Raw genomic sequence first — 117,214 nt, 5'->3', positions numbered from 1 at the left:
TTTATTCCCTAAAGGCTGTGAGGATAACTGACCACTGGCACTGGGCTTTTTGAAAGTCAGGTGCTTTGGAAATTTTTTTTCCATTACTTAGGCAGGATGTATTCTCAGGGCAACTGTCCTTAACAGTCCCCCCAGGCCTTGTGAGTGAGACAGGCAAGTAGACACACGTAGTCAGCTGGTGGCTACAGGAAATGTCGACAAGGCGAAGGAAATTTTCGGTGCCCACCTTTGTTCCTGAGGCAACTAGAGCTTTAGGGAAAGAGGTCAGCTGTTATAAGAGCCCCCCAGGCCTTGTGCTGAGCGCCAAAGAATTGATGCTTTTGAAATCTGGCGTTGGAGAAGACTCTTGAGAGTCCCTTGGACTGCAAGGAGATCCAACCAGTCCATTCTAAAGGAGATCAGCCCTGGGCGTTCTTTGGAAGGAATGATGCTAAAGCTGAAACTCCAGCTTTGGAGTTTGGCCACCTCATGTGAAGAGTTGATTCGTTGGAAAAGACTCTGACGCTGGGAGGGATTGGGGGCAGGAGGAGAAGGGGACGACAGAGGATGAGATGGCTGGATGGCATCACTGACTTCATGAATGTGAGTCTGGGTGAACTCCGGGAGATGGTGATGGACAGGGAGGCCTGGAGTGCTGCGATTCATGGGGTCGCAAAGAGTCGGACACAACTGAGCAACTGAACTGAACTGAACTGAACAGGCCTTGTGGGTGAGAGGACCAGGAGGCACCAGAGCGCAAGATGTAGTTACAGAAAGTGTCCACAAGATGGCAGCGCCGCCCATGCCCAACTCTGATTCCTGGGCCAACTAGAGCTGTAGGCAAAGGGGACTCCCAGGACTGAATGAGAATGGGATGTGCCCGGGGGACGCACTTAAGGCCTTCATTCTCATTAATTCTTCTCCTAATGAGTCACACCTCCCATCTCAGAACTATCTTCTGAGGGCTTTGGTGGTTGCACACACAGGAAGGAGGCTTGGGGTGCGAGCCCAGGTCAAGTGCAGGCTCGGTGACTCTCCCGCCACAGTCCCAGTGGAGACTCTGGTCTCAGCCCAAGCAGAGGACACACCGGAAGTTAAAGCGGCTGCTCACCGAGGCGACTCTGCCAGGCCGTCCCGACCTAGCTGCAGTGCAGACAGGGCACTCCAGCAGGCTCAGGCGCCAGGGACAGCGGAGCAGCCCAAGGCAGGGAGGCTGGAGGGGTTAGAAGAGGCATTTCCCTCCCCTTTCATGTCACCCACATGCTGTGGTTTGAAGCTCCCGCCAGCATCTGTTGGAGGCGAGGTGATCTGAACAGGGGCGCGTGCTCTGAGTGCACACCAGCCTGATGCAGGTCTCGGGTCTCCGGGACGATATCGCTCCTATACTCCTGGGGAGTCTTTGGCCACAGAGCTTATTTGAGAAGGCCCAGCAATGTGCTCAGGTCCTTGTAGTTTCTGTCTTCCTGATACAGGTCTCTGCATATGAGGGAAAACGGATGGAAAGAACCCCCCTCCTTCCTTCCTCATACACACAGAAATCTCTGTCTAACCTCTAACAGAGACCTGTGATCAATACTGCAGAGAGGATCTGCTTCCTTCCGGATACACACTGAAAATCGTGGGGCTAGATAACAGATCAGCACCTGATGCTCAGCTCGGTGCTCGACCTTCTGCAACGAGCTCTGTCCAAAACAGACTAGACTAGACACACTCTGTGGCAAAGTCATACCCGAGTCAGGCGGCTGGACACTGAGGACAAGTGCAGCACTGCAAACCGACCGCTGCGAGAGCGCATCGGCCGACGCGAGCGGGAAGGAAGGAAGGAAGGAAGGAAAGGGAGGGAAGGGAACCACGCCTCCTTTCTTTCCTCCCACCTCCCTGACTTGGGCTGTGAAACCCATCCTTGGGGCCCAGGGCTGGGCCGAGTGAGGGTCCACACAGCCTAGCAGCCCCTGAGGACACCTCTACTGCCTGCTCGGCTCTGGCTCGGCGCAGAGTTCCGATGGCATCCAGGCAGCGAGGATCTTGGAGGCTGGAGTCACTTGGCCTCCACCTCTCCAGTGCTGGGCTTGTGAGCAGTCTCAGCAGCGTACAGGGGCCCTCATCGTGATCAGTCTTGAAGGGGCCCGGTGGTGACGTCTTAGGGGGAGTAATGAAATGCCCTTGGGCGTTCGCTAAGGCACATCCCATGCTCACTCCCAGCCCAGGAAGCTGCCTTTCCCTCTAGCTTGGTGGCCCTAAGAACCAGAGGTGGGCATGAAGAAGTGCTGCCACCTTTTGGACGTTTCCTCTAACAACAACTTTTCCACAAGTTTGTTTTCCCTTCTGATTCACAAGGCCTGGGTTGTGTCAATAACCCTATTCTCAGGAAAAAGCCTGCAGTAGATAATGCTAAAAAAAATTTGAATCTCAGCTAACTTTCAGGAAGTCAATTTGAGGAAGTAAATATACTCACACTGGGGATAGAGAAATAAGTAAATAAACCATACCCCAAGATGCTCAAGATAAATAAACTGTACCCCAAGATGCTCAAGATAAATAAACTGTACCCCAAGATGCTCAAGATCCCTAATATTTAGGAGAATGCCAAGCAAACCTACAAAAGACGGTCACTCCTCCAGGCGGGAGGAAGTCTACAAACAGTACCTGCTGGAGCGACCGAGGAGGAAAGGAGCCCTCCTGCACTGTTGCTGGGAATGTACATTGCTAAGAGCCACCATAGAACACTCTCCGACATCCTGAACAACGCTTACAGCAGAACAGGCCCCTGATTTGCCATTTTCTCTCCCGGATGTATGTCCAGAGAAAGCTCTAACTGGAAAAGAATGCACCCCAACCTTCACGGCGGCAATGTTTCCCTGTGCCCACACAGAGCAACCAGGAGACTGTCCACCCGGAAACGAGTGGAAAAGGAAGCTGTGCTAGAAATAGACGACGGACTATTAGCCAGAAAAAGGGATGAGATGCGCCACTGGCCGCAAAACGGACGCCCCCATGGAGACCCTCCACCAGCTGAACCGCTTCACACAGAGGAGGGCAGGTAAGACCCGCCATCACACGTGGATGGGGTTGAAGCACAGATGGGAGAGACCGACTTTGCAAACGACAGAGTGGCTCAGAGACTTCAGCCAGACAAGGAGGGTTACAGGAACGGAGGAGATGGTGGGGCGGCAAGTAAAGAGGCCTGGATTGACATACGCAGAAATATGTGTGTGTGTGTGTGTGTGTGTGTGTGTGACAGATAATCTAGAAGGGCCTGAGACTGAGGAGGTCTGTATTGACATACACAGAAATACATGTGTGTGTGTGTGTGTGTAACAGATAATATAGAGGACCTGAGATTCAGCACATGGAACGCTCCTCAAACTTCTGGAATTCTCAACTGCAAAAGATCCAAAAGTGAAGAGATATGCTCTATGTATAAATCAAGGAGAGCAAACCAGTCCATCCTAAAGGAAATCAGTCCTGAATATTCATTGGAAGGACTGATGCTGAAGCTGAAACTCCAGTACTTTGGCCACCTGATGCAAAGAACTGACTCACTGGAAAAGACCCTGATGCTGGAAAAGACTGAAGGCAGGAAGAGAAGGGGACGACAGAGGATGAGATGGTTGGATGGCATCACCGACTCGATGGACATGAGTTTGAGCAAGCTCTGGGAGATGGTGATGGACAGGGAGGCCTGGCGCGCTGCAGTCCATGGGGTTGCAAAGAGCAGGACACAACTGAGCGACTGAACTGAGCCGATAAGTCGAGTCAAGCTGCTGTACATGGAAAACAAACAACAGTGTAAACCAACTACACTCCAGCATGTCATAAAAATGGAACTGGAAACAAAAAGTAATGAAAGGAAAGGCTTTTCATAATGCTCTGTCCTCCTCGTCTTGGGCTACTTGGTATTACATCCCTGGAGCCTGAGCCAGCTTGGGTCCCATGGCTGAACTGCCCTGGGGCTGAGAGGCCTGGCGTGTGTGTGCTTGCGACCGAGCCCCACTTTGCTCCTGGAACACATCTGTTTTGCTCCGGATACCACCGCAGTCTCCAGACCTAGGCAGACCGTCCTACAGCTAAAGCAAGCCTGGTACCCCTGAGCGACAGTGGACCTTCTGGCCAGGAGGAGTTTAAAAAACCTCACGTAGCCTCTGCGTGCCCTGGTGTCGGGTCCCCACCTCAGCCTCCCTGCTCCGAGTTACCCCTTCTATGAACCGCCGGCCACTGAGGCGGCCATTTGTGCAAGGCTTGGGATGTTTTTTTGTCTCGGTTGAATCTTAAGGGGGCATCAGTGGTGAGACACAGGCCTGGAGTTCTTTGCTCAGGCGCATTCTTCATGAAGAACACGTCCCCTAAGGCTCTAGCTCCCCCAGTAAGCACAAGGAGATGTAAAGAAGGGCTACTCCCTCATGGACGTTGCCCGTAACAACTTTAGTGTGTAAAAGTATCGGGATTACAGTATCTTCTTCCTGTGTATTTCTGTCTCCTTTGTCGAAGACTAATTGGTCAGATGCTTGTGGGTTTATCTGTGAGCCCCGTATTCCCTTCTATGGATCTATACGTCATCTCTCTGACAGCGGCATGCCGCTTTGATGACCGTAGCTTTGCAGTGCTGTGTAAAGTTTGGGAGGCTTATGCCTCGCCGTACGTTCTTTCTCTTCGGGATTGCTTTTTACAATTCTGGGTCTTTTGCAGTTCCATAAAAATTTTAACATTACTTTCCGTTGTGTTGTGAAAACCATCATCAGTAATTGGGAGAGGTATCACAAGCCGATGATTTATTTTTTACAGCAGGCACCCTAATCCAGGTGGTTGTAAATAGTTTTATTTTTTAAAAAAATCACCCCAACAGCAATCTCCCACCCAACCTCCAAGTCATTGCAACTTGGGGGGGTCTGTACACGTGTCCCCAGACAGACCCCAAACGGCCTTTACGATCTGGCACCCCTTGTCACGTTGTGCTTCCCGAGAGCCCTAAGAAAACCCCTTGTAGAAAAATACTTTACAAGGAATATGCTCTAATCTCAGCCAGAGAAAAATACAGCTTTTAGGGGGTGGGAGGGGCACGTCGCGGGGGGCTGTACTGAAAATGCATAGGCAGGCAGGATGCTCGCTGGGGAGACGGGTGTCAGGAAACGTGGATTCTGTGGGTGACCAGTCCCCGTGAGAAGACAGAGGAATGTTGCATATGAGAAGGCCGGCCGCAGCCACGAGGCTGAGGCTCACCCGCAGGGCCCGGCTGCAGACGTGTGGGGGAGTGGCGGAGGCCTCAGCCCAAGGATGGGGGGGCTGGCCAGGTTCAGGGCGCATCTTCCTCCCACAGGCAGAGCCAGCTCTGAGACTGTCCCCGCCCTAATCGTACAGAGGGGTCAGCCCGCAGGGGGCACGTGGCAACGTGCAGTGACCCAGTGTGCAAACAACATAGCTCTGGGGTCCTCACCGAGCCCCTTGAGGGGAAGAGCGTTACTCTGGGGCACAAGGGTGCGAGGAGGAAGGTGCAGGCGGGTGGTGCCTCCATTTTCCTGGGACCCTGTTAAGAGCTGGGCAGGGTCCAAGCACGGCCGGAGAACTGGCTGAATGCTTTCTGCCCACCTCTATCCCCGGGGTGGGGTGGGGGGGCCCAGTCCTGACCTCCAGGTAGATGTCCCGGGCCCTTTTCCAAACCCAAAGGTAGCAGAACATGAGGAAAACCATTTTAAGCGATGCTGGTGCTTCCAGATTTTCAAGCAAGAATCCACTTCCCTCCATGACCCCTTTGGACACTGTTGCCCCCAGGAGTGAGGAGGAATGCCCGTCTCCCCCCGCCCCTCCAGTCTCTCCATCTGCTTCTGCCCCCTCCTCCGCCGGCCTGGTGAGGAGCTGGATCCCCTCACACGCATCCTGTTTCCACAGTTCCCCATCTTCACGGTCACAGCAGTGGAAGGGAATGCCCCTGGCTCTTCGGTCCGAGAACGACTCCCTCCCGCCCTGAGGGGCCTGGGCTGAGAAGGGTGCACTCATACCGGGCAATGGCCACGCATCCGATGAAAGCAGGAGAGATGGACAGCCTGAAGCCCGCTTTGTGAAGCTCACCCAACGGGCCCAGAAATGCGATCACAAGTCACAGAGGCTTCGACCAGAGTCTCGGAAATGGAAGAACTGCTCAGAGGGCCTGGGATGCGAGACGCCCCGGCTCCAAGTCTCCTGAGTGAGGCATGGGAGGGTGTGCCGGTGAGCCCTGGACCCAGATTCTGGAGAGAAGGGGGTTGGCCCCCTTCCATCTTTCCTGGCGGGAGGCCGTCCAGATCAAGTAGCTCCCAGCCTCACCCTAGATGCTCCCCTGAGGGGAAACTAACCATCCCCGAGAAGCTGCACATCCCTGCCTGCGACCACACAGCTGGGATCGGCTCCTCTTGCTCACCTCCTGAGACAGGGAGCTCACTCCTGCCCTGCGGTCACTCGGCTCCGCAGCTCTGCTGGGCGATCGCTCCCTGCGTGGCGCTGAGCTGTGCCCACTTGGACGCTCTTCCCAGGGGCCCTGCAGGGACCTGGAGTAGCCCCTTAACTCCTGGCTGAGCAACCTGCCTTCACCTCTATTGGGTGCCCCGCCCCACCCTGGCACATCTCAGAGGTCCAGTTGGAGAAAGACCTCGATGTCACTGGAACAGGCCCAGACCCCTGCCACCACAGATCCGGAGGACAAAGTCCGGTCCGAGCCTGCCTGATGACAGACGGACAAGCGAGTGGCCACTTCTCCAGTCCGGCTGCAGGCGTGGGAGCCAGGATCTTCCTGGATGTCCAGATCACGGGCCAACTTCAGAGCATCCGTGGGCCGCTGGGGCCGGGTGCTCGCGGGGACCGGCTGGTCTGGGCCAAAGGGTTGCGGCTGATGATCAGCTCCACGACATCGCCTGCGTCAGCCAGGAGGGGCACGGTCAGGCAGCAGTCAAGGTCCCGCGTGCGGACGTGGTTGACCTGCACACACGCACAGCCACGGGGCAGACGGCGTCCACTCAGCCTGGGCTCAAGTGGGTGAGGACTTCCCAACACACAGACCCTGCCCGGCCTGGACACGTGTCAGTCTGAACACTGGCCCAGAGGCGGGCACTCCCATTTAACTCTCTTAGCCCTTCCACGCATCCTTCACTCTCCAACACCTGCACCTTCTCTCTGTTTGTTAACATCACAAGCAGACCACACGCTGAGCCTCCTGCCCAGCAGGGGCACGAGCAAGGGTGTGCCCACTCACATTGCCCAGGCTCCCTTGCTGTGAGGTTGCACGACTTAGCTGCCATGGAGTCTGGGGCATTTCCTAGAGGGTGGACCCTCCCAAGCCCAGGTGGAATAAGACCCGCGGTGGACATATAGGAGAGGTGATAGATAAATGTTCATGTGCGTTAAATCATTGAGGTTTGGTGACTTCTCTGTTGATCCAGTGGTTAAGAATCTGCCCGCCGATGCAGGGGACCTGGGCTCAATCCCTGGTCCAGGAAGATCCCACATGCCGCAGGGCAACTAAGCCGCATACCACAACCACTGAGCCAGCACTCTAGAGCCTGCACACCCCAACTACGGAAGCCACCAGCACACCTAGAGCCTGGGCTCTGCAGAGAGGAGCCACCGCAGTGAGAAGCCCACGGACCCCACCAGAGAAAGCCTGAGCACAGCCAAGAGCTAGCACAGCCAAAACTAAAATAAAAATATTTTAGGAAAGACATACTTAAAACCACTGAGATGTGGGGTTGTTACTGCAGCATAACTTAGCCTAACCTCACTGATATAACTGTGCGGTCAGCCCCTTCTCTCAGATGAAGCAGCTGGCTCTCAGAGACGGGAAGCCACCTGCCAAAGGCCACTCAGCCAGGGTAGACGTTGGGCTTTCTCCCCACCCTGGGGCTAGGGAAGACCACTCTATCACAGTACCCCCACCCTGGTATTACCTGGAGAAGCCGGTCAAAGGGCCGGAGACCCCCACGCTGGGCTGGCCCATCAGGCCGCACGGTGTGCACGTAGACGCCCTTCTCCAGGAGGCCGTCTGAGACGCTGAAACCGAAGTCACTCCGCACGGGGTCCTTGTGCAGCGTCACCTGGGAGCAGCAGGAGGAGGGGCCCTCTGGAGCCCTGACCTTCCCCCAGCGTCCCACAGTTGCCCAAGTCCCTTGGGCTGGCATCGGATGCCTCTCGGACTCAGCCCCAGCCCACCTGGATGCCCCCCCGACCTCTGGGGACCTCAGTCTGCAGCACTCGGTCACCTCGGAAGCCATGGGAACAGAGCTCCTTTCCATTCCTTTTCAGTCTTCCCGCTTCCATTCCAGAACCACGTCTCCGTAGGGTGGCCATGTGCACTCACCAGCCTCTGACACTTCCCATTGCCCTGCCCACCAAAGAGCTCAGAATCTCCTGAAGATTATTATGGGGCCAGAGGTCTCTTTGCTCCTGTGTATCTTATTTTCCTAGACTGTAGCCTACAGTTGACAAAAACGCTGGCCTTTCCTTGAAGGTAGCGACACGCATGCGTACACACACATGGGCTTCCCTGGTGGCGGCAGCAGTAACGAAATCCGCCTGCCAATGCAGGAGACGCGATCCCTGGGTCGGGAAGATCCCCTGGAATAGGAAGTGGCAACCCACTCCAGTACTCTTGCCTGGAGAATGCCACGGACAGAGGGGCCTGGCGGGCTACAGTCCACGGGGTCATAGAGAGTTGGACTCGACTGAGCGACTAAACCAGCACTGCCATACATACATACACACACATACGACAAGCTTATATACTGTATATACTCACACGCACAATCACTTAAGTGGGATAAAAGTGAGTCCACTTAAAGAAAAGCATCACGTGTGTGTGTGTGTGCGTGTGTGTGCATGTGTGCGTGTGCGTGTGCGTGTGTGTGCATGCGTGTGTGTGTGCGTGTGCGTGTGCGCGTGTGTGTGCGTGTGCGCGCGTGTGTGCGTGCGTGTGTGTGTGCGTGTGTGTGTGTGTGCGCGCGTGTGTGTGTGTGCGTGTGTACGCGCGTGTGTGTGCGTGTGTGTGTGTGCGCGTGTGTGTGCGTGCGTGTGTGTGTGTGTGCGCGCGCGTGTGTGTGTGCGTGTGTGTGTGTGTGTGTGCGCTCACAAGTGCACGAATGTATATGTGTATGTTTCACTCAAATGGCAGGAGTTTTGGAAAACTCTCCCTTCCACCTACTCTTGTGTTTTACTGGTGGAGGAGAATGAAGCCTGGAGAGGACTGGGTCCCAGTGGCGGCCGCATCGGGACATGCGCCCTGGCCTCCCGCGCACCTTGAGCCCCACTGCCCACCTTGTGCATCTCCACGGGTGTTGGCAGCAGCAGCTCCTGCATCTCTTCGGGGGAGGCTCGCAGCTCCCGGCTCCTCCTCCAGGGCTGGTGGCCGGGCCTGCCCTCCGGGGCCACGCTCTGCACGGTGCCTGTCATGATGGACGCCTGAGGGGACACAGCCCTCCACTCAGACGCTTCCCGCTCTGTCTGCCGTCAGCAAACTTTTGCAAGCGTATCCAAAACGGTTACTAAAGCTGATCACGTCCTTGGCCACCAAGAAAGAAGTCTTACAAAAACTCCCAAGAGTTAGTATCAAATCGAATGCAGTTTCACAACCCAGTGTGAATGGGTTTTAAAGTTGGCATCAAAAAATAAAACCAAACATATGCAGTTCCAAAATCAAACACCCCGCTTCTAGAAGTGTAATTAAAGGGCTTCAGCAAAAATCACAATGGAAATTTTTTAAATATTAGGAATTGAATAGACCATAAAAGTACCACAACTTAGAGTTTATGGGATGCAGTCAAGCAAGGGCTGTAAGTACAGGTAAATTCGTATCTTTAAATGTTAGGGAACAAGAAAGATTGAATATTAAGGAGTTGAGAAACCAGGAAAAGTATCAGGACTTAAAACACAAGTAAAGTAGAAGGAAGGGAATATGGAAGCAAAATGTGAAGAAGGGTAAACAAAAAACCAAAGAAATGTGAGAGAGAATGAACAAAACTTGACTCTCTGATGAGCCAAGTACTTGGCAAGACTAATAGAGAAAAAAAGCTCAATCCAAAATCCAAGGAGCAAAAACAGGGCATAAGCACAGATAAAGAGAGTGTAGATTACTGATCTCGGAGTGGGAAGGCGCTCCAGGAGTGACCCGTAGGACCCCCAGCCCGGGTCTCCCCACGCAGCCTGCCCCATCATGGGGGAAGTGGAGCTCACTGCAGCCACACTCACCTCCCGGCCCCGCATTTCCTGCTGTTACCGATGCTGACATCCAGAAGCTTCCCAGGGCATGCGTACAACCATGCCAGACCACTGTACTGCACACACACACACACAACTGCCCTTATGCATTGACATGTGCACACCCGGACACGTGTTGTGATGATACACTGCACTGTGCATGCCTGAGCGTGCTCACACGATGCACACACATGCTCCAAACATGCTTGCAGCTGCACGTGCCCAGTCGCACACGTGTCCATCCGTGCATGTGTGCAGCACCTTCCCCCGGAGGATGCTGGTGCGTGCACTTGCACACATTACACGGGAGCACAGCCCCACCACCGTGCTGCCTCCCACGGGCACACGCACCGCGGTGCCCAAGCCCGTACCTCCAGCTCCCTCAGCAGCTCTGACTGACCACACGACTCCAGGTCTTCGAGGGCTTCCCCGAACGTGCGCCAGAAGCCCTCCTCGCGGCTGGGGCCAGGGGCTGGGCTGCAACGTAGGAACCAGAGAGCGTCAACTCCCGGCGGGCGGGCAGGCGGGCAGGGGTCTGAGGCGTCTTCCAGGCCCTGGGGACCCTGCGCTGGGCTCAGGGGGGGCCAGAGGGTGGGCGGGCGGGCGGGCTGGAAGGCAGCTGTCCTCGGCGGCAGTGCTGGGGCCCCAGGGCAGTGGCTGGTGACACGGAATGGGGGGGAGACGCAGTGAGGGGCCACCGGGACTGGCGGTGAGCGGCTAGAACAGGGGCAGATGAGACGGGGCGGACAGCGGTGACACAGGACGCCTGGGGAGAGAGACAGACGGACAGACAGACGGACAGAGAGACAGACAAGAGAGGAGATCCATGGTGCAGCCCCGGAGGACAGCCCCTGGCCTCCCCTCCCCGCCCAGACACGAGGCATCGCAGGACAGTGACAGACACAGCTGGAGCCGGCGTGGACACGGACGGATGAGGATGAGGGTCTGGGCTGGGGGAAGGGCCGCCCCCCCGCCCTCAATTTCTATCACAGGAGGTCAGGCCCCTTCTCGCTCTAGACTCGGGTCCCATCAGAACGCAACGGGCCACATTTTCATGCTTCACCGCCTGCAATGCCCTTCTCTGTCAACACAGCCCCGGCCGTTATTGAGCATGCCGTGGTGTGCAAAGCACTCTCTCTCTCTCTCCGGAAGGCACCCAGGCTTTCATCTCCTAGGCAGCCTCAAGGATGATGATACAAATGAGGCGGCCCCCTCGCCTTCCCACTTCAGAGATGAGAAGACGGAGAAGGCCATGGGCTGCGTTCAAGTCCATTCTACAGACGCGCTGAGCCAAGCCTTCTCCTGGGCGCAGGGCCGTGGAGGGGACTAAGGTGAGGGCCCTGATCTCACGGCGTGTGTGCGTGAGCAGCTACTGGGTGCCAGGCTGAGCTAGGGGTGCCATGCAGAAGACTCGACAGCCAGGTCGTTAACAGACAGACCCAAGGCAGCCAGAGCCACCAGGGGGTCACGGCCGTGGGTTCCCACGGAGGGAGGCAGGCCTTCCTTATGAGACTCAGGGAAGCCTGCCGCGGGGAGGGGACTTTGAGCCTGGTCTGGAGGGGACAGCACTCTCGGCAGCAGGCATGATCGGGTTGAAGCACGGAGGTGGGAAGAGGGCGGCTGGGACTCCTTGGGATCGCTCCTCGCAGGAGCCGTGGGCAGCCGAATCCCTCCGAAGACGCCACCACAAACACCATCACACCCACAGCCCAGGGCTGGCGCTTGTGACCACAGCCACCCCGGGGCAGGGTGGGTGGTCCCCGCAGGAGGGCCACTGCCATCTGGGCCAAGTCAGGAGGGTCCGGGTTCAACGTCTCAGGTTCTGAGAAGAGCCGATCACCAGACACAGGGTGGGGTCGGGTAGGGTGGGGTGGGGGAGTCAACCAGGCTGCCTCGCTGCCCCCTACCTGAGCCTCCTGAAATGGAGACGGCTCTGCCCCACGCTTGCTCTCCTCTCCCGGGAGGTGCCTCTCCTGGGGGCCACACGAGACTCATCCATCACGCCCACCGCCCTGGTACAGGGACCAGCTCCCTAAGCCCATCCCAGCCGAGAGGCCAAGCCTGCTTCCTCCCCTGGGGTGCCCCCCGCCCCCCACAGACCTAGTGGGTGGCTCCCAGTCCTCCTCCTCCTCCTCCTCCTCCTCCGGGACGCTCTCATCAGCAGGGCCTGGGGTATAGCTCGTCCTCCGGGGCTCGGTCAGCGGGGGACTGCTTCTCAGCCGGCTGGACCGCCACTCCTGGGGGGTCATGGCCCGAGCTGCCGTCTGTGCAGTGTAGGAACCTGGAGGTGGGAGAGAGAGGGTGTCGAACATCCTCTCCGTGTGTTCTGCTGGCCCTCCTTCCTGCCCCACCTCCAGCCTGGCTGGGTGGCCTGGGAGAGAGGTCTTTCCCTCCTCTAGGCTTGCCGGACCACCCGGACCACCCAGGCCCCTACCCCAGAACCCCGTGACCAACAGCAGAGTGAATGCCAGGCCTCCAGGACCCTGTCCCAGCTCCATGGGGCTCAGCGTGGCCAAGCCTGAGAAGGGGTCCACTCTTAACCATCCCCTTCCCCCTCCCCTGAAGGTCCTGCCCTGCGGGGTGATGCTGACCCAGGGCTGCAGGTGGGGAAGCTGAAACCGAGCGGGCAGACACGCAGTGAGGGATGACCAGGGCCAAGGGCCCCTGAGACTGCCTCGAGGCCTCACCCCATTTCTCCCTGAGCTGGGCCTTGGGGAGTTCCCTGCGGTTCTGGGTCACAGAGATCAAAGATTCAGACGTCCCCCAAGGCTGCCCATGGGTCTCCACTTGCAGTGGGCAGGGGGGCGTGTGTCCTTGGGAGTGGCCTCCCAAGTGGGTCTCGTAGGAGGGACGGCAGGGGGCTTTCTGCCTTCCTGTCTTTGATGGGATACAATCAGCATTGAACACTTGCTGCGTGCCAGCCATCGGGCTGGGAATGGAGGAGGCAGAAGTCAGACCCCTTAGTCTCAAGCCTCATGGGGGAGATCTGAATGGGCAGCTTTGTGCCATGGATGCCAATCAAAGTCCAAGAAGGCCTGCGGTCCACGCTCTGAGGGTGAGGGGCTGTCAGAATGGCTGACCGGGCCCAATCAGCTCTGCCGTCAGGAAGTGTCCCTAAGGGATGGAGCCAGCAGAGGAGCAAGGAGGGGGGGCAGGGGGAGGGCACGGCCCTGCAAAGGCTCAGAGACAGCACAGCACTTGTCCAGGCTCCGAGGCGATACCTGGGCCCCCAAAGCCACCCTCTGTGGCCGAGCCGCCCCAGGACTCCACGGCACTGTCCACGCTGGGCACAGTGGGCGAGGATCGGGCTGCCAGCAGACCGCCTTTCAGCGCCTCTGGCGGGTCTTCATCCGCATCACTGGCTTCGCTGAGGCTGCCCGACTTGCGGGGTGTGAGGGGGCCTAGAAGGAAGAGCGGGTGTCACCGCCACTGGCTTCTGACCTTGGAGACAGAGATGTCCACCCAGTCTGTTTCCCTGCTTCGGCCCGGTTTGGGGAATCAAAGGCCCCTGGGTGACCAAGTGGACACACGAGGTGGGAGGCAGGCTAGTGGGCAAACCCATTTCACAGACGGGAACACTGAGGCTTTGGGAAGGCTGCACCACACACCCAAGGTCACATGGTGGGCAACAGTGGAGCCCAGATTCAAAGGAGAGCTCCAAAGTCTGGACTCGTGTCCACTCCCTACCAAAGCGTGGGGGATAAACACAGGGGAACTGAGGAACGTATAAGTGACAGCCAGAAGGGAAAACAAGCAGGCTCCTTAAGAGGCAGGAGGCCGAGGTGGGAGGTGATGACGAGCATGGCTCAGGCCCAGAGAGCTCCACAGTGGCTGTGTGACCTTGGGCGCATTACTCCGAGCCTCGTCTCCTCATTGTCCCAGGGACCTCCTCGGGGTGAGCAATCAAATCATCTTGTGAGGCTGGGCCCAAGAAGCGGGCCACAGTGCCCGAGGGATCTCTGTCCCTAAGTGGGCTGGACGGCCACCAGGGTGCGGGGTGAGGCTCACGGTCTAGCTGCTTCTTGATCTTCAGGGTGACTGTCTCGCCAGCCACCTGCAGGAGGTGGATGGCCTCGCTCAGGGGCCGGCCCTTGAGGCTAACACTGTTGATGGCCAGGATACGGTCCCCAACGTGGATGGCGCCAGTCCTGGGGAGGAGGCACAGGGTACAGGATGGGAGTTAGGGACTTGAAGTGGGGGGGTGGTCTGCCCTCTGGGAACTCAGGAAACCCAAAGCACAAGCCTGGATGACCCCAGGCAAACCCACCTGTGGGGGATAAAAAACAAAACAAAACAGTGTGATTGTGTTAATACAGATGTCAAGTCTTTTATCTGGGAGGGGTTCTTCCTGCTCAGCTCTAAAGTTAGGTTCTGGAACCAGTGTTCAGCATGAATTTTGAGGATGTTTGGAATGCCTCTTATTAGCTACCAAATACTAATGTGGTCTTTTCAAGCTGAGTGCTGAAAAATTGATGCTTTTGAACTGTGGTGTTGGAGAAGACTCTTGAGAGTCCCTTGGACTGCAAGGAGATTCAACTTGTCAATCCTAAAGGAAATCAGTCCTGAATATTCATTGGAAGGACTGATGCTGAAGCTGAAACTCCAATATTTTGGCCACCTGATGAGAAGAGCTGACTCATTTGAAAAGACCCTGATGCTGGGAAAGATTGAAGGCAGGAGGAGAAGGGGATGACAGAGAATGAGATGGTTGGATGGTATCCTGCGTCTCCTGGATTGCAGGCAGATTCTTTACCCACTGAGCTGCCCGGGAGGGATTTATCCAGCACTTACCTGAAATCGGGATGGCTGCCAGGGGCTAGCCCCCATCTAAGGAACTGAGGTTCAGAGAGGGATAGGACAGGCCCCAGACCATCGATACTGGAACAAAGCTAAGAGCCAGTTTTGACTGACCCCAAAGCTCGGCTCCTGCCCCATGAGGTCCCTGGCTCACCTCTCAGCCAGGCCACGCTTGGTGAGGCCCGAGATGACGATGGGATCAAAAGGCTCCTCTGTGCCTGAGATGGTGATGCCCAGGGGGCCCCCATAGCGTTTCAGCTCCACCGTGTAGCTGATGGCACCTGTGGTCTCCTGTTCATCTGTGGAGGGTGGGTATGCATCAGAGGTTCGGGGCACGTATCAGGGGCCGGGGCATAGGAATGGGCACGCCCAGAACCCCGCAAAGCTTTAATGCACCACACTCATCATGCTGCTGCTGCTGCCGCTGTCACTGCAGTCGTGTCCGACTCTGTGCAACCCCATAGACAGCAGCCCACCAGGCTCCCCCGTCCCTGGGATTCTCCAGGCAAGAACGCTGGAGTGGGGTGCCAGTTCCTTCTCCAACACTCATCATATGCTTTCCATTAATACACCCACTCCCTCAGTCAAAATACAGTTACCCATTCCCTACACCACAGATATCCCCAATTCCTCTGCCATTAATACACACGTTCCCTCAGTCACTGATACACTCATCCCCTTATTCCCTTAATACACCTATTCCCTCAGTCTTTCCTTGTGTTAATTCAGCCATTCCCTCACCCATTCATTCAGGCATTCCATCAGCCATTAATTCAACCATTCCCTCACCCATTCATTCAGCCATAATTTCAAACATTCCCTTAGCCATTAATTCAAGTCCTTCATACCATTATTATACCTATTCCCTCAGCCATTAATACACCCATTCTCTCAGCCCCAATACACAAATTCCCTCAGCTATTAATTCACCAATTTCTTCAGCCATTAATTAATCCATTTTTTTAGCTACTGATTCACCCATTCCCTCAGTCATTCATTCACCCATACCATTTACCATTAATTCACCAGGAATTCATCCATGCACTCATTCCATTAATACACCCATAACCTCATGCCTTGGTTCCACCCATTCCCTGAACCATTAAATCACCTACACCCTCAGCCAGTAATTGATTCATTCCCTCTGGCATTAGCTCACCCATTCCTTTAGATTCTACTGTTCCCATTCACTCAGCCATTAACCCACCCTCTGCCTGAGCCATTTACTGCAGCCATTGTTTCACCCACTAACACACCCATTCTCTCATCCACTAACACACCCATGGACTCAGCATTTAGTTCACGCATTCTCTCAGCTTTAACTGACAGATTTCCTCTGCTCCTAATTCATCAATTCTCTCCACCATTAAATCAGCCTTTTCTCATACATTAGTTCACCCATTCTTTCAGCTACTAACACACCTATTCCCGCAGCTATTTCATTCATCCATTCCCTCAGCCATTAATTCACTGATTCCCTTAGGAATTACTTCCCCCTATCCTCAAGTATTAATTCACCTATCCACTGAGACATCAGATCACCCACTCCCAGAGCCCTTGATTCAGCCAAACCCTCGGCTGTTGTTTCACACGGCGTGCACGCTACTCGCTCAGTCGTGTCGACTCTTTGAGACGCTGTGAAGTGTAGCCTGCCAGGCTCCCCCGTCCCTGGGATTCTCCAGGCAAGAATACTGGAGTCAGTTGCCATGCCCTCCTCCAGGGGATCGTCCCGATCCAGGGATCAAACCCAGGTCTCCCACATTGCAGGCAGATTCCTTACCATCTGAGCCGCCAGGGAAGCCCCTGTTTCACACGTTATCTGCTGTTTATTCAACTATTCCCTCAGCCATTATCACCCATTGCCTCAGTCATTAATACACCAATTCTTTCATGGCTAACATACCCATTCGCTCAGAGATTAGTTCATCCATATCCTCAGCCATTAGTTCACTGATTCCCTTAGGAATTAGTTCAACCTCTCCCTCAGCTTCCCTGGTGGCTCACGGGGTAAAGTGTTTGCCTGCAATGCAAGTAGACCTGGGTTCGATCCCTGGGTCAGGAAGATCCTCTGGAGAAGGAAATGGCAACCCACTCCAGTACCTTTGCAAGGAAAATCCCATGGACGGAGGAGCCCGGTATGCTACAGTCCATGGGGTCGCAAAGAGTCAGACACAACTGACCGACTTCACTTTCCCTTTTCCCTCCCTCAGCCATTAATTAATCCATTCCACACCCACTAGTTCACCCATTCCCTCAGCCTTTAATACACCATTCCCTCAGTCATTAATATACAATTCCTATGTCCATTAATTCACCCATCCTGCCTCCAGTAGTTCACCCTTTTCCTTAGCTATTAAATCAGGCATTCCTTCGGCTATTAACTCAGCCAATACCTGAGCCATTAATTCACCCAGTCAGCCATTAGTTTGCTATACCTTCAAACATTAATACACCAATTCCCCCAGCCTTAATACCCTCATCCACGTAGCGATAAGTTTACCCAGTTGCTCAGCCATTAATTCACCTTTTTCCACAAAAATTAGTGGACCTATTCCTTCGGCCACTATATACTCATTCTATCAGCACTTAATTCAGCCATTCCCTCAGCCTTCAATACACCATTTCCTCAGTCATTAATGGACTCAACTGCCTCCATTAATTCACCCATTCCCTCAGCTATTAAATCAGGAATTCCTCAGTTATTAACTCATCTAATACCTGAGCCATTAATTCACTCATTCCCTCAGTCATTCACTTAAACCCTCAGCCATAAATTTATCTGTATCTGTTCAGTTCAGTTGTTCAGTTGTGCCCGACTCTCTGCAACCCCATGAACCACAGCACACCAGGCCTCCCTGTCCATCACCAACTCTCGGAGTTCACCCAAACCCATGTCCATTGAGTCAGTGATGCCATCTAACCATCTCATCCTCTGTTGTCCCCTTCTCCTGCCCTCAATCTTTCCCAGCATCAGGGTCTTTTCAAATGAGTCAGCTCTTCCCATCAGGTGGCCAAAGTATTGGAGTTTCAGCCTCAGCATCAGTCCTTCCAATGAATATTCAGGACTGATTTCCTTTAGGATGGACTGGTTGGATCTCCTTGCAGTCCAAGGGACTCTCAAGAGTCTTCTCCAGCACCACAGTTCAAAAGCATCAATTCTTTGGCGCTCAGCTTTCTTTACAGTCCAACTCTCACATCCATACATGACTACTGGAAAAACCATAGCCTTGACTAGAAGGATCTTTGTTGATAAAGTAATGTCTCTGCTTTTCAATATGCTACCTAGGTTGGTCATAACTTTCCTTTCAAGGAGTAAGCATCTTAATTTCATGCTGCAATCACCATATGCAGTGATTTTGGAGCCCAGAAAAATAAAGTCAGCCACTGTTTCCACTGTTTCCCCATCTATTTGCCATGAAGTGATGGGAACGGATGCCATGATCTTAGTTTTCTGAATATTGAGCTTTAAGCCAATTTTTTCACTCTCCTCTTTCACCTTCATCAAGAGGCTCTTTAGTTCTTCTTCACTTTCTGCCATAAGGGTGGTGTCATCTGCATATCTGAGGTTATTGATATTTCTCCTGGCAATCTTGATTCCAGCTTGTGCTTCTTCTAGTCCAGCGTTTCTCATGATGTACCCTGCATATAAGTTAAATAAACAGGGTGACAATATACAGCCTTGACGAACTCCTTTTCCTATTTGGAACCAGTCTGTTGTTCCATGTCCAGTTCTAACTGTTGCTTCCTGACCTGCATACAGGTTTCTCAAGAGGCAGGTCAGGTGGTCTGGTATTCCCATCTCTTAGAATTTTCCACAGTTTATTGTGATCCACAGAGTCAAAGGCTTTGGCATAGTCAATAAAGCAGAAATAGATGTTTTTTCTGGAACTCTCTTGCTTTTTCCATGATCCAGAGGATGTTGGCAATTTGACCTCTGGTTCCTCTGCCTTTTCTAAAACCAACTTGAACATCTGGAAGTTCACGGTTCACATATTGCTGAAGCCTGGCTTGGAGAATTTTGAGCATTACTTTACTAGCATGTGAGATGAGTGCAATTGTGAGGTAGTTTGAGCATTCTTTGGCATTGCCTTTCTTTGGGATTGGAATGAACACTGACCTTTTCCAGTCCTGTGGCCACTGCTGAGTTTTCCAAATTTGCTGGCATATTGAGTGCAGCACTTTCACAGCATCATCTTTCAGGATTTGGAATAGCCCCACTGGAATTCCATCACCTCCACTAGCTTTGTTCGTAGTGATGCTTTCTAAGGCCCACTTGACTTCACATTCCAGGATGTCTGGCTCTAGGTCATTGATCACACCATCGTGATTATCTTGGTCGTGAACATCTTTTTTGTACAGTTCTTCTGTATATTCTTGCCACCTCTTCTTAATATCTTCTGCTTCTGTTAGGTCCATACCATTTCTGTCCTTTATTGAGCCCATTTTTGCAAGGTGGCTGTGACGGCGCACATGGCAGGCCGAGAGGAGCTGCCCCACGTCCAAGGTCACCCAGGCAGTTAGTCATCAATTAGGCCAATCCCAGAGCCATGACTTCACCCATTCCTTCAGCCACCAATTCACCTATATGCTCAGAAATCCATCAATTCTGCCAGGCCTAATACACCCAATCTCTCAGGAAATAGTACACCCATTTGCTCAACATTATTTTCCTCACAGCCATATGACATTATTTCACCAATTCCTTCAGCTGTTATTCCAACCATTCCCTTAACCATTAATTCAGTTAATCTCTCAGTCATTAACTCAGCCAATTCCTCAGCCTTTAAGTTACCCATTCCCTCTGCAATTAATTCACCTATTCCCTCAACCATTAGATCATTTGTTCCATCAGGCACATTCCCCCATTTCCTAAGACATTTGTTTATCCATTCCTCATTAGCTGACCCTTTCCATCAGCCATTTAATTCAGACATTCCCTCAGCCATTAATACAACCATTCTTTCATCCATTAATACACCCATTCCCTCATGCCATGGATTCGCACATTTCCCCATCACTGATATACCTGTTCCCTTCTCATTTATCAGTAATTTACCAATTCCCTCGGTTTACAATTTACTCATTTCGTCATCCATTATTTCACCCATTCCTGCAGTCTCTAATACATCTATTCCTGCAGCTATTCATTCATTCATTCCCTCAGCCATCAATTAATTAATTTCCTTTGGAATTAGTTCACCTACTACCCACCTAATTTACCCATCCCCTCAACCATTAATTCACCTATTCCTTTGGCCATTAATACATCCATTCTCTGAACCATTAATATACCTATTCCTTTATCTATAACATACTCATCCCCTCATGGCATTTCACACCCATTCTTTCAGCCATTAATTAATCTATTCCCTCAATCACTGATATATCCATTCTTTTTGTCCATTACCATATCCATTCCCTTATACCACTAATTCACCCATTTTCATATCACTAATACATCTATTCCTTTCATATTTAATTCACCAAATTCCTCAATTCGTAATTTACTCATTCCATCACCCATTAATACACTCATCCCATCAGCCATTAATAAAGCCATTATTTCAGCCATTCCCACAGCCTTGATACATCAATTTCATCAATCATTAATACACACATTTCCCCATCCATTAATCACTCATTTCTGTCTCCGTTAATTCACCCATTCAGTTTGGCATTAATTTAGGCACTCCACCAGCCTATACCCTCACCCATTACTACACCAATTCCCCCAGGTCTAACACCTAATCCCTCGGGAATTAATTCATCCATTCACTCAATCGTTATTTTACTCATAACCTCAGGATATTGATTGATAACCAGTCAATCCTAAAGGAAATCAATCCTGAATATTCATTGGAAGGACTGATGCTGAAGCTGAAACTCCAATACTTTGGCCACCTGATGCGAAGAACTGACTCATTGGAAAAGACCTTGATGCTGGGAAAGATTGAAGGTGGGAGGAGAAGGGGACGACAGAGGATGAGATGCTTGGATGGCATCACCGACTCAATGGACATGAGTCTGAGTGAACTCCGGGAGTTGGTGACGGACAGGGAGGCCTGGCGTGCTGCAGTCCGTGGGGTCGCAACGAGTCGGACGCGACTGAGCGCCTGAGCTGTTCTCCCATTCCTTCAGCTGTTATTCCCACCATTCCCTCAGCCATTAATTCAAGCAGTCCCTCAGCATTATTTCTGTCATTCCCACAGTCTTTGATACACCAATTCCTTCAATCTATAATACCACATACCCGCATGCATTAATTCATCCATTTCATCAGCCATTAATTCAGGCATTCTCTCAGCCCTAATTCACCCATTCCCTCAGCCATTAATCTATTCCCACACCCATTAATATAGCCATATCCTCATGCCATATGAAAAGATCCTCACCCATTTCCTCCACTCTAAGTCGCACATTCCCGAAGCCATTAATTCCCCCCTTCCCTCAGCCATTCATTCCCCCATTCCTTCAGCCACTAATTCACCTATACCCTCAGCCACTAATTCATCTGTTCTTCCAGCCATTAATTCAGCCATACTCTCAGCCAGTAATACGACAACTCTGCCAGGCCTAATACAGCCAATCCCTCAGGAATTGTTCCACCCACTTGCCCAACCATTATTTTCCTCATAACCTCATGTTCACCAATTCCTTCAGGTATTATTTCAACCATTCTTTCAGCCATAAATTCAGCCATTCCCTCAGCCTATTTTTTGTTTGACAGGTAAGAAGTGGATTTATTTAGTTACACATTCCATGGACAGGGTGTGGTCCATCTTGAAAAGTGGGAGCGACTTTGGCAGAAACATTCCACAGAGGGTGGGCCATCTCAGAAGGCAAGAGGCCTCCCTTAATCTTTGATACACTAATTCCCTCCGTCATTAAGACACACATTCCTATATCCATTAATTCAACCATTCCCTCAGCCATATTTCAGGCATTCCTTCAGCCAACCAATCCCTCAGTCATTAACACACATTTCCTCATGCTATTAATTCACACATTCCCTCAGGCCTAATACAAACTTTCCATCGGCTATTAATTCACCCATTCTCTCAGCTATTAGTTTCGCATTATCTCAGCCACTAACCCATTTACTTAAGTTGTTAAATCACCCGCTCCTTCTGCTGCTGAGTTCAGTCATAAGCCCCCAGTTCACCCAGTCCTGCCATCATTAAATCACCTTGTACCTTGGCCATTAGTTCATTCATTCCATCAGTCACATCCACCTCTTTCCTTTGAAATCTCTCACCCATTAATTCAGCCAACCCAAGACGTTTTTACACATTCTCTCGGCCATTAAACTATTTCTTCAGGTAGTAAATCCCGTATTCTCTCAGCCATTAATATAGCGTCAGCCACTAATGCACATATTCTCTCAGACATTAATTCACCCATTCCATCAGGCATTAATTAAACCAATCCCTTAGCCATTATTTCACCAGCCCTAATACACCAGTTCTCTCATTTTAATACAGGTTCCTTAAGTGATGAGTTCACCCATTCCCTCAGCCATTAATACAGCCAGTCCCTTAGTCATGAATTCAACCAATCCTGCAGCTATTAACTCAGCCAATTCCTCAGTGATTATCGGAGCCATTTCCACAGCCTTTGATACACCAATTCCTCCATTAACATACACATTCCCCCATCCATTAATTCACCCATTCCCTGGCCATTAATTCAGTCAATCCCTCAGCCATGAATTCACAAATTTCCTCAGCCACTAATACATCAATGCCCTAATGCCTAACACCCTGACTTTCTAGTTAGCAGTTCACCCATGTCCTCATGCCATGAATACGCTCATTCCCTATGTCACTTATGAACCCATTCACTCAACCATAAGTTCAGTTACCTCAATCTTTAGTCACAGATCACCGAACCCATAGTTTAAGCCACTCCTTCAGCCACTAATTCACCCATCATTTCAGCCACTAATTCTCTACCACTTATTCAGCCAATCCATCAATCATTAATTTACCCAAACCCTGAATCATTCACTCACCTATTCCTTCAGCCATTAATTCGCCATTCCCTCAGCCACCAATACACAAATTTTCTCATGCCTAAACAGCCTGTTCTCTTAGTGACTAGGTCACCCATTCCCTTGTGCCAGCACAGAGCCACTGCCTCAGCCATTACGCCACCCACTCCCCCTCAGCCATTTTTCAAACACTCCCTCAGCTGTCAGTTCACCCATTCCCTCTGCCACTCACATACCGATTCTCTCAGCTCTAGTACAGATTCCTTCAGCCACTAATTCAGCCATTCCCCCAGCCACCAAGTCACCCACTCCCTCATGCCATTAATTCGCCCATTCTCTCATGCCACTAATTCACCCATGCCGTCATGCCATTAACATAACCATTCCCTAGGCCACTACTTTCAGAGAAGGCAATGGCACCCCACTCCAGCACTCTTGCCTGGAAAATCCCATGGACGGAGGAGCCTGGTAGGCTGCAGTCCATGGCGTTGCTAAGAGTCGGACACGACTGAGCGACTTCACTTTCACTTTTCACTTTCATGCATTGGAGAAGGAAATGGCAACCCACTCCAGTGTTCTTGCCTGGAGAATCCCAGGGACAGGGGAGCCTGGTAGGCTGCCGTCTATAGGGTCACACAGAGTCGGACACGACCGATGCGACTTAGCATAGCATAGCATGGGCCACTACTTCACCCATTTCCTCTCCATTAATTCACCCTCCTCTCAGGCATTATTTCACTATTCCTCCAGCCATTACTACACTCATTGCTTCATGCCTTTAATACACCTGTTCTCTCAGCCATGAATTCACCCATTCCTTAATTCCATTCATTACACCCATTCCCCCAGCCATTAATGCAGCCATTCACTCTGCCATTATATCATCCATTCCCTCAGCCATGAATACACCCATTTCCCCCATGGGAGGACTTCAGATGGCACCACTTGAGGCCATCTTCTGCTGCCAACAATGTTTCATTTCACCCAAACAGCCATTTCAATAAGAGCAGAAACCCTGAACCAGCATTTTTATAATAAAGATTTCATATACCATGCAGAACAAGAATAATGATGGTGATGATGATATTGGCTATAAGACGACACCAGATTTCCTGTTTTTCTTAAAAAAACTCTGAAATCTGCCCATAAGTGATCCTCCTGCCCAGGGTGGGAGTTGGTGGCAGCCCTTCTAAACAAGATTCTCACCAGTGGCCACAGTCCTCTCCTTCTGTCTACCCAGACTGAATCATTTTTCTCAGCTTCGGCCCAATTCCCTCACTCTGTCACCTGTCCAGCCTCAGATGTGCCTGAGTTTGCAGCCTCAGCTCATTCACAGCCACCCATGCCGTGGTACATCCCCCACCCCCACCCATTCATCGTCACACCCAGTCATCTGCACCCAGCAGTTGTGGGCAAGGCCTGTTGGGTCCAGGTCTCGCTCAAACTCTAGTAGACCTCACAAGGGCCTTTGGAGAAGGCCAGATCTGGGGACAGGGACACATCTGCCATCTTCCCCCCCGCCACCCCACATCTTCATTCAAGGGCTCTCCACCAGCAGCCCCTGGGTGGCATCCTTGGCTGGAGGGAGCACCAGATTGCCAGCTGGGCACCATCTGTTGGCATGGGTGGGCAGGGATCAGGGCCCTCACCCGAGTTGTCCTCATCCTTGCGGATCTTTAGCTTCACCAGGTCCTCACACTGGCGCAGGATTTGCACAGCGTCCTCCATGGGACAGTTGTCCAGGCGGATGTTGTCAATGGCCAGCAGCTTGTCCCCTGGCTCGAGGGTGCCGGTCCTGCAGGAGCAGGGAGGGGACATAGAGGATTGGGCACATGCAGGCGCCCAGCCCACCCCCGTGGGCCAGCCCCCCGCCCTGCCAGCCCCCCTACCTGTGCGCCACGCTGCCTTTCTTGATGTCGGAGATGACCAGGGGCTCCCCTCGCTTCCTGCTGGCCGCTAGGGGAAAGAAGCCAAAAGCCCATCCTTGGCCACCTTGGCCTCAGGGGCCCAGGAGTTGGGCGTGGACTCGGAGCCCCATGCCCCGCTTCCCATGCCTCCCGGGCTGGGTGGACTGTGAGCAAACCAGCTCCCCTCTCTGTGCCTCAGTTTCCCCTCTGTAATATGGGGATGAGGCCACAGAGTTCACAGGGACATCCAAGATTAACTAGACGAAGCAGGACAACACCTCCCACACTCAGCTCATTCTCCAGCACATGGAGGTCCCTGAGGGGCTGTGTCTGGCTGGTGTCTGTGTTCCCAGCAATGGGCAGACAGGCCCAGGTTCCAGAACCAAGTGACTTTTAACAGCTGAGTTCTTCCTTGCCCGCTGCAGGGAATGCTGGCTGCGAACACTGCAGCAGGATCCTGCTGGGGAATGGCCTTTAGCTGAGGGAGCAGCCTCGCCCAAAACAATGTCTACATCCATCGACCGGTCCACTCAGCAGTGCCAAGGCCCAGCTCCCAGCCTCTATGCAGGACAACTCCCACAGAAAGTGAAAGTATTAGTCACTCAGTCATGTCCAACTCTGTGACCCCATGGACTGTAGCCCACCAGGCTCTTCTGTCCATGAATTCTCCAGGCAAGAATACCAGAGTGGGTAGCCATTCCCTTCTCCCAGGGATCTTCCTGATACTTGGATTGAACTCACATTTTCTGTATTGGCAGGCAGATTCTTTACTGTCTGAGCCACCATGGAAGCCTCAGTTCCCGCAGCCTCCCCAGCAAAGAAGACTGGGGGAGCCCTCTACTGACTACATCACAGCCTAGCTCCTCCCACTGCCTGGTCCTACAGTCGCCTCCACCCACAGGTGTTCATCCTAAGAGCCCGCCTCAATAAGGCCCCTCTACATCATTCCTTGTGGGAGAGGCTATTTCCCAGGGAACACGATCTAAGACAACAAGGGGCTGAGTTTTCCTGCAGAAAGAATCCATTTGGGTTAATGGGTTTTCCCATGACTGATCAGGTGTAAAGCGGTCCCTCTAGCCCAAACAGCACCTTTGCAAATGAGACAAAGGGGCCCCATCTAATTAGTCTGTTGAGAAAATGTCAGAAAGTCTAAGTCTACCTTGAATGGGCACCTTGTGTCATGTACAACCTGCGCACTGCACCTGGTGGCCCTGCCCAGAGGTTCCTGGGCTGGAAGCACCTTCTCCCCAGCGACTGCTTCAACTTCCAGCACCAATGGCTGCGGGCTCTGGGGCCAGAAGGAGCTGCAGCACCAGCCCTTCCGGACAGCTGCTCCTCCAGGTGTGATGGGGAGATGGCAGGAGAGGAAGTCAGAGGGGGCTTCCCCAGTGGCTCAGTGGTAAAGAATCTGCCTGCAATGCAGGAGCCACAGGAGATGCGGGTTTGATCCCTGGGTCGGGAAGATCCCCTGAAGATGGGCATAGCAATCCACTCCAGCATTCTTGCCTGGAGAATCCCAAGTACAGAGGAGTCTGGTAGACTACAGGCCATAGGGTCGCAAAGAGTTGGACATGACTGAAGCAACTTCGCATGCACGCGCGCACAAAGTCAGAGGACTTCGGCTTTTCCGGAGTGAGATGAGGGCTGGGGGAGGGTCTGTGACCGTTCCTCTACCTTCTTCTTTCCATTCTGCAGTCCCTCACTTTCACTCCTTTGACAAACATGAATTAACCACTGACTATGTTCCAGGCCTTTCCTGGGCCCTGGGAATACAGAGGCAACAGGAAACCAAACCTGGGCCACGTGACTGGTGCCTCATAAAACCACTTAACCACCCCTGGAGACTAAATAGGCCAGGAGACTCCCACTGTGCAGAAAAGAAAACCGAGGCTTCCAGAAGCCTTGCCTGAGGACACGCACTGCAGACAGAGGGAAGTCAGGTCAGCCAGCCCCCTCTCCCACCCAGAGTCTTCCCCTGATCGCCTCGTGCTGGGCGGACTCGGGGCAGGCTGGAGGGCGCACAGGACGGGGACTCACAGCTGATGGTGATGCCCAGCTCCACGCCTCGCCTCTTGGGCAGCTTCACGTGGAAGGTGCCGCTGCTCGGGATGACGGACTCTGGGTGCAAACAGACACAAATCTGGGAGACTCAAGCGAATAGCCTCAGGGAATCCGCACCCCACACTCATTCTGGTCCAGTGGAGAGGGATGCTAAACACAACCCCATCCTGCTTCCTCCACCCACAGAAGAAACTGAGGCACGGTGCACCGATTTGTCCCAGAAAAGCACCCACCGGGTCAGAGCAGAGTCAGGATTGGTGCCCCGACCTACAGCTGCCACTGGGGCCCCCTAGCCTGGCCCAAGCCATTCGGATCCAGCAAGGACTTAAAGGGCACCTCTCACATGACAGACCTCAGCTGGTGCTTCCAGGAGCTTCATCTCAACAACACCCCTTGAGATAGAGGATTCTATCCACTTTACACTGTTTTTACACTGGGGAAAACTGAGGATGGAGGAGGACAAGCCCTGCCCGAAGTTACACGATGTCCAAATCAGGAACCAGAATTCTAACCGAGTTGTTTGGGGATCTTTGTATAAACCCTCACCTCCCCGACCCGCGGCTCCTGTTCCCTTGCAAAAACCCTCATTCACACTGGCGTGTGCAATTCCTTCACTCCCGCCCCGTGCCTTTCTCCCAGCATTCTGGGGACACGCTGCAAACGCGGAAAGAAGCGGGGAAGGAGGTGGGAGGAGCAGGGTGGAGAAAGGGGTCGCGAAGGAAACGAGGAAGCCGCAGGTACCCACTCACCAGCCACGTCAAACTCCACCTCCAGCACGACCTTGTGGGCCAGCGCCGCGTCCCGCAACAGCTGGTTGGCCTCCTCCATCGTCCCGTCCTCGGTGGCGATGCCGTTGATGGCTAGGACGCGGTCCCCTACCTGCAGCAGTCCACACCTGAATCGGAGAAGCGGCCCCTTTAGAAGCCAGAAACATGCTGCGCAGGAGCAGTGCCAGGCCCCGCCCACATCCCGGGCGGGGGCGGGGTTTGGGCGGGGCGGGGACGGGGCGGAGAGAGGAGAGACCCCTTTGGAAGTCAGGAACTGGCGGCGCAGGAGCAGGGCCAGGCCCCGCCCACATCCCGGGCGAGGGCGGGGCCTGAGCGGGGCTCCGCCAGCAGGGCCAGCGCCCCGCCCCGTACCCACGCCAGCTGCAGCTCCTCAGGCCATTTACCCGGGACACTGGCTATAAGGGATGCCCTCGCTGGGCCTCAGTTTCTCTGTCCCGTGGGGATGATGCCATGCTTCAGGAGATGTATATACAGGACTCGGACTTCAGACCACACTGGGGTTCGTGTCATGGGTCACTCCCAAGCTGTGTGACCCTGGGCAGGTGAATCAGCTTCTCTGAGCCTCAGACCCCTCGTCTACAAAACGGGGCCGGCGACGGGGTGGACCGTGATGGATGGTAAGATACACCTGTGCAGCCAGGCTAAGCGTGTGACTGGACTTCCCCGGCTGTCCGTGAGGCCCCACCCCACCGAATCGGAGAGTGGCAGGCCCACGGCGAGGGGGCAGTAGGCTCACCTCTCCGCCGGGCTGTCAGGCTCAATAAAACGCACGAGGGGTGGGGAGGACAAGGTCTCGGTGGCGAAGATGCCGCCCTGGAGCTGGAGGCCGAAGCCGCTGAGGGGGTCTCCGCAGAGCACGACCTCCGTGGTCTCCGTGTGCACAATCTGTCCGCCTGGCCCCACCGTGCTGGAGGCCAGCGACACTGCGGGGCAGGCGGGCACGGCGCTCAGGGCACTGTCCCGGGGGTTACTTCCTGCCAGAGCCCACCCACCCTCGGCGGGACCACCTGGAGTCGGAGAGGGCGCGTGAGTGAGAGGCCCGCCCCGCCCCGGGGCGGGGCCAAGTCGCGGCCCATTCTGAACCTTGGGGTCATGGGTTCCACCTGGCAGAGCGGCGCCCAGGATCCAGGAAGGCAGCTCCTGGAATGCCATGTTATAAAACAGGCTCTGAGGGTCCGTGATATGACGTCCTGTGATGCTGTGTGATGTTATGCCGTGCTCAGTCGCTAAGTCGTGTCCTACGCCTTGCAACTCCGGGCTGTAGCCCTCCAGGCTCCTCTGTCCATGGGATTTCCCAGGCAACAATACTGGAATGGGTTGCCATGCCCTTCTCCAGGGGATCTTCCCGACCCAAGGATCAAACCCGTGTCTCCTGTGTTAGCAGATGGATGCTTTACCCCTGAGCCACCACGGAAGCCCTGTGTGATGTTATACTTCAACTTATTTTATTATTGTATCATATATCAAATATCATATTATATTACTATTAGATGCAATAGTATATATTATGCCATTTTTGGCAACAGCTTTATTGAGATATGGTTCAGCTTCCACAGTATTCACCCACAGAATGTACAATTCAATCGGTTTTAGTAAATATATTGATTATTTAGTATATTCAAGTTGTACAACCATTCCCTCAATTAATTTTAGCATTTTCAATCCCTCAAAGAAACCCTGTTTCCATTAGTCACTCAAATCCTCCCGTTTCTCCCAGCCCTGAGCATACTTTCTGTGTCTATAGATTTGCCTGTTCTGGACATCTCATATCAATGGAATCATACTATAAATGGTCTTTTGTATGTATTTTCTTTCACTTAGCATGTTTTCAGGGTTCATCCATGTAGCATAGATCAAGATGTCCTCCTTCTTGAGGCTAATATCCCACTGTATGATGGTACCACATTTTTAAAAATTCATCCATCGATGGACATCTGGGTTATTCCCACCTTTTGGATATTATGAATGACACTGTATAAACATTCATAAATATGTTTTAGGGTGAATATGACATATGTTCTCATTTCTCCTGGGTATTTACTTAAGAGTGGAATTTCTGTGTCACATGATAACTCCATGTTTCACTATTTAATGTGTTATTTAACATATTGTATTTTATATTCCACATATAAAATACATTTGTATTATTAATATGGATATTGGATATCATTTATTAAATAAAACTTATATGTCATTCTATTAGTTATACCATTGTGTCTTTATATATTATTTTCTTATATTATTATATATCACACATTATAATATGTGTAACCTACTTTATTGTTGGATATATTGTATTATTATATTTCTATTCATTATTTTTTTCACAATTACATCACCAATGATAAAAGTGGTATTTGGAACATTGGAAGTATTCAAAATTTTTTATTTAACTAACTAGTCATTATCATCAAGGAAGGAGACAGGTAAGGGGTCCCAAGAGTCTCCAGGCTCCATAAGCTCCTGCCTGTGAAAAATATTTCTGAATCTCTTCACTTACATACCCGCTGCTTCAGTGGGTGACAATGGTGGCTGGTAAAGTTGTATTTTATCTATCACCTGACTCTGAATTCTGTTTCTCTTTTTGCCTTGGCTGCCAGGAAGCTCATAACCATGTTTAGCGCCTTTCAATGCCAAACTGACTTATATTTCTCTCTTCCCTCACCTGGTTCAATCCTAAATGGCCCAGTTTGACCCTCCATTCTTCCTGGAGGCCTCTGCAATTCACATGGAAAGAGGCTGGGAACCCCCTCTACGTCAACAAAGGAAAGATTCTTCCCAGGCAAGATTTCAAAATTCAGGGCCCTGGACTTCGCTGGTGGTCCAATGGCTAAGACTCAGCACTCTCAATGCAAGGGGCCTGGGTTTGATCCCTGGTCAGGGAACTAGATCCCACATGGTGCAACTAAGACCTGGCGTGGCCAAATAAATAAATGTTAAAGAAAAAGATTCTGGGCAATCTTACGACTTTTTGCTACTTCCACATGTCTCCTGCATTATCGTTCATTACTATTCATTTTAAAAAACACTTAAGGGACTTCCCTGGTGGTCCAGTGGTTAAAAGTCTGCCTTGTGATGCAAGGGACACAATCTCTGGTCAGGGAACTAAGACCCCACATGCTGCAAAGCAACCCGGTCTGTGCACCACAACGGCTGAGCCCACCCGCCACAACTAGAGAGGATCTGTATGCCACAACACAAGATCCCAGGTGCTGAAACCAAGACCCAGTGCAGCCAAATAAATAAAAACTAAATAATTTTTTAAATTGTTAAATAAAAAATTCTTAAATGCCTTCATTTCAAAAGGAACTATATGTATTGATCACAAATAAAGAAAAGTGTCAATAAGCAAAGGTTGAGTAGAAATATATACCTAATAAAACTAAAAATTACTATATTCTGGATGGCTAGTTTCAGGCCTGGATGGCTAGTTTTCACTGCCTTAGGGAAAATTAACACATGTCAGAACGGTGGTAAAGACAAAATAACACCACCCCCTGGAATGGATCAGAGGGTTGAAGAAGAGAAAAATGAAAGGAAGTTACTCTGAGACCGTCACACAAATCTGGAAAAGGCAGCCTTTCCTCAAGACACTTTGCCACCACCTGCTGGGAATTTTTCATAATAAAGGCTTCCCTTGTGGCTCAGCTGGTAAAGAATCCGCCTGCAATGCAGGAGACCTGGGTTCAATCCCTGGGTTGGGAAGATCCTCTGGAGAAAGGAAAGGCTACCCACTCCAGTATTCTGGCCTGGAGAATTCCATGGACTGTATAGTCCCTGGGGTGGCAAGGAGTCAGACACAACTGAGCACCTGTTGGGAATTTTTCATAATAAAATTACAAGACAAAGTGTACAAATTCACTGTCACTCCTCAGGAGAGCCCTTGTGCAGTGCGCAACCTGCCCAACCATCCTCAGCAACCTGGTGTACCACATACTCTATGTAATGCCACCTCCCCACACCCGGCCCTGCCCCAAATACCCCACACGTTGGCAAATCTCTCTCTCAGGCATACTGGCAGCCCAGAGGGGAGAGAAGAGACCACGGCTTACATGAGCTCTTGTGTTCCCTTCTCCGCGGCCGCCTCCGCCCCATTGTGGTCCGGGGGCTCATGGGCTGGGATCCACGAGGCAGAGTGCTGGGGTTGGTGCAAGAAAAGGTGTGGTTCACGGTCGGCGAGGAGAAGGGAGATGAGGATAAGGCTGGGGAGATGAGAGCAGACCCATGAGCCCAGCAGAGCCCTCCACCCCACCCCAGGGAGACACAGGGGTGCCTCCTCCACCCCCGACCATGCTCGCTGTGTGACCTCAGGCCTGTCTCTCCCTCTCTGGGCCTCAAAGCTTACAGGCTTTTCACAGACCTGGTGAAACTCAGCTGCCAGACAGGGGCCCTTCACTTCTCTGAGTCTCAGCTTCCTTCCCTATAAAACAGGGTCCAGGCCCTCCCCAGGGACAGAGAAGAGTGACCGTGGGGAGGGCACTTTACAGCGGTTCTGGTCCTGGCCGGCAGGCGCGGCCCAGGTGGGCGTCCTGCAGCGGCCGGGCCGGGGGCTGTGGCAGGAGGGCACGCAGGGGTCCCAGCGATGCGGCTGCTCGCTCCTCTGCACCTTCACTGCGGTGGAGGAAGAGGAGAGACAGGCGTTAGGGGCTGGGCGGGTCTGGACTCCATGCCCCTGAAGGGTGAGCTCCGTCTGCCCAGCAAGGGGAGGAGAGCGGGAACAGAAGGTCTGGAGTTTCTGAGCCAGGCTGGGCATTCCAGACTTTGCCCACATGTCCCGGACGCCCACTGTGTGCTGGGCCCTGTGCTCAGGGCTCAGCTACGCAGCAGCCTGAGAGGCAGGGATCCGAGAGGGAAAGCCATACCAGCCCACAGGTGGGAGGGCTGGAGGAGCAGGATGTGAACCAGGCCAACCGGCCGGTCAGCTCCAAGGAGTGCAGCTGGCAGACAGTGACCAGCTGGAGCACCTCCGGGGACTGCGGTCATGCTGTAGCCTGGGCAGCCTTGGCCTGGGGCTAGGTAAGCAGGCACCGGGGCCGGGCATTTCTGCCCCACGCTGAGCTCTCGGGGGCCACATGGGTCCCTGTTGGATTGGCCCAGGCTTGCAAGGACCCGCATCGCAGTCTAAGGCTGTCCCCCCTCAACCTTTCACGGGCCTTGACTTCAGTGAACTCTTGACTCCAGCTAAGCATCCGCTTCCCAGGGGAGTCCACGGACCCTGCCTCTCTCACCTCCCTGACCTGGTCCTCCTCCCTGCAGCCCCAGACCCCGTTCTGGCTCTTCCTTCTGCTGCAGGACTTTGTGGGGAGTCGGGGCGGGGGATGTCCAGCCTGGGGCAGCATGCTCTTGGATGGAGGGACGAGGTCCCTGTGATCTCAGCCCATTGATTCTGCCTCCCTGTGCGGCGTTCCCACCGCCACCCAGGGGCTGGGCCGACTCTGGGGCCAGGAGCTGAGTCCAATCCCAGCTCCATGGCTGACGAGCTGCGGGACTGGGACAAGTCCCTGCACCCCGCCCTGTGCCTCGCTGTCATAACTGTAAAATGGGACAAGGCGGCTACTTCCCAGGGAAGCTGGGAGGATTGGAGTTACCACATGGGCTTGGCAGACGTTTATTTAGGGAGAGCCAAGGGGACTGTCGGAGCCAACTGTCATCAGAAGGACCTGCACTGCTCAGACCCTCAGAGCCTCCATACTGACCTTGTAGACGTGTCACGGGGGTGTACCCAGATGACCCCTGGGAAGCCCCAGCAGCACAGCAGTGAGTGGGAGAACAGATGCTGGGACATCTGAGGGACTTACAGGGGTGGCTCTAGGCCCTCCTGACTGCCTGGCTGCCTCCTCTGGACCTGCTGAGGGCCCTGGGGTGAGCCCACGGGTCCAAATTCTGAGTAGCACAGGGCACAGAAGGACTATCCCCTCCCTTGTTCCAGCCCTCATACTTCTATTAATGCGACCAGTGATGGATCTAGCTTTGGGGGTATCCACGCCAGCAACTGTCAGATCAGAAAGTATGAAAGTGTTCGTTGCTCAATCCTGTCTGACTCTTTGCGACCCCATGGACCGTAGCCCACCAGGCTCCTCCATCCATGGGATTTTCCAGGCAAGAATACTGGAGTGGGTTGCCATTTAAACACCCAAGTTATTTATCTGCCCTATCTCCCCACCCTTAGCTGCTGCACTTGACACTTTGAGCGTCCCTGTGGGACTGGACATTTGTTCCGCTAAATGCTAGCCTGCCCCTTGCCCTTAGGGTTGAGCCCTGAGGTCTGCACGGGACTCACCTGCCTCTGACGGCTTGAGGGGCCGCCGGCTCTGGGGCGCAGGCAGGATCTCCAGCCGCACTTTCTCCGACACGCTGGCCAGGAGCTTGGTGGCTTCAAGCAGCGAGCAGTGTTCAGTGCTGGTACCGTCGATGGACAGGATGTGGTCTCCGGCATGCAGGGCCCCGCTCCTGGCCAGGTCAGGGAGCAAAGGGGAAAGGGTACAGCCAGACAGCTCCAGACGATTCTCCCCCTGCACCCCCCCAACACACACCACGGCAGCTCCCAGCAGGTGCCCCACCTGTCCACCACGCTGGCCGGCTTGATGCGGTCGATGGTGATGACGGGCTTGTTCCGGTGGGAGCCGGTGGTGAGGGAGATCCCCAAGGCTGACCCTGGAGTCTTGGTGATTTCCACTATTAAGGGCCCTGAAGCGTTGGCCACCGTATCTGATACATGGAAGGAAAGAAGAGTTTGAGATGTAAATAATTCAGCACCTTCCTCCGTCTCAGCTTAATTCTCACTGTCAGGGAGGGATCACTGCATCCACTTTACAAACAAGAAAACTGAGGCGCCTGGAGGCAAAGGCCTCGTCCAAGTTCACATGGCCTCTCGGTGGCAGAGGAGGGGCAGGAATTCAGGTTTCAGAGAGGCTCTGACCCCAAGGCTTTGCTGAACAGTACTAATTTGCTCACATATATTGAGAGCCTGGGCTTCCCAGATGGTGCTAGTGGTAAAGAATCCGCCTGCCAATGCAGGAGACATAAAGAGACGTGGGTTTGATCCCTGGGTCAGGAAGATCCCCTGCAGGAGGGCATGACAACCCACTCCGGTATTCTTGCCTGGAGAATCCCATGGACAGAGGAGCCTGGCGGGCTACCGTCCATGGAGTCACAAAGAGTCAGACATGATGGCAGCGACTGAGCACTCAAGCATCAAGAGCCTACTGTATACACTGAACTGTGGGATTTCACTACCAGCCTTCCCCATCTCAGAAAACAGCACCCCGTGCACCCACCCAGTGGCTGGAAAACAAAACCCGGCTTTTTCCACTCTTTTTCCCACCCACGTGTCGAAACCTCAGCAAACCAGGCCAGCAGAGCTTCATCATCTTTCCCAGATCTAACTCCTCTCTACACCCCCTCTCAGCCCCTGGTCCAGCCACCATCACTTTTCGCCCACCTGCACGGCCACAGGTTACAAAGTATCTCCTAGCCTTCCCCATCTCTCTCCCTGATTTTTTTTTTTTTTGCACACTTATCATCCTCTGTGAGTATAGTTTCAGTGTGTCTGCCCTCTGATGACCTCTTGCAATACCTACCGTCTTATTTGGGTTTCTCTTACCTTGGGCGTGGGGTATCTCTTCATGGCTGTTCCAGCAAAGCGCAGCCGCTGCTCCTTACCTTGGACGTGGGGTATCTCTTCACCGCCGCCCTTCCTGACCTTCAACATGGGATAGCTCCTCTAGGCCCTCCTACCCCACGTCCGAGGTCAGGGGCAGAAGCCGGGAGGACCCCATGCCCAAAGGGCGGCGGCCAAGAGGAGTTACCCCATGTCCGAGGTCAGGGGCAGCAGCCAAGAGTGCCAGGCTGCAATGGCACAGGAATGGCTGAGAAGAGCTACCCAAGTCTGAGGTCAGGGGCAGCAGCCGAGAGGAGCTACCCTGCGTCCGAGGTCAGGGGCGGCGGCCGGGAGGACCAACCCCACATCCAAGGAGCTGTAGCTGTGCGATGGTGTGATCACTGACCTAGAGCTGGACATCCTGGAATGTGAAGTCAAGTGGGCCTTAGAAAGTATCACTACAAACAAAGCTAGTGGAGGTGATGGAATTCCAGTTGAGCTATTTCAAATCCTGAAAGATGATGCTGTGAAAGTGCTGCACTCAATATGCCAGCAAATTTGGAAAACTCAGCAGTGGCCACAAGACTAGAAAAGGTCAGTGTTCATTCCAATCCCAAAGAAAGGCAATGCCAAAGAATGCTCAAACTACCGCACAATTGCACTCATCTCACACGCTAGTAAAGTAATGCTCAAAACTCTCCAAGCCAGGCTTCAGCAATACGTGAACCGTGAACTTCCTGATGTTCAAGCTGGTTTTAGAAAAGGCAGAGGAACCAGAGATCAAATTGCCAACATCCGCTGGATCATGGAAAAAGCAAGAGAGTTCCAGAAAAACATCTATTTCTGCTTTATTGACTATGCCAAAGCCTTTGACTGTGTGGATCACAATCAACTGTGGAAAATTCTGAAAGAGATGGGAATACCAGACCACCTGGACTGCCTCTTGAGAAATCCGTATGCAGGTCAGGAAGCAACAGTTAGAACTGGACATGGAACAACAGACTGGTTCCAGATAGGAAAAGGAGTACGTCAAGGCTGTATATTGTCACCCTGCTTATTTAACTTCTATGCAGAGTACATCATGAGAAACGCTGGACTGGAAGAAGCACAAGCTGGAATCAAGATTGCCGGGAGAAATATCAATAACCTCAGATATGCAGATGACACCACCCTTATGGCAGAAAGTGAAGAGGAACTCAAAAGCCTCTTGATGAAAGTGAAAGTGGAGAGTGAAAAAGTTGGCTTAAAGCTCAATATTCAGAAAACGAAGATCATGGCATCTGGTCCCCTCACTTCATGGCAAATAGATGGAGAAACAGTGGAAACAGTGTCAGACTTTATTTTTGGGGGCTCCAAAATCACTGCAGATGGTGACTGCAGCCATGAAATTAAAAGACACTTACTCCTTGGAAGGAAAGTTATAACCAACCTAGATAGCATATTCAAAAGCAGAGACATTACTTTGCCAACAAAGGTGTGTCTAGTCAAGGCTATGGTTTTTCCAGTGGTCATGTATGGATGTGAGAGTTGTACTGTGAAGAAAGCTGAACGCCGAAGAATTGATGCTTTTGAACTGTGGTGTTGGAGAAGACTCTTGAGAGTCCCTTGGACTGCAAGGAGATCCAACCAGTCCATTCTGAAGGAGATCAGCCCTGGGATTTCTTTGGAAGGAATGATGCTAAAGCTGAAACTCCAGTACTTTGGCCACCTCATGCGAAGAGTTGACTCATTGGAAAAGACTCTGATGCTGGGAGGGATTGAGGGCAGGAGGAGAAGGGGACGACAGAGGATGAGATGGCTGGATGGCATCACCGATTCAATGGACGTGAGTCTGAGTGAACTCCGGCAGTTGGTGATGGACAGGGAGGCCTGGCGTGCTGCGATTCATGGGGTCGCAAAGAGTCGGACACGACTGAGCGCCTGAACTGAACTGAACTAAACTGATCATCCTCTGACACACTCTATATATGACTTATCCCATCCATGATCCATTTCTCCCCACCAGAATGTCAGCCCCATGGGAACAGAGACCTCATCTGTGTTGTTCTCAGATGGATCCCTGGTGCCTGGCAGAACGTGTACCACCCAGAGGGGCCCAGAGGGGCTGCGACCGGGCCAGGGTCACACAGCCCTTGCAGTGATGGGGATGTGTGCCCCCCACTCCCTGCCCTCCACCCCGGGGCCTCTTCTCGCTGCAGCCCGAGCCCTCAGGCCACAACTCACCTGGAATGGTCACGTCGTACTCCACCTGGAAGAGCGCCTCGTGGCTGCACTGCCTCAGCGTGGCCAGGGCAGTGGCATGGCTGGCCCCCTGCAGCGGGATCCCGTCAACGCTGAGCAGTCTGTCCCCCACCTTCAAGGAGCCCTCCCTGTGGGGAAGGGCCAGGTCATGCCGCCTCGTCCAGCGAGCGAGAGAACAGAGGGAGGGCAGGGGTCGGAGGAAGGAGACAGGGGCAGAACGGATGAGGGACAGCACGCGTGGGTGAAGAAACCAGGGAGGGCATGTGGAAGAAGCCGAAGAACTGATGGAGGTCGGGTCAGCGACGACACCCCCCGCCCCAATTCAGTTCAGGTCAGTTCAGTCACTCAGTCGTGTCCGACTCTTTGTCGGACTGCAGCACACCAGGCCTCCCTGTCCATCACCAACTCTCAGAGTTTACCCAAACTCATGTCTATCGAGTCGGTGATACTGTCCAACCATCTCATCCTCTGTCGTCCCCTTCTCCCCCCGCCTTCAGTCTTTCCCAGCGCCAATTAGTGCTTAGGAAATTCACAGTCCCAGGTCAGCCCTCCAGCGGCTGAGCTGGAGATGCCCTTTGAGGTCACCTCCAGGGCCTTACCGGGGTCCCAGCCCTGCCAGGGCCGCCCAGCACCAGGGGCGGGCCGTCTGGAGGCTTGGAGCTGTCTGCACACAGGGCGCCCGCCAGGGCCCCTCCCTGGGTCTCAGCAGTGACTCTGGCCTGGTGACAAACATGCCTGGGAAGGAATTCCGCTGGGTCCCAGGGGTACGGCCCAAGGGAGTTCGCCTTGGCCTGGGTCATATCCCAGCTCTGGAATGCCTGCCCCAACAGGTGGCCAAGGCTATTCTAGGTGGTTCTATGAATAGCTCATCACAGGCCCCAAGGACGGGTTTAGATTTCTGACGAGGCCATTCCAGGCTTTTCTTAAAATGGCCAGGAATTGCCCTTCGGGAGGTCGGGGGGCCACGAGCTGGGAGCTGGGCGTGTTCCTCCCTCACCTTCTCTCCTCCTGGAGCTTCTGAGCAGGCCCCGGGCAGGGCCAGCCGGCAGTGTGGCCAGGACTGGGGAGGCTGTGTCACTGAGGGCCACAGTGACGCCCGTCACCAAGCCCCACAGCCCTCACATCAGCTCTTCGGGGCTCCACTATTGGGTCCATTCCACAGATGGGAAAACGAAGGCCAGGGAAGAGGCAACAACACCACACCAAAGCTCTCCACCCCGCAGACAGCAGGATCTTGGGAAGAAACAGCTCGGGGCCCCCCTCATGTGGGACTTAGGGCTGGCTCCACCAACAAGCTGCTGAGTGACGCTGGCCAGGGGTGTCCCCCGTCTGGACCTTCGTCCCAGGGGAGCTGGGCGAGGGTGGTGCAGGCCGAGGCTGTAAGCTCCCCCCAGCTCAGGCTCACCTGTCGGCAGGGCCGCCGGGCCGCACGTAGGTCAGGACAAGTGGGCGGGACTTGTGCCCGTCTTCATGGGCACCTCCTGGACAGAATTTGACAAGAGACTGCAGTCATCCACCCATCGCTGCCTGGTGCCCGGAGGCCCCGACCCAGACCTTAAGCAGGCTTCCTTCATCCCCTCTGCTCCAGGACTCTGTCCCTGCTATCCCCTGCCCCTCCTATGAGACATGGGCTCTAAATCCCATCCAGAAGTGGGACGGAAAGTAGGGAATAAAACCAAAGTCCTCTCTTGGTTAAACAGCTTGCTTTCTCTCCTGCAATCTCATCCAATTTCCCATTTCTCCCTGGTTGCTAGGGAGCTCCGAACTTAACTTTCTGTTACAACTTTTCCCTTTCACTTCCTCAATCATGCACACTTGGTTGGCCAAGTTTTCCATCTAATACTTGATTTAATGATCCTGGTTCTTAAAGTTCAGAAAAAGATTATATAAATATATTTATATAAACATATAAATATAAATGCAAATAAATATATAAATATAAACATTATTATATATAGTTATATAAATATAAGCTATATTTATAATATAAATTATAGTTGATAAATATAATATAGATATATCATAAAGATATATCAATTACATATTTGTAAATATATTTAAATATAAATCTAAATATAAATTATATTAATATATAATTATAAAATGTAAATATATTAATAAATATAAGTTTATTTAATTATAAATATAAATTTAAGTATAAATATAAATTTAAATATAAAATATATGTATTTATTTAAATATAAAAATGAATTTATTTTAATAAACTTATGTTTATTTTAATATAAACATGTTTATTTATTTAAATTTAAGTTTATTTAAATTTAAATATATATTTATTTATCTAAATTTAAATATAAATATATTAGAATTCATCAGAGCAAAGCAAAACACACAGAATTGGCATTAGCCTTCCCGTCCCTTGACCCCAAAGGTGACTCTTACACTGACCTCTGAGGACAAAGCCAAAGCTATTGCCCTCCTTGTAGAGGGAGACATCCACTGTCTTTGAAACGATCCCTGGGTTGTTCTCGGGGGCTGGGGAGAAATGGAGACCCTCCTGAGTCCTTGGGTCGCATCACCGAGCTGGCAGCAGTCCCCAGAGTTCGTTCCAGGACAGGCGGGTCACCAGTCGCAGATACTACAGGAAAGGCCAACCCCTCCACCCCACCCCATTTGACAGGCAGGACAAGTGAGGCTTAGAAGCACCCTCCCCCCTGAAGCCCACTCAGTCCTCCACTTAGAGAAGGGAGAGGGCCGGCCCGGGCTCTCACAGAGACAACAGCAGGACTCAAGCCTGAGTCCAGGGCTGGCAGTCTTAGGCCCGAGCTCAATTCCAGACAGTTATTCAGATTTCAAGACTTCAAACCAACTTTGGAAATTCAGAGCTGAGCTAAAGCACCCCAGGCCACTGTACTCGGTGCAGCAGGGGAAGGGCGGGGACCTATGTACTCAGAGACATTCCTAAAACCTTCCCCCCAAAGGAGAAGCATCTGGAAACCAAGTACGACAAGGGTGTTACAAGCAGGCCCTGCTGCCTCCTGACAGCGCACTGCATTTGCAGCAAAGCCCCGGGTGCGGCCTGGCGGTCTGTGGCCAGTCCCCAGGTCCTGCCCACCCAGGTGCTGGCGGGGAGGCAGCCGCGTCCCCCCACGACCAAGGCAGTGGAGGGGGTTCCCGGCCCGAGGGCACCCACCGGGCGGGGGCAGCTCAAACTCCACCTCCAGCACCACGCGCTCGCCCACGTTCTTCAGTAGGGTGATGATCTCATCGTGGCGGAGCCTGGTCAGGTGGATCCCGTTCACTGACCGGATGTAGTCGCCCACGTTCAGCAGGTCACTCCTGGGAGAGAGAAGGCCAGTGCACGTGCCAGCTGACACACGCTGGCGTGCACATCCTCCCCGCCCACTGAATCCTGGGGGTCTCTGCGGCCCCATCTTACAGGTGTGGAAACTGAGGCTCAGAGAGGGCAGGCCTGGTCCAGGGCCACACGGCGGATGAGCAGGAAAGTGCGGATCCTACCCTGGATCTGGGGGACACGCAAGCCTGGCCTTCTCCCCACCACCCCCCATCGATGCTAGCCGGCCTGCTTTCCCTCCTGCGGGGGCGTCACCCTCACAGAGCTCTACAGAGTGGCCAGATGTCAGTGCTTGCTATCCCTTAACGCTCTTCCGGGGCCCAGAGGGGCAGTAATACAGAGGCTAACTCCTAGTTTTCATGGACCTGAATCTGCCTGCAACGCAGGAGACCCTGGTTCGATTCCTGGGTCGGAAAGATCCACTGGAAAAGGGATAAGCTACCCACTCCAGTGTTCTTGCTTCCCTTGTGACTCAACCTGCAATGTGGGAGACCTGGGTTCGATCCCTGGGTTGGGAAGATCCCCTGGAGAAGGGAAAGGCTACCCACTCCAGTATTCTGGCCTGGAGAATTCCATGGACTGTATAGTCCATGGAGTCACAAAGAGTTGGACACGACTGAGCGACTTTTACTTCCATGGTCCAGGGAGCCCCCGAGGTAAAGTAAATAGTACGAAAATGCAGGCAGTGTGTGCGGAAGTGCCAGCCAAGCAGAGTGGCGCTTCAGCCTGGGGCCTGGGGAGGGCTTGCCAGAGGCAGTGAGGAGGGAGGAATAGGAATTTGCCAGGAGGGTCTCTGGGCTTCCCTGGTGGCTCAGCGGTAAGGAATCTGCCTGCCTGTGTAAGAGACCCGGGTACAGTCCCTGGGTCGGGTGGAGCCCCTGGAGGAGGGCATAGCAACCCGCTCCAGTATCCTTGCCTGGAGAATCCCATGAACAGAGGAGCCTGGTGGGCTGCAGTCCATGGGGTTGCACAGAGTTGGACACACAATGAGAGGAGGAGGGTGTCTAGGGAAGGGGCCTTCTGGGCAGAGGGTTCTGCGCGTGAAAAGGCCTGGAGGGCCCAGTGAGCATGGGGTGCTGGGGTCGGGTTGGCTCCAGAGGAAAGGGAATGAAGTGGCCTCTAGCCCTTCCTCCACAGACACCCAGCCCTTACTGCTCTGCAGAAGCCCCAGGACCCCCACCCCTCCGCCCGGCCCCCTTCCTGCCCATCCCCTACCCACTGAGCCCAGGCTTCTCACCTGGCCGCAAGTCCCCCAGGCCTCAGGTTGGAGACCCTGGGCTTCCCATCCTTGTCGGTGCCCCCCGAGATGGTCAGGCCCAGCGTGCTGCCCTCCTTCTTGGTCAGCTCCACCGTGGTGACCCCTCGGAACTCCTCTGCCAACAGAGAGGGGGTGAGCGGGCAGTATGGGGCAAATTCTGAGTCCCCGGCTCCAGGACAAACCAAACAGATGCTTGGTAAGCAGCATGCATGATGCTGGGTGAACTCATCTCCTTTTTACGGATCAGAGAGGCTAAGGGACTAGTCTAAGGTCACAGAGCCAACTCATTGGAAAAGACCCTGATGCTGGGAAAGATTGAGGGGGGGAGGAGAAGGGGACGACAGAGGATGAGATGGTTGGATGGCATCACCGACTCAATGGACAGGAGTCTGACAAGCTCCAAGAGGTGGTGAAGGACAGGGGAACGTGGCGTGGCACAGTCCAGGGGACAGCAAAGAGTTGGCACGACGGAGCGACTGAACAACAAGGTCACCGGGCGAGTTAGCGGCAGAGCTGAGGCGGTCTGACCCCCGCCCGGAGCTCTCTGTGCCTCCAGAGAGAAAGGGGAAGGCGGGAGGCTGTTTACCTGGGATGCTCTGCCGGCGGCACGCCAGAGCCCCATCGGCCGCTCCGGTGTCCTTGCCTCCTTTGGTGTAAGGCCCATTGTCTGCAGGCGGCAAACAGAGGGAAGGCCCTGAGCCGCGCAGTCATTTCCATCAGGCAAACCCCTCCTGCCTCTGCAAGCTTCTGCTTGGTGGATGCGGCCCCTGAGTGGTTCCTTCTTGCCTCCAGCCCCACCCGGGACGTGCTGGGGGAGCCTCATGGCTTCTCCCCGCAAGGGCAATGCTGTCTCATCTCTCAAGTAACACGCTTTAGGGCGCCCACCACAGTCTGGGCGGTTCTCTGCCACGCAGCAACTCGGCATCTCTACAGCCATCATACCACGTGCAGAGAAGGAAGCTGAGGCTCAGAGAGGGACGACTCGTGCCCACGGTCACAAAGCCCTCGGCCAAGGTAGCTTCTGCAAAAAGCCAGACGCCTGGCTCTGTTGTCCAGCCCACCCCGTGTTCCAGGTTCCCTGGACTGGGTTCTTCTTCTTTTTTTTTTTTTTTCCACATTCCCTCTCCAAGTCCCTTCTTAGTCCTGCACAGAGCTGGGTCAGGTCAACTGGTAAACCCTCAAGCAGGGTGGCTCTCCCACGCTGCCCCTGGGGCCGCCCCTCCCCACCTCCAGGCACCTGTACAACCCCCCAGGCTTTTGCTAAAGAGCCTGCCTGCCAGTGCAGGAGACACAGGAGATGCACATTCGATCCCTGGGTCAGGAAGAGCCCCTGGAGTAGGAAGTGGCAGTCCACTCCACGGGGTTGCAAAGAGCTGGACATGACTGAGCACACAGGCTTCACCCAAGTCTGCACACGCCCCCACTGCCCCTCAGGAGCCCCCTGTGCGGCACCCGCCTTCACCACTCACCAGTTGTGGGAAGGCCACTCCCTCCCCGGCCCCCTGACCTCCGCAAGGCCTCACTCACAGGACCGTCCCCCTTCCCACACTTCAGAAGGGGGGATGAGAGAGGGCTGGGGCAGGGGCAGAAACATCCCATCCCATCCCAGCCACATCCTTTTCACAAGGGAGAGGCTCAGGTTAGTGTTCAGCCAGAGATGGGGTCAACCGGGGTCAAGATCAGGACACAGTCTGGCCAGGGCTCCAGGCTCAGTCAGAGGCAAACAATGGGGTTCAATAAACGGCAGGTTTCTCAACAACACTCCTGATGCTTTTTCTGCCGGATGCTGTACCGATGTCTGGGCTTCCCTGGTGGCTCAGATGATAAAGAATCTGCCTGCCAACGCAGGAGACCTGGGTTCAATCCCTGGGTCAGGAAGATCCCCCGGAGAAGGGAATGGCGACCCACTCCAGTATTCTTACCTGGAGAATGTCCACATTCAGCAGCATCCCTGCCCTCTAACCGCTAGAGGACAGCAGCATTCCATGCCATCATCACAGCCAGAAATGACTAGACACCCGCCTTGTCCTGTAGGCGAGCAACACTGCCTCCCGACCCCCACTCAGCCCCTCACTGAGAATCAAACTTTAGATCAGGGGTGAAGCTCAGGCTGGGTCTGGGTCAAGTTCAGCCTGGGGTCAGGGCTCAACCCAGGACTAAGGAAGCCTGAGAACCTTCACCACCTGCAGCTCTAACCATTGAGAAGCGGTTTCTCCAGACCAGGGACAGGCTTCCTTGGCTTTGCCAGAAGGTGGGAAGTAACAAATCAAACCGCAGTTAAGCCCAGAGTTGTTTCCAGGGCCCCTGGAGCGAGCCCCCAGCCGCTTTGCTCACCACAACGCAACCCCAGGCCCCGTGTTCACATTCTCAGCCACGGATTCAGGCAACACCCCATTAAGTATAATGCCTCGTATTATACTCATTCGCACTTCATTTAGATTCAACAAGACGTTTCTGAGCTAATCAAATTAAAAAGACCGGGTTCTATCAACTGCGTGACAGTGAGCGTCTCTGATATTTCAATGTGGGCAATTCTGGAATTAAAATGTCTTGTTCCGTGCAAATTAGATTCCATCACTGGAAAATCCTTCTCTCCTGGGCTGCCCCGGGAAGACCTGAGGTAAGCTTGCTTCCCAGGGGGTGCTCATGGTAAAAGAACTCGCCTGCCTAATGCAGGAGACTTAAGAGATGCGGGTCTGATTCCTGGAAGGAAGGCATGGCAACCCACTCCAGTCTTCTTGCCTGGAGAATCCCATGGACAGAGGAGCCTGACGGGCTATAGTCCACGGGGTCGCAAAGACTCAGACACGACTCAACGACAAACACTTTCACTTTGCTTCAAGTTTGCTGGCTCCAAGTTTGGGAGTCTGGAGACAGGGGAAGGGGGAGATCTCCTAAGGACAAGAAAGCAGAGAGTCAAGTTTGCCAAATTCAGAGCCGGAGAATCTCAAACAACGGAGAGGAATGGCAGCGGGTTCTGGCTGATTCTGGGGCACAGGATCTGTTTCCTGGGGTGTCTCTGTGGTTTGTCAACACAACCTCACTGAGCTTTCCTCACCCCAATATTCAAATTCTGCTCCAGTGAATGACGTGGTGCCTGCGATGTCACCAACTGGGCTGTGACGGCACGTTTGTCACGGCTTAGGCCAGGCGGGTGTGGGGAGGGGGCGTCTGCTGGCTTTGGGCTAACTGTCAGGCATCTGACCCCGCGATGCAAACGAGACGCATACAACTATGTGCGGACAGAGTCAGCAGGCGATAAGCGAGGACAAGAGTCTCCTTCAGGGAAAGCACATGCATTTTAGGGTGTGGCCTTGATGAGTTCTCCGGGAAGCTGAGGCCACACAGGACAGCTGGCTGCCAGGTAAGGGGCTTCTGGATATCTCGGACCCCTGCCACTTTCAGAAAGGCACCCACAAGGAACGCTATGATGTTCACTGATGCTTGCTCGGAGGGGACCGTCCCCCACTTTCACAAGTTTGCCCCCTCAGGTCAGGGGGAAACAGGCGGCATTTACAGCAAAAACCAAGACAGGGCCAGAATTACTAGTTAACCGTGTGACCCGAGTCTCTATTTCTCTGTGAAATGGGGGTGTCTCCCCCATCACAGGCAGGAGAATTTGAGGGAATTATTTTATTTATGGAAAACCCTCAGAGGGCTCAGACCCTAGTCCTGCTCCCTCAGAGAACACGCCTGCTCTCTTTGGCTCTCTCTCTTTTTTGTTCCGGGACCTGGTAATTATATGCTTAGAGATGAAAGCTTTTCAAAAACATCTTTCCCACCAATTTTCAGCTGGAAACGTGCATAAAAAACAGAGATATTTTTATCTGGGTGTTTTTTTTTTTTCCCCTGTCTCCTCCTTCCAGCAATGGGCAATTATGAGCTCTTGCCTTCAGTCAATCTGTCCTGTAAGAACTCGCTTCAGAGAGAAATTCATTTCCGCAGTGATGCCAACCCATTCAGCAAGCGGGCTGGGCAAGTGGTGGGGGACAGGAGGGAGAGACGCCTGGCGGAACACAGACTTTACACGTGGTCCCCAGGCCCCAGGCTGCAGTCCGGGTGGGTGGGCTTCTCTTCTATTTCATTTCTCTTGAAAGCAGTGCTCATTTGCCTTCATTATCTCCGTTTCTCTGAGGCCCCAGGGAGCTATTGAGCTTTGACAAAGGGGAAAGGAAGTCAGCCCCCGGCCAGGCTGCCTTTGCCAGGGTCCCGCCTAAGCGGGGGAGAGGGGCTGGGGCGTGGGGCTGGGCAGGGGGGCTGTGGATGGGGCATGGCTGACCTTTGGCTCTGCAGGCCTCGAGGAGGGAGCACTCAGCATCTGAGAGGGGCCACTGGGAAATAGAGGCCCTGGTGGGAGGTTCAGCTTGGGCCGGACAGAAAATGACCGCTTGACTGCAAGCCACCAGCAGGGCCAGCCCGGCCCGAGTGCCGATGGAGAGAAGCGGGGCTCCCAGTCGCCTCTGGGTCCAACCACAACAGTGCACAGAGTGACCCGCTGTGGCTTGCTCCCTGCCAAGTGATCTGCCGAACCTGGCTGGCTTGGCCCCACCTCGGAAGCCATTGCCAGCTCGATGCAAAGGATGGACCCTGGAGCCTCAACCTGCTGCCGACTGGCTAAGCGGTCTGGAACGTGTCGCTTCGCCTCTCCAAGTCTTGGCACAGTGCTGGTGCCCACCTCGCGGGCTGGTGGGAGGAATCAGTGCGGTTATGGGGTGCCTGGAGCCAGGACGCATGTGAAGTTCTCTCCGTGGCCCTTCCTCTCGCCTCAGTAGAAAGATTTTCCTATTAATAACGGTAACAGTCCCTACTGATTAAGTGCCAGTGCTGTGTTAGAGGCTTCACGAGTTTTATGTCATGTATCCTCATCACCTTCTGAGGTGGGATAATCGCCATTCCCATTTGACAGATGGGTGGGGGGTGGTGGGCTGAGGCACGACAGCTTAGGTGACTTCCCACAGCAAGGGGCAGGGCCAGGATTGGAACCCAGGCTGTAGTCTAAGAAACTGCAACTTGTTACCACTTTATCCTCACATGGGGCTTCCCAGGTGGCACTTGTAATAAAGAATCTGCCTGCCAATGGCCGAGACCTATGAGACGTGAGTTTGATCCCTAGGTCGGGAAGATCCACTGGAGAAGGGCATGGCAACCCCTCCAGTATCATCGCCTGGAGAATCCCATGGACAGAGGGGCCTGGCGGGCTACGGTCCGTGGGGTCACCGAGAGTCGGACACGACTGAATGTCTGAGCAAGTATCCGCAGGTGGGTGGGTGCCATGATCATTCCTACGCTATCAAAGAGGAAACCAAGGCACAGAGAGGTTATGGAACTGCCTAAGGCCATACAGCTGCTGGGTCGCATAGCCATGGGCCGCTCCTGCCTCCTCCCCTCGCTCCACGACGGTCTTGAGGGGACTCAACTCGGGGGTGATGCCTGCGGCCCTCCTGCCAGCAGCCTCGGCTCCTTTGGGCACTCCTGACCCACCGAGTGATCACCCCCTGGCCCCGGAGGGCTGGACCAGGGCAGACAGCCGGATGGAGCAGCAGCAAAACCAGCTGCGGGCTGACCTCAGAGGACAGCCCCAACCCTCGCAGCTCACAGGGCTCCCCAGAAGCCGTGGAGAGGTCACTGGCTCAGCCACGAGTGACCCTTGCTCTGTTCAGCGCATGGTTTTAAGGGAAACAAAAAGAAATTTATTAATAGATTTAAAAGGCAGACACCTGTTTCACTTGGAGCCAAGGACTGAAAAAATAAAAACCTGACAAAGGAAGCCGGAGCTGATCAGCCCGGCGCCTGGCCCGCTCCAAGCTCTTGGCCACTGATGCATTCAACTCCTCCGAGAGCTCGCGAGCATCCCCCTCTACGGACAAGGGGACTGAAGCCCAGAGGGACCACTCAGCTGGGGAGCTGCAGAGGACAGACTGGAATTGGTCTGTCTGGCCCCCAGCAGACCACATCCTTAATCACCAGCTCTGCCCTTTCCCGCCAAACACGAGGGCAACGGACCCCAGAAGAGGAGTGCCTGGGGAGGCAGCGCCCGCCCCCAAGAGCCCCCTGTCAGGGCTCGGGCACCCACAGGCTGGACATGACCAGAGAGGTTGCCAGCCCCGCAATCTCCCTTCCACAAGGCATGTGGGGCCCCCGGCACTCGACCCTGAGCCCACACTCTGGCTCATGTTCCCCCTCTAGGGGACAACGATGACCCCGGCATCACGTGGGGCTGAGCACAGGCTCAAGAGGGGCCGTGGCCTTCTGGATCTGTGCTGTCCCACGTCCCTCTGAAACCCACCACATCGGACTGCATGACCCCCAGACCAGCTCACCAATAGGAGCCGAGAAGACTCAGTTCACCCAGCAGAGAATCAAAGCAAAAGATCTGCCCACAACTGACCGACCTGGGCCTCCCTGACCTCGCCTGCTAAAGCTCTGTCCTGGGCCAACTCCACTCCGTGCAATGGTCGTCCCACACCCAGCTTCCACAGCACCCCACGGCCTTTGCACTGGCTGTTCCCTCTGCCCAGAATGCTCCTTCCCCAACATCCACAAAACCCCCTTCCTCACCTCCTTCAGGACTTGTGGAATCTTTACCTTCTCATCTTCCCCAAGCAGCTTGTTTGAATTCACACCTGAACCACTGCTATTTCCAGTATGGAGAGTCTGGCACACAGGAAATGCTCAGTAAATCATTCGAAACGCAATTCCCACTTACAGATTAGATGAATGGGGATCAAAGAGGTGGAATGAGTTGTCCAAGGTCATGGAGTCAGGAAGAGACAGAGGCAGGAGGCAAGCCCAAGTCTCCCTGGGTCTGGAGGCCTTGGCCTCCGTGGTCTGGCGCCGGGGGTTTCCCCCCATGACCAGGGCTCTGCTAAGAAGCAGGAGGTCAGGCCTGCCCGAGGTCAGGCTGGGCTAAGACGAGGTCAGGCCTGCCCGAGGATCCAGGTGGTTCTGGTGAGGGCCCCCCCCACCAGCCTGGAGGAGTGGGCAGCTCAGGCCGTGGCAGAGCCTCCCAGCTGGGACAAAGTCCGCTTTGTGGCTGGCCGGCAGTCAGAGGAGAGTGCACACTGTGGGGCGTGGGGCTTCCTGCCCAAATCTGCTTTCAAGCCTAACTGCGCACCCCAGTCCGGGACACACCCCTTCCTGCAGGGCTCGGGGTCCGTGAGGTGAACAAGGCTCCCAGCACCAAGACGGCAGCAGCAGGGAATGGGCCTGAGAAAGGACTTGTGCTGGCAAAGTCCATCGGGGAAGAGAAATGGCCCTGGGCACTGTGCCCCACAGGCCCCAAGCCCCAGTCTGGCTCTCCCAGAGGAGCCTGCCTGAGCACAGCCTGCCCGGTCAGGGCCCCAGCCGGCTCTGAGAAATGCCGAGGGTGCATGGACTGGCCACCTGTTGGCTGCCTTTGGCCCCAGGCTCCAGAGAGGCCATGTGGCCAGAGGCCCAGTGGGTGGTCACGTGATCCAAGCTGGGTTGATGGGAACCAGCCCTGGGACGTTTGCTGGAAATACCCTTAACCTCAAAGGCACTAGGGGTCCCCTGGGCACCTCAAGGAGAGGAGTCTGCCTGGAAATAAAGCCTGCCTAAAAAGAGGCAGAGAAGAGGCAGAGACCTGGGGTCCTAATCATGTTAACTGAGCACCTGGATCACACTGTGCCTGAAGCCACATCTTGGACTTTTCCTTTTAAGAAGAAGCCTGAGTGCCAACACCAAGTGAGACAGGGGTGATCGTGAAGCGATGTGACCCGGGGAGGAGACCACGGTGGGGTCCGCAGGCGTAAGGGAGGGGGTGTCAAGGAAGCCAAATATTCAGAGAGGAAAAAGCCAGGGAGATCATGAAAGGCCTTGAATGCCAGGATAAGAAGCTGTGACCACATCTGAGTTTCAGCAAAAAGAACCCTCCCAGAGCAGCATGGAGAGGGTGGGAGAGGGGAGGCCCAGGAGGCCAGTGAGGAGCCTGGGGCTAAGGTCAGGCAGGTCAAGGGCAGAGACCACAGTACGGAGAAGAGCGGGAAGACATCTCCCCAGCGTTGCTCCAGGTGAGGTCTCCAGGGCACTGCCGCCCTTGTGGCTCCGACCACTGCAGGACGAAGTAATCCCCACTTCTTGGGCCTGATGTCGAGAAGACAGATATGCCCAAGCCAAGAGAGGGGTGGAGTTTCCAGGAGGGGGCAAGGGCAGATCACAGGGGGTCAAATCCCAGCCATAGCCCTGGACAAGTCACTTAACACCGCCCTGCCTCGGTTTCCCCAACTATAAAATGGGGAGATTAACTGAATGCACAGTGGTGTGAGGACGCCATGAGAAAAAGCACAGACAGCGCTGCAAAGAATCTGGCACAGAGTCCAATCTCAACAGCTGTCAGCTACTATTATTATTTGCATTATTATTATTATCTGGGGGCCTGGGGGTAACTCCGCCACCTGTGGGGGGCGGGGTGGGGGGAGGCGAGAGCTTCAGTTCCCGGGCCCTCGGAAGCACGGTGCAGGGAGCTCTGCTATAAGAGAGATCTGGGTGCCAAGCCCGCCTCGGCCCTGTGGGTCTTGGGGGCAGCCGAGGGCCCCTCTGACCCTCAGCTTCCCCACTGGGACCACAGTCCCTACCCTGGGAGCTGTGGTACAGAGATGACACCAGGAGTATGCCAAATATGGGAAGGCATCGCTGGGGCTGCTCAGGACACGAGCTGAAGGGTGAGCTAGTGGCCCCCGAGCCCCGCCCAGGGTCCCAGCCCTGGGGCCACCCAGGAGTGTGACAGCTGAGCGATACCTGCCGCCCCCCCCCCCCCGCCTCCTTCCCACCAACCAGTCGCCCCCGCAGGTCAGGGGCGCCTTGAGCCAGGGCAGGAGTTCTCCAACAGCACCCGCGGGGCACACGGGCGGGACATGCCCCACTGGTGCACCCCGGAGGCCAGAGCGCTGGGGCAGGACAGCCCAGCAGACTCGGGCCCCCAGGGCCGGGTCAGACAGACAGCCCTGCCACCTGCCCACCAGCTGGGTGTCCGGCCCCAGCCCACCCTCCCCGCGCGGGGTCTGGAGGTGGCCGTCCCAGGCCTGGCCCCTCTCTGGGCAGCGGTTCCAGAGGACTCCGTGGGTTCAGGCCCCCTCGCCCCTCCTGCCGTCCGTTACTCACCCGCCTCTCCAGGGGTCTCCCGGCTGAACCCACACAGCATGACTGCTATTGTCTCCCCGGTGCCACCACCGGCTCCCTCCCTCGCCCTCCCCAGGGAGGGGCCGTGGGAGGGGAGCTCCTGGCTCCCACTGGCTGGGCACGTGTCCACCCACTGCAGCGGGCGGCCCTCTGCTTAAAGGGGACATGGCTGTCGTCACGGCTGATTCCTGGACGGGGCTCAACACCCCTCCCCACCCCTCAGCCCCCTGCCACCCAGTCCAAGTCTGGGCAGGGGGTCTCTGGAGATGGCAGTCCGCCCCCAGGGCCCTCAGGCAGACAGATCCCTGGGCCAACTCTGCCCCTGACGCGTCCCGGGACTTTGGGGAGTGACTGCTGCCCGCCCCAGACTCAGTGTTTCCACCCGGAAAAGGGGAACAGTGCCTGCCAAACTTTTTTTTTTTAAGTAGCAGATGCTAGTGGAATCTTGCACGGGATTCCCAGGACATAAGGCAGAGGAAAAGCAGTCGTTGAACGAGGCCAGGGCGAGTCTGCAGGGCGTGTCTCAGTATAGAAACCCTCACCCTCGGAGCCCCTTGGCCCTTCCACGGACATTCCAGCTTCTTCTCCCAGGCCTCCGTCTCCTCTGCCCAAAGGTGGGACTTGGGAAAGACGAGCCCAGCACCCTGTTAGCCGGAGCATCCCCCAGCTATGTGGGAAGACAGAGCAAGCCCGGAGCAAGTTCCGGCTTGATGAGCAGGGGCAGCTGGTCACAACTCCAGCCCCCATTGGGCCTCGGGCCAGCACCCTCCTGGCTTCCTCTGCACCAGCCTAGGATGGCCCTGACGACCCTGATGGCCCCCTGGGGCCCCCCTCCAGGGCTCCAGCTGTTCCTGCTCCCCACCCACCAACACTGGTACCGGCAGAGAGCCATACACAGCAGAGGTGCTGGGAGAAGGATAGGGGATGGGGACTCGGGGTGTCAACAGCCTGGAACTGAACAGCATGTTGCAGCCAGCTGAATGAGCAGAGAAAGAGATGGACAAGGTCTCGGCTCCCTGGAAGCGCTCCAATGCATGGGAACAATGGGGCTCAAGTGTCCCCAGGTCCTGCAGCAAATGGGAGGGTACAGCCCGTGGCCAGGAGCCCGGGGCTTTATCTGAGGTTCCTCCCCAGCAGGGACGCCCACCACAGAACCCAGCCCACAATTCCTGGGCTGCCCGTGCTGGCTCTTGCCAGCCCCACCCTACTGGCACCTTCAGGACAAACTGGGACGCTGAGTGTGTGTGGGGGTGTCTCTTGCACCCCTGGATCCACAGGTCACGTTCCTTGCCTGATGCCCACCTCCCGAGGGTGCCTTCCTGTTTGGTGACTTCAGGTACGTCCCAGGGTGCAGGGTGCCTTGGGCTTGCAGTGAGGTCAAAGGTCAAACAGAGATACCAAGGTCTCAGCCATGGGAGGGAGGGTGAGCACCGAGTCGGAGAGGGAACCTGATTTGGGAGGCGTTTGCTGGGAGAGGGCCCGTGGGCTCTCTGTGTGGCCCGCGATGCCCTGCAGCCGTCACGATAAGGCCCTCGATGAAGAGCCTGACAATCCCCAGGGCACCGAGAGCCACCTTGGAGCAGCCCAGCTGCACACCAGGCAAGAAGGGGCACAGCTCTTCACGGACCCTCATCCTCTTCCCCCTCCACCGCCCCGACTTACAGCCCCTTCAGGGAGGAGGGCGCTATGGTGCCCAAGGCTTTGGAGTTCCATTTACCCGCTTTCATAAGAAAATATTTGCTCTCCGAACACATGCATTTAAATGAGCGATTAAGACTGAGGGTCTGAAGCCTTGCCGTGTTTCTCTCGCGGCTCCTTTGGAATTTACTCTCGTGGACGAGGAGCGGCCGGAAAGGTCACACCACGGGTTATGGGAGAGCAAGCGAGGGCCAGCATCTTCCCACTGCCCTCTGTCCCTGCCAGCCCACCAAGCACGTTTCACTCCACTTTATCCAAAAAGTGGGTTTGAAAGCAACTGTCGGTCCATTCTGGAACAAGGCAGGGTTTCAGTGAATATTTGGCACAGAGAGGTTAGCTGACTTGCCCGAGGCCACCCAGCTGTAACAGCAGAGCCAGGCATACACCTAAGAGGGCTGTTCTTTTTTTTTTTTTCAGAAGACTGCTTTTTTTTTGTTTGCTTTTCCTTTAACATAGAGATGCAGTACTTTTATTTTTTATTTTATTTGGCTGCGCTGGGTCTCAGCTGCAGTATGTGGGATCTAGCTCCCCGACCAGGGACCGAACCTGGGGCCCCCTGTATGGGGAGCAACGAGTCTCAACCATTGGGCCACCAGGGAAGTCCCAGAGGTCTGTTCTTAAAGGCACGGCTAGATGCCTCTCAAGGTGAAGAGGTTTGGGGGTGAGATGAGGGGGGTCCCCCAAGAAGGCGTCTTTGAGCCTGAATGTGCAGGATGGGAAGGACGGTGCCGTGAACACAGTGCCACGGGACAAGGGAGGAGGAGACCAGGCGGGAGACACAGATGGAGCCAGACCACAGAGGGCTAGTGGCAGCCACTCCTCTGGGTGTGGGCTGAGGACCAGCAGCATCCGTATCTCTGGCCCCACCAGGAGCCCCCCAAGAAAGGCAGACGCTCAGGGCTCCCCGGGGCTGCTGACCCGGCATTTCAACCGGCTCCCCAGAGGATGCGGAAGAAGTTTAAGAAGTGCTATATTATGAGCCAGGCTTTCATCCTGCAGACAGTGGGAGCCATAGATGGTTGAAGAGCAAGCGTGCGAGAGGCTCTGCGAGGACCTGAGACACAGAACACCGGCCCCCGAGGGAGGAGGTGGGAGGGCCTGGGATGAGCAGCAAGGGCCCCTTCTGGGACCTGGGAGCGGGGGAAACTGCGGCGGGGCCCTGCCCCAGAGATGAGCCCTCTCGTCCACTGCGGCCGAAGCTCGGGGAAGCAGAGGAAAAGAGGCACAGATTGCTGGGCGTGCGTGCGGCTAGAAGCCAGGTCTGCAGGGGCCCGGGCCACCAGTCGCTCGTGGGCACAGGGTTTGAGTGTTCTACATTTCCATCACTGCGGATGCCCCGGGAGGGGCACTGGGCAGCCTGGGGAAGGAGGCAGGGCCACTGAGCTGACGAGCGGTCCCTCCATGGCCAGGAGAGGTCCTGACACCTCCACGTCCTCAGCTCTTACGGGACAAAGAATCGATTGCTGTGTGACCTGGGGCATGTGTCCAAAGCTCTCTGGGCCTCAGCTTCCTTAGCTGCACAAGGGGAATAATAACAGCACCCACCCTCCAGGGTTAGGAGTCCAGATATAGACTCAGGAAGCATTTATGAACCCACTTTTCTTGCAAGGGTCTCATCCCAATGCCTTGGATGAATGAAGCCAGAGAAGGGGAACTTCAAGGTAGCTGAGCACACAGGCCAGGCGCACCCAGGTTCAAACCCCAGCTCCGCCACCCAAGGACCTTGTCATTCCGGGCAAATCACTTCTGTGCAAACTGCGTCCCCACCGGTGACAAGCGAGGGCACAGAGGCCTTAGGAGGTCGGCCCAGTGCCCTGACCTCCTCCCTGCAGGGCATTCTCGAAGCCTCTGAGGGTGCCATGCGGTGTAGGACCCTGGCATCACTGACCCCCACCTACCCAGGGACAGTGACCCCCTCATCTCCATGAGTGGGAACTGACCCCACGCTGCACAAATGGGAAAACAGAGACCCAGAGAAGGTAATGTCGGAGCCCCCCCAATCCCCCTCCCCCAGAGCAGAGTGGGGCTTGGACCCCAGCCTGTCCCTCCTCTCAGACCCCAGGGCTGGTTCGTCATCACCACGCAGACAGATCATGTCCTGAGCTGCCAGACACTCTGAATGACGGCCGGAAATGAAGTCTGGGTAGGAAGGATGCAGAGATGGCGATCCGAGGACAAGAGATAAACCATTTATTGCTGTTCTGTTGCTTCTTCCTCCTGGTCTCCCTCCCTCCCTCCTCACACTACCCCGAGGGCCAGGCCAAGACAATCACTCCCCTCTCCTCTCTCAGACATTCCGTAAGTGGGCACTATCGTCCCCATCTCACAGATGGGGACACTAAGATCTGGGGTAAAGCCACACCTGGGCTGTGCCTGGGAGTGGGCCCCCGGGCTGACACCTGCCGGTCCCCAGTGCCCTTCACCCCAGCCTCCCTCCAGCCATGGAGGGCAAGGTGGTCTCTGGCGGCTTCGAGAGCAAAGCACGACAGGCTGTGTGCAGAGACGGGGAAGGGTGAGGCTCGGGAGGCGAGAGGAACCGCAGCGGGCTCTTCACGGAGAAGCTCTGCGCCCGGCCGCATTCTCAGCATTTTACACCTGTCTTCTCGTTTCATCCATATTCCTCGGACGTGAGGAAACTGGGGCCCAAAGAGATGAAGCCACTTGCTCTGAGTCACACAGAGTCCGAGGACCAAGTGGGATTTACACCCAGGCCCTGCTGATGCTATCTACACAAACATCCCACTTGCAGGCCCCCCTGAGAAATGCACACTCACGGACACAGGAAGAAAGAGAAATGGGTGGGGGGGTCCCCAAGCTGCTGCTCCTGGAGGATCTCTCTGTCCTCTGACTAGGGCAGGCCAAGGGGCCATTGTCCAGGCCCAGACACAAATGGGGAAGCTCCTTGGGGCTCCCTCTCGGCCTCCATGCAAGACACCGGCAATGGCTTCTCTCCTGGAGGAGAAACACGGGGTGATGACCGTGTAGGGTCCCTGGAGCCTTGGGCTCCTCCTCTGAATGATGAAGCTGTCTGTCCTCATGGGGTTTTGTTGAGAAACTCAGTGACTAAACAAAACGCCTGGAAAACTGTGGTGCGCAGGCCCCATGGAGGTGGTCAGGGTGAACATGGCCCTGCCCTGCCTCTCTGGTCACTCGGCACCCGAAAGCACCCACTGCCTTCCAGACACTGAGCTAGGCGCCAGGTTTCCAAGAGGCCAAAGCAGGTGTGGAGCCTGCCTCTCGGGCTGCTGCTCTGGGGGAAGGACAGAGCTCAAAGGAGTAGAAGTGTAGTCGCTCAGTCGTGTCTGACTCTCTGCGACCCCATGGACTGTAGCCCGCCAGGCCCCTCGGCCCATGGGATTCTCCAGGCAAGAATACTGGAGCAGGTTGCCATTCCCTTCTACCAGGGGATCTTCCCGGCCCAGGGATTGAATCTGGGTCTCCCGCATTGTAGGCAGATTCTTTACCGTCTGAGCCACCAGGTAAGCATCCAAAGGAGAGAAACACACAAATACAGGTAAGTGATGGAGTCAGTGCTAAGGGCTGAGGGGCCAGGATAACAGGCGGCGGGCGGGGGTCAGGGAGGCCCTGGAGGAGGTGCCTCCAGGCTGAGACAGGTTGGGAAGGAGCCAGGGTGGCTGCGGGGGTGAGCGTGGGCTGTCTGGGGAGCAGGAGGAGGAGAGGAGCCGGGATTCTGCTCCGAGTGCGGTGCCAAGGGAGGCACCAGCAGGTTTAAACAGGGTCCTGAGTGATCTGACTTGTGTCCAAAAAGCAGCCGGAGGGGCTGGGCTGCCAGAGTGCAGATGGCATGGGGGGACCAGAGCAGGAAGGGCCAGGCGCCTCAGGGGCAGGAGACCGGGAAGCCAATTTTCTCCGTGCCTCCGGCCAGTCCCTTCCTGCTCTGAGCCCGCTTCCCTCCTCGTGACCAGCAGTGTGAGTCTGGGGACCTGCCAAAAGGTGAAGGGCGGAGGGGAGAGGTCGAAGCCTGGAGTCAGGATGCATCGCGATGCAAAACAGGAAGAAAACGGAAAGGGGGCCGAGCTTAAAGGAAACATCCCAAATGTGTGCAAGGAAACGCAAATGCGTGAGAGAGCCGCCAGACTCACTGGCAAGCAGAGAGGTGAGGGGGAGGCAGTGCTTCTCCCACTGGACTCCTCAGGGCGGTGGACATGAGACATGCAGGCGAGAGCAGGCGCTGGTGCCCACCGGGAGGCGGACGGGCAGGGGCACTGCAGCGGGGTAAACTGAGGCAGCCAGGAGAGACCCAGACCCTCCCCCCTGGTAGGCAACCTCCGCAGTCAAAGGAAGAACGCTGAGCGCCAAAGAATTGATGCTTTTGAACTGTGGTGCTGGAGAAGACTCTTGAAGAGTCCCTTGGACCAGGCAATCCTAAAGGAAATCAGTCCTGAATATTCACTGGACGGACTGATGCTGAAGCTGAAGCTCCAATACTTCGGCCATCTGACACAAAGAGCCGACTCACTGGAAAAGACTCTGATGCTGGGAAACATTGAGGGCAGGAGGAGAAGGGGACGACAGAGGGTGAGATGGTTGGATGGCGTCATCGACTCGATGGACATGAGTTTGGGTAAACTCCGGGAGATGGTGAAGGACAGGGGAACCTGGAATGCTGCCATCCACGGGGTCACAAAGAGTCGGACGCGACGGAGCGACTGGACAACAACCCTGAGGGGCAGCAGTAAACGCCATTTGTGGTCCATTCTGGGGGAGGGGGCGCGTAACACGACGGCCTCACCCCGGGCACAGCCACGGGGATGGGTTTAGAAATATAGTGTCGAGTTCACGGGAGCAAGGAGAGGAGGAAATGGCAGGAGGAGAAGGGAAGGAGGACAGAGGGGAAGAAAAGAGGCCGGGAGAAGGCAGGAAAGATCATGAGATTTCCCTGTGACATCATTTATAAACTACAAACACACATAAAGTGCAACGTGTGCCCAAGGGCACATACGCAGTACAGATCTACTTCACAGAGTGAAGGTTTCCAGGACGGTAACTGGGAAGAGAGGCAGGGCACGAGGGAGGGAAAAATAAAGCAACCAGAGCGGGTGCCAGGCTGGCCCAGGACCAAGTGCGCTATGAACTGAAGAATCTAGCTCAACCGCTGAAGCCTGGGATTAAAAGTAAAAAATAAACAGATGCCTCAAATGGCTTGTTAAGAAGCTGAAGCTCTCTCCTGAGGATACCGGGGAGCCACGGAAGGTTTTAGAGGGAGGGAGGGATGGGGTCAGCCCAGCTCCTTAGAAAAGCAACCAAACTGGGAGCTGAGAGAGCCCTGGGTGAGGGTGGAGCCTTGGCTGACCTCAGTCACCCTCCCCACCAGGACCACACAGACTGCCCACCTGCCCACTAGCTGCCTGAACAAAACCAGAAAACAAATGGGTAGGCAACACGCATCCTCATCTCCTCCCCAACCCCCATGCGTGTCCAGCCTTGCAGAGAGCCCTGGGCTGGGAGTCAAGAGATGCAGGTTCGAGGCCCAGCTGCCGCCCACACAGGACCAACTCTGTGCCGAGAATATCACAGGTAATGCAGAACACCAGGGTCTCTTGTGGAAGGGACCACCCTCAATGAGGACCCACCGGGAGCCCAAATATAACAAAAGGGGGCCAAAGAGTCAGGCCGCTCGGGGAGGCACCAGGGAAGGCTGCCTGGTGGAGCCGGTGTCCAGGCTAAGCCTTAAGGGACGCAGGAACCAAACCCTCCGAGATGCTCCAGGAAGGGCATTGCAGGCAGAGGGACAGCCTGGGCAAAGGGTGGGAGGGGGAAGGCACGCAGTATCGTAGGGAGAGGCACCAGCCCACGTGGCTGAGGTCGGAGGTCCCCCAGGAGCGGGTGGGCTGGACAGGCGAGGGGCTGAGTCCTGATAGCCGGAGACCTGCTTTAGGGAGAGAATGAATTGAATGGAGCATCCTGGTACCTTGTGGATAACACCTGAGGAAGGAGGGCTCTCCTCAGCTCCCTCCACGAGATGCTGGCAGGAGGACACGTGGAGGGCCTTCCCACGTGACCGAGCTGTTGGGAGCAGGGCGAGCGTGGAGAGAAGTGGACCCAGAGGACCGCGACGTCTCTTGGGGCTGGTGACCCATGAGGCTGTGGAGGGGCAGGCGCAGCTCTCCTCCTGTGCCCTCAGCCACCAAGAGGAGAGGCAGGTGGGTTCAGCCTGTGGCTAACTCTGGACTCCCACCATCCCGCTCTGGATCAAGCGGTGCCCTCTGTGTCCTTGTGTAAACGCCCCAGAGAAAGGGCATCTACACACAGCTTTGCCATTTTGAGTGCAGGGTCTCACAGAACCCCTCAGGAGCCCTTGGACGTGGGCACTCCTGCTCCGCTCTTACAGAGAGGAAACTGAGGTTCAGAGAGGGGAAGGGACTTGGCCAAGGCCCCCTGCTAGGACAGGCCGAGGGTCAGAGCGTCAGAGTCAGGTGCTCCCGCCCGGGGTCCTTTACATGGGCTCTTCCTTCTGCCTGGAACTCCCTTCCCCCTGCATCCCTAGAGCCCAACCTAAATGCCACCTCCACCAAGAAGTCCGCCCTGACCACACCAGGTGGGTCCTCTTTTCCCTCTCCCAGCCTTTCCTTCAGTGCATTTGCTCACCTGACCCTGGACTGTCTTGCTTATTGATTTTGACCCTGTGCTCCGGGCTGGGCTTCATACAAAGTAAGAGCTAAATAAGGGTTTACTGGATGAATGACTAAGAAATAAGTAACCTCTGGATTGCTCTATTGGAAAGAAACCCATCATTCATCCCTCTTCAATCTCATGAGGAAAGCCTTTCTGTTGTCTGGTAGAGCTTGCATACCTCCACGAACAGGGAGCTCACCACCACACAGGCAGCCCTCCCTATTTCTGAATGGCTGTCAGGATGGGAGTCCTTCTGTTATCCTGAGCTGGAGCCTATTTCCCTATAGCTTCTCTGGGCCCTGCCCCGGACCAGCCTGCAGAGACTCATAGGTTGTGCCTGGAGCCAGGTCACCCTGGCAAGAGAAGTCAGAGCTCAGAGTCTGGATGTGGTTCCAGTGGGGACCCACCAGCTTCCCTCCCACCCTGAGGGTCTCTCCTGGGTGTGTGGCTGGAAAGAGTGGGCGGCCATCGACACCCCACACCACCAGGAAGTCTGGGGCCAGGCTCTTCAATCCCCTGTGAGTGTCACTGTGCTTCTAACATCCAGTGGCTTCAGGCCCACGAGGCTGGCACGATCACCTCTTTTTACAGATGAGGAAACTGGAGTCCAGAGGGGCAGGAGACAGGGGCAGGTGTCTGACTTCAAAGCCTTAATCTCAGCCCAACACATTCTCAAAAGGGCTTTGTGTGATGGTCTTATTCTGCGTCCTCCTGGTGGACTATTTGAAAGAGAATCCTGCTGTTGTGGACTCATTAGTGGTACAAGCTCATGCAGGGAGAGACTTTGGGAAGGCAAATTTTGGAGAAGGGAATGGCAAACCACTTCACTATTCTTGCCTTGAAAACCCCATGAACAGTACGGAAAGGCAAAAAGATATGAAACTGGAAGATAAGCTCCCCCCCCAGGTCAGTAGGTTTCCAGTATGCTCGAACGGTGGTGCTGGAGAAGACTCTTGAGAGTCCCTTGAACACCAAGGAGTTCCAACCAGTCAATCCTAAAGGAAGTCAACCCTGAATATTTATTGGAAGGACTGATGCTGAAGCTGAAACTCCAGTACTTTGACCACTTGATTCGAAGAGTCGACTCATTGGAAAAGACCCCGGTGCTGGGAAAGATTGAAGGCAGGAGGAGAAGGGGACGACAGAGGATGAGATGGTTGGATGGCATCACCAACTCAATGGACATGAATTTGAGCAAACTCTGGGAGATAGTAAAGGACTGGGAGGCCTGGCGTGCTGCAGTTCGTGGGGTCTCAAAGAGTCAGACATGACTTAGCGACTGAACACCGCCACCACCAAGGAGGTCGCACAGCCAGCTGAGAATACACCAGTGAGATCCAGGCAGCAGGACTCCCTGGTGGAGGTGCAGGGCAGGGGTGGCCCCTAGCACAGGCCACTTATTTGAGGACAAGGCTTGACGCTGAGATTTCTGGGTCAATGCCTGCTCCCGGCCAGTTGAGGCTCCCCACGTTCCCTGGCTCCCTCAGTGCTGTTTAGGAAGAATCCTTGGGAGGTTGCCAACTGGTGTCAAGAACCCGCCCACCCCTGCAGCCTGGCCTCCCTCCATCCCCACCATCAAGCCTTCACGCTCTTGGTCCCCCAGGAATGAGCTGGCCCTAAGGCCTCCTCTGCCTGGCAAAATATGCTCCCCAGGGTTGCCCCTCTGTCGCTTCCTGGGGGCCACTCCAGCTGGTTGGTGTCCCGCCTGGGTCTCCAAAGCCCTGGGGCATCCCTCAGTGCCACTGTCAACTCACCGGCTGCCCCCCTCTTCCTCGCCCATCTACTCTGGACAAGCCTGACCCCTGAGGGGTGGCAAACATTCCACCCCTGCCAGCACCCCCTCCTCCAGCAGCAGCAGCGTGGGGGCCTGTGAGGGGACTCTGGGCTCGGCTAGGTGACTGTGAGCAAAACTGGCCTCAACCTTTCCATGTGTAAAATGGGGGTACATGTGTGGGCTGGTGCAGGAGCCATGGCCTGTGGCCTCTGGGGGCTGCTCCAGCTCCTACCTCGCCAGCCTGGGACCCCTTCGCCTCAGTCCCCAGCTTGGACTCAACAACTCTGTGTGCTCTGTCGCTGAGTCGGGTCTGACTCTTTGGGACCCCACAGACTGTGGCCCGCCAGTCTCCTCTCTGTCCATGGGATTTCCCAGGCAAGAATACTGGAGTGGGTTGCCATTTCCTTCTCCAGTAGGAAAGCTTCTGGACCCAGGGAACGAACCTGCGTCTCCTGCATCTCCTAGACTGGCAGGCAGATTCTTTACACTGAGCCATCTTGGCTGTCTCCAAACCTCAAACAAGCATTCCTTGACGGACTGTTTTGCAACCAGGGGACCGAGGCTTGGTGACGAGCAAGGACTGTCCCCAAGGTCACCTGCAGGGACCCCAGCGGCCCCGGTTGTGTGGCTCTAAGAGGCTGCCGGGTGGGTGCCCGCCCCCCTTCCCACACATGCACTTATGAGTCACCATCACCTGGGCCGAGTCAGTGAAAGGCGGGGGCTGGAGGGACAAGGTCAGCCCAAGGAGAGCCATGGGCGGATGGGAAGCGGGGTGACGAGACTTCCAGCCCCAGGGGAGCCGAGTGGGGGCACAGAGGGAAACTGCGGCCAGGAGGAGCAGGGAAGGGCTCCAGGGCCACAGGCAGCGGGGTCTCCTGTGTGATGGCTGTTCTTTCCGCTCCATCAGCCCGTCTCCCCAGCGAGGAGACAGGGGCCGGCAGCCTTCACAATCATCGGGGCGATTAGCAGGCAGATGGTCCTGCTGGACTAAACGTTCAAGCCGACAAACGGAGACAACGCTGGGACACGGGCTGACCCGATCAGCACTGGTGCTCGGCCTGGAGTGGGAACCATGGGGGACCCCGTCACTGTCTCTGCAGGGCCGTCCTGGGGCAGGGGGGAGCAGAGGAAGTGGGGAGAACCTGGGGGAGAGCCTGAGGAAGACAGACTAGTAGCTGTACGCTGAGGGGTCCTCTGATCCTGGCTGAGAGGCCAGATAACTGACCACTGAGAAAAACGCCCGTGGCGAGATGTTTGGGCTTGGAAGTCAGACTGCCTGGGGGTGGGGATGGGGGTGGGGGTAGGGGGTTACACAGACACTACCATTTCCTTCCCAGCTGTGTGACCTTGGAAAGTTGGCAAGTCACATCCTCCCTGAGCCTCAGTTTCCTCACCTGTAAAATGGGGCAATTTAGTTCACAGCTCACAGGATTGTCGCGAGGATGAAAAAGTACACAGGAAGCACTTAACACAATGCCTAGCAAACATCAAGTGCTCAATAAAGGCCTGGAGAACATAGAACAGGTCCAGAGGTTCACTCCTGGCTGCGGGGGCTCCAGGAATTATTCCAGGCTGAGAGTTGATCCTTGGCCCTCTCTGCCCCCAGGGAGGGAGAAATCCCCGGGGACTCGGGACACCCTGGCTAGTCTGAACTTGGCTGGGTGGGGCGGGGCAGGGGCGTGGGGGTGTGGGCTGCTGTCTGGGCACTGGAGGCGGGAGGCCTGTTCCCACACTGAGAGTCAGATCCGAGACCCCCAGCGCAGCTGCTGCAGCGTGAGAAGCGCCGGGAGCTGGATGTGGAGGCGAGAGGCAGACAGAGGAGAGACTCATTACGGAGGGAGAGGAAGCAGTGAATAATTCATCACAGATGTGCGCCACGGAGGGGGCGAGGGCGGACAGAGCTCGGGAGGGCACGCGCGCGGGAGAGGCCCCGCTCGGCCGGCGGGGGGCACTGCTATCCTGGATAACCTCGTCATCCCTGAGCTGCCCCTGGCTCCCCCAGCACCGCAGGGGCCACACCAGAGGGTCCTCCTCACCATCCGCCCTGACCGCCCCTGCTCCAGCCTCACCAGCCTGGGGACACGCAAGCCGTCCGCACCGCAGGCCCTTTGGCCTGGCTGCGGCCTCTGCCAGCCACTCTTCCCCTGGACGGTCCCCTTGCTCCCTCCCTCCCCTGCGTCAGGGCTTTGTCCCAGGGTCACCTTCGCCCCACACCCTTTGTGAAAGTGTACCCTGCTAGCCACTGACCCTCATGCCCTTTCCCTGCCTCGTCTTTCTTTCCAGCTCGTGGCACCACCATATATCTCCCTCATCTGTCTTGTTCCTTAGCTGCCCCTCCTCCTAGAAACATCAGCTCCACGAGGGCAGGGATTTCTGTTAGTCCTCCTGTTTTACCCCCAGGGCCTAGAACAGTATGTGGCACGGAATAGGGGCTCAGCAGGTATCCCGTGAGCGAGTGAATGGCTCGGGGTATTCTCCTGCCTCGACAACCATCAACTCCCCCTCCACCCCCTACAGCCCCAGCTCTCTCCCCACATCCCCGCCTGTGGTTTGCTCAGTACCCAGAGCCCGTCCTAACACTCACAGTTGGCCTCTATTCCTTGCTGCTCATGAACCCTCCATGGCATCTCCTGCGCCCAGGACAGAGTCCAAGCTCCACGGTCTCCCACCTGCTCTGCCCCAGCTCCCTTCCGTCCCAAACCCTTCATGCTGACCAAAGTCGCCTGAACGATTCTCTGAGGCAGATCTTTATACAAACTGTTCCCTTTGCCCAAATTCTCTCTTCTTCCCTTAGCTGTCTGGAAAACTCCTACTCATCCTTAAAAACCCCACTCTGGGACCTTCCTCCCCTCTCACAAGAAAATCACTGCTTCCTTCTCCAGGCATGAACAGGACCCTGTCCGTCCCCACATCAAGCCACCCCCCACCCCCACCATGCTCCGACATCATCTACACGCCGTTTCTCCCTGGGCCTGAGCCCCCGAGTCAGGAACTGCAAGTGACACCTAGCACTTTCAAAGTATGACCTTACTGGTCCTTGCAGCCACTCAGAGAGGAAGGTTCCAATATTAATCCCATTTCACAGATGGGAAAACGGAGGCCCAGAGAGGTAAAGACACTTGCCCTGGTGGCACGCCTGAGACTTAAACCTGGCCCATGGCTCCAAGACTTGTGTCTCCTGCCTCCCTTACATCAGCACACATCAAACTACATTTCTTTGAATTGAATGTAACCATTTTATGCCTCTAGAGGCTCAAGCTCCGCTCAGAGTCCAGCACTCAGGTCAGAGTGCAGCTCTGCAGGCCCCCGGCCCCCACTGTCCAGATGCACCAGCCAAGGCTACTGTGAGGACTGAGGCGGGCGGGGAGGACACTAAGCATCCAGCATCCTGGAGGTGTTCCCAACGCTGGGTGCACACAGCAGGGGCTCCCCTGGCCTCTCAGGCTGCAGCAGAGATGGGGTGCCAGCCGGGTCTGAACCCCATCTTTCCCCAGTCCCAGCCCCGGCAGGAAGCATGGCTCCTCAATTTAAGCCAAGCCTCAAATCCCATTCTGGGAGACACAGGAGCGGTTGCAGATGGCACGAGGCCCAGGGACCGCCCCCCTTAAGCAATCACAGGGTGAGGAGCTTGGGGGTCTTACCCAGGAAAGATGGGAAATAGGTTTATCTATGTTAAAAAAAAAAAAAAAAAGGGCTGGAGGTGGAGAGACGTGTCCTCGCACATTTAAAACAATGTTTTGGAAAAAAAGAGAAACGCCTTCCCTCCCCCCACAACCTCTTGAATCCCTCTTCCCCGAGAATTCCCGTTTTAAATGGATGTGCAGGCTCATAACACCGGCGAGCAAGGTCCCTAGGCCTCCTTCAAGCACCCCCAAAGGAGTGGGGAGATGCCACAAAGCCTGGCACCCATCAGCGCAATCTGTCCTCCAGCAATTAGGCCATGCTTCCCTCTGCCTTTTTCGCTTCTTTCCCGTTAAGGGCTTGCTGGTCCCAGACACAACCACCCTGGGGTCCCTGTGTTTGTGGGGTGGGGGCAAGGGGGGAGGGGGAGGGGGAAGTTGGGCCGCAGATGGCAAGATGAAATTCAAGATTACCAGGGGGGTCTCCTGGGTGCCAAGCCCCACCCCAGTCTTTTCTAATCATCACTGCAGTCTCCGAAGGGCGGGCTTTCCTTGGGTGCCTTTTATCCACAGGGAAACTGAGGTTCTGAGCCAGCCATGCAGGAAGTAAGAGCCGGGTCTGTCGGGGACAATTCAAGCACTTTCTGCACCTCCAAGACCCAGAATTGGATCCGCAGCATGAAGCTGGCTGTTCTCCAAATCCTGGGGACACTCAGATCAGATGCAGGTCAGGCTGGGTCTGTCCTTCCTTCCAGCCTGGGTGGAGCCCCCTGGGTTCTCGGGGTGGGGGCGGCTGTGGTACTGAACAAGATGACAAAAGCCTTGATGGGGGAGGGGATTCTCCCCTGGGGACGAGCGTCTGGGAAGCCCCAGGGGAGATCCTGTCCCTATCAAGGCTGTTCTGCCCCCACAGAAGGGGATTCCAGGGGCCTCTGGGATGTCAGACCGCCAGCGAGCCACCCACAGGCCAGTGCAGGACCCACTCTGCCAACCCACAGACCCTGCCACCTCTTGGCCACTCCTGAGGCAGCCCCTCCCCCCATGGAGGCCCCTTAGCATCTGGAAAAAGATGCTGCTGACAGTTTTCAGAGCTGGCTTGAGAAACCCTCCGCATGTTGGCTGTGTGGCCACGGGCAAGTTACTTAACCTCTCTGGGCCTCAGTTTCCCCCTGTGCACCTCAGGGTGAGGATAGGGCCGACTGTGCAGGGCCACAGGGAGGAATTAAAGGGTTAGCCCAACGCCTGGCACACAGTCAGCTCCTTCTGAAAAGTACCATTATCCTGAGTTCTGAGGCCAGGAGCACAGAGGCTGCAAACCCACGCCCTCCACCCCATCCCACGTCCATGACGAGGCCTGGGGTCACAGGGCCTGGAGGGCTGGACTCCCTGCTCCAGACGCTCCTCCGCGCCCACCCTGCAAGAGCCACTTCTGGAGCTCAGCCTCGTTCGGGTCCCAGTCCTGCATTTGCCCACAGCCCCCAGCCCCAACTCCCCCCACACAGCCCCTCACCCTACACACACACACACACACACACACACACACACACACACACTCTCTGCTGGTCCACCTCCACCCGCAGCCCCATGCCCCGAATCAGGAGAAAAGCCAAAGTCACCAGGGACATGGCTGATGAAGGGGAAGAAAAGTGGAGCAAGGTGGACAGTCACAGAAAGGCCAGGAGAGAACCCAGAGACGCGGGGACAGAGCAGGAGAGAGGACAGGAGGCCAGAGGGGGGTCAGAGAGACGCAGGGAGGAGACAGGACCAGACCAAGAGGGACTGCGAGAGACCCGGAAGAGACAGAGGCGGAGAGAAGAGCCGGAGTCGGACACTCAGACAAAGACGTGGAGAGGTGGAGACTCGGGGAGCCAGCCAGGGCAGGGCGCCGAGTCACACAGCGCAGATTCCCGGACGAGACCCCAGAGCCGAGAGGAAGGCGGAGCCGGGGGACGGGGTGGGGAGGGGGCCCCTCAGCCGCCGCCCTCCAGCTGGACCCAGGGCCAGCCCTAGCCCCGGGGCCCCGTACCTTTGGGCCGTCGCCTCACCACGCCCAGCCGCCACTTGAGCGACACGGCCAGCATCGCGCTGCCTGCCCTGGGCCCGGGGCCCCGCTGCCCGGCCGCCCGGCGCGGCTCCGCGCTCCTCCGCGCTTCTCCGCGCGGCTTGCGCTTCTGGCAAAGGCTGGGCACTCCCTGCTCCTCCCTCCCCGGTTGCTAAAATAGATAATCCTCCCCGGAGCCGGCAGCGGTGCCATCAGTGAGGTCCTTCCTCCCCCGCAGCCCGGCCTGGAGAGTGCGGCTCCTGGGGGGGCGGGGGGCGGAGTGGCGGGGAGACCCTCGACATCGGAGCAAACCTTCACCGGCCCACCGGCTCCTCTATCCTCCCAAAGCGCTGACCTTGCCTGCTCACCCCATCTTTTGCCCAAATCTACCAATCCCCTTCCCTCTTTCCCCAGGTGGAGGGGCTGTTTGATGCCCCCAGGCCTTTGCACTCCCTGGAATGTTCCTCCACTCCTAGATGTCTCTGCCCAGGGAGGTTTGCTCAGAGATCCCCACCCGCCTGCTGGGCCCCAGTAATGCTTTGCATACTAGGTTGAGATTGTCTACCCCCTCCAAGCCTGGGAGCCCCTCCAGACAAGGACAGGGTCCTCTCATCCTGCATCCCCTGAGGTCAGCACAGGCATCTCACAGCCATGGGTGTTGAATGCTGAGTCTGAGGCCCCACCGCCTCACTCCCAGCTGCTACCTTAGCCAGGTTTGTAACACTGAGCAATAAGAGAATCCCCACCGAACTGGCTGGGGTGAGGGCGGCGCGCGTGGTGCTGATGGAGACCTGTGAGAGCTCCAGGCATTCAGCAAGAGCTCAACAGATGCATCTGGTGTCCCTTCCTGTCTCATACAGCTAGCCTCCTCGCTAACCACCCCAGCACTACACTTGGAGCCAGGCAGAAGGGCAGCAGGGGGCTCAGGGTCACAGAACAGATGCGTGGCAGAGATGGGATGGACGCCAGGTGGGGCCCCTCCCCATCAGGGCGGCTCCTGCTTCCTCCATCCTTTCTGCAAACCACTGAGGCCGCCACGATGAATCAGGCCACAGAACACCTTCACAGGGAGGGCCAGATGCCCTCTTGGGAATCACAAGCTAAGTTGCTTCAGTCCTGTCCGACTCTTTGCAGCCCCACGGACTGGAGCCCGCTAGGCTCCTCTGTCCATGGGTTTCCCAGGCAAGAATACTGGCATGGGTAGTCATTCCCTTCTCCAGGGGATCTTCCTGACCTGGGGATCAAACCTGCTTCTCTGGCGTCTCCTGCACTGGCAGGCGGATTCTTAACCACTAGAGCCTCCTGGGAAGCCCCCACTATGGATGGAGCGCAGGGCAATTATTCTGAGTCAACAGACCCTGCAGCTAACAGAGGTGACTCACCCAGTGAGACACTGATGCCCTCCTCAGTGATCCCCCCGTCCTTCAGATTCCACCCAGGAGTCTCCACTCGGCTCTGTCACGCCTTAATGCCTCCCTGAAGCTTAGAGATCAGCCAGTTTTGACAGAGAGCAGGCCGCAGACTCAGAGCGTGCCCCCTCCTCCCCCAGTGTGGGTTCCAGCCCAGTGCACTGGGAGGCTCTTGCTGGTGGTCTCGGGGAAGCCCTGTGGGGGCAACTCAGCGAGGCCAGCGTGCCTGGGTCCTTTCTACTGCATCTGGTGGGGTCTCCCTCCCTTCATCCTGAAGGCAAGGGTGGCAGGGGCCGCTCAGGGCAGCCCGGCAAGATGGAAGCAAGCATGTGAGGGGATCACACAGCTGCTTCCGAATACACAGGGCAGGGTGTAGGGCGCCCCCATCTCAGATCGACCCACTCCACCGCAAGGCTGCCCACAGGCAGGGAGGCCCAGCCTCCAGCCAAACAGCAAGTCTCTGGCAGAGCTGTGCAGAGTCAGGTGAGAAAAGAGAGCTCCAGCCTCAGAGGATGGGCAGGCCCAGGTTCGAATCCTGACTCAGGGTGCACTCAGTGGGCTTATCTCCCAACTCACCCCAAGCTCAAAGTACCGTGGGTTGCCCCCATCGAGAGGGGCATGGACTCCACTCAGAAGTCACTGGGGCCCAGCCACTCGCAGGCGATTGGGAGGCAACTCCCTGGGTGTCAGAGGGCCCAGGTCCTGGAGCCGTGTCAGGTGTCACCCCAGGAGCTGAGCGAGGAGCACGTGGTCCCTGCCCTCTGAGAGCACCCAACCCAGGAAGACGCTCTTCACCCGGAGTCTGCCTATCGGAGCCCTGGGGACAGGACTCTGCTCTGTGTGGTGATCCCACAAGTTGGAGCATCTGTACACTGCAGATGCTCAACACCTCTCACCACGCACAGTCCAACTTCTCCTCTAGACCATAAGCTCTCGGAGAGCTGGTGTCGGCCTGGACGCCTGCTCTTTCTGCCTCCTGCTCCTTCTTCCTCCAGCAGTGTCACCCCACTTTTCTGGGGGGGCTGCTCCTCCCCTGCACTCAGCCTGGGTGGAGGTTGCCCCCCTACCCCCTGCAAGCTTCTGGAGGGCCCTTGACCCAGAGCCCGCTAACAAGCACTCTCCTAGCCCGGCCACAGTGATGGGCTCAGGGGTGAGCACACAACCCAAGTCCTGGGACCTGATCAAAGTCCTGGGAAGGGGAATTCTGTCCATTGCAGGGTGTTCGGGGAAGTGGAGTCATGCTGGAGTCACTGGTGGCCACTGTGACGCCCAAAATGGAAACGGGAGCTGTGAAACTGATCCAACCCTGATGATGACCTGCCTGACGTCAGTAATATCGCTTTTCTGTTACTTTAGCCAATACATTCCCTTCTTGGCTTAAGCGAGTTTGGGTTGAATCTTTGGTGACTTGGACTCCACCCAGTGCCTTCCTCATTCAGCTTCCAGGGCAGAACAGGGACTTGGCCAACACTGAATGAATGAATGAACAAGTGAACAGAACACAGATTGACATGCTCCCCAAATTCTGCCTTCAGTGGTCGCCCTGAAACCCAGACTTGAGCTGAAGGAGGTCGAAACTGGATGATGGGTTCCTCGCTGGCTCAGGAGTCCCCAGACTGGCAGGAGTGGAAAAGGGACACTGGGGCGTTCTGGTTTCTGGCCGTCGAGAACTTGTGTGTTATCTGAGCGGCTCCTGTCAGGTGCCCCCTCCCCCAAATTTTCACAGGGCTCCTTCTGCAGAAACGGTAGCTTGAGGGAGAGTGTGGGAGAGCGCAGGAGCCCCTAAAGGAGATGAGACCAACGGTGAAAGGGCAGATCAGAGGGCTTCCTGGTGGCTCGGTGGTAAAGAATCGGCCTGCCAATGCGAGGGACACAGGTTTGATCCCTGGTCCGGGAAGATCCCACATGCCTCAGAGCACCTACGCCCACGCGCCACAACCACTGAGCCTGTGCGCCTCAGCTACTGAAGCCTACACGCTATACAGCCCGTGCTCTGCAACAGGAGAAGCCACTGCAGAGAGAAGCCCGCACACCCCAACTAGAGAAGAGCCTGCACAGCAACAAAGACCTGGCCCAGCCAAAAACAACTAACTAAATAAATAAATTTCTAAAAAAAATTAGCAGATCAGCCCAGGTGGGGAGCCAGGGGGCCTGAGTCCCGGTTCCAGCCATCTGGGGCTACAGGGTGGCCCCAAGCAAGTCCCTCCTGTTCTCTGGCCTCTTGGGCTGAAGTCCACGGTCCTCCCTGGGCTCACCCTCCCTGTGAGTCCCACTTCCTCTCCCCTAAAGCCCAGAGACGTTCCTCCCATCACCTAAGGTCACACAGCCACTGAGGCAGCCAGGTCAGGATTTGAACACAGGGCCACCTGATTTCCCTTAAAAATGAGCTAACAGACCCCCAAGAGCTGGGCTCAGAGAAGGAAACCAACCGCAGAGGGATCCAGGCTGGGCTCCACCCTGGATTCTGCTTTTTCATCCCTGCCTCAGCCTCACGAAGCCCCAGAGGCAGCGGGTTGCCGTCACCCCCACCTGCTTTACCCCCACCCGCTTCCCTGAGCAAATTAACATCTCATCAGATATGCCTTTAATCTTCTCACCCCGGCCCTTTCTTCCCCGTGGGCCAAGTGGTGTGACATTTCTGCTGCCCAGCTCTGCTGATCTAAATAAGACAGAGGCCCCCAGGCTCTGTATGGCAACGTTGTGGGGGGTGGGGGGAGGGGGGCGGTGGCCAGAACCCTCTTAACTGCTTCTCCAGGCTGGTGGAGGGAGGAAGTGAAGTGAAAAGTGAAAGTGTTGGTTGTTCAGTCATGTCCAACTCTTTGAGATCCCATGGAGTATAACCCACCAGGCTCCTCTGTCCATGGGATTCTCCAGGCAAGAATACTGGAGTGGGTTGCCATGCCCTCCTCCAGGGGATCTTCCCAACCCACGGGTTGAACCCAGGTCTCCCACACTGGCAGGCAGATTCTTTACCATCTGAGTCACCAGGGCGGAGGGAGAGGACAGTGGCTATCCATCCATCCATCCATTCACTCTTTCAACCAGCGTTCTATTAAGCACCTTCTGAATGCCAAGCCGGGAGGTCCAGCCACCATCAGAACCAGTCTTCACCGCACTATCATTCTAGCGGGAAGGCAGAGTAAACGTCCCAGGATGTTAGAATAGAAGGCGAAAAATGCTAGAAATGAATGGAGCAGGGTGAGGGGTATGTGAGCACAGAGGGAGACGTTGCCAGTTCTAAAGAGAGTGGTCTCTTCAGAACCCAGACTGTGGTCTCTAAATACCTTCTCCCAGGAAAAGGGTCCCCAGGGCTCCTCAGAGAGAGGCTGATTCCAGGACCGGTGCAAGACGAGCCCGGCACATCTCGTGTTGCTGTAAAGTAAGGACGGGCTTGTGGCAGCGTTAGTGGTAAAGAACCTGCCTGCCAGTGGAGGAGACATAAGAGATACAGCCTGGAACCCTGGGTCGGGGCAGATCCCCTGGAGGAGGGCACAGCAACCCACTCCAGTATTCTTGCCTGGAGAATCCCATGCACAGGGGAACCTGGCGGGCTACGGTCACAGGTTCACAAGGAGTTGGACACGACTGAAGCGACTTCACACACACACACATGGCCATGCTTGAAGGCTAATAGGGAGGGCTGAAAGGACACAGGAGCCGGTTTGAAGGGCTCCCACCAGCCACATGTGGGCCAAGCTGAGCATCGGAAAGAACAATGACTGCAAAACTGCAAAAATCCGTGTGTTCACGCTTCTCAAAAGAAAGAAAAGCCTCCTCAGTTCCTTTCGAGGGACTCAAGGCAACAACTGATTATCCTATGAACAGAAGATGCAGGTAAAGAATGAAGCATTTATCCCTTCTTTCTGTATGAACGGTACTCGAAAGGAACCAAATGAGGGACGTCATTCTTTACAGAAGAACCGCTGCAAATGGGTGCGGAAGAGACACAGAGCCGGAAAGCCGCCTTTTTGCAGCCCTAACGAAATCAGGGATCCGGCGCTGGGCATCAAGGGAGGGCAGAGCAGGACCGGTGACAGCAGGGCCAGGCAGACACCGCCTGCACCCCTGAAGTGATCTTAGCGTCACCAAAAGTGGAACATTCTGGCACGCGGGCCTCTTGATAGCATGTGGAAGGAAGCCCACAGCACCACCTGCTTTGCCTGCAAAATCAGACCTGAAAGAGGAGAGTGAAAAAGCTGGCTTAAAACTCCACATTCAAAAAAGCGAAGATCACGGCATCTGGTCCCATCTCTTCACGACAAATAGAAGGGGTAAAAGTAGAAACAGTGACAGATTTTATTTTCTTGAGCTCCAAAATCACTGCGGATGGTGACTGCAGAAATGAAAGTAAAAGACACTTGCTCCCTGGAAGGAAAGCTATGGCAAACCTAGACAGCGTATTAAAAAGCAAAGACATCACTTTGCTGACAAAGGTCCATATAGTCACTATGGCTTTTCCAGTAGTCATGTACGGATGTGAGAGCTGGACCAAAAGGCTGAGTGCCGAAGAATTGATGCTTTTGAACTGTGGTGTTGGAGAAGACTCTTGAGAGTCCCTTGGACTGCAAGGAGATCCAACCTGTCCATCCTAAAGGAGATCAGTCCTGAATATTCATTGGAAGGACTGATGCTGAAGCTGAAGCTCCAATCTTTTGGCCACCTGATGCAAAGAGCCGACTCACTGGAAAAGACCATGAAGCTGGGAAGATTGAGGAGGGCAAGAGGAGAAGGGAACGACAGAGGATGAGATGGTTGGATGGCTTCACCGACTCAACAGACATGAGTTTGAGCAAACTCCAGGAGATAGTGGGGAACAGGGAAGCCTGGCATGCTGCTGTGCCTGGGGTCGCAAAGAGCTGGACATGACTGAGCAACTGAACAACAAGATCCAAATCTCAGTCGATAGAAAGTACAAAGACTGAAGAATGTATTAATGACACCATGAGGCCGTTCCACAGGACAAATGACCCAGTTTTGCCAACACATAATTACAGTGAAAAAAAAAAAAGACGGAAAGGCACTGTGAAAGATTAAAAGAGACTTGAGAGATTGACAACCAAATGAGATTCGAAGATCCTGGTTGGACCCTGATTTGAATAAACCAAGTGTGAAAAGACACTTGGGAGGTGAAGAGGGGAAACAGCACAAGGACTGAACAGGAGACGATGTGAAGAAATTCTGTTGGGTTGATGCTGTTATTTTAATTATATATAAGAAAAGGACTTTGTTGGAGATACATATGAAACAAACAAACAAAAAAAGCTGAAGATCTGCCCCTAAAATGCCTCGGGGGTATTCCTGTGCTATCAGTGTCATTTAGAAGTAAATGAAACGCTGAAATGTAAAATAAAAAGAAGTGGGGGGTTCACAAGGGCTTCCCTGGTGGCTCAGACGGTAAAGAATCTGCCTGCAAGGCGGAAGACACAGATTGGATCCCTGGGTCGGGAAGATCCCCTGGAGAAGGAAATGGCGATCCACTCCAGCACTCTTGCCTGGAAAATCCCATGGACGGAGGAGCCTGATAGGCTACAGTCCATGGGGGTCGCAAAGAGTCGGACATGACTGAGCGACTTCACTTTCACTTTTCACTTTAGTCAGGGCAGGGATTTTCAGAGAGGGACAGTGACTGTTCCAGCATCACACAGCTTCCAAGTAGCAGGGGAGAGGCTCCACCATGACCCAGCCGACGACCTTCTCCCCCGACCCTCTGCCGTCCACCCTCATCAGACACACTCTGGGCCAGAAGCAGCCCCACGGGGGACTCAAAGCCCACCAGGCGAGCAGCTTATCCATCTGATGGCTCCTCAACTTTCCTGAGTCAAGGAAGAGAGTGCCATCAAGCATTTTCTGAGTGGGCCGGGGCGGCTGTCCGACAGGTGTGCCAACAGGGCCACCTGCCAGGAAACAGGTGGCATGCCTGTTAATAGTCCTGGCACTGCCCTCACAGCGCAATGATTAGGAGCAGACGCCTGGGCAGGACATTAACGAGCATGCAGATTAAGTCGTGGGGTGCTTGGGCAGAGGTGATGGAGATGCTGCATTTATGGTCGGTCCCGTGAGCCACCAGGGCTCCCCCACCAGCACCCACGCCTTCCCCAGCCTGGCCTCCAGGGCTCCTCCCCAGGCTTGTCCACCGAGTCCCCGGGAGGGGACAGCCTGGGGGCAGCTTTAGCGGCCAAAGCACCGGGTTCAAATCCCGCCCTCCCCTCATCCATGTAGTGGGAATCCCATCATCCAAGTACACAGGAAAATAACCTCAGGAAATAACGCTGGTCTGGGGCCAGTCAGGGCTTCCCTGGTGGCTCAAACGGTAAAGAATCCGCCTGTAATGCAGGAGACCTGGGTTCGATCCCTGGGTCGGGAAGATCCCCTGGAGAAGGAAATGGCAACACACTCCAGTATTCTTGTCTGAAGAATCCCATGGACAGAGGAGCCTGGCGGGCTACAGTCCATAAGGTCACAAAGAGTCGGACACGACTGCAGCAACTTAGCCTGGGCCAGTCAGGGCGCTGTGAAAGGGACCTCCCTTATTATTACCTGCCAGGTGTCTGCTTTCAGACTATACCTTGTTTGAAAAATCTGAATAAAACCAAAGTTTTAATTGGACTCTGCACAAGATACTCCCCTTGGATGGCAAGATCAAGCCAGTCAATCCTAAGGGAAATCAAGCCTGAATACTCATCGGAAGGACTGATGCTGAAACTCCAATACTTTGGCCACCTGATACGAAGAACTGACTCCTTGGAAAAGACTCTGATGCTCGGAGAGATTGAAGGCAAAAGGAGAAGAAGGCGGCAGAGGATGAGATGGTTGGATGGCATCACCGATTCAGTGGGCATAAACTTGGTTGAACTCCGGGAGGTAGCGAAGGATAGGGCAGCCTGGCGTGCTGCAGTCCATGGGGTCGCGAAGTCGGACACGACTGAGAGACTGAACAACAGCAGCCAAGACCTCCCCAGCCTCTGCACACAGCAACCCTCCCCACGAGCCCATGATGTGCGGCTAAGATTAGTCCCAGATACCCTGTGGAGAGCTAGGCAAAGGGCTGGCGGGGGGTGCAGCTCTGAGCCTGAACCCCACAAGCAGGCTCCAAGCCAACCCTCTTCCAAACACAGACGCCTCTGTCGTGGTCCCTGCGGGAGCGTGTGGGCAGGTGTGATTAAAGACAGCGAATGTGGCAAAATGAGGGCTGGGGCTGCAGCGCACCCCGGGCTCTGGGCAAGCTCCCAGCCTCGCTGCCCTTCCCACCGTGTGCCCCTCCCTGTGACCATGCCTGCGGGCGCGCAGCCCAGGGCGGGGCCCTCCGGGGTTGTGAAAGCCCTGCATCTCCTTGGCCACCGCAGGGGCAGCACCTGGCATTTTGGGAGGGTGGGGAGGTTCATCCGGGTCTGTGTGTCTGCTTTCAGTGGCCCCGAGGCTGCAGGTGGATGACATCATGGCCTGGGGGAGCCCGTGGGAGGCCCCGGGAGGCAGCCACATCCAAGCATCACCCTTCCTGGGGCGGCCTGCAGGTCTGTATCCCCCAACCTGGCACACAGAAGACCAGGAGCCCCCACGGAGGGGTACAGGGGCTTGTACCCATCCACCCATCACTGGCATGGTCTGAGTTTCATCCCAAACCCCCGACCTCAAGCACACAGGAAGGAGGGGGCTGGAGGTCACAGAGCTCATTAGTGGCAGCTTCAGACCGAATGCTTGCGCTACACGCTCAGTCTCTTGGCAGCATCGGACTCTGTGGCCCCCACGGACTGTAGCCCGCCGGGCTCCTCTGTCCATGAATTCAGGCAAGGATACTGCAGTGGGTTGCCATTCCCTTCTCCAGGGGATCTTCGTGATCCAGAGATCCGAACCCACATCTCCTGCATTGGCAGGCGGATTCTTTACCACTGAGCCACCTGGGAAGACTGAATGCTTGTATTCCCCCCAAATTCTTACGTTAAATACCTAACACCCAGGGTGATGGTATTAGGAAGTGGGGCCTTCAGGAGGTGATTGTGGTCAATGGGATCAGTGCTCTTATAAAAGAGACTCCAGGGACTCGCCTGGTGTCCGGTGGCTGAGAGTCTGGGCTTGCAATGCAGGGGGCACAGGTTTCATCCCAGTTTGGGGAACTAACATCCCACATGGCATGCAGTACGGCTAATAAATAAATAACGTTTTAAAATAAATAAGTAAAAGAGATCCCAGAGAGTCCCTTGTTCCTCCCCCGACATGAGGACATGGCAAGAAGGTGCCGGCTATGGAAGCGGGCCCTCCCCGGAACCTGATCTTGGACTTCCGGCCTCTAGAACCGTGAGAAATACATTTCTGTTGTTCGTAAGCTACCCAGGCAGCGTATTTCATTACAGCAGCCAGAATGGACTAAGACAGTGGGGCCAGAAATCCCAAGCCCTGTCACCCACGCCCACCCCAACCCCATGCAGGCAGTAACCACACACTCCAGCAACACCCAGGGATGGCCCTGGTTGGGGGCGGGGTGCCAGATAAAGAAAGGGGGAGTGCGTCCCAAGGGAGCCCTCTGGGCTGTCCACAGAGAGACTGGCCCAGCCAGGGTGACCTCTCTCTGCCCACTTGTCCTCAGGGCAGAGGTATCAGTAATCTGAGCAAAGTCTTGGGGCTCTGGCCACTCGAACAAGCCACCACCACGTGGGAAACAGGGCCCAGGACGGTAGGAAGCCGGGTGATGGCCCACGGGGGCACAGAGCTGCCCCCAGGACAGGGACACGGAGCCACGCAACATGGGGAATGGGGTAATCAGCCACAAGGGCGCACAAGATTGGAACCCTGGAGCTCCAGCGTGCTGGGTCCAGGGCCACAAAGCACTCACCGTGGGACCACGCCTCGCTGGGACCTGACCACAGGCCACCGGGCAGCAAGGGACCGTGTCCGAGTGACAGGCACAGAAACCACGGCGGCGAGGGAACCCCAAGCCACAGGTCATCAGACTTAGGGCGAGGACAAGGCCAAGGAGGGCCCCGTGGGCCCCGGGCCAGGTCGAAAGGCACAGTGGGAATTACTGGTTTCTTGCCAAGCAGTCTGTGTCTCCCAGAAGTTCCCTTCCATAGCCCTGAGTCTCCCACGCTTGCCCTCAGTCCCACCAGACTCGTCTTCCCAAGGCAGTCCTGTGGCTACCATGTGACCCAGGACAAGTTCCTGTCTGCCCTGGGCCTGTTTCCCCACGGTAAAGTTAGGGGGATGGCCCTTTCTGAGGATCTGTTCGCCACCAATAATCTATGAAATGACCATCACTCGTCTCTCCTTCCTGAGAAGCTTCCGTGGTTCCCAAAGGACCTCACTTGAATGAATGGACAAGGCACCCTCCTGAAGTCTGACCATCCCGCTTCTCTGGGCTCCCCTCCTGTGCCCCTCCTCATCCCGGCCTCTGCTCTCTGTCCTCCAGCTTTTGTCCTTCGTTAACTGCACAGCCCCCTCCTCGGAAGGCCCCCTCTCCACCTCCCGACGTCCCCTATTCATGGATCACCTCCCCCAGGAAGCCCTCCCTGGCTCCTCCAGCCCTGGATAACGTCTCTCTTCACACTGCTGGACCAACCGGACAGTCCTCGGCACCCCGTTACTCCCTCCCCCGTCCCTGTGCAGCTGCCAGCGTTGCTCCTCAGACAGCAGTGGCAGCCTCCTCCCTGGTCCCCCTGCCTTCCCTTCCCTATCCTTCCTAACCCACCTTCTACCTGCCCACCTTGAGGCAGTCAGAAATCAGATCTCATCTTTCCCCTGTTTATATCCTCCCATGACTCCCAGGGTGCTAGATGAAACCCAAATTCCTCCACAGGCCAAGGCCCCCTGTGACCTCTGGCCTCATCTCCTTCCACTCTCTTCACACTGACTCTAACGCCCACCCAGGCCCTCAACCACAGGGCCTTTGCACTCACTGCAAAGTGCCCTCTGCCGGAATACAGCTCCATCCCTCCCTCTCCCCTTTAGGTCCTTATTCAAAAATCACCTCCTCCATCTCCTGAAGGGGCTTCCTGGGTGGTTCAGATGGTAAAGAATCTGCCTGCAATGAGGGAGACCCAGGTTTGATCCTTGGGTCAGGAAGATCCCCTGGAGGAGGGCATGGCAACCCACTCCAGTATTCTTGCCTGGAGAATCCCACGGTCAGAGGAGCCTGGTGGGCTGCAGTCCACGGGGTTGGACTGAGAGTCCAGAGAGTTGGACATGACCAAGTGATTCACATGTTCACTTTCATCTACTGAAAGGTGCAGATCTCACCCCCCGGCATCCCTACTCCCTTCCTTGTTTTCTTCCCTCAGCATTTATCATCTGACAAGCCACTCTGTACTGGTATTTCTTATTTATCGTCTGTCTCCCACACTAGAATGGCAGCTCCACTAGGGCAGGGTGCATATCCCAGCACACAGTAGGCGCTCAACGATAACCTGTTCAGTGAGGGACTCGAGGCATGCCCGGCCTGGAGGCGATTTCCTGCTGTCTGCCAACCCGAGGCCCCCTGGGCTCCCAGGGACTGGATGGGGGGCGATGCATCCTCTTAGTCCCTCTCCTAGGCTGCTGCGGGTATTTGCACAAGATCACCGAGCCATGAGGACAGAGCTGGGATTCGAACCCAGAACCCTCAGTTCCAAGCTCTCTTTTGATCTGTTCCTGGGCACTGAAAAACTCTGCAAGGAGGAAGAAGGAGGCACCCCGAGAGGAATCCTGGAGCCAGTGATTCAGAGTCCCCTGCCTCCGCATGGGTTCCAGCCGAGGGAGGCAGCCAGCCGCTGCGAGGACATTAAGTGCCAGGCCCCTCCCTGGGGACATGCCAGACTCGGGGCTGCAGATCACGTGGTGTCCTGGGAATCCGGGCAGAGAGCAAGAGGTTAGGAGTGAGGGCACCTCACTCCTGGAGCTGCCGGGGCCTCTTCTCTGCCTGAGGCTCAGGCAGAGAAGGAAGAATAAGGAGGACGACAGCAGTGATAACCCAGTGGCACTTCTGCCCAGACCTCATGCGTTCCCAGCAGTAATTCACTCCCTTGCTGAAGACATGCTGAGCCGCGCTCATGCTCAGGCAATGAATAAAGCTTGTACGCGCTAGGAGACACATACGAGAAGGCGGACAGAGATGCAGTCTAACGTAGGTGGAAAGAAGCACATCGAAGAAAAATGAGAGTCGGGTGAGCGGCCTGTGTAGGGGAGGTGGCCTCTCTGAGCAAGTCTTCACACGCAGGAAGGAAGCGGGGGACCCAGCCGGGCCGATCACCGAGGGAGGCAGAGGCGGCAGTCAGTGCAAAGGCCCTGCGGCAGAGTGGCACCTGGCGTGTCTGTGGACCAGGAAGGGAACCCATGTGGTTGGAAGCTGAGTGAGCGAGGAACTAGCTGTCTCAGGATGTCAGAGGTCACAGGGCAGACCACAGAAGGCTGGGTCTGTGGAGGGGGAAGTAGGGGCCACGGGAACAGGCACTGTGGCAATGGGGTGAAGGCGGGGAGGAGGCTTTAAGGACAAAGGTGTCTGATGTTCGACTGGGAGACGTGTGAGTTTGTGCGACGAAACCCTCTCCATTGCCTCTTCCTGGCCAGCATCTTAGTCAAGCCTGCCACCCTGCATCAGTCTCCAGGGCTTACTGTGTCCCAGCCTGAACTCAGATGGGCCTCATGGGGGCAGAGACCACCCCTGTGGGCAGGGATGTGATCCCTACCCTGAGGCAGCAGTAGCCGAAGGTCAGAACCAGGACCTGGGGGGTCGGTGTGGCCGCCCTGGGTGTACGGAAAGCTTGAGGGTATTTGGACCACCCGGGGTCAGGAATGGAGGTGTTGTGGCAATTGCAGCCTCAGCCAGACCGAGAGTGGAGCCATGTAAAGTGCAGCCTGTGGACCCAGGCCTGCCCTTGAATGAATTCTCGATGGACAACAACAGAAAAGTTCAGAAACAATAAATGGTTAGCAGCTCAATGCTGCTACAACACCCAAAGCGCCTGATCAGGGGCTGTCTTTTCCGTGTGCTGTTTTCTTTCACTTTTCAAGAATTCATTGCTAATGTACTTTTTAAAGGGCTTCCCTAGTGGCTCAGATGGTAAAGAATCCACCTGCAGTGCCGGAGACCTGGGTTCGAGCCCTGGGTTGGGAAGATCCCCTGGAGGAGGGCATGGCTACCCACTCCAGTATTCTTGCCTGGAGAGTCCCCATGGACAGAGGAGCCTGGGGGGCTACAGTCCAGAGGGTCACACAGAGTCGGACACAACTGAAGCAACTTAGCACGCACGCACACATGTACTTTTTAAATGTATCAATATCCCATAGATTAAAAAGAAGAAGAAGAAGAAGAAAATGCTGGCCCTTCACCAGACAATCAGAGAAGCACCGCTTTGGAGGAACTAACCAATGACAAAAAGCTGGTGCCCAGCCTGAGGTGTAACTCAGCATAAAGTCATGCTGCAAAATAAATGTTTAGCTTTTGAAATGACACAAAATTGTTATGTATGCCGAGATGGAGATAGCTTTGTCAGATCAGGGTTTCTCAAGCCCTGATGTCAAGCACGACTGACATTTTGAACAGGATGATTCTTTATGACGCGGGCTGTCTTATGCATCCCGGGATGTTTGGCAGCCTTGATGTACTCCTTCCCCAATTTGGAACCAGTCCGTTGTTCCATGTCCGGTTCTAACTGTTGCTTCCTGATCTGCATACAGGTTTCTCAGGAGGCAGGTAAGGTGATCTGGTATTCCATCTATTGAAGAATTGTCCACAGTTTGCTGTGATCCACACAGTCAAAGGCCTTAGCGTCGTTCGTGAAGCAGAAGTTTTTCTGGAATTCTTTTGCTTTTTCTATGATCCGGCGGATGTTGGCAATTTGATCTCTGGTTCCGCTGCCTTTTCTAAATTCAGCTTGAACATCTCAGTTCACATACTGTTGACATCTGGCTTGGAGAATTTTGAGCTTTGCTTTGCTAGCATGTGAGGTGAGTGCAATTGTGCGGTAGTTTGAACATTCCTTGGCATGGCCTTTCTTTGGGATTGGAACGAAACCTGTAGGCATATGAGTTTGCAAACCCTGGTGTCACCCGAAGGGGCGACCTGTCGGATCCTACCTCCCTAAAGTTGGCCCATGGAAGAGGCACAGCAACCACTGAGGACCGGTCTGAAAAGGTCACCCTGGGAACCAGGAGAGCCTCAGAGACGCTGTCCACACAGCAGTAAAGCTTCCTTCAATGCCTCCCAGAGCCCAGGGGCAGTAGATCAGCAGCTGGACAGAAGCCACAGCCTTCAGCCAGAGGTTGAGGCCGAGAGAGGGGTCTTCATGAACAGCTGGTCAATAAGAAGCTGGACGACAGCCTGGAGAAGGGGAGCTGGTGGAGGGGACGCTCCTAAAGACGCCTTGGGAAGCTCGACTTTCAAACCGCCCGTGTCTGTGCTCCAGTTGGGGGCGGGAGTCGGGGGCAGCGCAGATTCAGAGGGACTGGATGCCTGTGCTCTAACCTGGGGGGCTCCGATTCACAGTGATCCAGCAGGGGTCTCAGGGTCTGCCTTTTTAAAGCTCACCAGGTGATTTTCATGCACACCAAGCGTTGAGACCTCCCTCCGAGGGCCTCAGAATCTCCTGGGAAGGTTGATAAGAAATAAAGGTTCAGGCAGGAAGGTAAGAAAAGAGGGAGGGAGGGAGGAACAGACGGAAGGGAGGAAGGAAGGAAGTCTGACAAGTGTGGGTGAGGATGTGGAACCACTGGAACTCACACGTGGCCTGTGGCGATGTAAAGCAGTACAACAACTTTGGGAAGGAGTTTGGCCGTCTCTCTCTAAATATGCATATCCTAAAACATGCCTCGATAAAGCTGTTAAGAATATGCTTACCCTACGGGCTGGCAGCTGAACTTGAAGGTGTGTAACCAACAGAAATGTGTGCAACAGGCTACCAGGAGGCAGGGTCAAGAATACGCAGAGCAGAAGTTTCTCATAAAAGTCAAAAATTGGAAACAATCTGGCAGTCGAGCAAAGGAATACTACACACACTGCTGCTACCCGGGCCGCAATGAAGGAGCTCCAAAACATGGTGCTGAGGGAGAGGAGCTGGACAGAATACACAGTCAGTTTATGTGAAGTTCAAGAACAAACAATAACAAACTTCATCATGGAATGATATTTACAAGGGGTAATGCTGCAAGGAAAACGAACAGAACGATCATCCAGAAAGTCAGGAATGTGCATACCTCTGGGTGGAGTGAGGGAGATGCAGCTTGAGATGAACCCACAGAGAAAGAAATAGAAATTTCTTAACCAGGGTAGTTACAAGGGTATTCACTTTTCATTATCTTTTCCTCCTCTTCTGTGTTACAATCGCATGCATATTTTACAATTTTCTTTATTTTAACATTTTTTATGCATCTATTCCCAGGTGGCGCTAGTGGTAAAGAACCCACCTGCCAATGCAGGAGACACAAGAGATGCAAGAGACACACTTTCGATCCCTGGGTCGGGAAGATCCCCTGGAATAGGAAATGGCAACCCACTCCAGTATTCTTGCCTGGAGAACCCCAGGGACAGAGAAGCCTGGAGGGCTATCGTCCACAGGGTCTCAAGGAGCCGGATACAACTGAAGCAACTTAGCACACACACACGTATTTATTGGCTGTGCTGGGTCTTGGTTGCAGCAGGTGGGATCTAGTTCCCTGACTGGGGATCGAACCTGGGCTCCCTGCATTGGGAGTGTGGGGTCTTAGCCACTGCACCACCAGGGAAGTCTCTACAATGTTAAGTTTCCCTTCTAGTTCCAGCAATGCTGATTCCTCAGGCTTGGGTTGGGGCCCTGGGATGAGCATTTTAAACATGCCCCCGCCAGCCCTGCACCCTGAAGATTCTGATTCCCAAGGTCCTGAGGCCACACCAACCTCTAAAACACCCATGTGTTGGGAAGAGGAGCCTAGAAAGCCAGCCCCCAGTTGGCAAGCTGGGCCGTCGCTGGTTAAAAGTGCCCAGGGGACCCCCGGCACCGTGGCCGGCCCACAGCAAATCCAGTCCGAGTCGGTGCACTGAAGGATGACCTTGGGGGTTTAAGGAAGGAAGTCCTGCCGGCGGGTGCCACTCTGGATGCGGGTGATACTGGAGGGGAGCGTGACACAGAGTGGGTGAGTCAGTGAAATCCCATCGCAGAGGGGCTGGCGGCCCAGTGTGTCCACTCTGGAGGCCAGGCTCGGTGACTGCCCTTTAAGGAAAACAGAAAGGATGAGGAGGAAGCAGTTAAGAGGCTGCCATCAGGAAGGCGTCTGCTCGGGCTTCTGCCGAGGCGTGTTCGGTCTCCCCAGAGTCCAGGTGGGGATGGAGGAGACGGGAGCGGGGCAGCTTCAAGCCCACCCTCGGTACGAGGCCATGGAAGACAGAGCCGCGTGGATGCCGCCAATCCGTGTCAGTTGCTACCCCGTCACCACGGGAGGGAGTGGGCTACCCCCACAGTAGCTCCTGAATTGCTGATCGCCTGCTAAGTGCCAGGCCCTGGGGCAATGCTGGGAAGAAAAAGACGGCAGTCCCAGACCTCTGCTGTGGGACTCAGGGCATGAGAGGGGGCAAAGGGAGGCTTTCCTGGAGAGAGGATGCTGGGCCAGGTCCACAGGATTAGTGCGGGTTCCCCAGGGAAGCCCCCTGTGCCCCAGAGGCAGAGAGAAGTGCATGGGCAAGTGTCTGGGGTGAGAGTAAGGATGAACACGCCTGGGTGCTCCCCAGGCTTGGCTCTGGGGCTTTATGCATCCACGTGGATTATCGTATGATGACACTTTCATGCAGGTGCTGCTATTCCCATTTGACAGATGAAAAGACAGGGCCACAGAGAGGTTAGGTAGCCCACACAAGGTCACACAGGAGGCCTGCGTGGCTGGAGCCCAGAGAGGGCAGAGGGAAGCGGGGATGGGAGAATGGAGGGGGCAGAAGTGCCGGGCCTCGTGAGAGGACGCTGACCTGCAGCAGCCAGGAGCCACTGAAGGAAGGAGGAAGTCAGGGCATCAGACACGTTTCAAAGGTGCTCTACAGCCAGGGTACGGCCAAAGTTGAGCACCAGTAGACGGCGGACAGACACCTCTCTTGTTTTGCACTGACGGAGCCTCAGTGCACCATGGTCTTTCCTGCAGACAGCACGGTCCACACCGACTCCTGACAAGGCCATCTTGGACACAAAAGCACAAAGTTTACCATGTGATGAACATAAGGAAGTGCTTCCTGGCACAAGCCTCGAAGACCCCACTTAAACCTTTGATTAATCCTCTACAAAGCGCAGTTAAGCCACTTCCGCGGTTTCTGTTGCCGTTTTTGCTTTACTGAGGTCGATTTCATCAAGACGGAGTCTTTCTTAATTAAAACCTGTAATGAAGATTTGACTCATCAATCAGTTCCTTTGCCCACAGCACACACCACTTGATCACAGCATCTTCTGCCGCCTCAGATTCCCCGTTCCGGCCGTGATTTCTGTCCATTTCAATTCTATCGGGTCAGAATTTTGCAGATCTTAATGTTGGCATGGAGATATGATTCTTCTGTCAATTTTTAGATCAATAACTACTTTTTTTTTTTTTACTGTGCACAGTTTTAGCCAATGTCAGTTTTATTTTGTGTCGGTTATTTCTACTGGCAATGTTCATGACAGATTGGACTGGAGACGAATGGTCCGTGATTTTTTTCTCCGGGAATCTGTGACAAATGGAAATATGCTTGCAAACCAGAAAAAGCACAGGGCTCTGAAGACGGGGAGAGAGAGCCAGACCCAGAGAGAGACCACAGATAGAGGCTACCAGGGAGACACAGAAAGACACGGAGGCGGGGAGACACACAGGGAGAGGGAGACCCGTGAAACGGCAGTGCAGCTCCTGATGGCTCCTCAGAGTCACATGGCACTGTTCGAGCCAGTGGGCCGCCCTGCCCTGCTTCCTCTCCAGCCCCTTAAGGGACGGCCCCACCTGCAGGCCGGGGTCCTGCCTGGAAGGAGAAGAGGTTCTCGGAGTCCTTCCCGGCTCTGCCTTGCGTTCGCGCCAGGGGAGGGCCTTCCGCCAGGTGGACCTGGACTCTGAGACGGGCCAGGACCAGGGCTGGTTTTGGTAGGTCTCCTCTCGCCTGCCAACCCCGATCCATCAGGAGTGGCTGCATGGAGATGGGTTTAAAAAGCCTCCGAGGTTAAGTCAGCAGGAAGCAGCGTGGCAGTCAGCTGGCAGTGGGCCGGGGGGCGGGTCTGGCGTTCCCTGCGTCTCCAGTTGGGGCAGTGAAAGGCGAGGGCCCAGAGATCTGAGTTTGAGTCTCAGCCACAGCACCATCTCTCTGGGCCTCCGTCCATCTGGGAAATGAGAATGTTTCTATGATCTGGCCTCAGGAATTGTCGGGAGGATTAAGTGAAATAAATGGGGCGCATGTGTGTGTGCGCTCAGTCGCTAAGTCTTGTCCAACTCTTTGCAACCACAGACTGCAGCCCGCCAGGCTCCTCTGACCACGGGATTTCCCAGACAAGAACAGCGGTAGGTTGCCATTTCCTCCTCCAGGGGATCTCCCCGACACAGGGGCTGAACCCGAGTCTCCGGCGTCTCCTGCACTGACAGGCAGATTTTTTACCGCTGGAAGCCCAAAGGGTGTATTACGCAGGTGCCAATAAATATTATGAATGAAGGGAAATTTGTTGGGTGAGTGGATGATGAGGTAAGAAGCCCCGGGCTGGACTGTCTCACACGGGGTGTGCCAGGTCAGCTGCTTTCTCTCTCTGGCCCTCAGTTTACTCATCCATAAGATGGGTCTGCTTCTTATAAGCAGCTGAACACACACTTGGCGTGTAGCCCACTGGTCCCACTCTTGGGTGTTTAGCCAAGAGAGACGGAAACGTGTGTTCACACAAACCCTGGCCTAGAAGGGCTCCTGGCAGCTTAAGTCATAGTAACCCCAAACTAGGAACCACCCAAATGCCCACGAACAAAAGACTGAGTTAAGACACCCTTTTTCTTACACTCGGCAAGAAAAAGAAAGAGGTTCCGTCACACAGCAGCACTGGGGGAATCTCAAGACATGACTGTGCAAAACTATATGTGTATGATCCCATTTCTACGAAACTCTAAAAAACACAAATCAATTGATATTGATGAAAAGCAGATGGGTACTTGCCTGGGTCTAGCAGGAACGATTTGGGAGGGGCACAAGAAAGCCTTCATGGGTGATGGGAAGGCTCTATGCGTGGATCGGGGCAGTGGTTACACAAGTCCATACATTTGTCAAAACTTTCAAACTGTACACTGAAGACAGGTGCATTTTATCATATGTAAATTATACTTCAATACGGTTCATTTTTAAATGGGTCCTGAGACAACCTTCTTGCAAAGTTTCCTGGGTCGGTCTATGATCAGATGGTATATACCGATGGACAGGCCAGACCTTGTCACCCTGGAACAAACTCTACAAGCGGGAGGGGTGGGGGGCATTTCTTTAGGTGGTACTGGAAAAAGGAGCCCACGGCACCAGCTGTGTTGAGATTCCCCTGTGAGGGTGACCCAGCTCTGGGGTCAGGCTGACCCGAGCAGGAACCCTGCCTCTCGCCTTCACCAACTCGCTGTGACACTTGGGGCAAAGCAGTTTCCCTGCCAGAATCTCAGTTTCTAGAACAGTCCTGTTTGTTAGCTCCTAGCTCTGGGCTGAACACCAGGCCATGCTATCAGCCCTCATCAAAATTGGGAGACCAGTATGGACATGAAGCGCATCTCTGGGGCTCCCAGCTCTGCAGAGGTGGCCAGAAGCTCTTGCATGCCGCTCCACCGGGCAGTGAGGCGGGCCTGCCCATCTAATGCGTGACGGTCTATCTGCCGCTAATTACTGTGATTCTCCCATCAGCCTCACAGCATCTCCCTTCCTCCAGCAAAGGGGCTGATGGTGAAACCACCTCATGTCAGAGTATTCAGACAGCTGCTGACCCCACCATGGGACTGCATGATGGACGCAGGAGGTGTCCCCAGCTGCCCCGACAGCTTGGGGGGCCTCAGAGGGTAAACCACCCTCTCCCTGACCACCAGGAAGCCTGGGAAGACCCTGCAGGTCTGGCCGCCCCGCAGTCCAGAACCCAGAGCAGATGAGAACCAACACTCGTCAATGAGCTCGGGATGAAATCTGCACTCAGCTGCCCCTCTGACCCCAGAAGGTTCTCCTCTTCTCTCTGCTGAGGTCATCAGCCTCTCCTGTACTTCCCTGAGTGGTTTCTCCCAGTCTTAAGTGAGAAGGGGACAAATGCACCTTGACGTTGCCACGTGGGGCTTATTTCAACAAGCACCATGGTTGCTCTGTGACGGTTCCCTTTATGTGTCAACTTGGCTGCTCGGTCAAACCCCAGTCTAGACGTTGCTGTGAAGATATTTTCTAGACGTGATCGACATTTACAATCAGTTATTTAGTGAAGCAGATGACCCTCCATCACGTGGGTGGGCCTCACGCTGTCAACTAAATGTCTTAAGAGCAAAGACCGAGACTCCCCCCATAAGAAATCTGTCTCAAGGCTGCTGCACAGAAACCCTGCCTGGGGCTCCAGCCTGCCCGAGCTGCCCTATGGATTTCTGTATGCAAGCCCCAGCATCACTTCCATCAATTCTTTAAAGCAAATATCTTCTTTTTTGATAGCTATAAAGATAGATAGATCTCTTATCCCTCCTGTTTCTCCAGAGAACCCTGACTGATTTCTCCAGAGAACCCTGACTGATACACTCTGAGCCCACGCTCCTCATTTAAATGAACTGAGGCCCCCACCACAGCAGCAGTTGTTTCTACCCCTCCATCATCCAGACTCAGGTCTTCTGGTAACAACACTCTGATTTTGCTCTGGGGAGACCCCCACCCCCACCCGCTGTCCATGCGATTCATGGGGCTGACCTTCCTTCCAAGGTGGGCATAGCTGATTAGAGTAGCTCACTCTCTCTGCCACCTGGACCCAGCTGTGCATTCTTGCCCCACGAGACTGTGGGATGGTATGAGTCTGGAGCAAAGCCAGCAGCACAGAGAAAGAAAGATAAGGAACGGGAGGACGGAGCGCTGATATCATCCTTCGAGTCCCTGGATTCAGCCCTTCCTGAAGCTGTCGTGAGCATGTCAGGCCTCTTCCTTGGGGTGCCACTTGGGGTTGGGTTTCTGTCGTTTCTAACCCGCAGCTTCCTGCCTGACACCACCTCCTCTTCAGGCCTGAGAGTGAGCAGGTGGCCACGGCTCACGGAAAGGGCCCAGTTTGTTTTGGATCCTGGTGTGTGCAAGCCGGAAGCAGAGCTGATGAGCAGAGTGGTGGCGGGGAGGCTGAGGAGGGAGAAGGAGTGGGAGGAGGCACCCAGCGCGGGGCTGCCAGGAGGCACAGGTTGGGGGAGAGCAGGGAGCGGTGGGCCAGGTGAATTCACCTGGCACTGCTGTGGGTGTCATACACTGGCCTCTCGTCTCTCCAGGGAGCCTGCAGCAATGGGGGAGGGGGGCGGCTGCCAGAGGGGACAGGCTGGGGGAGAGCAGGGAGCGGCGGGTCAGGGGAATTCACCCCGCACTGCTGTGGGTATCATACACCTGCCCCTCGTCTCTCCAGGGAGCCTGCAGCAAAGCGAGGTCTCTGCTCCTACCCTCAGCACGTGATGCCCCGCTGTGCCACCTCCACACAAATACTCAGCAGTTTCAGCCTTTTCAACGTGGGCCCTCTGCTGGGGATCTCTCTGTGCTTTGTTTTTTTTTTTTTAAATTACTTATTTATATCTGGCTGCATCAGGCCTTATTTGCGGCGTGACGGACCTTCATTTTGGCACGCGGGCTTACCTGCCCCGTGACATGTGGGATCTTAGTTCCTCAACCAGGGATAGAACCAGGGTCCCCTGACTTGGAAAGTGGATCCTCAACCACTGGACCACCCGGGAAGCCCCTCTCTGTGGCTTACTTTCCAGTCCCTCTGGGAGATGCTGCCAAGCACTTCCGCACACACTTTACTGGCCGTTTGGGTCTCCTCTGTGAACTGCCTGCTTGGGAATCTTGGTCAGTTCGCTTTGGGGTTGCCTGTCCTTTTCCTGTTGATCTTTATGTATTCTGGATGAGCCCTTTGTCTGTCAGCAATATAGGCTACATATGAAGCCGTCTGGACCTGGGCTTTTGTTTGCGGGAAGACTTCTGATTACAGTTTCAATTTCTGTGCTTGTGATGGGTCTGTTAAGATTTTCTATTTGTTCCTGGTTCAGTTTTGGAAAGTTGTACTTTTTGAAGAATTTGTCCATTTCTTCCAAGTTGTCCATTTCATTGGCATATAATTGCTGATAGCAGTCTCTTATGATCCTTTGTATTTCTGTGTTGTCTGTTGTGATCTCTCCATTTTCATTTCTAATTTTATTGATTTGATTTTTCTCCCTGTTTCTTGATGAGTCTGGCTAATGGTTTGTCAATTTTATTTATCCTCTCAAAGAACCAGCTTTTGGCTTTGTTGGGTTTTGCTATGGTCTCTTTTGTTTCTTTTGCATTTATTTCTAGGCTACATATGACTGCAAGGCGGGCCCAGAGAGAAACCACAGGCCACTCGTGGGGCTCACGCTTATTCAGGATGGGTCTTTGTTGTTCAGTCGCTCAGTAGTGTCCGACTCTTTGCGACCCCATGAACCGCAGCACGCCAGGCCTCCCTGTCCATCACCAACTCCCAAAGCTTGTTCAAACTCATGTCCATGGAGTCCATGATCCCATCCAACCATCTCATCCTCTGTTGTTCCCTTCTCCCCCCACCTTCAATCTTTCCCAGCATCAGGGTCTTTTCCAATGAGTCAGTTCTTCGCATCAGGTAGCCAAAGTATTGGAGCTTCAGCCTCAGCATCAGTCCCTCCGATGAATATTCAGGATTGATCTCCTTTAGGATGGACTGGTTGGATCTCCTTGCAGTCCAAGGGACTCTCAACAGTCTTCTCCAGCACCAGAGTTCAAAAATATCAATTCTTTGGCACTCAGCCTTCTTTATGGTCCAACTCTCACATCCGTACATGACTACAGGAAAAATCATAGCTTTAACTATACAAGTCTTTGTCAGCAAAGTGATGTCTCTGCTCTTTAATACACTGGTCTGGGTCATACGCAGGATGGGTCTAAAAAAAGTCAAGTTGTGAAGCTTAGATATTTTAGAAATCTCTGACCATTACACCATGAGTACAGGAAGACTCAAGCACAGGCCAAGCACAGGAGGGCAGGGGAAGGAGGAAGAAGTCCAGTGAGTGTCTGCCCTGTGCCAGGCCCTGTGCCAGAGTGCCACCTGCTTCATCTCAAGTGCTTGTGTGGCCCTGGCGTTCCCAGAACATGCAGACCTGTCTGCACCTCGGGGCCACCGCACTGGCTGTGCCCTCTGCCCATGCAGTTCCCTGCAGATCGGGCTTCTTCTCATCGTCCCAGTGTGTGCTTGACCATCCCCATCTCGGAGACACCTTCCTGAGGACCACAGGTGAGGGGAGCCTCCCGCTGTTTTGCCTGCCTGGATTACGTTCAATCTCACGCTCATCCACCAGTTGACAAGGCACTCGGCTGGCTAGCACACTGGCATGGAAGGTCCATCAGGCACAGTCCCATCTGTCTCATTCACACTCTACCCCCAGGGCCTAAGGCAGTGTCTTCACAAAGCAGCTGCTCAGCCAACAGCTGTCAAACAAATGGACGAGCAAGTCTCACGACAACCCTGTCAGGCAAATACCAACGGTGTGCCCATTTCACAGATGAAGAAACTGAGACTCCAAGGAGTTGGGTAATGTGTTGAAGGTCTCAGAGAGAGTGAGGGGAATCCTAGTCCTTGCAAAGTCTGCAGGCTGCGCCTGCCCCCTGCCCGTCTCCAGGTTTCTTTCAGCCCTGGAGGGTGGCAGATCCCGTGAACTGTTAATCCTGTCTTAGAACTGGATTTTGTGGCTCCAGATGAGCTGGGCAAGGGGGACAGAAGAACTGAATGGGGAGTGGGGAAAATGCGAGGCTGGGCCCCCTGCCAAGAGGCCAGGGCATGAACAGAAGCAGGTCAAGTTTGCAAAAGCTGGGCCCACCAGCGTGTCCAAGGCATCTCCAGACACACCCTGAGTCCCGCAGCCCAAACCCCACCCAGGACAGAGGCCCTTCCGGCAGCAGCCTGAATGGGGCACTCAATGCCTCCTAGGGCAGTCTGGTTCAGTCTGGCCCAGCCCAGGGAAGCAAGAGCTGTGGGAGTTGTCCTCAACCTGAGCTTGGCTGGGAGGCCTGGAGGGGATGCCCAGCACCTCCGGAACTGGGAATTTCGAGAACTGCGGGATATCTGGCTAGAAATTAGGTTAAAGCAGGAATAATCAGCTCATTAACCCCCTTGCTAGACTCCACACACACCCAGCCTGTCTCAGAGTGACGCTGCCTACTGTCGCTGTCTGCCTAGATCCGAGGAGAGCGGTACAAGTGAGATATTTTATTTATGCATTGTGCATATTTATTAGGAAGAAGTAAATAAATTAGCTGCCTGCCATCTGCAACCACCAGCCCACACTAAGTTCCCTCCATCCTCGTCTGCCTCAGCTGGGGCCACACCAGAGAAGCTCAGGCCCAGTAAAGAAGGGGTTCCTTTCTAGAAGGATTTTTTTTTTTTTCTCCAGGGTTTGAGCAGCGCTAGGATTACCATTTTTCTGAAAAGAAATCGATATCAGGTACTATTCTAGGCCATTTGCCGACAGCTGCTCCTCCCATCAAGCCTGGGAGGTAGGCATATTGCCATCCTCATTTTAAAGATGAAGATGCGGAGACTCAGAGAGGTCAGGTCACTTGCTCAGGGACACACAGCAAATGAGTGGAGAAGCTGAGCTCAAGTCAGGGGAGGCTGAAAGACTTCTGCGATGTGTTGAGGAGAAAGGTTGGGCCAAGAGGCAGTTATATTCCCATTCTGGTGCTAGTTGCTGTGAGGTCCAGGCTGGTCCCATAACTTTCCTGGCCCTTCTCTGTTGAATGGGAAAATAAAAACCATAGTACAGACTTCATACGATGGAAAAGCAAATCACCACCTGTCCAAAACCTGAGTGGCCTTCAAGCACACCCCGGAGGCTCCTGACTCCCCCCTGGTAAAGGGGCCAAACAGCGCCCCCCACACCTGCCCCAGACCTGCTGTGTAATTCCGGGCACATCAGTGAACCCCTCAGAGCCTCAGTGTTCTCCTCTGTAAAATGGGAAAACAGCTGGCTTGGGGAGGGCACAGGCTGTGGGGAAGAGGATCTCATGGGTGTGGGAAGCCTCTTAGGTCTGGTGGAGGCAGGCGGCAGGTGGGGCCAAGGACAGAGGAGCTGGAGGGAGCCCAGAATACCCGGTGGTGCTCCAGAGCCCAGAGAAGGGCGGTGACTTGCCTAGAGCCACACAGCAATCACAGCCACCTGGAGTCTCATACCATCTGCCTCCCAGGGCGCTGAGCCCAGCACCGTCCAAGCTCAGCCTGGATCTGAATCTTTTATGAAGCGCCATAAATCTCCCCAGAATCACTCCTGCCCACAGCCTGCAAGCCCTGCCTCCCTGCCTCTGCCTCCCTGCAGGCCCTTCTCATTAAATGAAGTGCAGAATCCAAAGGAATTGCTTTTGATTTTCCCCGAGGGGACACCTGCCACCTCCCTCCAGGGTGCCTGCAGGGCGCTGACACTCAGACAGTGCGGAGATTTCTAGATAAAGTGTTATTGTTTAAGATATTTGGTTTAGCATCTCAGAGCCAACATGGGTGAGCCCCCTCTAGGTGCCAGCACAGCCCCCTGAAAGCCCTGGGAGGTAGAATTGGCCCAGTTCACACAGAGGACAGTTCAGAGCAAATGCAGGCCCACCGGGTCCCCCAATTCCTGGGCCAGGGGAGCTGGCGGGAGAGCAGCTGCCGATGCATAAAACCAGCTTGTCCTCAGGCCACCGTCAGAGAGAGACAGGGGTGAGCTGCAGCAGGAACGGGACAGGTCAGACTCGAAGGAGACCAGACAGTGCAAGCCCGGCGCACTCGGCATCGAGCGAGTCTCAGCCCTCCGTCTCCCACACGACGAGGGTTAGACCCGGCATCTTCCGTGGGCCAGGACCTGCAATGGTTTCCCAGGATGCTCAGAAGAAATTTGGACTCCTCCACTCAGCCTGCAGGGCCTGGTTGAGCTCTCCGCCTCACCCCACAAACACGCCAGGGGCACCCCTGCCCCAGGATCTCTGCCCCTGCCCTTCCCTCCACCTGCTGCGCTTCTCTCCTGGGTCTTCCCTCCGCTGGTCCTGCACAAACATCACCTCCTCCAGGAGGCCTTCCCTGACCACCTGGTCACCCTTTATCATCTCATCCCGTTTCTTTACTTAAATAGTTTTATTTATTCACCTACTTTTGGCTGTTCTCGGTCTTTGTTGCTGGGTGGGCTTTACTCTAGTCGCGGGGAGTCGTGGCTACTCTCAAATTGCGGCTCCTCTCACGTTGCGGAGCACAGGCTCTGAGGCACGTGGGCCTCAGTAGCTGCAGTTCCAGGGCTCTAGGGCACAGACTCAATAGTTGTGACGCACGGGCTCAGTTGCTCCATGGCCTGTGGGCTATTCCCAGATCCGGGATCAAATGGGCAGGCGTATTCTTTACTGCTGAGCCACCAAGGAAGGTCCCCGTTAAAAAAAGATATTTATTTGGCTGTGTTGGGTCCTAGTTGTGATGCACAGATCTGTGATCTTTGTTGAGGCATGCAGGATTTTTTTTTTTTTAAGTTGTGGCCTGCAGGATCTCTTTCAGCTTTGGCATGTGAATTCCTAGTCGTGGCATGTGGGATCTATTCCCTGACCAGGGTTTGAACCACCGGACCACCTGGGAAGTCCCTCATCCCATTTCCTTGTTTTCCTTTGTTTCCATGAACTCTTATTTATTTGTTCGCCTGTTTATGGCCCAACTCCCCTGCTCCATAAGGACAAAGACTGTCTCGTTGGCTGCTCCAGGCCCAGTTCTTAGAGCAGTGACTAGAATCTGGAGGGCCGTAGAATGGATGAACGCGAGGAAGGAAGGAGTCAGTCCACTAGGGGCCAGGCCAGGCAGGAGGGAGGCAGCAAATGCTTGGGGTCCCACATATGATGACAGTCCCCTCCTGGCCTCTCCCGCCCCCTCTCCCCCTGACCACCCAAGGCCAGTTCCCTGAAGCAAAGGTGTTAGGGGAGGGGGAGGCTTCCTGGGGCAGTAGGGAGACCTCATGGGATACAGAGGGCTTCCCTCATGGCTCAGTTGGTAAAAAATCTGCCTGCAATGCAGGAGACCCGGGTTTAATTCCTGGGTGGGGAAGATCCCCTGGAGAAGGAAATGGCAACCCACTGCAGTATTCTTGCCTGGAGAATCCCATGGACAGAGGAGCCTGGCGGGTTACAGTCCATGGGGTCACAAAGAATCAGACACGACTGAGCGACTGACCTACGGCTGCTACAGGATACAGAGAGCGAGAAATGGTTTAGAACATGAGGAACAGCAATACTCGAGGAGATTATGTAGCCATTAAAGATGACAAGTGTGAGAAATAACATCTGCAAGGGAAAAGCCCAAGCAGAATTGCCTTACAGGCTGATGACAACCACGAAGAAGCTGCGGCCTTCTTTGCAACAGCAGAACGCGGGAGACGCCTTGTGAGCCAGCTCGCGGGGGAGGGGAGCAGGTGAATGAATGGTGCCCCACACCGACACTCGGCAAGGCACCTGCAGCCACAATAACCCGGGGGGATGCTGACCCAGTGAAGCCAAGTGAAGAAAAAAACAAAAGCAAAACGAAGAAGGGCATGTCATATGACACCAGCAAAAACAGACAGTGGAAAGGAGACTCGGAGGGAGCGCATCAAAGCGCCCCTGGATGGCGAGTTGACAGAGGATGATTTTAGTTTTGTTCTTGGTCTTCATGTTTCTTTCCAAAATGGTCTGCTTTTAACAACAAACGCATGCTCAGTCAGATAGAAACTTAATTTTTTCTTTCTTTTGGCTGCTCTGTGCAGCACGCAGGATCTTAGTTCCCCAACCAAGGATCAAACAGGCACCCTCTGCATTGGAAGGGTGGAGTCCTAACCACTGGATAATCAGGGAAGTCACAGAAAGTAACTTAATTTAAAAGGATACTGTTATTAATTTTTAATGATGGCAAAAAGCCAGAGGAATGTGCCCACATCAGTGTTACACGGAGAAGGAGGGGGCATTGGAATGCCTTTTTAAAAATCGATATTGCTGTGCCTAATTATTTTAAATAGTTTAAATGCCCAACAAACGTTTTATAAGATTTCTTTATTGCAAACAGACAAAGGAACAGACAAAACAGACAAAGGAAGAACCAGGAAACTGGTCAACAGGAGGGTCAGAAGACCAATTTCAGCTCAGGGACCAGGTGAGGCCTTTTCCCCTTGGGGCCTCAGTCTCCTGGTCTGTAGAATGGGATTAATCCTTTGCTTCCCAATCTTGCTGCAGAATCCAGGCCTCTAGAGAAGGGGTGTGCCCATGCCCAACACTTGGTGGAAGCTCAGTAAATGCTGGTGCCCTCTGCTCTCCAAGCAAGGGACATCCCAGTAGGGTCCTCCCTAATGCTACGCTCCCATCAGGTAGGCGGGAAGTGGTCCCCAAATGCTTTGGATCTCGCACTCCCATCTACAGAAAAATGTTTGTACGCTCGCTTGCAGCAACATACGCACATCGTTTATGGACTATCCATGCTTGACCGCATCTGTGTATCACGGCATACAACATGCAAAAGCAGAAATAGTTAAATAGCGAGAAAACGCCACCATAAACTGAAACTCGATGTTTTTTTCCATCTTCCTCTTCAAGAGATGTCCTGGGTGTGGCAGCTGCACCCCGCTGTGGGGGACCACTAGCTGAGCCGCAAGCTTCTGGAGGGCAGAGGTCACCAGAGGGCTCGAACAGCCAACCGTCCCAGCAAACTGCTGACGTTCAGGGGGGTGACAGAGGATGAGGTGGCTGGGTGGCATCATTGACTCAATGGATGTGAGTTTGAGCAAACTCCGGGAGATGGTGAAGGACAGGGAAGCCTGGTATGCTGCAGTCCATGGGGTCACAAAGAGTCTGACACCACTGAGTCACTGAACAAGGGCAGTTTGGAGGGATGTCTGTGGTTCAGGCCGGTTTACATTTGAAAGAAATGAAACAATTGCAGAAGGTCAACCGCTCAAACCAGAGCCTGACTCCTCCAATCTGAAGGAACTCTGGGCTCCTCAGAGGCACTGGGCCACACTCTCCCTCTCCCGGGGCAGTGTCCCCACCGAGGACCCGAGAGAACTGGACCGAGTGATCTTGGAGGGAAGGTCCTTCCTGCAGACCCCAGGCATCACCGCCCCCCAGTCCCTTCCCACCCACTCGAGGGAGGCGGCCTCTCTCCAGAGGCTGGTAGGTCCGTGATTTACATCCTCCTGGGGTCCAGCCTCACTGTAAAATACAGCCGTCCCCATCCTGCCAGCCCTCCAGGACTCCTGCCAACCCAGAGCCAGCTGCCCGTAAACCTCCAGACGTAAATCTTGAGACCCAGTTCCATCAGGACAGAAGGCAGGCAGTAAATTCATGGCTCCAGGGTCTCGGGCAGCAGCGCCTCCTGGGAGAATTCATTTTTCACCCTAGGATGAATCACCCTTGCCGGATGGGAGAGGGGAAGAATTTGTTCATTCAGTTGAAAAATGATTGTTTGAAGGGCATCCCCCTTCCATGGGGTTCCCCAGCTGGGCTGCCAGCTCCCAGAGCTATGCCGCCAGCCAGGTGCCTCTAGGACAGAAGTCTCTTGGCAGGACCCTCCCATTCAGCCCCCTAAAACCCACTCCTGCACATCCCCCAGCGAAAGATACCAGTGTAACTCCCCAGGCCCTGAGGAATCCTGATTAGGAAACTCCGCGCGTCACTAGGTCAGCTGGGTCCCCTGCATGGCCCGCTGCCTGCCTCCCTCCGGAGGCTCTGGGCTTCGGCTTCCACCCTGCTGGGCAGACAGACCTGAAGCCCAACCAAAGTCACTACCTGCCTAGCTTGGGGACCCCGAACAAGTAAAACCACTGCTTTATCTTTTTTTTTCTGTAAAACTACACAAATCCCCAAAGGGAGTATACGTCAGAACAGCAGTTTTGGAGAGTCGTGTGGCCTTGGGGCGGGGCGGGATTTATTTCTCACCCCAGGTGGGATGCATTGGTGATTGCTTTATGTTGATCTTTAAAAGTACCCATGCTTGAAGAGCTCTTCTTTGTGTCCAGTATATCTTTTAATGAAAGCTCAACGTGCAGAATCGAAGGGTAGCGGGCCACCACTTAAATGAGGGGAAGGAATAGGAATGCAGAGTTGTTTATTACACACAGAAGAAATTTCTAGAGGCGTGCACTAGGAAGGGATGATGGTTTTACCTACTTCGGGAGAGGAGGGGCTTGGTAAACAGAAGACAGACACTGGGGAGAGACTCTTCAGGGAAGTATTTTGAGGTTTTCTATCTGCACCACGTGACCCTTGAGCTCTCAGGCCAGCTGCCTGCCAGCGGACAGTTGCTTTATGCTCTTTAGTTTTTTTTCACTAACATTACGATGAATGTCCTTATCCATGTTGCCTTATGCATCTACGTTAGATTTTTCCTGAGCATAGATACTTAGAAAAGGGAGGGGTGGGACTTCCCTGGTGGTACGGCGGTTAGGAATCCGCCTGCTAACGCAAGGAACACAGGTTCCATCCCTGGTCGGGGAAGATCCCACATGTCGTGGGGCAACTTAAGCCCACAGGCTGCCACTACTGAAGCCCGCTGGCCTAGGGCCCGTGATCCGGAGTAACAGAAGCCATCGCAATGACAAGCCTGCACATGGCAACTAGAGAAAGCCTGTGCGTAGCAACGAAGACCTATTGCAGCCAAAATAAAAAGGTTTTACAAAGAAAAGGGATGGCTGAGTCACAGGATGTGAGCACTTTCCATAACTGTCAAACTGTCCCCCGAAAACGGTCCTACCCGCTGGCTGCATTCATCAGTCTCTGCTCGCTCATGGTCTCACCAGCAGTAGACGCTACTAATGTTTTCATTTCCCCTCAAAACTGGTAGTGTGCTACTGTTTCTATGAGCATTTTTCCTGACGCTAATACAGCAATCCCCCGAGATGGTGAGGCTGACCATCTTCTCATTCGCTTTCTGGTCATTTGTGTGTCTTCATCTAGTAACTTCCTGCTCAAATCCATTATACTCCTCCTAAATGGCTTTCTTTTCTTATTGATTTGCAGACTTCCTTACACTCTAGATATTATTCTTTTTTTCAGTTTAGTCACTCAGTAATGTCTGACCCTTTGCAGCCCCATGGACTGCAGCATGCCGGGCCTCCCTGCCCATCACCAACTCCCAGAGCTTACCCAAACTCATGTCCATAGACTTGGTGATGCCACCCAACCATCTCACCCTCTGTCGTCCCCTTCTCCTCCTGCCTTCAATCTTTCCCAGCATCAGGGTCTTTTCCAGTGAGTCAGATCTTCGCCTGAGGTGGCCAGAGTATTGAAGCTTCAGCTTCAGCATCAGTCTTTCCAGTGAATACTTAGGACTGAGCTCCTTCAGGATGGACTGGTTGGATTCTTTGGTAATACTGATCTGTTTCTGGCTGTCTCGGGGCTTTGCTGCGGCACGCGGGATCTTCGGTTGCCGTGCGCAGGCTGTTCCCTCGCTGTTGCACACGCTCCAGAGCACACGGCCTCCGTGGTTGCAGCTCACAGGCTCAGCTGCCTTGTGGCACGTGGGATCCTAGTTACCCGACCAGGGATCGAACCCACGTCCCCTGCATTGGAAGGCGGATTCTTAACCACTGGCCCACCAGGGAAGTCCCTGGAGTAGGTATGTTTTAAAGACTTTTCCTCCCGGCCTGTGGCTTGTCTTTGGACCTTGCGAATGGTTTCCTTGCTCATACAAAACTACATTTTTTGGTGGTCCAATCTCTCCATTCTTTCTTTAGTGGCATCTGCTTTTGGAGTTTCCATTCCCTCATCTGATAACCGGAGAAGGCACTGGCACCCCACTCCAGTACTCTCGCCTGGAAAATCCCATGGACGGAGGAGCCTGGTGGGCTGCAGTCCATGGGGTCACACAGAGTCAGACATGACTGAGTGACTTCACTTTCACTTTTCACTTTCATGCATTGGAGGAGGAAATGGCAGCCCACTCCAGTGTTCTTGCCTGGAGAATCCCAGGTACGGGGAGCCTGGTGGGCTGCCGTCTCTGGGGTCGCACAGAGTCGGACACGACTGAAGCGACTTAGCAGCAGCAGCATCTGACAACCTGGCCTTGCAGGGTTAATACGAGGAGTGAATACGGCATGTAGTAGGGCTGAGCAAATAGGCCTAAAAATGACAAGGACAGTCGCTGGAGAGGGGGTGGGTCTTCCTGCCTCACCCTGCCTCCCAGTCCCCTGGCAGCCAGCAGGAGCTTTCTGAAGATAATCACTCTCCGCCTGAAAACCTTTCAGCTGCCTCAAGAAATGACGCATAAACTGCTTTCCTAGTTGAGTTCAAGGTCTCCCGCACCAGGCAAGTGCGTGAATGCGTCATGGGTTGGATGGGGGTGGGGGGTGGTAACCACACTCCACAGGGCACAGCAGCAGGGCGAGCCCAGGGTCGCGAGGTCCTCTGAAGAGAGCTGCACATCCTGCAGTTTTCTAATGTGAAATCTCCCCGCCTCCTCCCACCTACCCTTAAAATTTAACAGCAACTAATTTGTTTGAGTTACTGTCAGTGCCAAGCAAGGTGTATTCATGGGCTGGGTACGGTCGTCTCTGCCCTACCAATCTGGCCAGACCCACCTTTCCAGAACAGAGCCCCACTCCCCAACCCCAGCCACTTCATGCAAGCCCACACTACACAGCTGTGGACACGGAACGCTTTTCTGAGCTTTTTCGCCTGCTAATCTGTGGGTCTAAAGCGCCTTTCCCTGATCCTTTCCTTCCTGGCCAACTCACCATTGCTCTTTGAAACCCCAGTCAGAAAGTGAAAGTCGCCCAGTTGTGTCAGACTCTTTGTGACCCCCATGGGCTGTACAGTCCATGGAAGAATTCTCCAGGCCAGAATACTGGAGTGGGTAGCCTTTCCCTTCTCCAGGGGATCTTCCCAACCCAGGGATGGAACCCAGGTCTCTCGCATTGCAGGAGGTTTCTTTACCAGCGGAGCCACAAGGGAAGCCCACTCAGGCCAGATGTCAACACCAGTTCCCCAACCCAGACAGAGTTCCATGCTCCTTCCCTGAGTGCCCCATCACTCGTGACTCTTAGGACTGGAATTCCAAAGGAAGCAGCCTGGGGTCACAGAAGGAGCCTTGGCTTGGGAGAAAGACACCCCCTGAGGTGAAATTCCTGCTGTGCTGCAACCCAGCAGTACATTCTCAGACAAACGACTTAACCTCCCTGCGCCTCACGTTCCCAAGGGTTAGACGGAGATACTGAGCTCTGAACTCAGGCTGGGGTTCTGAAATGGTATAAGCCGAAGAACTGATGCTTTCGATTTGTGGTGTTCGAGGAGACTCTTGAGAGTCCCTTGGACCTCAAGGAGATCAAACCAGTCAATCCTAAAGGAAACCAACCCTGAACATTCATTGGAAGGACTGATGCTGAAGCTCTGATACTTTGGCCACCTGATGCCAAGAGCCGACTCATTGCAAAAGACCCTAAGGCTGGGTAAGACTGAAGGCAGGAGGAGAAGGGGACGACAGAGGATGAGATGGTTGGATGGCATCACCGACTCGATGGACATAAGTTTGGGCAAGCTCTGGGAGAGGGTGAAGGACAGCGAGGCCTGGTGTGCTGCATGCAATCCACGGGGTTGCAAAGAGTCACACATGACTTAGCGAGTGACTGAACAACAAATAAGAGAAGGGACTGGCACTTAGTAGGGGCTTAGTAAGAGTTTGCAGAATGAAGGGACAAACTTTAAAAACAAATAAATATTTTCTCAGAATGCTCTGAACACCCCACATGGAAAAGTTAGCTAATTTTCTGGAAGGGAGCCCAGGGGTTCCCTACACTCCTGAGCAACCTGTCCTCTACTGCCATCTCCTGATTTCAAAGAAGGCCACGGACTATCTGCCCCTCCGTGGCATGCACTCTGAGGAGCCATTCAAGGCTGAGGACTGGGGAGGAGTCCCTGGAGGGTAAACTGAGGCAGACCAGCCAAAGGAAGAAGAGTGGGCAGATCCAAGCCCCTGGCGTTTGGGAAGCACCACCAGAGGCAGCAGCCCACAGGGCTCAGCCGCACACGCGCACGCTCTGTGAGAGCTCGGCCTCCTTGGTCTTCAGCACTGCGTGCCCACGTCTGGCACGCAACAGGAGCTCAAAAAACCATCCGCTGATTGAGTGGGCTGCTAATTAAATAATACCAATAAGGATGTTCTGCAGGGACTTCCCTGGTGGTCCAGTGGTTAAGAATCTGCCTGCCAACCTGGGTTCGATCCCTGTTTGGGGAAGCAAGATTCCACATCTGAGCCCGAGCACCCTAGAGCCTGTGGAAATCAACAAGAGAGCCCGCTGCAAAAGAAGCCCACACCCTGCAACTAGAGACTAGCCCCCACTCACTGCCGTTAGAGAAAGCCCGTGTACAGCAATGAAGACCCAGCACCGGCAAAGCACAAACACTGAACTCCTAAAAGGGCGATATGGCTAATAAACCAATCGGATCAGATCAGTCGCTCAGTCGTGTCCGACTCTTTGCGACCCCATGAATTGCAGCACGCCAGGCCTCCCCGTCCATCACCAACTCCCGGAGTTCACTCAGACTCATGTCCATCGAGTCAGTGATGCCATCCAGCCATCTCATCCTCTGTCGTCCCTTTCTCCTCCTGCCCCCAATCCCTCCCAGCATCAGAGTCTTTTCCAATGAGAAACCAATAACATTAAAAAAAGCAGGGGGATGTTCTGCAAAGCATAAACTGCCGTAAAAATGCAGTTCCCCATGAAGGGGTTTGCTGCCCCCTCCACACTCAGATCTGTCCTGGCCGGCTCTGGAGCTGGGGCCCCAGGGCGGGACACTGAAAAGATGGATGGGACAGGGTTCCTGCCCTATGGAGCCCGAATCCAGCAGAGAAGAGAGATGAGCAGACACATGGTTATGTTCCAGTAGGAGAGGAGCTGGAATACAAATGTGGTGGGAGAGGCCAATTCTACCATGTTGGGGGGAAGGGACAACAGGAAGCCGCACCCTGCCCTGGTCTAAGGCAGGAACCCAAGGAGACACTAATTTGCTGGGTGAGAAGAGGGTGGGAGAAGAGGTGGCAGCCTGAGCGAAGGCTCAGAGGTGGGGCAGAACAAGGTCTATGCACGATTCCGGAGCAAAGAGAGGTTACTGCAGCCAGATCCCAAAGGGCTGGGAATATCAGAGGCCTCCAGCTTCAAAGGCAGTGTCATCTGACCCCTCAGAGTTCGTTTAAATTGATGCTCAGCATTTTAAAGTTGGCCGGTAGCACTTAAAACTGGATTTTTAGCTTCTTTAGGAAAAAAGAAAACACAGCAACAACAAAAAAGATCAGAATATCTGGTGGGCTGAGCCAGGGCTCCTATAAAGCCTAACTCTCTGTTTCAACTCTGTCCTCCAGGCTCGTTTTGCTCCCTTCAAATATTTATTGAGCAAGTACTATGGTTGTTCCTGTTGTGTTTCCCCCCTCAAGCCTACCTGGGCTTCTGCTGTAGAAAGTCAACAGCAATCTAAAGAGAAATGAGGCAAATGAACTTATTTAAAAAACAGAGACAGATTCAGACTTAGAGAACGATATCATGGTTACCAAGGGGGATGGCCAGAGGGGAGGGATAGTTAGGGAGTTTGGGACAGACACATAGACACTGCTATATTTAAAATGGACAATCAGCGAGGACCTACTGTGTAGCACATGGGACTCTGCTCAAGGTTATGTGACAGCCTGGATGGGAGGGGGGTTTGGGGAAGAATGGATACCTGTATACGAATGGCTGAGTCCCTTTGCTCCCCATCTGAAACTACCACAACATTGCTAGTCAACTATACTCCAATACAAAATAAAAAGTTAAAAAAAAAGAGTAAAAAGTCAACAGCGAAGGAAATACTTGGATGAGGTTTTTGCTTGTTTGTTTCCCCGCTCCCTTTATAAGCAAAATTAATGTGCAGATCTCTTGTCCTTTTGCCCACCAAGTGAAAGAAAAAGAGATACTATTTTTTAAAAAAAGGAGAGGAGAGAAACACCAGATCTACAATGTTATACCATCCTCGGCTGGGCGGGGGAAGCAGGCGATTCTGCACACTGACATCACAGTCTGCATCACGGGACACAACTTCCGCCACTCAAAGCTTGCTGTGCGTTTCTGGAAGTACAGGGAGACGTTTAAAGTCGGCTTCAGTGTTGACACCGCGGTTATTAAAACCAAACAAAAGATCCTTTCTCAAGTCTGGCTGGCTCTTCTGAAATTTCTCTGAGCCCCCACTACCTGATTTAAGGAAACGAGCAGATGTTTCACAGCAGGAAGCACATTAGCTCCAGATGCCGCCGCTTTGTTCAAGACGTGCACACAGACGCACTGGCAGACACACACACACACACACACACACACAGAGGACTTGGGGCAGCAAACGTTCGCGGCTCCCCTTCCAGCACTTGGCATGCTCACATGGACCATTTGTAACCTCTGTCTGCAAGTCTTTCAGAAAGATGAGCAGCGGGAATAAGTAGCCAATCAGATCCCACCCCATCGTCTTCCCGCTGTCTCCTAGGTAACCAGCAAAGGGACACATCAGCTAGCTGGGTACCACAGGGATGGACACACACACACGATCCCCTAAAAGTCCATAATTGCAGACCCGCTGGATGAGCCTGTCAGAACCCTGGACAGTTCCCCCAGCGCGCTTTCAGTGCCCTTGGTTCCTGCTCATCCGGCAGTCTTAGCTCCTACAGCTTTCCCACCTCCGCCCCTATACCCATGCCTGGCGTGCCTCTCCCACTGCCATCTTCATCAGTCAAAACCTTGCTCATCTTCAGAGCCAACCCAAGTCCTTGGTCAAGACTTCCGATGCCTCCCATCGCAGAATAAAACCCACCCTCCTCTCCTATGGTGATCTGGCCTTCCATGACCTGGCTCCTCCAGCCTCTTCACTCATCACCCTCCTCCCTCGCTTCTTTCTCTTCCTCCAATAGGTCAAACCCGTCCTCCCCACACTACCCCTTGGAAGTCAGGGCTTTTGACACTTGCTGTTCCCTCTACCTACACAGGAGAAGGAAACGGCAACCCACTTCAGTATTCTTGCCTGAAGAATCCCCTGGGAAGAGGAGCCTGGCAGGCGACAGTCCACGGGGTCACAAGAGACGGACATGACTTAGCGACTAAACCACCAACAACCCTACCTAGACAGCTCTTCCTTCTGCTCTTGGCATGGCTGAGCTTTCTTGTTCTTCAGTCTTGGCTCAAAAGTCACCTTCTCAGAGAGGCCCTCCCTGACACCCTCCTTGGCCACCCTCTCTAAAGAAGTCTCCTCCTCTGGGACTCTCCACTACATCACCATGTTCCTGTGTTGTCTTCCTTTCACCGTTGATGCTGAGACGATCCCATTCCTATTTACTTGCTTACTTGCTCCCTGTCTCTCCCCAGAATGTAAAGTCCCTTACAGAAGGGTCTCTGGTTCATGCTGGTTTCCCAGCCCCCAGAACAGGGCCCAGGAAATATCTGGTGAGTGACTAAAAAGTCATTTCCTCCTGACTGCTTCTGTATTTCGCCCTCTCTCTACGAAGAGAGTCGGGCGTGATGAGTTCTATTAACCCTCCTGGCTAACATTCCAAAAGTCCATTAGAGAGCAGAAAGGACTGGCATAAGGAGGAAAATTAATCAGGCCACACCACGGGGAAGAACTTGCCGGTGGAGATCCGACTGTCTCCACTGGGTCGCAGGGCCCTCCTCCTCTGAGCAGCCTCTCTCTGACCGGGAATTGGCTGCTGCTTTCAACTCCACGTTCCCCAGGCACTGGGCACCTTGAACTTTTGTTATCTGAGGGACTGGGGGGCAACCTGAGGCTGAGGACTGGTGTTTATTTTTCTGATCCCACACAGAGATCAGCAGGAGCCTGGAGGAGAGAAGCGAGTGTCCTCTAGAAGGGTTTATTGCGGCGAAGAGAAGGGAATCTGTTGCTGTCTATGGGGCCACACAACTCAAGGTGATGGTTCATTAGAACACAAGTTTCTCTCTCTCCGTCTCCCATCACACACACACACACAAACACACCCCTCAAAAGCATCATGAAGAGTCGCAGAGTTCCCCAATTCCTGTGGCCGCGTGTGTTTCTCTTCAAGAGACACGACTACTACATAAGGTGCTAAGTACTGTGCAGTGACCCAGACACACACACTGGGTAAGTGTGTGCTGAGCACAACCACACTTTTGGCCAACCTCACTGGGCAAGGCTGGCCGATGGGTCCAAGTATCCACACAGCAGACACAACCCAGACTGGATTCCCCCAAACCCTAGGACTTCAGAGCCTCAAGATGACTGCTCATAATCCAGAAACCCACCCTGAGTCTTGAGTGCTCCACTGACCAGAACACTAGATCACTTCCCCAAATCTAAGCATGCGTGCATGCTCACTCAGCTGTGTCCGACTCTTTGCAACCCCACGGACTGTAGCCCGCCAGGTTTCTCTGTCCATGGGATTTCCCAGGCAAGCATACTGGAGTGGGTGGCCATTCCTTCCTCCAGGGGATCTTCCTGACCCAGGGATCAAACCAGTGTCTCCTGTGTCTCCTGCATTGCAGGTGGATTCTTTACCTGCCAAGCCATCTGGGAAGCCCCGTCCTCACCCCACCAAACCTGAAGTGGATATAAAGATCAGGAAAGGAAGATGGGGATTAGTATTTCTTGAGCACCGACCACTTGCCAAGCCATGTTAACACTGACTCTCCAAGACCACATGCAAGGGTACCTTTCCCACTTCACAGATGGAAAACCGGAAGCTCAGAAGAGCTAAGCACTGGGCCCAAGGTCACACAGCTGGCCAGCAGAGACGCTAAGCTGGGGCCCTGGGTCTGGTCTCCAAGCCCACTCTCCTTTCCCTGGGGCCTTAACTTACGCCGCCCAACAAGCAGACAAGCTGGTCTGGTTCAGAATGTCCCTCTTGCTGGCTGAAGCTCTTCTCTGAGGATGCCAGGCCTGCAGCCCCATCTCTGCAGCCATCTCTCTCCCTCACTCAAGCTCGGCTGACCTCCCACAGGGCTCCTGTCCAGCTGGGCCCACGTCGCAGAATTTCTCATCTGAGACCTGGCCCACGGGAAACCATTTTCCCATGGCCCAGAGTCAGCTGGGGATTTTTGTCTTTTTAAAATAGCAATTTCCTGCCAGGCAAGGGTGGAGACACCAGTCACCCTCCGATTCAGTGACGAGCTCAGAGATCAGTCTTAGGTAAGATTTCCCAAGGAAAACTCAGACGCTGGGTATCTCATGGCATTGAGGCAGGGGACGGGGGCTCCTCTTCAAGACGGTGGCCAGCGGCAGGTGAAAGGTCTGCAGGCGTCACAAGACGCCCGCACCTCGTACAGGTAACCCGTGAGCCTTGGGCAAGCCCACGTGCATCTCAAACACGCCACCCGCGTGCCGGCATGCACACCTCACACACACACACACACCACCCACGTGCCTCACCCATGGCGAGTGGGAATCCAGGAGCGAGGCAGCAACACCCTCCGTCTCAGGACATCACAGCCTCCCACTTGCCAGTCTGCCCTGGGCTGTGCGCAGTGCCCAGGGGCCAAGATCTCACATTTTTCTCCCTAGGCAGGCCCTCCCCTTAGGGACACAGAAAGTGAGCCTCGCAGAGCGGGAAGGACGGGTCCAAGACCACGGAGCACGCCTGTGGCTGAGCTGCGCTGTTTTCTGAAGACACTGGGCCCCTGGCTCTGAAGATGCACTTCTTAATTTATTCCTCTCCTTTGGGGCAGCTCCATGGTGCCCGCTCTACCCACCTGCCCCCTCCCTCCACCGAAAGGAAGGAAGCCTGGGCACCTGCCCCGCCCCCACCTTTGCCCGTTTTCCAGAACTGACCTAGCGTTGGGGACAGGACAGGAGGGGCAGGGACCTGCTCTCAGCTGTCCCTCTCCCCGCTTGCCTCATGCCCCATTCAAGAGCATCCTGGGCTGGACTGGACACGAATCCTTTCCCAGGAACTGAGCCTGGTCCGACTCTGGGCGGGCAGAAACGGGAAGGAGTCGGGGCAGGGGGCTGGCACGACCGAATTCTCGCCAGTAACGCAGACCTGGGTTCGTTCACCTCCAGCTTTTCCACTCAGCGGTGCCGTGACCTTGGGCGAGAGGCATCCTCCCTGGAGCTCAATGCCCTCCCTGGCCAGGAGGAAAGAACAGCGCCCTCCCCAGGGGTGGCCGCGAAGGTGAAAGGCAGAGGCGGAAGTGTGGGCCCTGACGCACAGTGCCCGCTGCCTGTAAGCCCGCCTTCGTGCCCCCCGAAGTGAGCCGAAGGTGAGCACTGCCATCCCTGCCTGGCTCTGCCCCCTCGACACCGTTCTGGCAATTCACTGAAGCCGAACTTCCCTCGGCGGTGGCCAGACCCGGGCGCGCGGGTCCTCCTTAACCTCCAGCCCGCGCGGCCAGCGGCCCCGGCCACAGGTAAGCTGCGGGGCAGCCCGGGGGGGCGGCCGGCGGAGGCGGCTGCGCCGCTGCGCTGCGGCAGGGCCCGGCCGGCTCCCCGCTCTCCGCGCACCCCTTCCCGCCTCCCCTCCGGCCTCTCTGCAACTTTGAGGAACTGCAGACTCTGGGGTCGTCGCGGGGCGGCTGCCGGGCGCGCGGAGCAAAGTTGAGTCCCAGCGACGGCAGCCTCGGGATCCCCAGGCCCCAGCCGCGGTGAGCGCGCGCACACAGGACCCCCCCACCCCGGGCCAACTCGCGGGGACGCACGTGGTCGCTGCGCCGGCCCCGGCCGCTCCAAGGACCAGACTCGCGCGCCGGTCGCGGGCTGCGCCCTGGGGCGTCCAGAGCCCTTCGCCCCCGACCCCCAGCCCCAAGCGGTCGCCCGGGCCCCGGTCCCACCTCCGCGCGCCCCGTGCAGCCGCCCGCTGTGTCCCCCCCGGCCCGGCTGCGCTCCAAGCCGCATGTCCTGCGGTGACCCTTCGGGCTCGGCGCTTCAGGCGCTTCCCTCCCGCGCCTGGGAAGCAGACGGCCGTCCGCCCCTCGCCTCCCGCGGGGACCCCCAGCGGACGCCCCCCGATCAGCCCCGCGCTGGGCCCGCCCTCCTCGCCCCGCGCCGCGCCGGTGCACACCGGCCTGGGCGGCGGCCGCGTCCTACCTTCGTCCGGCAGCCGCTGCAGGCAGAAGGCGAGGTTCCTCCGCCAGCCCCGCATCCCGGCGGCCGCCCTGCGGCCCGGCCCGGCCTCGCCAGCCCGGCCCCGCCCCCGCCGGGCCCGGCGGCGCAGCGCAGCGCTGGGGAGGGCCGTGCGCCCAGGGCGCGGCGGGCATGGGCGGCCGCCGAGGGTCGAGGGTCTCGAGCGGCCGCCAAGCGCTCGGCTCAGCTCCGGAGCCCGCCGCTGAGCAGAGGCGCCCCGAGAGCGCGCGCTTTCCCGGGCGCGGGGGCGCGGCGGCCGGGGCTGGCGGGGGCGGCGCGGAGCGCGGCCGGAGGGGCCCCCGCAGCGGCCTGAGCCGGCTTGCCGCGCCAGCCTCCCGCGAATCCGCACTTAGCACGTCCCAGGAACGCTCATCACCGCGAATCAGACCGTGAATGAATGAGTGCAAACAATGAATGCCGGAATAAATGGGTGAATAAGGGAGGGAATCAGTGAGTGAACACATGGGTGTATGGATGAGTGCGAAAACGGTGACGGAATGAGTTAATGAGTTAGTGAATGGGTGTATGATTTATGTAAATTAGCGAGTGAATAAATGGGGGGTGGGGAGGAATACATCAGTAAGTGGCTGAATAAATGAAGGAACGAGTGAATCAGCGAGTGTCCCCGGGCTTCAGGCTTATAAAAGGCAAACGACTTTCTGCAGCAGCCCTCACCTCTGCCCTGCGCGTGGGGTCTTCGAGTTGTATCTTGGGGTAAAGGAGGCTCAGAGAGGGCAGGCCCTGCCCGTGGACCCAGCAAAAAGCTGGAGGCCAGCGGTCAGAAGGTCTGTCTATCTGCAGGCTTTGTCCACTGAAGCCCACCAGAGCTCGCTTCCATCAGCCCAGCAGCCACTAAGCTCCCCAGGGCGCAGTGTTTCTGAGGAAGAACAGCCAGGGAAGGGGCACTGGGAGTCCTAGCCTTGGAAATCAGGCTCGCTTCTTCCTTTAGAATGCGGGGAAGGAGGTGTGTGAGCAATCCAGACAAAGGAATACCACACAGCCATTAAAAAAAGGAGGAAAGGTCTCTTTGGAAGAGGGCAAAGTGGAGTACATGTTTATAAAATGTGCAGGGAAAAAAAGTGAAGGCTCTGCCTTCATGTTTGCTCTAGCATGTGGAAAATTCTCTCTTGTGGACACACAGATCCCCTTGACAGAGTGGCTGGGGGCAGATGCAGGAGACTGTCTTCTCATTGCATCCTTGTTTGTGCTTCTTGAAAATTTTAAGTGACTTTATTTGTTATTTAAAATTATTTTAAATCGTTTTGTTTATTTTGGGTTGTGCTGGGTCTTCTTTGCTGCAGGGGCTTTTCTCTAGTTGCGGTGGCTCCTCCTGTTGCGGAGCACAGGCTCTAGGGGCACTGGCTTCAGTAGTCGCGTCTCCCAGGCTTTAGAGCACAGGCTCAGTAGTACTCAGAGGCGCATGGGCTGAGTTGCTCTGCCGCATGTGGGATCTTCCCGGACTAGGGATCGAACTCGTGTCTCCAGCATTGGCGGGCAGATTCTTGACCACTGAGCCACCAGGAAAGCCTTTGAAATTTTGAACTCTGGAAATGCGTTAAGGAGTTCATCCTCAGTCATGTCTGACTTTTTTTTTTTGACCCCCATGGACTTGTAGCCCACCAGGCTCCTCTGTCCGTGGAATTCTTCAGGCAAGAATACTGGAGTGGGTTGCCATTTCCTCCCACAGAGGAACGTCCCTGCCCGGGATTGAACCTGCGTCTCCTGCACTGGCAGACGGCTTCTTTACCACTGCGGATTACCTATCTAAGAAAATTACTTAAGGTTCTTAAATAAATAAAATTTTATGACAGCAAGAAAAAGCACTTGTAACTCAGTAAAGGCTGCCTCCCCCCTGCCCAATCAAGTCACCATGTTTGCCTAGCTGCCTCCCTCCCCGCTCCTGCTCTGAGAGGGAGAGGGTCTTGCTAGTCAACAGCAGAATAAAGTACAAACGCGGGGCTCAGCAGAAAACACTGCCCTCCACGAGTGCTGGGGGGAAGACAACTGGCCTCTGCTTGCATCTTGGGCTAGTCTGTGTTTAGCCAGGTGTCCTTGGGCAAATGACCTTATCTCTTTGAGCCACAGATTCCCCACCTGCAAACGAGGAACCATCATAAGTGTCCTTACAGAGTCCAGGAAAGCTGGAGCCAGGTGCTTGTATTCCAAAAGGCAATCCCAGGTGTCTTGATCCTATCAGTGAAGCCAACCTAACCTTTGGCCTTCAGAAGTACCCCTTTTGTAAGGTAAGCGTGGGCTTTTATGGGATCTTAGACCCCCAATACTTCTGCAAAGTTGGTGTAATTAACCCATGTTACAAAGGAGGGCAGTGTGGCCCAGAGAGGTTGTGTCTTTCTCAAGGTCACACAGCCAGAAGTTGGCAGAACTGGTCGTCAAACCCAGATCTGCCCAGCTCCAAGCACCCCCAGACAGTGCCACACACTCAGTCTATCTGATCCACCTATCACCTATTTGTGCTCCTAAGACCCTCAGATGGGTCACACCCCAGCCCCGTATTCATCGTGAATCATTAATCACTTCAGTATGTCGGAGCAGGCCCAGGGGGTTGGGGTGAGGCCGGGGCAGATCAGCACAAAGGCCCGAGTCCACAGAGTGCTGACTCTACAACTTGTCTTATTGGCCAAGAGCTTTTGACGAGGAAGTAAGTCTTTCCCGGCTGCAGAATCGTGAATCACTGCTGTCTGTACCCAGATGGATGGCCTCATGCATGGCCCAGATGCCCGCAGCCCAGAGGGTGACGGGGCTGGGATGGCTGATGGGACAGGCAGCGCTTCCAGTGCCAAGGTCAGGAGGCTCTGGCAGAAGAAGGCAGTTAGCAGGGCAGGGCAGAGTCCTGGGCCTCTCCAGGATGGAGAGGGGTGAGGGGAGAGTCTTTCAACTCCTGCTGCTGCAGAGTATGCCACCCTAAAGTCAAGTGGTGTAAAGCAGTCAAGTTATTATGGCTGTGAATTCTAGGGTCGGGAATCTGGACAGGGCAGAGGGCATGTCTCAGTTCCATGATATCTGGGCGCTCAGCAGAGAAGGCTGGAGGCTGGCACCATCCAGAGGCCTCTTGCCTCACTGGTTCCTGAGCTGGATGGTGGCCTCAGGGCAGCTGAACTGCTCACATTGGGCTCAGAGGTCCCAGAGTAAGCCTTTCAAACAGCACAGGTGGAGCCTGCTCCACTTTCATGACCCTGCATCAGACGGCACAAGCCTCACATCCTGTTTATTCTTTTTTTTTTTTTTAGTTTTAAAGCATCTCTTTATTTAAAAATGTTATAAATGCAATATGTATTGTTGTGAATAAAATAAACTCAAATAATACAGATGTATCCTTAAAGCAGCCACCAGCCTCCCAAATTCTAAGCACAGACTCCCCCTCTTATGGGAGGAGTGTCGAAGGATTTGCACATATTTTTGAATCCCACAGAAGGGAAAAAAAAAATGTCAGAGGAAAGAAGAGGAGGAAGAATAACAGAAGAAATCCTATTCGCTGAAGGAGAAGAAAGAGAAAAAGTTATAGAGATGACGAAGGGTCAGAGAAGAAATCATTTGCCAGGAGGAGCGATCAGAGAAGTAGCAGTGATGAGAAGAGTGGTGCCTGGACAGGTAACGCTAAGGACAGGAACAAGTAGCAGCCCGAATACGAGCAACTGCAGAAGGAATCTGCTGTTGTTCAGTCCCTGAGGCGTGCCCGACTCTTTTGACCCCGTGGACTGCAGCATGCCAAACTTCCCTGTCCTCCACTATCTCCCTGAGCTTGCTCAAACTCACATCCATCGAGTCAGTGATGCCATCCACCCATCTCATCCTCTGTCGTCCCCTTCTCCTCCTGCCCTCAATATTTCCCAGCATCAGGGTCTTTTCTAATGAGTCAGGTCTTCATATGAGGTGGCCAAAGGATTGGAGTTTCAGCTTCAACATCAGTCCTTCCAATGAACACCCAGGACTGATCTCCTCTAGGATGGACTGGCTGGATCTCCTTGCAGTCCAAGGGACTCTCAGGAGTCTTCTCCAACACCACAGTTCAAAAGCATCCATTCTTTGGCACTCAGCTTTCTTTATGGTCCAACTCTCACATCCATGCATGACTACTGGAAAAACCATGGCTTGGACTAGACGGACCTTTGTGGGCAGTAGGAATGGGAGGGTTAAAATAGGAGAGGCTGTTCTATGGGAGGGAGCGGAGAAACAGAAGTGTGCAAACACCAAGGCAGTCTGTGCAGGGTAATGCCGGGGAAATAGCAACCAGAACGGCAGCAAGTGAGTAAGCTTGCAGTGTGATAGGGCCAGGGGAGAAAGTAGTAGGCATGGAATGTTGTAAGCAGAGGAGCAGAAGCGGGAAGAGGAGCCAAGAGTGTGGGAGAAATGAGTTCTTGATGAGGGCAGAAGCAGCAGAAACGAGAGGTGGTGTGGCAGAGAGATTCAGGATCCAGGAGGCTCCGGAAACAGGGAGTAAGGACCACGTTTCCAAACCAAAGGAACAAACAGCTGGAAGGAGGCATCAAGTTCATCTAGTCCACCTTCCCATTTTACAGGTGAGGAAACTGAGGCTTCTAAGCTTAGTCAGTAAGCTTTCTTACTGCATGTGTAACACTGACTGATGTGGGGTTTTGAGACCTCATTCATCTGGCCCTCAGGGAGGATGGATTGGTGACGCAAGATCAGAAGCAGGGAGGCTGATGAGGGGTGTGTGATGGTCCAGGTGAAGGTGAGGGGCCATGCCCTGGGGCAGGGATCCTAGAGATGACTGAAGGGGAGGAGGCACATATGGTAACATTGTGTGATGTGGCTATGCTCCAGCAACGAAGGCTGGAGCACCCCACATGAATGAGTCTGGAATCTCCACTGTACTGGTAGGATGTGTGTGTGTGTGTGTGTGTGTGTGTGTGTGTGTATACATACATATAGATATTGATATATCGATATATAGATATTTAGACATAGATAGGTATAGACAGATTTATTTTTAGAAAAGAGCCTTCCCTGGTGGTTCAGATGGTAAAGAATCTGCCTGCAATGTAGGAGACCTGGGTTCGATCCCTGGGTTGGGAAGATTCCCTGGAAGAGGAAATGGCAACCCACTCCAGTATCCTTGCCTGGAGAATCCTATGCACAGGGGAGCCTGTCCATAGGTGGGCTACAGTTCATGGGGTCATGGAGTCAGACATGACTGAGCAGTCGACTAACACATATGTATGGAGACGGAGAAGTCTAGTCCTGGGAAAGCTAATGATGAAAGTTCCAGTCTGAGTCCTAAGGCAGGAGAAGACCAACGTCCCACCTCCAAGACTGGCATAGAGAAAAGCTTCTTTCTTAGCCTTTTATACTATTCAGGCTTTCAATGGATTGGACGGGGCCCGTCCACGCTGGGGAGGGCAAGCTGCTTTACTCAGTCAACTGATTGAAATGTTAATCTCATCCAGGGACATCTACACAGACACATGCAGTGTAACATTTGACTAAATACCTGGGCGCCTTAAGGCCAGTCAAGCTGACGCACGAAATTAACCGATCTCATTTAATGCTTCTGATCAAAGAGGGGTTTGTGCCTTTTCCTTTGCAGCTGAGGGAACTGAGTCCCAGGGAGGCCAAATGTGTCTGAGCTGGAGCCCCAGCCTGATCATGCCAAGGCTGACACTGGGCCAGAGCATCAGCCAGGCTGACAAATGACCCAACCCAGATGCACTCATTACAGGAACATTACCTGCAGGACCCAACAGACCGCTGAATCCTTAGTGGCGCAAATATGAGATAAGCTTCTTTCTCACTTGTGGGAAGCTCCAAGTCAGCTTCTCCATGTGGTCATTCAGAGATCAAGTTTCTCCTGTGTTGTGACCCCATTTCCACGTGATTTATGCACACTGAGCGGGTGAAAGGGAACAGGACACAGGGATGCTTGAGAGGGCTCTAGGGTCCAGGCCTGGAAGAGGCTTACATCACATAAGATATGTGGATATAGACATATACATACAGGACTCCCCGGTGGCCCCAAAGGTAAAGGATCTGCCTGCAGCACAGGAGACTCGAGTTTGATCCCTGGGTCAGGAAGATCCCTGGAGGAGGGCATGGCAAACCCACTGCAGTATTCTTGCCTGGAAATTCCACAGACAGAGTAGCCTGGCAGGCTATAGTCCACGGATCTGCAAAGAGTAGGATGCGGCTGAGCAACTAACACACACACACACACACACACGCGCGCGCATGTATACACAGGCTTTCCCTGGTACCACAGTGGCAAAGAATCCGCCTGCCAATGCAGGAGACCCAGATTCCATCCCTGGGTTGGGAAGATCCCCTGGAGAAGGGAATGGCAAACCATTCCAGTATTCTTGCCTGGTGAATCCCACAGACAGAGGAGCCTGGCAGGCGACAGTCCATGGGGTCACAAAGGTTCTAACACGACTTAGTGACTGAATAGGAGCAGGATACACACACACACTGTCTTAGATTGGGCCAAGCCTTAAACAGGCATTCTTGTGCACACATTTATGTAAGTAGGGGAGAGAGGGAAGCCAGATGAGGCAGGGAAGAAACCAGGCAAGCAGGGATGTGGTTTCAGGAGAAGTCCGGCCTCAGCCTGACCCCACGGGTTGCTCTGGAGCAGGAACAATACTTGAGGGAACAGTGCTTGCCCCCTTCCCACGGGAAGAGTGTAGCATCCCTGACGCGGCCTCCGGGAGGCTCCCGCTGGCTGAAAGCCATTCTCGGGGGCAGGTGCAGCCAGAGCTCTTAGCAGTTGGCACACACTGCAGCTGGGAGGTGGGTGCTCTGTTTTGGTGACGGGAATCTGGGTGGAGCGCACTCAGCATCTCCTATGACAGGAGAGAGAGAGAGGAAAGGTTTCCTGCAGGAGAAGGCTTTTGATCAGGGTCTTGAAAAATCAGCTGGGGTTTTCCAAGAGTGGGGAAATGAAAGTACTGATTTGGGGACTTCCCTGACGGTCCGGTGGTTAAGACCTGACCTTCCAGTGCCGGGGGTGGAGGTTTGATCCCTGGTCGAGGAGCCAAGATCCCACATGCCTCGTGGCCCCAAAACCAAAAGCCATAAAACAGAAGCAATGTTGTAGAAAATTCGATAAAGACTTTCAAGGAAAAATGATCCACGTTAAAAAAAATGTTTTTTTAAATAATATCGATTTGGCACCTACTATGAGCCAAATGAATAGGACAGGGAAATTTACCAGTGATAGCTCAGTGGAGAAGGACCTGCCTACCAGTGCAGGAGACGTGGGTTCAATCCCTGGATCAGGAAGATGCCTTGGAGAAGGCAATGGCAACCCACTCCAGTATTCTTGCCTGGAGAATCCCATGGACAGAGGAGCCTTGCGGGCTGCAGTCAGTGGAGTTGCAAAGAGTCGGCCATGATTTAGCAACTTAATAACAACAACAGTGAACCAAATACTCTCCCCCCATCCGAGCTTGCCTCATCCCAGGTCTGCAGCCTTGGCACGCTGTACGTGAGTGTCCCTGCCTGGACTGTGTGTGGCCTTCTGAGGACGAGTTCTGGGTCTGTTCGCTTTCATCCAGGGCCCCTTTCTCCAGGCCATGTACCAGATCCACAGGTGCCAGAGTCCCCAAGGGGCTGGGGGACCCCAGGGTGACACAGACAGGTGGATAAATGGGTCACCACCAAACAAGGGTGGCCAGGAAATACCCCCGGAGCAGTCCCAGCGCCTGGCCCCATGCTTGTTCAGAGAGGGGCCACGTGTTTGCTGAGCGAGAGAAGAACGGCCTTCCCAGTCCTGCCACGTTCCCAAGGCCTCACTGCATCCCCGACACAGAGTAAGATGCTTAGCAGGGATTTGTGGAGTGGGTGTCCGTGGGCATGTTTTGGGCCCAGAGGAGAGAAGCAGGCCGAGCCCGTTGGGGGAGCTGAGTGAGGATCCCAACTGCTGAAAGACTCAGAGGAAAGAAGGCTGTGGTCAGAAGTGAGGCTGAGAGAAATGGTGAAGGCTTATCCCACAGGCTCTGTAGTCTCGTAAGGAGTCTGTTCATCCGTTTATTTGTTTACTTTTTGGGCTGAAATGGGTCTTCATCGTGGTGCGCAGGCTCTGGGTTACCGCACCCAGGCCTCTCCACTCGCAGTGCATGGACTTCTCTAGGTGTGGCTTACGTGGGCTTGGTTGCTCCTCGGCATGTAGAAACTTAGTTCCCCGATTGGGGTAGAACCCTCCCCTGTCCTCTTGATGGAAGGCGGATGCTTAACCACTGGACCACCAGGGAAGCTCCCTGTAAGGAGTTGGGATTTCACTCTAAGGGCAACAGAAAGTCCTGTGGGGTTTGGGGCAGGGGAGAGACACGGTCAGATTCACGTTGCTAGAAGTCCCTCTGGATGGGGTGGCCTGCAAGAGTCCATTCTGTGAGGGAATGGATGTCAAGAGTGGGTGAAAGACGGGGTGGTCATTAGAAGCTGGGGAAGGGTCTACAGTTGAGCTAGTGGTGGTCTGGCAAAGCAGGGGAGTGCAGAATAGGTGACGGGGGGTAGGTTATACTGCTCGGTCTTAACTCTTTATCTCCTGGAGCTTCACCCTTTGCCATTGAACTGT

The 117,214-nt window shown here is 54.7% G+C and overlaps 1 protein-coding gene across 7 annotated transcripts; it reads right to left on the bottom strand.

Moving 5' to 3' along the window:
• Positions 1 to 4,773: 4,773 nt before the first annotated feature.
• Positions 4,774 to 108,971, bottom strand: GRIP2 (glutamate receptor interacting protein 2). 7 transcript variants are annotated; one of them, XM_086368766.1, is made up of 25 exons: positions 108,631 to 108,654; positions 103,562 to 103,661; positions 42,736 to 42,816; positions 42,129 to 42,264; positions 40,730 to 40,875; positions 39,985 to 40,071; positions 38,981 to 39,056; positions 37,558 to 37,703; positions 34,295 to 34,442; positions 34,015 to 34,184; positions 32,220 to 32,345; positions 31,787 to 31,936; positions 28,471 to 28,657; positions 27,696 to 27,841; positions 26,923 to 27,003; positions 24,868 to 24,934; positions 24,628 to 24,773; positions 15,143 to 15,287; positions 14,200 to 14,339; positions 13,413 to 13,592; positions 12,292 to 12,472; positions 10,563 to 10,668; positions 9,253 to 9,396; positions 7,890 to 8,036; positions 4,774 to 6,924 (listed from the first exon to the last, which is right to left on the bottom strand). In XM_086368766.1, the coding sequence occupies exons 2-25, from the start codon at positions 103,617 to 103,619 to the stop codon at positions 6,766 to 6,768; spliced, it is 3,153 nt and encodes a 1,050-aa protein (XP_086224892.1). In that variant the 5' UTR covers positions 103,620 to 103,661; positions 108,631 to 108,654; the 3' UTR covers positions 4,774 to 6,765. The 7 variants fall into 7 exon arrangements, 6 of the variants coding, with proteins under 6 accessions (XP_086224892.1, XP_086224894.1, XP_086224893.1 ...); XR_015151903.1 differs by lacking the exon at positions 103,562 to 103,661 and having other exon boundaries at positions 10,563 to 10,957; positions 108,631 to 108,783; XM_086368768.1 differs by lacking the exon at positions 103,562 to 103,661 and having other exon boundaries at positions 108,631 to 108,971.
• Positions 108,972 to 117,214: the final 8,243 nt, after the last annotated feature.

Source organism: Bos grunniens, chromosome 22 (assembly GCF_055505025.1).
Source record: "Bos grunniens cultivar Pamir isolate PY7600 chromosome 22, Bosgru_T2T1.0, whole genome shotgun sequence".
Classification (NCBI taxonomy): domain Eukaryota; kingdom Metazoa; phylum Chordata; class Mammalia; order Artiodactyla; family Bovidae; genus Bos; species Bos grunniens.
The sequence above is the reverse complement of the archived record's forward strand: the minus strand, read 5'-3'. Positions and strand labels throughout refer to the sequence as shown.

Coding starts and splice junctions, on each gene's coding strand:
- GRIP2 (XM_086368766.1), bottom strand. CDS start 103,619: ATGCAGACTGTGATGTCAGTGTGCAGAATCGCCTGCTTCCCCCGCCCA. Junction 34,185..34,294: donor CCGGCCAGCGTGGTGGACAG/GTGGGGCACCTG, acceptor TGACCTGGCCAG/GAGCGGGGCCCTGCATGCCG. Junction 15,288..24,627: donor CAAGGATGAGGACAACTCGG/GTGAGGGCCCTG, acceptor CACCCTCCACAG/ATGAACAGGAGACCACAGGT.